Here is a 144,179-nt window from a genome sequence, read left to right as displayed (position 1 = left end):
ACCCCATACTGTCTCCAACCTCTCCACCCTCCAAATACCACCATGTAGATGCCCAACAACAAGAGGAACCTTGCAAATAAGCTACCGCAGAGAGAAAGGAGCTCGACTCAATGTTATGGCTCACCCTAACCCCCCTTGAAACACATCCCACAAGAGATTACCTGGTGAACCGCAACTATCATGAAGATCTTTCCAATGGCCGAGCTCGTAACCCTTGAGGTCTCCAAGCTCTACAACTCCTTAAGAAGCAATTCCACCACGGCTCCCGCAAAAAGCGTAGTCACACTGCCGCGTTGCACTACCAGTACTCGTCCCTCCTCTTACCTCACTTCACTCACACACACTCACTAGCATGCATTAGGAAGAGAGATTAGCATGAGGATTAGCAAGAGCAAGACTCAATTACACAATGGGAGAGTATATTGTATTATGAGAGAAATTCACTTATATACATGGCCATAAGTGTTCACACTCACTTAAACTATGGCCGGCCATGCACTTTAGGCTCATAAGAGGCCTAATGCTATTACAATGACTACTCTCATAATATATCCACCATGAAGTACGTCACTTGGGACTTCATCCTACATGCTATCACACATTCTTGAAGCGGGAATCCATAAGTATTCCGTCACACCATTATGAGCGCCATTCCAAATTGTAGATTTGGACACCATTACTTCATATCTTGAATGTATGACCCTTTGGTATATCTACCTTGACTCCTTGATGTAAGATAATGGTGGTAGTTCTTGTTAACCCTATGAATGGGTTAACATTTCCCCCTTCCTGATGCCGATCACATCCTCGTGTGATCACGTTAAAGACCTTTGTGTAGGGAGAATGGACAAGCTTTGTCATGGCTTTGATGTTAAGTGACATTCAATGGTCTTTGTTCCTCCACAAGGAATAAGAAAATCTAGTTAGTGAATTAAAAGGTTAGTGGTTTATTGGGAATTCCTAACGGGGTGAGGGGTGGGGTTTTTTGCAATGATTATAGTTTTATATTTGTGTGAGTATGTTTTTTTTTGGTGTTTTTTTCTCACTTTGTTTTTGGTAATCATAAGCAAGGTTACATGTGATTTGTGTTAATGGGGATGCTAAGAGATATTAATAATGGGAGAGAAGAGAGGGAGGGATACGAAGGAACGTAGACATAATCATCAAAACGAGATGGTGATTCTCAGTTCCTCATTTGATTCATTGAAGTGACATTGATCATTTGAAGAAATGAAGTCCCTTTGTGTGACAGGACTCTTGTCAAATATTGTTGAGTAGGACATGTTTTTGCATGCTTCTTCCCATGTGCTTTTTATGCTTTTATGTATATTTAAGTGCTTTTATGAAGCAGATATACATGAAGTACAAGAAGTGAGTCATATAGACTCTTATTGAACTGCTCTTTGTTGAAGTAGCCATTGGTTGGCGAGGATTGAAAGAATTACGTGGACCTGCGAGACTAATATAGATATCTTCACTAAGGATTGGAGATCATTGATTTGTGAAGATGGTAGCGTCATTTGGAGAGGTTTATAATTTGAAGGAAAATTCCAGGCGATGGGTTATACCATTGACCAGGCTTTTTCCCACCATGGTCCCCCCATCGAGAGATGTACATAGAAGTTGTCGATTGGTGAGGCTTTGGTGCAAATATCCTCTAGTGCATGAGTATGGATATGTACTCATGGAGTAGCTACTACATTAACATAGCCAAAAGAATAGTAAGCGATAAGCTTAAGAAGATATAATGGCTATTGAAGATCCTTGGGAGTTGCTTGTGATATTCTACCGCTTCTAGGTAGGCCATATGTGTGACTCCCTTGTGTTTGTGTTGTTTTTTTTTTTACTACTACCTTGTGAGCAACAAGTTCTTGTGGCTACTCTTCTTTTTTAGAGAATAGGTTTTTATGTTTGTCGCATAGCTTTTGCACTTACACTTAGCCAGAGGGGTGAAAAGAGAATTATGAGTTTGTCTTTGATGTGCTCATAAGTCTCCATTGCAAATGTAGGAATTGATTCTTAAATTTTTGGCTCAAATGTTTTCGAGGAGGTAGGTAAGACTGCTAGTTGGTTACCATTGGGGTTGCTTGAACACACAAGCTCTTGTGTAGGTGCTAAATGCGCGAGAGTGATTGAGTGACTTGCTTGGTGTTACTTGGGCCTCCATTCTTGTGTCAAACTTTAGGTGAAGCTGTTGGGGTTGAAGTTGGTGGTGAGGCTTTCTTCATGTTGTTCAATTTTGGTAACGATGTGATGGTATTACCTTCATAATATCCTTGTTGAAGCACGTGCACATGCACCCATCTTTGATGAACATTATAAATTGGTGGATTTGATGCTTTTGGTACTGAGGTTTCCTTCTTTGTGCAAGCTTAGGGGACTTTTTGATGCACTTGGGAATCCAAGCTTTAGTATTATCTTGGTAGTACCCTTGTGCTTGCAATAATCTTTTTGGTACCCACACTTGTTGACTTGGTGGAGTTCTTTGAGGAACTCGCATAGGCTTTTGTGTACGATATTGTAGTGTACTTCTACCTTTCCTTGGCCTCTGAGTGCTATGTTGAGAAAGAGGCTTTTACTGTCAAGGCACCCAAATTTTATTGGCACCTTTATAGTAGCCTTGAGCTATAAGTAGCTTCTTCTCCACCCACTTTTTGATACCATTAAGATATCTTGATCTTGGCTGTCTTGGTGGAGTTTTCTTTTTGGTGGAAGTAGAAGGTTTTGGGTCCTCCTTCACATTGGTTGGTGCTTAGGTTGTAGGTTTGAGACTCATGGGTATTTTTTATGATGAGGTTCGAGTCTCTTACAAAGTAGTATTCGATGATGAGGCTTTTGAGCATGTGGTTGTCTCCTTTGGTGAGGTTTGTCGATGGAGGCATAGGCTCCGGGGCTTTTCCTTTGAGTTCCTTGCTAGAGATAGCTGCTTACGCGGGGGAAACTTCTTCAGGAGTAGTTGTTTGCGAAGTTTTGGCATCGAACTTTGTTGATGAGGATGGGGTTGAAGGAGTAGATGCTTTATCAAACTCGGTCGTTGATGCAGATGATAGGTTATTGTGTAGAGGAGTTTTTGTGGAAGAGGCTTGTAACTTTTTGCATTCAGCATCATAGAAATCCATTAGGGTTGGATCCTCTTCCTTGTAGTGTGGTATTGTCAACTTTGTTTCGTTGACCATCATGATGACCCTATCGATGGCAAAGCACAGTGGTGCTTGGGTAGTAATAGTCCATTTACGTCCCAAGATCAAATCTTCTTCCAACACATACTCAACCACAAAAAACTTGCAAGTAAGGGGGTTAATTTCAATATACATTTTATGTTCAAAGTACTCCTCCAAACATGGTATGTTCAAGTCTTGTGTAAAGGGAATTCTTTCAGGATGAGCCATGAGTGTTGGTTGACCTAACAAATCCCATAACTTGAAGGTCATGAGATTATGTTCTCGTGTTGGATAAAGCTGTGCTTGAGCTGTAGTGATTTTATTGGAAAGTTCCAATCCAACTAGAATCCTAGGAATCTTTTCAGTAAGATATGTTGGAAGTTCCAGCTCCTCCAAGGTCTCTTCCTCCCGTAATGCCTAATAGCACTTGTATGATGCCTACAAGAGTGTTCAAGGTGACGGTTTGCATGGATTCATCAATTGAATATAACAAGTCATGTATCCAAGTTCCACCAAGGACAACATCATACTCAAGGGAATCTAGGGTAACATGGAATGTAAATTCCACATCTCCACCTATTGTTTGAGTAGCATAGCTAAAGTAACCAGGAACTTCAATGTTTTATCCATTGGCTCCTCTTGCAAGACCATTATCTGTAGGGATGAGTTTAGGTTTTCCCAATGACACCCAAGTGTCTACTGTCATGATGTTATGACTAGATCAAGCTAATCAATGCGCGTTTGTGCTTAACATCATTGCCTGTAGGGAAATCTAACCATACCATGATAGAATCTTTAAGAGGAACCATGGATGTTTCTGTTTGTGTTTTAGCTTCAAATCTCATTTCTGTTTCATATTCCCATTCACTTTCTTCCTCTTTTTGACTCTTCATTTTTTCAAGAGTACCCAATATGTACAATGACACACTTGGTCCTCTAACAATTCTAACTGAGTTCTATTTGGAAACTTGTGAATCCTCACAGTCACGTTCTATGGAGCTCTTTATGTCTCGGTATAACTCATGTTGAGCCCTTAAAGGTGCAAGTGCTAATGCTATACTGGCTTCACCATGAGAGAAGAACATTGCTCCAAATGAGGTTTTTAGAGACTGCTTTAATTTCGTAAGGGATTCATCAAATTCCTCACATGCTTCCTCAACCGCATAATTCATGCAATCTGTCTCTAACGACTCTTCTGTGGAGAGTATGTCTTCCTCTTGAAAGGGGAAGTGGTACTCCTCCATGGAGGTTTTATATTTTGGTTTCTTTTTTAGTATTGGCATTATGAGGCTCAATCACAACCGGTGATTTTGTAAGACACTCAACCATGCTAAGCATGCTCTCCTAAGCTTGATTTTTGTATTTTGCATCATGTCGTGTGATCCATGATTTTCGATTTGGGGTGATTGGGCGGGTTCTAGTTTCTTGATTAGTCTATTAAGTACACTAAGTGACGAATCAGAACTTGTTTCATCCTCACTAAGTGACGTACTAGAACTTGTTTCATCTTCTGACTTTCTTTGGATCGTCAGGTTTTCTTTATGTTTGCCCATGTGACGAGATCAAATTCTCTTTAGGGCTTTTGTATCCTATGTCACACATACGGGTTTTGTGGTTTGTGTAGTGACCTTTGAGGTGGATGCTTCTACATCATGTGTAGCTTTTAGCTCTTTTGGGTTTATGTCCCCTTTTGGGTTTATGTCCTCCACCCACAGGCTCCTTTTTCTTGTCCTTTAATTCAGCTTTGGTTTTAGAGAGTTTAATGCCCCTTGTTTTTCTTGGGTTTAGAAGGTTTTGTTTTCTCTTATGGTTTTTGCTTTAAGGCATGTTCTTCTATCCATTTTATTTCGAAGTGTTATCTTTTTCAGTCTTTTTTACTATCTCTCCTACCTTAGTTTGTAAGCGTGTAAGCACATTTAAGGGTACCACGGACAATTGCTCGTTTTGTGCACTTAAGATGTTAAGAGTTTTATTTTGTGAGACAAGTTGCATTGAAGCAACCCATCTTGGGAAATCTTGGAACATGTGATCAATGCCACATCGCTTACACATGGGTTGCAAAGTTTCAATGACTATATGAGCATGGCAGTATTCCAAACTATACAGTCAGCCACCTTGTGAGGTCCACGACAATAGAAACACTAAAGTATTCAATTAATTGCTTCTTGAGCAGTTTTTGTCTTTCAACTATTTCTTCTTGGTGCACGGTTGATGGAGGTTTTGAGTCAATTTTGTTAATGAATTGGGACACTTTGTAGTATCATGACCAAAGGATTTACAATATATGTAGTATAGAAAAATAGGTGCCTTGTATGCACAATGGGGATTGGGATGGTCGTAGTGATTGCACTGAACACACAAGGCATTTTGCTCCTCACTTGTAGAGGCATTAAGGATGTTTGGCTTTCAAGGATCTCATCCTCTCTTAGATATGTTGATTGAAAGCTTTTAAGCAAGGCTGCACATAGAATTCAGGGAATGACAATTCCAAGATCAATCGTTCTTTTGCCATTACTTCACTTGGTTTAGATGAGGAAAATCTTGTAGCATGATCATCTTCCAGCATGTCATCTAAACGTAATGCTTCTTTACAACATTGATCGAATGTTTTTGGGTTGGATACAATGATCAAGTTATGTAAGTTGTTATTCTTTAAGCCCATCATGAAATATCTCTTCAATTGAGAATCGTTTAATTTTTCCCATGACTCACATCATGAGTCCAAGAGTTTAATCCGAATGATAAAGTCTCTAATGATTTCGTTTGGTTTACGCTCAATTGAATAGAGTTCTTTCATTGTACTCCACCGATCACCTTGTGTTGAAAAGCTGTGAATAAAGGCTAACTTTAAGGTTTTGAAGTTTGTCTTGATCGTCGGCATCAATGTGAGTGATGAACCATCGCGACTAGCTTTTTTCTCTAAGCATAGATTCAACACATGTACCTTGGTGGGACAGTTTGGATTTACAAAGGCTTCATATCTCTTGTCAAACATTTAAATGAATTGAACAGTATCAGTTGTTTCATCATATTTGCCCATAATTTTAGAAATTTGTACGATCGTACTTTTGTATTAGTCATTGAGGCCGTATGTGACTTCTCTTGATGGTAGGAACTCACTGAGTCCTTGGGCTACCTCCCTTCCTAGACTAGTCAATATGTCCAAGGTGGTGTAGGCATCCAAGGGTTGGAAAGGGTTGATACCTATAGGAATTGTGGAAATGCTAGGTAAAGGACCAAAGCCCGGTGGGATTGAAGTGGCATGGGGTGCAAATCCCAATGACACTCTTGTTGGTGGTGTAGGCATCCAAGGGTTGGAAAGGGTTGATACCTATAGGAATTGTGGAAATGCTAGGTAAAGGACCAAAGCCGGTGGGATTGAAGTGGCATGGGGTGCAAATCCCAATGACACTCTTGTTGTTGGCATGGCAAATGGTATTCGGAGGTGAATTTGAGGCATAGATCTCAATGGCTCGAAGATGTCAGCCACCATTGGGTTCAGTGAGGTTGTCGACCCATGTAGTCCCTCTATCGTTGCCATGTCTGATGCTCCTTAATGAGCAAGCACACATGTTTTTTTTTGTTTTTTATATTTTCTGATAGCCCGTTTTACAGCCTTGAGAGGCCTAGCATACTCTTCGTTGGGTCAATCGTTTGCCCTAATTAGCTTAGACGCTACACGATGTGAACCTCTTAGGGATATTTTTCTGAAAAAAGTGCATGCTAGTAACTTCCCAGATGGAAGAGGAGGTCCTAAAGCCTATTTTCCATCACTATCTCAAGATGAAATTTTTTTCAAGAATTTTTTTCCTATTTCACATCACATTTCTGAGTGTTTCACGTCGTGAAATGCTTATGGTTTCACGCCATGAACTCTGCTTCACAAAAAAATTAAATTTGATTTTTTTATACTATTTCATGCCGTGAGATACTTAGTTGTCACGTAGGCTGTAACGCCTGTGATCGACGGCGGTAGACCAGATGGCCAAGGACGTGGCCATCCGGGGTTCAGTGGGAGAGGACGCCCATGCGGAGTCATGGGCGGCCAGGCTGGTGTGGACGGCAGGCCAAGCTGGTGTGGACGGCAGGCCACACACTATATAGCCTGGGGGATGAGGGGCAATCCTCATTCTTCCTCTATGGTTGGGTGGTGAGCCAGAGGCCGTCCCCTCCTGTGGTAGCGCCCGTAGCCTGGGGGATGAGGGGCAATCCTCATTCTTCCTCTATGGCTGGGTGGTGAGCCAGAGGCCGTCCCCTCCTGTGGTAGCGCCTGTAGCGGTGTTACAGCGATCTAACATTCGTGTTTCACGTCGTGAAATGCTTAGGGTTTCACGCCATGAAAAGGACTTCATAAAGAAATTAATTTTTATTTTTATTTTTATTTTTATTTTTGGCCACGGATCCCTCGGCCGTGAGACCTTAAGGCGAGAGTGCAAAAAATGGCACGCATGAACCATTTTTTGACTCTTTTTTTAGTCTAGTAGGAAATTCAAATTTCCTTGTTGGGGGGGGGTATTTTTTAAATTTTAAATTAAGGAGATATGGGCATTTTCCCAAAAAGATAAGTGGGAATCAAAAAAGTCAACCTTTTTATGACACCCCCTTACACCCTTTATAAATGACCCCCAAAATGGACAATTTGACAACTCATGGGCATCTACTCATTGAATACTCCTTAGCCTTAATGAGTTATGTAAAAAAAGTAATTAAGAATCAATCAAAGATTAATCTTTTCACTAATCTTTCCCTCTTTTACACTAATCAAAGACTTCTAATTAACTACTAATCCCTAATTAATTCACACAATTGAGCACATCATTGAATAGAGCAAGGGAATGCTAAGCTATGTGCATCAACAAATGTGTAAATTAATCTAAAATAGGAGATTAATTAGACTCTTAATTTTAGTCTCTTCTTTTATGGCAAAATTATATAAAAGAGAGTCGAATTTCTCTAATTGACAAAGAAATTGATGTAATTAGGTGTTTTGAAGCATGTAGATGCTCTCAAAACACTCAAAAACATTAATTTCAACTACTTACATGATCAATTTGGACCCAATTAACATATTTTCTAAATTTTTTATCTCTTGAACAAGATTTTAATTACCCTTAATAACAAAAACCAGTCCACTAAGAGAAATAAGTCGAATTCAAGGGGTTTTTTTATGGTTTTGAGAAATAACACTAAAGAGAGCTAACATTCACTAAAAATTACATTCTATTGCATTGTTTGATGCAATGGATGCAAACTAAGCCTAATACAAACTATGTGTAAGCCCTAAGAACCATAAAAACCACATTAACAACAACAAAAACAATAAATTAAGCAAAAAACATTCTTTACAAAAATAAAAAAAGAGAGCTATTCTATACCAAATCACCATCAAATCCACATCTTTTTCATGGTAAACCATTGATCAAGACAATGGGCAATGGGTAATGCATAGATTAGAGAAAAAACGATGAAAAAAGCCAAGGGATGGCTCCCCAACAACAGCGGTGCCAAAAATGTTATGACTCACCCTAACTCCCCTTGAAACACATCCAATAAGAGATTACCTAGTGAACCGCAAATGTTGTGAGGATCTTTCCAATGGCCAAGCTTGTAACCCTTGAGGTCTCCAAGCTTTATAACTCCTTGAGAAGCAATTCCACCACACCTCCTGAGCGTTGTCACACCGTTGCGTTGTACTACCGGTACTCGTCCCTCCTCTCACCTCACTTCACTCACACACACTCACTAGCATGCATTAGGGAGAGATATTAGTAAGAGGATTAGCAAGAGCAAGACTCAATTGCACAATGGGAGAGTATGTTGTATTATGAGAGAAACTCACTTATATGCATGGCCATAAGTGTTTACACTCAAACTATGGCCGGCCGGGCACTTTAGGCTTATAAGAGGCCTAATGCTATTACAATGACTACTATTTTGTCACACCATTACGGGTGCCCATCCAAATTGTAGATTTGGACACCATTGCTTCATATCTTGAATGTATGACCCTTTGGTGTATCTACCTTGACTCCTTGATGTAAGATAATGGTGGTAGTTCTTGTTAACCCTAGGAATGGGTTAACACTCAAATCTATAGAGGAGGAAGAAGCCCAATGCAAAGCGCAAGAAGAAGAAGACATATGCCGTACAACCCAATTCTTTGATGAAACCCTCATCAAAACCCCTAGCCCCAGAGGCCACCACTTTCCCTCTCCACCCCCAATTTTTCCAAAGGAAGGACCCTCATCACTCTCCTCCTCTCAATAGCACACCATGGATACCTTGTGTTGGGTCCACGATGCTGGTAGTTTCCACTCCCAATTCGCATACTCTGAGGGAATTAGATCAACCCATGGCACCATTCCAAATTTTGCACAAGGCTTTTCCAACCTCGCCCACACGAGCTAGTCACCTCAATGATAGGTTATATGCAATGCCAGCAAGAACAGGTGATAGCTGCCCACCAGTAGTGCCCTTGGCCAAAGCGGACCAGCAACAAACCCAAGAAAACCTCCAGGAAGACACCCTCGCCAACAAACAACTACATGCAGCCCTAGAAAATAGAGAAGAAACCCTCGCCACCGTCACACAAAGCTTCAACTTCAACTCCTTCAACTCTAGGCAGCTCAAGAGGCTACCCGCAACAATGCCACACAAGCCCTTTCCCTTGAGGGCCCACAACAAAACCCACGAGCTCCTGCATAGAGCCAAAAATGCAGAAGATGACTGCAACTACCTTCAACTTTCCTTCGACCAATATCGATAGGTGGCAAAGTCCACATTACTCTAGAAAGATGCCCAGCTTTACAGGCTGCAACAAAAGCCCAATCTCTCCAACCTCCATCCCCACCCTCCGGGCTGGTGACCAGCACAGTTGAGCATAAGGTTAATGCAGTCATGGACTCGGCCATTGAGTTGCCAACCCTTGCCACCACCCCCCCCGCACCTCAACATGCTCCAACACAAAATATTTCTCGATGACCCCACCTCCTCCACCACCCTCTCCTATCTCCTCAGCAAACTCCCCTCCCACTATAACTATTCTAGTCACTCTTTTCTTCCAGAATCAAATCTCCTTCTCTGACACCACTTACCTCTTCACACTCCCCCTCACACTCCCCATCCACCCCCTTGCCACAAACCTCATTAATTGGGCAAACCTTCTACGGTATGGGCATGCCACCAATAATGATGACACCACAATTGACATTTGCATTCCCCATGGCCTCTGCCCATACCCTTATGTAGCCTCCAAATCCACAACAACCCTCTACTTCCTGGAGCACCATGGTTGGGAAACCATCTACTGGGCTTACAAATCTCTTTGCTACTAGGAGCTCCCACCTTATTCTCCCTATGGGCTTTTAGTCCTTTACCAAAGGTGTTACCTTAGTTGCAAGTCATTGTCGCCTCTGGGATTATGAAATTCAATGATCCTCATGTGGCATATCCTTTTGACATATTCCCAATGAGACAAAAGAAGCTCGGGCCTTCTTCTACTCCATCCTTGTGACTCCGAAGACAACAACAACAACGATGATGGCAAGGATGGTACCAACTTGCCCCCCCCAAATGATCCCCCCACCTCTAAGTCTCCCCCACATCACCCTCCACCCCCGCCTTATCACCAATCCCAACCAAGTCATAGCTCTCAACCCCCACCCTGCCCACCTCACACAAGTGAGTGCCCACCACGACCGCTCCTCAACACCCCCCACCTCTTCAACCATCACCCTACCACTTTTCCCCTCACCATCCATCACACCACCTCCAGGTTTCTCTCCATCTCTATCACCCACACCTTCTTCACCCCCTCCAACCCCCTCCATCTCAACCCCGGCCACCCCAAACCCATCAACGATATACCCTCAACATCGGCAAGGTCACCCCCTTTCCTCGACGCCACCCCCACCTCACTTCAACTACTCCTCCACCTCCGTCTCACAATTCCCTAATAACCTCCCTTCCCCCACAGCCTTGGAGGAATGCGAGATTCCCCCGCCACCCCCGCAAGAACATGAAGAGGTGGATCTACCACTCAACCCACTTAATTTGCGTGACCCCTTGGATTGCATGGAGTTCAAGCAGGCCTTCGATATCCTACTCGTTAAACAACTCCAAAGAGTACCCATCACCAAGTTTAGAGATCATTTGGACATAAATGTCCTCCAGCCTTACCTCGACGCCAAACACAATGTATGGAAGCACCAACATTTGCACACCAACAACATGGAGGTTACAAGAGACCCCCTCGGACACCCGGCCCATCACATTCAACCTTATGGAAGAGCAACTCGTCTGGTGTCGACCATTCCTGCTAAAACCCTATGTCTAGGTGAAATACAAGAAGGCACCCCACCACTTGCAGATCAATCCCACATACCTACCCATCGCAGACGCTGGGCTCAAGACCTATTCTGATGATAAGAGCAATCGGCGAACCCCAAATTGCGATTCAACTTCCCCTAGTTTTCCCTACCTACGTCCCAGAGCCCATACACAAAGGCCAACATGCTAGCAAAGATGCATGCTTTTAGTGGCCAATATGATCAAGTTCCCAATCCCATTGTAGTGGCCAATATGATCAAGTTCCCAATCCCATTGTAGTGGCCACAATTAAATTGTTCAACCTCATCATCACACTCCTAGAAGCATTTATAGAGTGGAACCACTACCAAGAGGGCGGTCAGGGCCTCGTCTTCAACCTCAACAAAGGCCCTACTTTAAAGCAATTGCTCGGCTACTATGAACGCATGCAATGGATGCCCACCTGATGACTCCAAACCTTCAAGAATATGCCTTCTTAACCAGCTACAAGGCCTTTCACCAATCCTCCCATATCCCAAATTGTGGTACAACTTCATCATAACATATTCCATCTACTACTATTCATTTTACTTGCCAGCTCTAAGGATGGATCTGAAATGGGGAGAGGGGTATGTTAACCACAACTGGGTAACATTTATTCTCAAGCGTGGTCACACTTCATGTACCTTATTTTTATGTAAACCGTAAGCGCTTCAAGTAAAAGATATATGGGATGACCGAGCATACTACTTGTGTAATGCCGGCCACAAGAATGAGCCTAGGTGCCTAGGTGTATATAAGTGACTTATGAAATATGAAAAGGGACAATCCCATTATCATATTGGAGTTTTCCTTCTCTCTCTCTCTCTCTCTCTCTCTCTCTCTCTCTCTCTCTCTCTCTCTCTCTCTATCTATCTATCTATCTATCTATCTTGTGGCTATGGTGGCAAGCTTATGTATGTTTATGCTTGCTTGCTTGATTGTTGGTGTGTGCATGTAGGTGATGGTTTCTTGGCTTGCTTCTCCTTCTCCCTCATCTTGTCCCCTCCCTCCTCATCCCACTCTTGCACACATAAAGGCATAGAGTAGGAGTTCAGATCTGCATAGCTCCCTCTCTCCTTTCTCATTACCTCACTTGTGGAAGCTCCACTTGAGTGACACAAACAGCGGTAGAGTGAGCCCCTAGCGGCCTCATATAGGGGAGTTAGCCCTAATTAGGGTTAGCTAATTGCTAGTTTTCAAACAGACCCTTGCATAAATAGCATTCTTTCTCTTCTCATCACCCTCTCTTTTGTGCAAGGAAGCATGTTCGAATCCGTGAACAATACTATTGACACGGACCCAGCCAACGCATAATAGATTGCTTTATGGCAATGCATGATAGATTGCTTTATGTATCTCATGATAAAGGTAGAAGACTGGTGCTTTTGTGTTCACTAACTATAGTGGGAATTTAATAGCTCTAACTAGATGATTGAAGTGTATAGCAATATGCTTATTCTCTAGTAGTTCCTATACCAATGCATTGATTTCATTTCATTTTACTCTTTAAACGTGTAGTTCTTAGCAAAATCAAAAATCAAAAACACATTTTCTAAATTACTTTTCTTGCCATTTATACCTAAAAATGTGTAAAATAACCTTTTGAGTATGTTGCTGCAGTAAGTTCATGATTCTGCAAATAAGAAGCTCCTTGTGAGATAATACCTTTCAAGTTTTCTTTTCTCCTTGTTTATTTAGACTAGCATTAACATCTTCAAACAACTTAATAACACTATTTATGTCTTTATTCTTCCCTTGGGCATAATTTCATTGCCTTAACACCACAATTTTTACATTTTTTCCATGATGCAATCTGGCTTATAACGCATGCTATTCAATGGCCTTGGACATGGACAAGATTCCCATAGTTGTGTGACCCCATTGAATGCATGTTGAGATGCTACATAGCTATCCATACTATACAATAGCAAATCTGACAAACACATTTGTAGGTTGGGCCATGTAATCTAAATACCTCCATACGAAGCCGGTTCATGGTTTCCTTTAAGTATAGTATTTGAACATGGGAAATGTGATATCATGTATTCCTATCCTTCAACTTACACACAAAGAATGGTTTCAACTTCTCAAAACAACGCTGCCCAATTTTTGCCTCTGGTAACATTGACTTGAATCTCATGTAAAGGTCAATCTACATGGAGAGAATGCAAAGTAATTAATTCTATATTGCATATTACAGCACCACGTAGAATGCAATTCTATTATATAGTGCTAGTATATATGATACCCTACTGCTATATTGAAGCAGTATAATGATAGCCTATTGTAATATATAGTGTTATATAACAATATAAATATATTCTATTATATGGCATAAAGTTCTCTATAGTATATATAGCACTATATATATAGTGCTCTGTAGTATATATAGCACTATATAGTACATTATACATATTATGTTAATATGTGCTATATAGTAGTATTATATAACTATATAGTGCTATAATATTATATATATTATGTTATATATGTGCTATATAGCAACAGTGATGTACTATTACATTATATATAGCAATAGTAAATATTGTATGTATACATACTATAAAGTGCTATATAGAAATAGTGATATAACTATAACATTATATATAGTGCTATATAGCAATAGTATATATATATATATATATTGCTATATAGCAATAGTAAATATTGTATGTATAGTGTTGTGTACTACTATATAGTACTACATAGCGATGTCAGTGCTATATAGTGGTATAAAGTACTAGAGAGTGGTATAGTGTTGCTATACATTGCTATATAGAAAAAGTATTATCTAACTATATAATGTGCTATATATATGTGTTTTGTAGTATCACATTTAATATATAGCACTATAGTGCTATATATATTATGGTATATGTTATAGTGATGTATAGCAATACTACTATATAACTATATATGTGTTGTATGGCAATAGTGTTATATAACTATAACACTATATAGTGCTACAGAGTAATAGTATATATTCTATGTATAGTGCTATATAATACTACATAGTGCTATTAGGGCTAATAATTAATAGTTTTATATAGTGGTATAGTGTCGCTATGCATTACTATATAAATAGCAATAGTGTTATATAACTATATAATGTGCTATATATATTATGTTATATATATGTTCTATATATATTATGTTATATATATGTGCTATATAGTATTACATATATATAGTACTATACAGTGCTATATAGCAATAGTATATATTGTATGTATAGTGCTATATAGTGTTATCACAATGCTAATAAATAGTGGTATAAAGTACTATATAATAGTGTTATAGTGCCACTATATATTGCTATATGTAGTGTTATATAGTATTATGAAGTATTATATAGTGGTATAGTGCCATTATACATTGCAATATACAACAGTATATAGTGGTATAGTGCTAATGTATAGTGTTGTATAGTGATAACGTCTACTTAGTGCTATAGTGGTATGGTGTTGTTATATAGTGCTGTCAAAGTCAATGCTAGTTACTTATTAAGCATTTCTATAGTACTAAATATTTTAGTAATTACAAGTAATTACTCAATCACTAATATGTGGCAACAGTTGCTACTTAGTGCTATATTGGTATGGTGTTGTTATATGCTAGTTACTTCTAAAGCATTCCTATAGTTCTAAATATAGCAATAAATGGCTATCCATTACAAGGAATAACTCAGTCTCACTAATATGTGGCAGCCACCAATGGCTTGAGGTTGACATATAGCATCAATAGACTATAGAAGCTAAGACCTACATAGCATCCAATGGTATATGTACTGAGTATGTAAAAGGGTACAATGGGTTACCTGTAAAATTCATTAAGATAATGCATAGGGTGTATTATGTATTTCTTTACTCTAATTCATTGATGATAAACATCCTTCTTGTTGGGTGACACATGTGTCTCTGTTCAAAATCGACTAGCCAAATCCCTTATATAAGTGCTCAAAATGTCATTATGTTGTTGACATTTACACATCCAAAGCTAGATCGCTAGACCATGCTACATCCTACTCTTAGCTACATATAGATTTCTCTGTGTATCTTTAAAATTTTGGAAACTTTATCCATGTTGATGCCTTCCATTTTCTCCATTGTATTTATCACCATGTTTAAACTACTTCATTTGACAAAGAGTTTATTGTTTGATCTTGGATTCTTCACTATTTATAAGGAGTCTCGTGAGTTTATCATTTGATCTTAGATCCTTCACTATTTATAAGGAGTTTCAAGGGCTGAAACTATAGAGGATTGTGAATCATGATCCCAAATATATGGTTAAATATGAGGATTATTAAAAACATGGGACAATATTCCATTCATACTCACTCTATCAAAACTTCTTGTCTTCAAAATTGTATTTACAATGCTACTTGTAGTCTTCTTCATCTTTGCATCATCAACATAGGAATCCTCTGTTCTCTTCCAGATTTCCTCCTCTCTTCTTCTCTTCCCATGTTTATGCTTTTGTCTTTTCTCATAGTCCCTTATGATCTCTAACTCAGGGGATGTGGAGGCATCTTGTCTAGTGGAGGTAACCCAAGGTTATACATCACTCTCCAAACACTGATGAACTATTTGTCACCACCACCAGCAAACAAAGAAGCCTTCCATTATAACTAAGAAGAGGGAAAGTCTAGGCACAAAAACAACAAGGCACCAAACAAACAAAAAAAAGAGAGGAAGATGTCGAGTAAACCGTTTAGAGTGCTTATGCTATGTGCACACGTTTTGTAGAAGTAACTGAATTGAATTCTTTAATAATAAAGAATTTTAAATTTTTTGACATTCCTACAAATTGGTAAATAGCATTGGAGTTGCCATATATCACGATACTATCCAAGACACTACTTTTTGATTCACCTTACCATGCTTTCACCCATACATTTGGTCCCTCGTTATTTTTTATAGTAGCAAGATTGAGTAGATCTCCCATTGGTATTATATATAGTGGGGCGAGTAGATCCTCCACAGTGGGGTGAGTAGATCCTTTGTAGTGGCAATGATGGGATTAAGTAGATCTCCCATGTGTGTCATTGGTTTTTGGTCCAACCTAAGGGCTCATACACTCTTTTATGCCATGAAGATCGAGACGACCTATGAGTACTAAGTGGACAATGACTGTATCTTTTTGTAAAGGACTGCCTTTTTACAGTAGCAAGATTGAGTATATAGTGGGGTGAGTAGATCATCCATAGTGGCAATGATGGGATTGAGTAAATCTCCCAGGTGTCATTGGTTTTTGGTCTAATCTAAGGGCTCATACACTTTTTTATGTCATGAGACCAAGACCTATGAGTACCTTTTTTTGGTCTAATCTGAGGGCTTATACACTCTTTTATGTCATGAGACCTATAAGTGGACAACAACAATATCTTTTTGTAAAGGACTATCATTTTTTGAAAGATTATGATTTTTCAAATGTAAAATTGAATTGTGCAAAGCATGTATGTATGAGTGAAAGCTAAATAGCAAATTCAATTATGGGTGTGTAATCACCAAATCAGGGGACTAAATGGTTGGGTGGAGGCTATCCCATTGGGTCGGGCAGTGTTAGGCTTGGCCAATGGATTTGGTGAGAGTTGAACGAATTAAATACTAGAAAGTGGGTAGTAGGGTGGACCCAAAAATACAAGTACTTTCCAAATGATGAGACCAAAAGTGAATTTTAAACAAGAAAATGGATTGTAGAATCTTCAGATGAACTAAGGTAAAATTCTTCCCTTCATAATCAAGGAATAAGATGTTGTGTTGAGCCCAGGAGGGCCGTCAATGCCTCTTAATTGTGAGAATTATGAAGAGGATGTTTTTACTTGGAGGAAACTAACAATTCCTATAGTAAGGTCTATTCCAGTCCATCTATGTTGAGAAAAGCTATTTGTGAGAATTATGAAGAGCACCTTTTTACTTTTGGAGGAAATCGACTCAACTCCTACCATAAGGTCTATTCCAACCCAGCTAAGTCAAGAAAAGTTGTTGGATTGTAAGCTATAGGATACTGATGCATAGAGGCCTAGAGTGAGTTTTCTCTACCCCATGTTTAGTCTTCCATTGAGATTTCTCTTTAGGGAAGGGGTAGGGGTCTCACACTTTGCAATTATATGGCAGGATAGTCCATAAGCATATCCCAATAGCTTCTAACTGAAAATCCCAACCAACCCAATTATTCTCAAGCATTCTTAGTGCATAAAGCCCATTCTAAACTCAAATACGACTGGCACATGCCTTGCACCCACTACTTGTATTGTGATCTTTCTTCCTGATGTAACCCTCGCCGATTCATTGAGTTATATTTTTTGCTACATCCATCACTCTTCCCTACATTACAATTCACATAATATGATTATGCACATACTACAACTAAGAACTTAATCCTTGCTCTTCACACAATACGACTCTGCACATACTATAACTAAGGACTTAATCCTTGCAAAAGAGACACCCAAGCAGAAACCATGGTTGATGTGGAGCCACTTTCACCTCATCCCCACTACATATAAGGATCCTAGAAAGTAGCCTCTCGATCTTCTTGGCCCATTCATCAATATAACAATCAACATTAGTAATGATTCATTCTCCCTAAACACTAACATGCTCCATAATGTCTGATGAACTCTCATTTATACCCAAGTTTTTAAAAAAACTACCTTCAAAAATCACTTTAGGGTCACCTATCTCTTGATAAAATGGCATGCTACCTTCCAACTACTTGAAGTAGACCCCTAACTTGATGAGGTTGGCCTCATGACCTTTTAAAACCAACCAATATGGGGCGTTAATCTTCCTCTCACCCCCCCCCCCCACTTCATTGAGTCCTACCACAACACGGATAATTGAGGGGAGGTCAAGAGTTTGGATGGTCACTTTGCTCAATCCCTCTCATTGAGGATCTCATTAGAAGAGCTATTAGTAGCTTAGGTGAATAGCACCACAGTTCATCGCTAATAATGGATATATAATAGCCTCACCTATCAATACACATCATGAGTCAATGGTCTTTCATTATAACAACCTTCTCTGATGTGCGAGTAGTACTTGGATGAGCAAAGAGAGATAAAAATCTGGTTTATAGGATATGAGTTCAAGAGATAGAAGAGAGAAAGACTTACTCCTATTAAGTTCAAGGGATGAAGAGAGAAGGAATTACTCCTATTTGAGAGGAATTAGAGAGAGAGTATTACACTGAGCAGTGGGGGCATGTTACCATTTGCTAATGAGATGAGTATCATATGCATATTGCGGACTATCTGTGTGATACTATCTGTGTGATGTGTCCGGATCAAAACTCTATATATCATGTGTGATGCTTTATAATATTGTGAGCTTTCATTTATTCACAATCGTGGGCATGCAAATGAGTATTGTAGTTCATGTAGCCAAGCTTTTCTTGCACTATGAATAGTAGTCGATACTCATCATGACTCCTATTGGACTCACTCGACACAGTCCTCTAACATCTAGGCTAACCTCCAGAATGTCCCTAGTTCATGATGCAAATCGATGTTGGGAATGTTATGCCCACTTATGGCATTGGGCACATACATATGACTTTGGCTAGATGATGTAGGTGTCTAGAACCACTAAAGTGTTGGGCCTTGACCAGACATCGACACTTTTGTGATAATGGCACCTAGGGAAAGGTAGCATGTAAAGTTGTTAGGAAGTGATATTTGAGCTATGAAAGGAACAGAATTTTTGTGTGTTGAGATTTATTTTTCATCTTAGAGACTTTTATTTCTAATGATAAGCATGTTTGGACTCTTTTATTTCCAGCGATAAGCATGTTTGGACTACAATGCTATGCATACCTAGAGCTATAATAATGTTGCTAACATCTAAAAGAGTAGTGCATGGAGAGAAGATGGACCTTCAGCCACCAAGGACACTATGTTGTTAATGTCAACAAGATTAATGTTGAGATGCGCCATCCTAACCCAAATCATGTGTTAAGAAAAAACCTACTTCTACATAAAATACCAAAAGGAGAAGTTAAACAAGAAGATCAGGACTCAGAAGTAGAGGAACAAAAGTATCAAGAAGAGCAAGATCCTAGTGAAGGGAAGCTAGAACAGAGAGAAAGAGACTTGGTTAGTGGAAATTATTTATTTTTATTGGGTCAGTTAGAGGGGGGACCTTTGTCACCAGCAAACTTGAAAAGGAAGAGGGGTTCTTTTTCTTGGCACCCATAAAAAAACAAAGGGGTGGTCTATTTCTTGGCACCAAAAAAAAATGAAGGGAGGAAGGGTTTCTTTGGTAAAAGATGTGGGGGAGGGGGAAGTGGGAGGTTTTATGTCAATGAGTAGAGGGTACCAAGGGGGTTGGTGGGTTGGGGTTATGGTGGGTTAGACGAGTAAGGGATTGGCTAGGGGAACGTTTGGTGGTATGGATAGGTAGAGAGGGCTAGGAAGGGGGGTATGGTATGAATAGGTAGAGAGGGCTAGGAAGGGGGGTATGGTATGAATAGGTAGGGGAACGTCTGGTGGTATGGATATGTAGAGGGATAAGAAGGGGGGTGTGGTATGGGCGCTCTTGAGATATCAATCTCAACTAGTGCTATGGACATTGATGACCCGCTTCTTATAGCCTCTACACTTATGCCACTAGCATGGTTGGTGAGATTATGGTTGATATGCTACCATGAATGATAGGTTATGTGACAGCCACTTTGGAGTATTAGAGCTATGGCATAGTTATAGCACTAACTCTCAAGCTCACACTATGGACCAACATTTATAAGTTATAAGGAGAGTACTTTCCCTTATATTATGTACTCTTATCTCTTTATGTTAATAGTTGTAGAGAAGAGAAGAAGATAGAAGAAAATTTGGCAATCCATCTCTCTCTTGTGTCTTGCTCTCTCTTATGTACATGTGTTTGCTTTCAAGGAACTCAAGCTTTCCCTCTCCCCCCACATTCTCTTTATGGTATTAGAGCTCCAGCTTGTGTGAGATCTAAGGAGGCAAGAAAGAGGTAAGAACAAGGCAAGCAAGGAAGCATTATATACGTAGGGGTATTTCCATCTCTTTCTCCCTCTTTGATTTTGAAGTAAGTTAGCCTTCAGCAGCTACTATGAGAGCTACACGTAGATAGGGAAGTAATTGTCTAAGGCATTGAAGCACCCTCTTAGATGAAGGAAGAAGACCATATTGTGTGTAGTTAACTTTGTTAATTGTCAACTTTGTTAATTGTCAACTTTGTTAGATGAAGGAAGAAGACCATATTGTGTGTAGCCAACTTTGTTAACTAATATTTTGCACATTTTGGTGCATTTCAGGCTCCATTTTGGCTCTACAAGTTTTCTGCATATACTCTTTGAAGTGTCGGTTTTCAGTGTATATGCCTAATTTCTGGTTCAATGTAAAGTTGTAGTAGAAATTTGGTTATAGGATAGTCTGTGCAGAGAATCTAAGTGTTGCAGGTGTTGGTGGATGTATTTTTATGTGAGTGGTTCACATACAGTGGCATTATAACATGTTTACAATACCAATGTTGAAGATTACATGTTTATTTGCAAGTTTAAAAGTTTTTTGCAAACACTATTTAGTTATTGCAAGTAATTATGTCTGACAATCTATGTCAGATTGTGAGCGAGAAGCTAGATACGAATAACTTTCAAGCATGGAATTTCAAGGGATGACTAATTTCCTTATAGGAAAAGGATATTGGGAGTTGATTATAGATGATAAAAAGAAGCTGGAGATTGAGGGAGATCCATCATCTAGAGGTCGAGATGGAGGCCATTTTGAAAACATAAATCATGTGCAGTAACAACAAAAATCAAATGTACAAAAAGGTGGAAGAGGCCACTCTAGGGGCAAGGAGAGCCAGGGGGCCAAGATTGTTGGGAAAGAAATCCAAAGTGCAAATAACATAAAGTGCTATTATTATGGGGAGATGGCAAAGGACTGCTATAAAAAGCAAAATAATGCAAAAGTGGAAAGTTCTATCAAGGCAACTATGCATCATCAAGTAAATAGGGTGGTGATGACAAAAGTGAGCAATTGTTTGTGATGCAACATATGCTCAGTTTCACAACAGGAGATGTGTTAGGATCTGGTTGGTATGTGGATTCTAGTGCCTCTAACCACATGACCAGTCATTAAGTGGTTTAGACATGTGCCAAAAATGAAAAAACCTATTATGTAGAAACAAGTGATGATAATGCGCATCCCATTGCACATGTTGGTAAAGTGCCATTGTCTATGCAGGATGGCAAAATGAAGTACTTCATAGATGCACTTCATGTTCCAAATATTATGAAGAACTTAGTTTCTATTGGACAAATGCTGACAAAGGTTTGTAAGTGAGGTTTAATCCTCAAGGATGTTTTAGCAAGATTTCAAAAATCAATGCTTGGTTATAAATGGTAACAGAAATGCTAGGATGTTTACTTTAGATGTGAACATGTCTGAGATAAAAGCAATCATTTTTGTACATGGGACAGGTGTCAATTGTGCGGATAGTAACATATGGCATAAGCACATTGGTCATGTGAATATACATTGGTTAAAGTATATGCAAGCCTTAAATATTGTTTTACAAGTTTTTTGAAGTTTAAAGTTGAGGATATGCATAAAGTATATAAAGCATGCCAGCCTAGTAAGCAGGCCAAACATGCTTTCCCGCACAAAAAGCACATCAATGCTACAAGTTCATCGGATGTTATACATTTAGATATATGGGGATTGACAATAAGACTACAATAATTGTAGGTTACAGGTTTAATGTTACATTTATTGATCACACTAGGAAAGTATGGGTTTATTTCATGAAAGAGAAAAGTGAGATGTTCGCTCATTTTCAAAGATTTAAAGCCTTAGTTAAGAAGGAAAAAGGCAAATAAATAAAATGCTGACACGGACGGTGGGGGAGAATATTTCTCCAACAAGTTTAGTGATTTCTTGAGAAAGCAGGCAATCACAAGATAGTTCACATGCAGGTATACTCCACAACAGAATGATATTACAGAAAGGGAAAAAAGGCACATTGTAGAAGTGGCATATGTGCCTTGATGTCTGAAAAGAATATACCAAATTACTTTTTAGGTAGAAGCAGCCAGCAACTACTATTTACATTATGAACAAGACCCCCACTATAGCAGCTCATGGTATGATGCCACTTGAACTGTAAGATCCCCGTCCCCACCGCGCAACGGATTCTGGGTGCTAGTAGCGGAAGTAGTACTTCTTGCATAGGGTAGGGTCCCACACTCAGGGCCTCACCCACGGATATCTGGACAAGAGACTAATCCATCGGTTTTTCCAAAACCGAACCCGAAAAAACTTCCTTTGCCCGGAAAGCACGAGCGATTCCTCCAGGATAACTTTTCCCTAACGTAGTCAAAAGCCTTAACTAACTGAGCTCATCTGACTGAACCCCTAAGTCCCATAGTCAGATCAGGGAAAAAGACTGTACTTGGATCATAGAGACCAACGCTTTTTTCCTCATTGAGAGGCACAGCCGTTGATTCTTGTCCATAGAACAATTTTTGTCCGGGATTTACTTCATCTATCGAACTAAACAGAAATTGAGTCTCGATTTACGGATCCATCAGACCAGCCTAACCCCATCATCCAGTCCCATGGGTTAGCCAACCGCCCAACCAACCACTGTAGTGATGGGATCCAATTAGGAATTTGGTTAGGTTTTGTCCCGGGTACCAGGGAAAAAAGTTCCCAGGCTCCCTAGCCGGATGTTCATGCAAACATAAAACTAGTCACACCACTTACACACCCAATATAAAATTGCCTTTTTCTCAGCATCAGCTATCTTTAAAACAATCCTTTAATGAAACCATTGTGTTACTGTTCACAATTCTCAAAATCTCTGGTTGAATCCTTATTTCCATTTCTTCATCGAAGTATCTATGGCATCATTGGTGAACAGAACGCTCACCACCTGTCCACTCAGGGGCCTTTTCAATAGTTCCTAGCTCATAGTACCCGGTAACATAATCACTTATAAAAATCAAAATGGAATCTCCATTGAAGATCAGCAAGATCAACCAACAGATCCATATAAAAGAGCCATGGACTCATCTGTTGAGGACCAGCAAGGTCAATCAACCAGATCCATGCTCAGTTTCAGAAAACAACTCTTACTCCTTGTTTCAATATCTTCCACGACGCACGTGTGGGTATCTTCGGCGACCCAGAGCCCGAGCACCGTATGGTCAGCACCCTCTAGGATCCTTCGTAGGTCACCTAGCGCTTCACTCATAGGCCGCTTCCTTGGTCCCTCATCCACTGTACCGGAAGCTCACCATTTAAATCAAACCGAGGCTGGTCAAGACCTCGATCGACCATGCTACGTGAGACGTCCTCCGTTGACTCTCCGTCAGCTATTGTAACTTTATCAGTTGGGTCTCCATGACCTTAATCACAAGACGGTCAAAATGCTTCCCCAGCATTCTTGACATAAAACAGTCATTCATGTGTGTCTCTAGTCTAGATAGATCTGTACGGATGAGGTGGTTAATGTCCTGGTGGGTGAGTTGTAAGAGAGGAGCATCAAGGCTGTAGTGGAAAGGAGGTAACCGGTCTATATGGAACCCATGTGCTTGAAACCATTTTGTGACCCTGGCATACCAAGTCTGCATGTGTCTGCCTCTGCTGGGTGGCGGGATGGGGAGCCGATCTCTGCTCAAACTGTAGACCCTCCATATATATATGTGACTGTCATGAACAAGGCATCCACAACTAGCAAGGAGGCTGCAAATTTATCTAGAACAATGGCATGAGGCACTGATGGTTTGCTCCTAATCATACATGAATGCATTATAACCTATAGCCTCTCCACCCTCCTGTATAATCACAAGACAGTCAAAATGCTTCCCCAGCATTCTTGACATAAAACAGTCATTCACAAACAGGTCATAAATACAATTTCTATAATGAACTCTCATCTTTCCACATTATCCCTAATCAATCCACATTACTTATTCCACATTCCATTCATATGTGTACTCATTCTCATCCAATCACATCATTTTCCATCTCATCACACATCAGATTCATTCATATCACATATCATTTATTCACATCCCAATACACATGTCATCTCATCTCATCTATTCACTCATCTCGACATCACATCATTTCACATACACATTCGCATTCATTATTCCACATACACATCCACATCCACATTCGTACATCCACATTCATTATTCCACATACACATCCACATTCGTATATCCACATCCATACATCCACTTCCACATCCGCATTTATACATACACATCCATATCCACATCCATACATCCATATCCACATTCATACATCCACATCCACATCCATACATCCACATCCACATCCATACATCCATATCTACATCCACATTCATGCATCCACATCCACATTCACATTCATACATCCACATCCACATCTACATTCATACATCCACACATCCATTTTCACATCCACATTCATACATCCATACATCCATTTCCACATCTACATCCATATCCATACATCCACATCCACATCCACATCCATACATCCATTTCCACATCCACATCCACATCCATACATCCATTTTCACATCCACATTCATACATCCACATCCCCATTCACATTCATACATTCACATCTACATTCATACATCCACACATCTGTTTCCGCCTCCACATTCATACATTCACATCCATACATCCACATCTATATTCATACATCCACACATTCATTTCCACATCCACATTCATACATCCATACATTCATTTCCACATCTACATCCATATCCACATCCACATCCACATCCACATCCATACATCCACATTCCATATCCATATATCCACATCCACATCCACATCCATACATCCATTTTTATTTATCTAATTCATATCACTTCCATCCATTTACATCTATCTGATTCCTATCACATCTCATCACATCTATTTATAGAATGTAAGAGAATTCTAATTTTTTGATATAAAGATTCTTTACGCATCTAATTAGGCATAAAGACAACTTTAGTAGGAATAACACTTTTATAAAAATCCTTTCATGCATCTATTTAGGCATAAATTCAATTTTAAGGAAAATAACACTTTCGAATTAAAAATAAACCTTTTATGCATTTTACTATGCATAAATTCCATTTTAATGAGAATAACACTTTCAAAATAAAAATAAATCTTTCATGCATCTTCCTATGCATAAATTCAATTTAAATGAGAATGACACTTTTGAATTAAAATCAATCTTTTAAGCAACTTCCTATGCATAAAATCAAAATTGATGAAAATAACTCTTTTGAACTAAAAATAGATTTCTTTATGCATCATTCTATGCATAAAATCAAAATTGATGAAAATAACTCTTTTTGAAATAAAAATAGATTTCTTTATGCATCATTCTATGCATAAAATCAAAATTGATGAAAATAACTCTTTTGAAATAAAAATAGGTTTCTTTATGCATCTTTCTATGCATAAAATCAAAATTGATGAAAATAACTCTTTTGAAATAAAAATAGGTTTCTTTATGCATCTTTCTATGCATAAAATCAAAATTGATGAAAATAACTCTTTTGAAATAAAAATAGGTTTCTTTATGTATCTTTCTATGCATAAAATCAAAATTGATGAGAATAACACTTTTGGATTAAAATAAATTCTTTATGCATCTTTCCATGCATAATCCAATTGAGTAGGAATTACACTTTTAGAATAAAAGAATTTCTCTTATGCATCTAATTTATGCATAAAATCCATTTATGATGAAAATCACACTTTTAATATATATAAAAAATCTTTTATGCATACAAATCATTTATGATGAAAATCACTCTTTTAATATAAAAGAATTTCTTTTATGCATCTAATTTATAAATAAAATCATTTATGATGAAAATCACACTTTTAATATAAAAAAATATATCTTTTATGCATATGTTTATGCATACAAATCATTTATGATGAAAATCACTCTTTTAATATAAAAGAATTTCTTTTATGCATCTAATTTATTCATAAAATCATTTATGATAAAAATCACACTTTTAATATAAAAAAATATATCTTTTATGCATATGTTTATGCATACAAATCATTTATGATGAAAATCACTCTTTTAATATAAAAGAATTTCTTTTATGCATCTAATTTATGCATAAAATTATTTATGATGAAAATCACACTTTTATAATCAGAATAACAATTTCAATATACTTCCTTCTATGCATAGAACTTAATTCTAAAGAAAGTAACGCTTTTTTAATAAAATATTTTTAGTATGTATTTTCTTATACCTAGGATGAAAATTAACACTTTAAGAATACATATACGATGGGAATTACTCTTTTTAAATAAAAAATAAAACTTATTTTACACAATTTTAGAAAATTTTACCATAACCTCCTTTGTATGGCTGACCATTTTTCAACTTTTAACTCTCTAAAATCAACTAGAATTTCACCAAGAGGATTTAAATCATTCTAATGTAAACAATTTCTACTTATTTAAGAAAAACATTATGAAAAACTTGATTCTATCCATTAATCATTCATCTAGGATAAAGAATGGTTGGATTTACTAAAGAAGAGAGGGGAATGCCTTTTTTCAATGAGGCATAACATCATAATCATTTTAGAGAAGACAAAAATCATAAAAACCATTAAAATTAAGCATAAATGGAAATTTATGTATTTCCTTACTACCATTCATGAATTAACTTCAATAGTATTAAAAAGCTATTCCAATTAAGCTTCTCAAGCTTGAGAGGGGTTGAGAAGAGAGAAACATTGAGAAATTATAGAAAAGGATCAAAATTCACCCTTTACCTTACAAATTGCTTGATTCTTTGATCACAGTAGAGGCCCCCAAATAATCAACTGGTTTGGTATGCTGATGAAGCCACCAATGGAGATTGAAGAAGGAGGGAAGCTCCAATTTCTTCAATTTGGAGCGAATTTTAGAGAATAGTAAAAATTATCATTATTTCAGCATAATTCTGACATAGCATAATTCTCCTATTTTTTTACAAAGGACTCAGGTTCTATTTATAGGAGAGGGAGGCTCTAACCAAGACCAACGGATTTCTAGAATTTTCCAGATTCAGTTTGGTTGAATTTGGACTAGATTTGGACCTAGTTTGGTTCCTTTTTTATTCGGTTTTGATTCGGTTTGATCCACGAGAGAGGAGAGATAAAAATATCACATTATTTTTAAGTTTAAAACTCATTCAAGCATGTGAAGTAGGCGCCTCCTTGAAGGGACTCCCCTTCCTTACACATGTGTCAAAATGGAATCATTATACCCAAAATATCTCATTTTTTAGTAATTAATACTCATAGTTTTTTACTAATAACCCTTGTACAAAGTCAACTCTTCATCTTATGTGAGCATTTACTCATTTTTGGGTATTTTTCTTTTACAAATTGGATTTATCTCCTCCCCACACATGGATTGATCTTATTGGCCCATAGGAATCTTAATTTAAAATTTTGAAAAAAATCTTGAACCTCAAGAACAGATTATACTTGATTTCTTATGTACCTTCTGAAAATCTTTTTGAACTTCTGTTTTAGGGGAACTTATTTTAATAAGAAGAGGTATTTTTCCATCGAAAAATATTTAAAAACTGAATTACCACTCTCTAGAAGATTTTCTCTCTCTAGGCCAAAACTGGTAGAAACAAGATCTTTTATATTTCTAAAGAGGGATTTGACTACAGGGGAAGATACTGGACATCCTGAGAGACTAGGGAGGAATCTTACATTCTACCCCACTTAAAAAATGCAAGATGTCCTCATCTCGCAGGTGGAGTATGATCTCTTTCATCTTCTTCTTCTTCTTCAATCACTTCCAGTGTTACTGCCTTGGAAGTGTACGGCTGATTTGGGAACAACTCTCTTTGACTTCCCCTATTCTGAGGTGGAGGTCTTGCATCACTTTGGATTGAAACTGCAGGTTGGATAGAGGGTCTACTTCTGGGATTTCCCTGATTTTGGCGGATAGAACCCTGATTACTGTGGAAGGAAGGGGCTGGAGTCTGGAATCTTGATCCCTGATTTCCCTGCCCTGAAAACCTCGATCCAAAAGGAGTTGGGCAATCCATACTGCGATATCCAAATCCTTGACAGTTATGGCATTTCACTCTCTTGTTCAAGGATGGAACTTTTGAAGTTGAATTCCAAGGGATTGGGTTTCGGGAAAAGGATATTTCTTCCATTCTAGAACTTCCCATATCCTGGGTTTGACCCTAATATCTCTTAGGCAGAGGAAGGTTGGAATCACCTTTTGGGAATAAAAACCTTTTGAAAGGTGATGGTGCTGGCTTTGGCAAAACTTTGACATCAAAGGCTTTGGCGAAATCCTTCGCCATTCTTACTACTTCGGCCATTGAGATAGGTTTGGCATTCTTGACTAAAGTATCCAATGGCTCGTTCATTCCCCGAATGAACTTGGCCATCAGCTGCTCTTCATCCAATTGAGGGAAATATTTAAGGAGAAGGGAAAAAGCCTGATGGTAGTCTTCAATTGTCCGGTTTTCCTGCTTTAGTTCCAAGAACTCATTCATCTTAGTTTCACGAAAGCCTGGGGGACAAAACCTCTTTTTGAGGTAAGCCTTGAGATCGGTCCAAGTTTGGGTATTTCAGTCGAGACGGTTTGTCTCGCAGTGATTCCTCCACGCAACCCTGGCCGTTTCCACAATCTTTAACCTGGCGAGAGCCATCTTGCTTCTCTCATTGTAGCCAGTTACATCAAAATATTCCTCCATGGCCTCAATCCACTTTTCTACAACCTCGCCTAACTGTTCCCCTTCACCCTTGAAGGGACCAGGCTGCGAACTATGAAGAGTTTTACGAACATCCAGGTCGAGCTCTTCTTCATCGAGTTGGGCGTTAACATTTCTACCACGACGACCTCGATCCATGTTCCTATCAATACGAAAATTCTTGTTAAGTTTCTTTATTCATGATTCAATCCAATTTTTGATTCAATTGATTTCGGGGTTCTTTAAATAGATCGACTCCCCACATAATCATGGGTAAAGATACTCATATAGAACGCATTATCAATTAACAATTTAGAATATCTCATTCATATCTTTAACACAATAACGGTTCATCAGACTAAATTTTTCCATCTGAACAGTCCTCCATGGGGATTTTAATTTTTTCATATTTTTAATTTATCAACCCTTAACTTGATCCACTGATCAGTAGTAATCTGCCAGCACAATCCACTAATCTCATAGTGATTTGCTGAAGTTAATGACGTCATTCCAGTTATGAACATCATCACAGGGACTCGTCCCATTCATCTTCATTGTGGTTTTACTTGGCTTATTACATTTCAACCAAATTTTAAGAATCATCATTTTTCAATCAGAATCCAAATCAACTCATCAGGTCTCAACCAGAATTTAAAAATCATATCAACCACATTCGAATTCATCATCTTGATAGCATTAATGCTTATAATTTCAAGTCTTAGATTTACTCGTATATACTGCCAGTAAAGAGCTACAGTTATACCCTCGGTATATATGGATAGTCATGGCTCATGGAACTATAAGGTAAATACCATCATGTCTAGGCCTCAAGCAAGTCAGGGGTTCCATGCAATTGTGGTACTTCCATCTAAAGACCCAATTACTAATTTATGAATTTCAGTTCAAATAATAATTTGTATGAATTTCATCACACAATTCTGATCTTATACTGCTACTTCATAAATTTTTGACATTTTTGGCTTTTTGGTTGATCCTCATTAGCCAATTTGCTCTGATACCAACTGTAAGATCCCCGTCCCCACCGTGCAACGGATTCTGGGTGCTACTAGCAGCGGAAGTAGCACTTCTTGCACGGGGCAAGGTCCCACACTCGGGGCCTCGCCCACGGATATCCGGACAAGAGACTAGTCCATCGGTTTTTCCAAAATCGAACCCGAAAAAACTTCCTTTGCCCGGAAAGCACGGGTGATTCCTTCAGGATAACTTTTCCCTAACGTAGTCAAAAGCCTTAACTAACTGAGCTCATCTGACTGAACCCGTAAATCCCTAGTCAGATCAGGGAAAAAGACTGTACTTGGATCATAGAGACCAACGCTTTTTTCCTCATTGAGAGGCACAGCCGTTGATTCTTTTCCATAGAACAATTTTTGTCCGGGATTTACTTCATCTATCGAACTAAACAAAAATTGAGTCTCAATTTACAGATCCATCAGACCAGCCTAACCCCATCATCTAGTCCCATGGGTTAGCTAACCATCCAACCACTGTAGTGATGGGATCCAATTAGGAATTTGGTTAGGTTTTGTCCCGGGTACCAGGGAAAAAATTTCCCAAGCCCCCTAGCCGGATGTTCATGCAAACATAAAACTAGTCACACCACTTACACACCCCCAATATAAAATTGCCTTTTTCTCAGCATCAGCTATCTTTAAAACAATCCTTTAATGAAACCATTGTGTTACTGTTCACAATCCTCAAAATCTCTGGTTGAATCCTTATTTCCAATCATTTCTTCATCGGAGTATCTATGGCATCATTGGTAACCAGAACGCTCACCACCTGTCTTTTCAATAGTTCCTAGCTCATAGTACCCGGCAATATAATCACTTATAAAAATCAAAATGGAATCTCGATTGAAGATCAGCAAGATCAACCAATAGATCCATATAAAAGAGCCATGGACTCATCCGTTTAGGACCAGCAAGGTCAATCAACGAGATCCATGCCCAGTTTCAGAAAACAACTCTTACTCCTTGTTCCAATATCTTCCATGACGCACATGTGGGTATCTTCGGTGACCCAGAGCCCGAGCACCGTATGGTCAGCACCCTCTAGGATCCTTCGCAGGTCACCTAGCGCTTCACTCATAGGCCGCTTCCTTGGTCCCTCATCCACCGTACCGGAAGCTCACCATTTAAATCGAACCGAGACTGGTCAAGACCTCGGTCGACCATGCTACGCGAGACGTCCTCCGTTGACTCTCCGTCAGCTGTTGTAACTTTATCAGTTAGGTCTCCACGACCTTAATCACAAGACGGTCAAAATGCTTCCCCAGTATTCTTGACATGAGACAGTCATTCACAAACAGGTCATAAATACAGTTTCTATAATGAACTCTCGTCTTTCCACATTATCCCTAATCAGTCCACATTACTTATTCCACATTCCATTCATATGTGTGCTCATTCTCATCCAATCACATCATTTTCCATCTCATTACATCATATTCATTCACATCACATATCATTTATTCACATCCCAATTCACATGTCATCACATCTCATCTATTCACTTATCTTCTCGACGTCACATCATTTCACATACACATTCGCATTCATTATTCCACATACACATCCACATTCGTACATCCACATCCATACATCCACTTTCACATCCGCATTTATACATACACATCCATATCCACATCCATACATCCACATCCACATCCACATCCACATCCATATATCCATTTCCACATCCATACATCCATTTTTATATCCACATTCATACATCCATATCCACATCCACATTCATACATCCACATCTCCATTCACATTCATACATCCTCATCCACATTCACATTCATACATCCACATCCATAAACATCCACACATCCATTTTCACATCCACATTCATACATCCATACATCCATTTCCACATCTACATCCATATCCATACATCCACTTCCACATCCATACATCCATTTTCACATCCACATCCACATCCATACATCCATTTTCACATCCACATTCATACATCCACATCCCCATTCACATTCATACATCCACATCCACATTCATATTCATACATCCACATCCACATCATACATCCACACCTCCATTTCCACCTCCACATTCATGCATCCACATCCACATCCACATCCATATCCATACATCCACATCTACATTCATACATCCACACATCCATTTCCACATCCACATTCATACATCCATACATCCATTTCCACATCTACATCCATATCCATATATCCACATCCACATCCACATCCATACATCCATTTTCACATCCACATCCACATCCATACATCCATTTTTATTTATCTGATTCATATCACTTCCATCCATTTACATCTATCTGATTCCTATCACATCTCATCAGATCTATTTATAGAATGTAAGAGAATTCTAATTTTTTGATATAAAGATTCTTTACGCATCTAATTAGGCATAAAGATAACTTTAGTAGGAATAACACTTTTATAAAAATCCTTTTATGCTGCATCGATTTAGGCATAAACTCAATTTTAAGGAAAATAACACTTTCGAATTAAAAATAAACCTTTTATGCATTTTACTATGCATAAATTCCATTTTAATGAGAATAACACTTTCAAAATAAAAATAAATCTTTCATGCGCCTTCCGATGCATAAATTCAATTTAAATGAGCATGACACTTTTGAATTAAAATCAATCTTTTATGCAACTTCCTATGCTTAAAATCAAAATTGATGAAAATAACTCTTTTGAACTAAAAATAGATTTCTTTATGCATCATTCTATGCATAAAATCAAAATCGATGAAAATAACTCTTTTTGAAATAAAAATAGATTTCTTTATGCATCATTCTATGCATAAAATCAAAATTGATGAAAATAACTCTTTTGAGATAAAAATAGATTTCTTTATGCATCTTTCTATGCATAAAATCAAAATTGATGAAAATAACTCTTTTTGAAATAAAAATAGATTTCTTTATGCATCATTCTATGCATAAAATCAAAATTGATGAAAATAACTCTTTTTGAAATAAAAATAGATTTCTTTATGCATCATTCTATGCATAAAATCAAAATTGATGAAAATAACTCTTTTGAAATAAAAATAGATTTCTTTATTTATCTTTCTATGCATAAAATCAAAAATGATAAAAATAACTCTTTTTGAAATAAAAATAGATTTCTTTATGCATCATTCTATGCATAAAATCAAAATTGATGAAAATAACTCTTTTGAAATAAAAATAGATTTCTTTATGCATCATTCTATTAATAAAATCAAAATTGATGAAAATAACTCTTTTGAAATAAAAATAGATTTCTTTATGCATCTTTCTATGCATAAAATCAAAATTGATAAAAATAACTCTTTTGAAATAAAAATAGATTTCTTTATGCATCTTTCTATGCATAAAATCAAAATTGATGAGAATAACACTTTTGGATTAAAATAAATTCTTTATGCATCTTTCAATTACACTTTTAGAATAAAAGAATTTCTCTTATGCATCTAATTTATGCATAAAATCCATTTATGATGAAAATCACACTTTTAATATATATATATAATCTTTTATGCATATGTTTATGCATACAAATCATTTATGATGAAAATCACTCTTTTAATATAAAAGAATTTCTTTTATGCATCTAATTTATGCATAAAATCATTTATGATAAAAATCACACTTTTAATATATATAAAAATATATCTTTTATGCATATGTTTATGCATACAAATCATTTATGATGAAAATCACTCTTTTAATATAAAAGAATTTCTTTTATGCATCTAATTTATGCATAAAATCATTTATGATGAAAATCACACTTTTATAATCAAAATAACAATTTCAATATACTTCCTTCTATACTTCCTTCTATGCATAGAACTTAATTCTAAAGAAAGTAACACTTTTTTAATAAAATATTTTTAGTATGTATTTTCTTATTCCTAGGATGAAAATTAACACTTTAAGAATACATATATGATGGGAATTACTCTTTTTGAATAATAAAATAAAACTTATTTTACATAATTTTAGAAAATTTTGCCATAATCTCCTTTGTATGGCTGACCATTTTTCAACTTTTAACTCTCTAAAATCAACTAGAATTCCACCAAGAGTATTTAAATCATTCTAATGTAAACAATTTCTACTTATTTAAGAAAAACATTATGAAAAAATGAGGCATAACATCATAATCATTTTAGAGAAGACAAAAATCATAAAAACCATTAAAATTAAGCATAAATGAGAATTTATGTATTTCCTTACTACCATTCGTGAATTAACTTCAATAGCATTAAAAATCCATTCCAATTAAGCGTCTTAAGCTTGAGAGGGGTTGAAAAGAGAGAAAGATTGAGAAATTCTAGAAAAGGATCAAAATTCACCCTTTACCTTACAAATTGCTTGATTCTTTGATCACGGTAGAGGCCCCCAACCAATCAATTGGTTTGGTATGCTGATGGAGCCACCAATGGAGATTGAAGAAGGAGGGAAGCTCCAATTTCTTCAATTTGGAGAGAATTTTAGAGAATAGTAAAAATTATCATTATTTTAGCATAATTCTGACATAATATAATTCTCCTATTTTTTTACAAAAGACTCAGGTTCTATTTATAAGAGAGGGAGGCTCTAACCAAGACCAACGGATTTCTAGAATTTTCTAGATTCAATTTGGTTGAATTTGGACTAGATTTGAACCTAGTTTGGTTCCTTTTTTATTCCATTTTGATTCGATTTGATCCAAGAGAGAGGAGAGATAAAAATATCATATTATTTTTTAGTTTAAAATTGATTCAAGCATGTGAAGTAGGCGCCTCCTTGAAGGGACTCCCCTTCCTTACACATGTGTCAAAATGCAATCATTATACCCAAAATATCTCATTTTTTTTAGTAATACTCATAGTTTTTTACTAATAACCCTTGTACATAGTCAACTCTTCATCTTATGTGAGCATTTACTCATTTTTGGGTATTTTTCTTTTACAAATTGGATTTATGTCCTCCCCACACATGGATTGATCTTATTGGCCCATAGGAACCTTAATTTAAAATTTCAAAAAAAATCTTGACCCTCAGGATAAGGCCTCTTAAACAGATTATACTTGATTTCTAATGCACCTTCTGAAAATCTTTCTGAACTTCTGTTTCGAGGGAACTTATTTTAATAAGAGATATTTTTCCATCCAAAAATATTTAAAAACTGAATTATCACTCTCTAGAAGATTTTCTCTCTCTAGGCCAAAACTGGTAGAAACAAGATCTTTTATATTTCTGAAGAGGGATTTGACTACAGGGGAAGATACTGGACATCTTGAGAGGCTGGGGAGGAATCTTACATGAACAAAAGTTTATACACATAAAACTAGATGTATCTCACTTGAAAGTGTTGGGTGTATTGCATATATGTATGCCTTCCACAACTTTCTTAGCCATTTCAAGAAGCTTGTCTTTATAGTCCATTATGATTGATCCGTCTTCACTTTTCTCACCCCGTTCTCCATCAAGAGTGATTTGAACTAGTGGTTAAGGGATGATTTCTATTTTTACATAGCTCGAATCAATTGGTTTCAACCCTACGGTTTTTTGTGCCTCTCTATGTTCTTGTGAAGCTCTTTCAACTTTCTTCCACTAGAGTTTTGGGGTTCTCTCCATCAGCACATGTTTATATGGACCATTTAACGCCTTCTCTTCATCCAAGGTTATTTAGCTTACTGAATTCATAACATCTTCAATCTCAACATAATGTGGATGTTCTTTTGGGTTCTTCTTTCTTGCCTCATTAGCACTAGGACTTTTTGAGGTCCCTGGTTGATTGGGTACTTTTGTTGGGCTCTGATTGAGGGCAATGTAACTTTTCCTTTGCTATGGTCCTTGCCTTGTTTCTTGTTTTTTATGTTCTTGGAAGTTTTCCATGCTTGGGTTATAGATTGAGGACTAGCCTGATCTTGCTTTTATTGGGCTTGCGTCCTAGTCACATCCTTGCTGGTACTTCATATTCTTCTTCAAAAGAGGTATGGCTTATGACACTAACTATGCCAAAGCTTGCTAGTGGTGGCTACAATGCAATGGGGTAGATGGATTTGAAGTTGTAGGATTATGCGAGTAGTCACTAATCAAGTGATCTGTGCTACACTTGATGCACCATCTATCCAAATGTGGTAGATTTGTTATATCACTTCTAGATTTGCCTTCACGCCGAGGCCTTAATATCTAGCAAGAGGGACTCTTCTCAAGCCATTAATGTCTCATGGTCTATAGGCTCCAGATAATATTTAAATTAAGATAGTCAATTATTATGTATCCCCCTACATCATTGATCCTAGTTGTCTCGCATGGTGTGTGCTCCCTGGAATTGAATTCGGATAGTCAACATAAATTTTTGACGTGCTAGGGGGTTCATCTAAAATATGTTTAGTATCAACTAGCCTTGTCAGTCATGGCATTAAGCTGTGATGGTAACACTGGAGGTGGAACATCTGATGTTCTATGTGGGTTTTTTGCCAATGTAGTATTCATTACTGCACGAGTAGCATCAAGTCCAACTGTTATAGGTGGGGCTAATAAAGCTAATGGCTAAGGAGTTACTGATAAAGCAAGCACTTCTGTCATTCTTACCATTCACTATGTATATCAGTTAGATGATTCACGATTTCCATATCTTCTACAATACCCACACCACTGGTCTCACTCTTACTCTCAAGACTAGGCACTCATGCACCATGTGGCTACTTTTGTAAACATCACATCAAGTCATTTCCCATCTTGGAGCTAAATATAGATGGCCCGTCTCCCTAGGAGAAGCTTTCCACACTTCTTCTAGCTTGTTTATCACTACCTTGGCAATGTCTTCTGTGCTCTTGGGCTCTTGCATTTTTGTAGTGTCTTGGCATTTGGCATTGGGTTCTATTTTAACCAAGGAATATGGTCTTGTACTTTCAATGGAAGGGATTCCTGTAAAGTTATCATCAAAATCTATTATGTCTAAGCAACACTCCACTAGCATTATGTGCCTTCTAGCATACAATACATCATATAATTGTTCGGTTCTCAATCCCTCTAAGAACAATGAGATCAGACTGGTTTGTCTTTATGTTTCCTCAACAAGGCATTTGTTATTCAAGTTCTTAAGGCGATTGATACAATCTCTCATAGACTCATGCTCAAGATGCTTAAATTGATACAATTGTGTAACCAAGTTGTGACACCAATATTTGAGAAGCCCATGGTAAATACTAGGTCGAGATCCCCCGTAGTCCCTTTTTATGAATCTTCTAGCATTTAAAACCGCAATTGTGTAACTAAGTTGTGCTTAACACCAGCCTTTGAGAAGCCCATATAAATGCTAGGTCGAGATCCTCCATAGTCCCTTTTGTGAATCTTCTATCATTTGAAACCACAACAACAATAATGTATTACCTTATAAGGTCAATCCGAAGGCATCGATCTTAGTAACAAGATTGGTTACCCTCATAGCTATGTAGATTTGTCTAAATGTAGTTAGGTGGTTTTAGGGATCCCCTTATCCTTCAAACTTGGACACTAGCTTGGATATTTGTGAGGCTCTAATCCTCAGGTGGCCACCATGATCATATTCGTCTTTCATTCCTCTAAGTGATATGCCAACTTTGAGAATGGCATCTAACACTCTTTCTCATTTCTTTAGGAATACGAGGTCATGCTCTTTGTTCTACATGCTTAATTATTGATTTTGGAGCCATCTAGGCTACCTACCTACCTAACTTTAGATCTGAGAGGTACTAGTGCATAGGATGGTCCCACATAGCCATACGTTGTTACTCTAATTGATGATTCTGATAAGGGTTCTAGGAGCACATTGGCCATATGTGTCGTAGTAGGGTATCCCACTACTAGTATCCCATTAACTACTAGTAGGCTCGTAGCTTATGACTTTGTACTCTCTCGGTTTCCCATGCACCTTGAGCTGATCCTCTAGTCTCTAAGGGAGTGGCTATCCTTGTTTGAGACCTCTCTTCGGACGTTACAGTTTTCCCTCGTCCTTTCTTACTTGACTGGGTCCAATGAGGAAGGAGGAATCCAAAAGTTTGCATCTTATCTGCGTCTATAGAATGAGAATTCTAGCTCCTCCCCTAGATTGCCTCTTCTTGAAGAAATTTCCTCTTGGGAGGTCCTTACTCCCGTTATCTACATCTATAGAATGAGAATTCTAGCTTCTCTGTCGGACTACCTCTTCTTGAAGTAATTTCCTCTTGAGAGGTTGTTCCTACACTTCCTCTCATTATCCTTTCACTTTGGTAGGCTAAGAGTGGTGTGACCCCCCTACATGGGACTTTTAAGTTTTCCTCCTCAATAAGTCTTGGGGTATAGGTGTTACCTTCCTCATCAGCATATATCATTTGATAAATGGCTTTCATTGGCTTGCTAGTAACACTTGCTCACTAGGGTTGCATCTGGGAATCAAAATGACCCCTACAAGTCCCTACTAGGAATATCAATAATTGTGTAAAGGTTGTGTGAGGCATCATCCATCATACATTATCATTCTTTCATCGTTGACTAAGTCTCCTTAAGAAGAATTTATCAATGATATTAGGGAGCTAAGTCCTTATCGGCTCTATTTGAGCTATGGTAGCATCTATCTCATCAGCTATGTTAAAAGATCTAACCTTTTTGATGTCCCCTTGTTGGGATACACATCATCCCGTGAAGTCTAGATGGAACTCGTGGTGGTTCCCACTAGCCAACACTACCATTTGTTTGTGGGTTTTCTAAGAGGTCTGGCTAAATTCAACGCACTAACGACATTGGCCATCTCTCCAAGAATATCCCATTCATGTCAATGAAGACTGGGACTTGGTTAGTTATGTGGAAGCCATAACATTGTAAGATATATTCTTCATTGGTTCCAATGTTGCTAGCCTAGCCCTAACTTGGTTAGTTAGGTGGAAGCCGTAACGTTGTAAAACATATGCTTCAGTGGTTCCAATGTTGCTAGCCTGGCTCCTAACCCCAAGGGATTCACAAGCCATGTATTATGGTATCACATGAGTGTAAGGGAGGGGATTTTCGGAATGGGGGGCTTAAGCTTATAAGTTAGTAGGGGGTGAGGAGGATTTATGGTGGCCACGGAGGGGGGGCGGACAAGGGAGTAGGGGAGAATGAAAGTAGGGGTTTCGTTTCTTCTTGTAGTTTACAATATGTGATCTAGTGGTGTAGTTTGAAAACTTGATTAGTTTCCTACTCTTTTAAGCTAACCACACATGGAACAATTTTTGGAGAGCACATGTAGGTCTTTGTGTTTCTAGCACTTACATCCATGCTACTTACATGGGTGCAACTTTTCACATGTATAACATTAATATCTGCTATTTGTTTTTTAAACCTTAAATAGGGGGCACTTGAATTTCATAATTAGGACTCATATGTTTAGAAAGGGGTATAGTTTATTTTTTAGAGAAACTTGAATAGGGGGTTTTTATGCACGCATGTGATGTCCCCTTTCTCTATGGTAAGTGAATTTCTTGGGCTCCTAACTTGTTTGTTTGTGGCTCTTCTCTCACCCCCATTGGTCTGCTGACTTAGGGCCTTTCGACTCCTTTGGCCCTTGATAACACCCCTTTAAATATTCCACCGTCTCATTTGGCCATATTCGAGTTAGGACACTGAGTTGAGCTAATGCTCCCAATCCTGATTTGGTATCCTATGTTGTGATGAATTCCTGGTCTACTTTCAAACTGGAATCTGGAGTTACTAGGGTGGTTAGATCTACCTTGGTCCTATCCCACTCCTTAACATTGGCACATATGATAATGTTTCATGCTCAAATGCTACGTTTGAGTACGAAGTCATAATGATTCGGCTTGAACATAAATGTATAAGTACTTAGTCCTATCCCACTCCTTAGCATTACATTCAGAGCGATCTAGTGCCATTGCATGGTCGGTTAACTCGGATCAATGCGCAATATCAATCCATGGTAAGCAGGTTCTATACTGGACACGGATTGGGTCGTATTCCATCTGACCCGTGATGGGATGCCCATATTCTTCAAGAAATACATGAGATCCCTTGACAGTGGTATCAGAGGTATGGGTAGTTGCACTTGAAGAATAGGGAGAAGCTCACAAAAAATCCAGAGGATAAAGAAGACAAAAGCTCAAGAACTCTTGGTGACAAAGGTTGAATGGTTCATGGGAATTTTGTGGAACCTTGGATGGAGATCATAATCAAGGGCATAGAGAGATTGTTACCCTTTCTTCCAATACCACTTTTGAGAACCCAAAAAACCACCCTCTTCTTGGAAAAGCTATTTTCTTCAATCCTTCATCAATTGGCAATCCAACCGTATGGATTGATTCAGTAAGGAATGGAGATAATTACTCTAATTTCAGTTTTGTAGAAAAGATTCATCATCCAATTTCTCTTTAATTGATGGATGTGGATTCCCCACTCTTCTTCCAAAATCTGTGCAGTGCGAAAGTAAGGCTAGTGGTTTTTTTTCCAAGAAAAAAATGAAGATATCGTTTATTTTTTTATTTTTACTTTCCCTCGCTTCGTTCTATTGCACCTAGTGCTTTCACCCATTTTTTCTCTATGTTGCACTAATGGCTTCCCCTGACCGATTTCTTTTCTCTCCCTTTAGCTCCAATTGGCCATCACTCGTCTCTTTACTGTTGTGCGCTGGCCTTGTTACAAATAAAGGTAATTGAGGAAGTTTACACCAAGGATCAAAGAAGGAAGTTCATACAGGTAATTGAGGAAGTTTACACCAAACCTTGTTACAGGTAATTGAGGAAGTTTACACCAAGGATCAAAGAAGGAAGTTCATAACAGGTTTGAAACCCACAATTTAATCAAAAGTGAACATGTTTTAGTTGCATTCTCTTAGCTCGACTATTTTCTTAGCCTTAAATTGTGAAAAGAAAAATCCTTTGGGCATCAAGGAGTTCTTATGCTAGTTATCTTTTGCATCGGATGCATTTGTTGGAAAATATTGTCAAGTTTTTGAAGACTTCTAGAATCATGGCTTATTGCTGACTATCCACCAACATCCACAAAATTGTTTCTGCCATTTATCTTTCGACATACAAGCTCTACTTCGAATATTTTACCAGCTTCTGAAATTCAAGCACATCGGCAATATTTCATTACTCAACCAGGCATCAAATGAGCTAAGTATTATCAATATCTCAATAATTTTTATTTCGACATTTATATCTGCACCTTTTATTTTTCCACATCTCTCTTCCATCATGAATCCTCTACCCCCCAAGCGTTCAAGAGCAAATTCAATTACTCCAAAATCAGATTCTAATTGAGAAGGAGTTGAGAATGGATCCAGGAATATCTTATCCTTGAATCCTCATTTGATAATACCCAGATTTCAAGTCTACTTTAGTGTACTTAGCACCATGAAACCTATCAAAAAGAGCTCGTCTCGATGTAAGGAATATGATATTTATTCTTGATGGTGTGTATTGGTGGTTAAGACCTCTATAATACATGCAAAGTCTTATGGTGCCATCTCTTTTCTCTTGAAAGAGAAAAGTGCTCCCCCCAGATGATACATCGAGCTAAATAAACCCTTGAATAATTAACTGAGAGAGTTGCTTCTTTAGCTCAATTGCCTATGGGATTGACATCTTATAAGCTCTTCCAACCCTATAAGGTGATTGAGAGCCACGCTCTTACTCTATCTCATGATCCACTTCTCTACAAGGTAGCAATTTTGCAAGCTCCTTTTGCGAATAGGTCTACATCATACTCACTAATTTTGGAGAGTTGTCATCAGCTTTATTTAGTTTCACAACATACAAGGCTAACCATTTTCAAAGACCTTTAACTAAACGGGAAGCTTTAACTACATGCAACATGGCCTTACCATGAAACCCATTACCTTGCACTATACTGCGGGATGCATCCAGGAAAAACATATGTCCTATCTTACAATGAATGTAGCATCATTCCTACTAAGCCAATCTTCCTAGATGTAGCTTAGTAGGATTCCCAAGATGCTATGAAAGATTATGTTAGTCATAACTTCTATGGGGACACCCATTATTTTATTTTTGGATACGCCTTTTCATATCATCTACCAGGATTAATGTGTTTAATCAAGCTTTGTGCACTAGCATGATGTCTACCAGGATTCATGTGTTTAATTAACTGTGTGCACTGACTACTATTATTTTGGATGTAGGTGAAGAATGAGAGGTGGATTATACATTAATAATGTGTGGAACATGTGTTGAACCACAATGAGGTATTTTGGAAGACATGTGATTACCCTTTATGGTTTCATATTTAAGCATCTATATTTTTGTAAGGCTAAGGCCTCATACCTTTTGTATATACCAAATAGTATTTTATACTTTGGTAGGCCCAAGACTTTATATTAATGCTTGCTATATTTTTATAGAGCTTGCATGCTCATAAACTCAAAAGCACTTACTTGTACTTTGTTTTTGCAATTATCTTTTTGAAAAGTAATACATATAAATATGGGAGAGTAGTACAAGAGGGCCACACTCTACCCAGAGGGGAGATTCAACCCAATCTTGTGTCAATGGTGACTTCTACTCTTATCCCATCTCTTTTTTGTTTATTTTATTTAGTTAAATAAGATTATGCTTTTAATTTTTACAAGTATATGTTATGCTCTAATTTTTATGTTGAGAAATTAGAGTTTCCTTCTCTCCAAGTGTCTTAAAGGTCCGGACAGTGGTATTAGAGCTTTGGGGACCACTCAAGGAGAAGGATTTTTGAAGAAAAATTCAAAAATCAAGGTTTATACAATTTTTTTGGTGCAAAGAAGGCCAAAGGTTTAATTTTTAAAATTTTTAAAGCTTCAAACAAATCAAGGAGAGTAATATCAAGGGAATAGGAAAAGCCTCTAAAAAGTTGCAACAAGGATACAATTTCTTGGACAAAAGAGGAGATCATCAAAAGATCCAAATGACAAAGTGAAGAAAGCTATTAAAACCTTTGGGTAAAGCTTGTGTGGTTATGGGAACTTTTTGAGTCGTTGGATCAAAATCAAGATCAAGGGCTAGGCTAGGATTCAATGCCAACTTCTTCAAAAACCACTTCTGCAAAACCCAAAAACCACCTTTCTTTTGCAAAACCAAAAGAGGAGATCATCAAAAGTTCCAAAGGATAAAGTGAAGAAAGCTATTAAAACCTTTGGGCAAAGCTTGTGTGGTTATGGGAACTTTTGAGCCATTGGATCAAGATCAAGATTAAGGGTTAGGCTTTCATACCAGTGTGGTTTTTGAGGGAGCTTTTCCTGGCTGCCCTCTCTCTCTCTACTTGAATAATCTCTCTCTAACTATTGCCACCACCACTATTGCCCACCACCGCCCAACCTAGCCCACACCACCCTCTCTCTCCTTCTCCCACCCTCTCTCTCCTTCTCCCAACCTCTTCCCTTCTCCTCTCTCTCTTCCCTCCCTTTCACTCTCCCACCCTCCCTCTCTCCCTCTCTCACTCTCTCTATCCTTGTCTCTCTTTGCTAACTCTCTCTATCCTCCCCTATCACTCTCTCTGTCCTTCTCTTTTCTCACTCTTTGTATCCTCCCTATCTCACTCTCTCTGTCCTTCTCTTTCTTAACTCTATCTATCGATCCTTAACTCGCTTTGGTAGCTCTCTCTATCCTCCCTCTAAAAACATGGACAGTTTTGTATCACCCCGGTAAGATAGCTATGTTTATGTTTTCTTTCTGTTTTATTTTCCATTCCATGATGAGATATGCCATGGACATCATTGTATCACTTTGGTTAGGCCTATTGGGTCTTTAGTAGATGCTTAATCTCTCTCTCTCTCTCTCTCTCTCTCTCTCTCTCTCTCTCTCATTTCGCTCTCCCTCCCTCCCTTTCACTCTCCCACCCGCCCTCTCTCTCCTCTCCCTCCCTCCCTTTCACTCTCCCACCCTCACTCCCTCTCCTCTCCCACCCTCTTCCCTCTCTCTCTCTCATTGTCCCAACCCAGCCCACATCACCCTTTCTCTCCTTCTCCCACCCTCTTCCCTCCCCCTCTCACATCCCTCCAAGTGCGTAAAGGGAAGGAGAGAGAGAGAGAGAGAGAGAGAGAGAGAGAGAGAGAGAGAGAGAGTAAAGAGAAGGATAGAGAGACAGAGGGAGGATAGAGAGAGAGTAACATAGAGAGAGATAGCTATACAGAGTGAGAAACGAGATAGAGAGAGGGAGAGAGAGAGAGAGAGAGAGAGAGAGAGAGAGAGAGAGAGAGAGAGAGGATGGAGAGAGGAAGATAGGGAGGACAAGAGAATGATAGAGAGAGAGAGAGAGAGAGAGAGAGAGAGAGAGAGAGAGAGAGAGAGGGAGAGGGAGAGAGGGAGGATAGAGAGTGTGTGTAAAGGGAAGGATAGAGAGTGTGTGTAAAGGGAAGGATAGAGAGAGAGAGAGAGGGAGGGAGGGAGGGAGGGAGGGAGGATAGAGAGTGTGTGTAAAGGGAAGGATAGAGAGAGAGAGAGAGAGAGAGAGAGAGAGAGAGAGAGAGAGAGAGAGTGAGTGAGAAAAGAAATAGAGTAGAGAGAGTGAGAAAAGAAATAGAATAGAGAGAGAGAGAGAGAAAGAGAAAGAGGGGTGAGAGAGACAAGGGAGAGAGGAGAGCAAGGTTGGCGGTGGAGGGGGCTATCTGGGGCTCGGAGGTGGTGGGCGGAGATGGTGGCGGTAATAGTTAGAGAAAGACTGTTCAAGTAGAGAGAGAGGTTAGCCAAGAAAGGCTCCCTCCACCAACCTCCCTCGATAACCATCCCCCTTCAATACCAACTAGCTGTTTAATCTTTTTTTTTAAGGGCTATTTTGAATCGCACAAGCTGCTTATTATATCTCCTCTTCTCTTAATTCAAGCAACGTGGCTTGCTAATTTCTTTAGGTGCTAAATTATCACATCCGACTACTATTTTGTGCAAATTGCCATTTTCTTTATTTTTTTTAAGTGTTGTACGTTTTGCTTATTAAAGATTTTTGGTGAAAATCTTAAGCTTTAAGTAATAAAGCTTTTATATAAAAAGCTTTAAACCCTAAAAACCTTCTAACAAAAGCTTAAAAGCCCTTTAAAGCTTTAAATCTTAAAAAGCTTCTAACAAAAGCTTAAAAGTCCTTTAAAGACTTATATTAAAAGCTTATTAAAAGCTTGAAAACCTTCACCAAAAGCTTACAAATCATCTCAAATTCCAAGCTTCTACCTTCCCTTCAAATGCAAAGGTTTCCAACAAAAATAGAAAGATTTAAAATCAAACTTGTGCATGACTATAAAAGTGGGCTTCTCCGAGATTGATTTTGGGGACAAAGGCAACCATCTCAAAGCAACAATTGGGCTTCTTCATCAACTCAATCTCAAAAGCTTCAAATACCACTTATGGACTTTGTGACACTTGAAGTTGGGAATTCTCACTCCACAAAACTGGGACAACATATGTCTTCAACAAATTCAAAGCAAGGACCGTAAGTATTACTCTTCATATATCGTTTATTTGCTTATCTTAATTACTACAAGTTTTTACACTCTATCCCTCGTCTCGTGTCGAACCCATAACCTCCTTCTATTTCCAAAGAAACTTCTATCTCTTCAAGCTCAATTAAATGAAGAACAAGCGAAGAGGATAGAATTGGAAGAATTATTTTCTAAGAGGAAAAGATCAAGAAGTATTGAATCTAGTTTTCACATTAGACGCACCATCAAAGAAACTCTTTGTGAACAATAAAAATAAAAAGGAACAAAAAATTAGTCGTAAAGCTTTCACTTTTCAAAATTTTGATGGTAAGAAGGGTGCAAAAACGATGTTATCATGGATTAGTCAACTTGATGATTGTTTTTATGGAGAATAAATTTTCGAGAAAGATAAAGTCAAGTGTGCTGCAAATCATTTAGTTGAAACATATCTTTATGGTGGAATGCATTCAAGCAAGGACGTGAAAGACCTAGGACTTGGAAATAATTTTAAAAGCTCATCAAAAAGAATTTCTTGCCACCTCAATATAAAGCAAGAGCACATTAACAATGGGATGGGCTTCGTCAACTTGACAAAGAGACTATACAACTTTATGTGGATAAATTTTGGCAAGTTCTCATTCAACTCCAAGCCATTGAACAAGTGAGAAAAAAGGAGCAAAGACACAAATTCATTGTTGCTGGACTAAAGCCTACTTTTCAAGTGGAGATCAACATGTTTCTAACTCATTCTCTCTACGGCAATCTATTTGGCTTATAATTGTGAGCGAAATAATGGAGCACCAAAGGACAACAAACCACCAAAGGATTCTCATGCTAGCAAATTTCGAAAGATTGTTCCTTTTCGCAAGTTTGACAGGTACAATGATAATACCAAGGGTGTTGCTTTAAACAACAATAATAATCATGGTGCACTAACAACAACAAGAAGAAGAACGATAATGCAAAGAAGAAACGAGACTTTGTACCTCAAGTCATGACATGTTACAATTGTCAACAAAAAGTACACATTACACCCAATTGTCCACACATAAGAAGACGAAGAAGAACTCAACAACTGCACATGTCAACATGATTGATGGGGTGAAGAACATGCAGAGGACGACAACTTCAAGAGGGTAATTTTAATTAATTATGATGCTCCAGGTATGCTTAAACCTCTTGAAAATAAAGTTTCACCTCATATCCTTCTAATAATAACAATAATAATAACAATAATAATTATTATTATTATTATTAGATAATAATAAAAACAAAAGCACAAATTAAGCACAAGAAAATAACATTTACTAAAATTACAAGAATATATTATACCTAACTTTATTATTGACCATGAGACTTTCACTACACGCAAGCCTCGGGGGGTTCACCTAAAAATATGTAAGTATACCACATGAATTCAAATGAAGGGGTTTTTCAATTCATGTTTTTAAGGTAAATTTACAAAAATACATTTACAGAAGGGGTTTTTTAAATTGATTTTGAAAAAAACCCGTAAGTCCATAAAGAAAAAGGGGTCATTTTATTTATGAAAAATTTATAGGTAAGGGGTTTTTAAAATACTCCAGCACGCACGTGTTACATAGGGTTTCTTAGTAGTGCACCCCCCAAGACACAAGCGCACCACAACACTTATGTCAAATACTTTGAACCATCCTATTGAAGATGCTAAATAGATGCTAGAAAAGTTTTTCCATTCTTACCAAAATCTCATCCATGCAATTGAGGTCAATTGCAACAACCCAAGCAAGAGGGAATGTTAGTCATAACCTTTATGGCGATGCCCATTATTCTATTTTTGGATATTTTATTTTTGGATGCACCTTTTTATATCATCTACCAAGATTAATGTGTTTAATCAAGTTATGTACGTTGGTATGATGTCTACCAAGATTAATGTGTTTAATCAACTGTGTGCACTGGTATATGACATGGTCAAGATTAATGTGTTTAATTAGCTATGTGCACTGACTACTATTATTTTGGATGTAGGTGAAGAATGAGTGGCAGATTATATGTTAGTCGCGCGAGTGGAACATATGCTGGAGCACTATAAAATTAACTGGAAGACATGTGAACACCTTTTATGGTTTCATATTTAAGCATATATATATTTTTGTAAGGCTAAGGCCTCATACCTTTTGTACATACCAAATAGTATTTTATACTTTTGGTAGACCCAAGATTTATATTAATGCTTGCTATATTTGTATAGAGCTTGCACGCTCATAAACTCAAAAACACTTACTTGTGCCTTGTTTTTAGAATTATCTTTTTGAAAAGCAAGCACTTTTTCTAATACATATAATTATGGGAGAGTGGTATAAGGGCCACACTCTACCTAGGGGAGATTCAACCCAATCTTGTGTCGATGGTGACTTCTAATCTATTCTCCACCTCTTTTTTGTTTATTTTATTTGGTTAAATAAGGTTATGCTTTTGATCTGTGCAAGCATATGTTATGCTATAATTTTTGTGTTGAGAAATCAGAGTTTCCTTCTCCATGGATTTAGGCTACCCTATGGAGGATCAAAACTAATTAACAACATAGTCAAGTGATTAAGAGAACTAGAAGGCTTTATAAAGGATGAGATTAATAATGGATTAACTCAAGGAAATAGACACAATAATCATCTTATATTAGAATCAATCTAAGTACATGCTTATATAGCTCTCATCCACATGCTCCATGTACCCTTGTGCTATACCTTTTACATTCATCCATTCATAACCTCTAATAACCTTAGCCTCATCCATTCTAATTTCATGACAACCTAAGCTCCATCTACCTTGCTTCCATATACATGTGCCCTGTACATGACATGACGGGCACCATATTTCAACACCCCCCCTTGGTGCCCAAATGGGTCTCATCCCAAGAAGATAATGTGACATGCATAGACATGACATCCCCCCCCCCTTAAAGGAGACACAAACATACATCACTTAGCCTACATCATCGGTAGGCTAGAGGTCATTACATCATCATGAACATACATCCGCATAACTGCCCATTTCCAACTTGTCTCACTCACACTAAGCTCAAAGGTTGGCTTACATCAACCATACATTGTGATACCACCATACCATGGCACCACCATCATAACCATCATGGACATGAACATAGATAGTATCACATCCATTTTCATATGGGCACATCTTGACCAAGGGTTTCCCAATCCCAAGGTTGACATAGACATCGTACATGGGGACATTAGCCACTATGCCTCATAACGGGGTGGCCATACACATATGGGAACATAACATGGCTGAACATAGCCGTTCATTGGCTTCATGGTCTTCATCTTCACGTTGAGTTCCATCTTTATCTTCATCTTGAGCTCCATTTCCATGGTCTTCATACATGTTGCTTTATCATCATAATCTTCATTGTGGTCTTCATGCAGCTCCATCATCATAATGTCATTCCTCATCTTGACCAATGAGCTTTCATGAATGTCATACATGGGATAATGCATAGCATTGTAACATACATAGTGTAGCATAATGGAAACATCTTGACATGACATCTCACAACATGACGACATACTGAAAATAGCATAAGGTCATAAAAAACTTGCATAGCTTCATTTTACATCAATACAAATAGCCCAATGACAACGACATGTACAAGGCCCATAAACACACAACTTCTAACTCCCATGTGAACACCCCTTATGAAGGTTCATTTATACTGAATTTCAAATCCTTAGGGTTCAAAAAAACCTTATCTTCTCTTTCACAAATGCACAAAGCTACCGTTGACCTGGAGTGTTAGTTTCTACGAAGGAGGACGCATGAACTTCTCTCTGTCTAAGAGATGCGTCAACCATTGATAAGTTTCTCCAAGCTATTGCGATGGTCACCCATAGAATATTATTATCAACCGTGATAAGCTGCTCCAAGCTTGCGATGGTCACCCATAGAATATGTTGCATTAAAGGATGTTATCATTGCTTACTCTACCTTCTCCTTTGGCTGCTTGTTCAATGTTATGCTAATTTAGCTGGTTGTCGCTCGTGAGATGTTCCTTACTTGGTTGATGTGAGCTACTACACGCTTGCACAATGAATGTCTTAATCTATATCTCTTCTAACGATTGCTAGTACTTTATGTGCCTGCTAAGACTACCAGCTATGTATAGCTTTCTGATTTTGCTATTGGGATGTTGTTCTCTGCAATAAGCGCTCTTCTGTAGGCATTAAAAAACTAGCTTTAAATTCTTTTGGCAATCTAATGAAGAGGCCTTATTGGTTGTTAATGAAGAAGCACTACCTAAACTATCCTAGAGTAAAGTAGATCCACCACATCCTAGCCACCATGGCTATGATACCATGTTGAAAAGCATGGATCTAGGCTAGTCTATGGAGGATCAAAACTCATTAACAACATAGTCAAGTGATTAAGAGAACTAGAAGGCTTTATATAAGGGATGAGATTAACAATGGATTAACTCAAGGAAATAGACACAATAATCATCTTGTATTAGAATCAATCCAATTACATGCTTATATAGCTCTCATCCACATGCTTCATGCACCCTTGTGCCATCCATGTGTCCATAAATGCTCTTATGCCTTGTGCACCCTTGCACTTTCCATGTGCCTAATTTTTGACCATTGACCACCTCACATGCTTCATGCACCCTTGTGACATCCATGTGTCCATAAATGCTCACATACCTTGTGCACCCTTGCACTTTCCATGTGCCTACTTTTTGACCATTGACCACCTTTTACATTCATCATTCACATCCTCTAATAACCTTAGCTTTCATCCATTCTAATTTTGTAAGCTCCATCTACCTTGCTTCCACATACATGTGCCCCATACATGATATGACGGGCACCATATTTCGTTACCAATATCTCTGTTTCATGCTCTAAGATTTGTTAAATAGTACGGATATGATCCCTTGTTTACAAGTAATTAACCCATTGTAAAGGCCTTAGCCATGGTTCTTGAAAGATAGCAATCAATATTCTTAGCTGTACCAATTTTTTTTCTAAGAAACATCATTATAGCCATGGGTTTACTTTGACAACACAAGCAAGACCCCAGCCCCACCTACCCTTGGGTCCACAACAACTTGGCATCATGTGTGCGAGTTGCCTCCACTTGTCTCAAAATTTCATTATCGAGCCCAAGGGGTTTATCACATAGCATAAGAACCCACATGGACACAAAATTTAAAACTTTAAATAGCATTGATTCTATTTATTCTCATCATACAAGAGAATATAGGAGAAATCAAACAATAATGCAAGTATGCTATATTTTGTACAGTATCCTCATGCAAGATTCTTACAAGAACTTTCACCATCATATAACATGCAAAAGGAAAACATCAGACTCATCCGGCCCATTTGTGGGCCAGCACATCAGCCCCACCATGCTCCTCTGTTCTCTTGTTTTAGGTTGGTGTGCAGGAGTAAAAAGGATTGTCTTCTCTTAATCTCGATTTTATTGTTCCTACTTAAAGTTAATTTTTAAGTGAAGGTATCAAGAATATTGTTTAACTACCATAATTACTCTTTTGAAAGAATTATTTTGTTAAAGGGAAATTAAAAAGAGCATGCAAATTAGTATGAGAATTTACCTTATCATGGAGAGAATGCAAAAAGAGTTAAGTTGGCTTCCAAAATGTTGCAAGGATGTCTTTATGTAATGGTCATGTTAAAGTGGCCCCTTGGTGATAATGCCTCGTGTGGTTGGGTCAACCCCATGTGTGAAGAGATAAAAACTCTCTTTAATCTCCTACACTCTTAAAAAACCCAAGCTTCTCACATGGTACAAGATAGGGAAACCATAGCTTGTGCTATGCCCAATATACACAAACAATTCATTCTTCCTCAATCCTAATTTACAAATATAAAATAATCTTTCTCTACTTAAAGAGACACAAAATTCTAACCCTAATTAACCATACGAATCCACAAATTCAACAGTACAAAATAATAACTACAATACAGATTACTTTAATCTTTTTGAGGGATTAGAAGATGATGATCGTCTTCTTGTAAAGCATAAAAGAGATTCTTATGCTTATTAAAAATTTAGAAAACATAAAGAAAGGGGAGAATCTCTACGAGATAAATTCTCACAAGCCTAACTTTACCACGGAATTGATTAGAGTATAGCTTATCACACAATTTCACTTCTTTACTTACTCTAATCATTAAGCATAATTGTTAATCTTAATTAATAATTATGCTTAGTTATTAATTAAGATTACACAATTTCACTTCTCTACTTACTCTAATCATTAAGCATAATTGTTAATCTTAATTAATTGAATGTTCTTAACTTAACTTGAGAGAAAAAGCTCTCTTATATTAGAATTAAGAGAAAAAGAGAGAGAGAAGAGTAAGAAGCTCCAAGAAATGACCTCCTAAGGCACTATATATCACTCCATAGCACATTAATAGCATAACTAAAGCCTAGAGAAAACTTAATCGTGATTACTTACTAAAAATTTAGAGAAAAACCCAAATTTTGCTTACTATACACACATCTTGACTTAAGATTAATTACTAAAAATTTAGAGAAAAACCAAAATTTTGTTTGCAATACACACAACTTGACTTTGGGAGAGCGAGAAGTGGTCTTCTAGCTCTAAAAATTGCTCCAAAAGCACCTGAGAGTGGAGGGGGTATTAGTAGGAGGAAGGGGAAGTCTCCAGACAATCCAAATAAAGCAGTAATAGGGTGGGTGGGAGGTGAGGTGAGAAGCGTTTTGCCCTTTCCAAAAGGAGGCATGGTGGACACATGCAAGCAACATAAGAAGGTTCTCCCAGTAGACCCCTTATTAATAAAGTTTAATTAACTAAGGTTACAATCCGCACATGCTAAATGGTCACTTACATTGGACCAAAATTTCACCTTTCAAAAAAATCACAAAAAATAATTTTTCTAATTTTTTAAAATAGTTTGTTGTTTTTTAATTTCTTGTTAATGTACCATGCCTAGCTTGAAATCAAGATTTATTACCATTACTCCCGATAATGGCCAACTTAAGAATTTTTCTAGCTCTTTACTTAGTAAAACTTCTTATGTCTAATATTTACTACATCATTGTCCCTATAAAATTGATAGAAAATCTAATATTATTTATCTATGAGTCTTGTAATCAAAAAGTTATTTTATATCTCATTATATAATGTTAGCTTAAGAAATATTTATAGTCAACGCGACGAAGGTAAAATTCACAAGTTTAATTTTTATAACATAGGAACATAGTAAAGGAAAATGACTGAGGCCATTAGTTACAAAGAGGGAGGGACCTTACAAAGACACTTCTTTTTTATGATAACGTGTTAATTACGAAAGCATTATTTTTGGCTAGTAACAATCTTCCATGGAGTATATATATATTTTTAAGGGTAAGAAGAAGAAGAAGAAAGGAAGCTTGGATGGGTAACTATCGTATTATGTAATTAGTTAGAATTTTTTATATTTGGGGTTAGGATCTAGGTTGGCATCATGTGTAACTTTTATCCAAATGTAATTATCTATATATTATTTATTACATGTTATGTGACATATGCCATGTGCTCTCTGCGTGTCAAGGTTTACATGTTAAGGTTATATTTTTATGTATTACATGTTATGTGACATATGCCATGTGCTCTCTGCGTGTCAAGGTTTACATGTTATATTTTATGTATTACATGTTATGTGACATATGCTATGTGCACTACATCATATACACCCTTCGTGTTCAAGGTTTGCATATCAAGGTTATACATTATGTATTATGTCACACTTTTACACATGAACACAAAAAAAGGCACACAAGCATGAATTGGGAGCCTTCCTTGTCCCGCAAATAACTATGAAATTCGGGAATGGACCCTTTTATTCTATGTGTCAAGAGTAATTTGTTGTGTTGTGTATCTTGTAAGATTCCTCCCCCAACCCCTCAAGATGTCCAGTTTCTCCCCCTGTAATCAATCTCCTTTTCATAATAATAACAGATCTTATTTCTATCTGCTGTTTTGACCTAGAGAGAGAAAATATTCTAGAGAGAGATAATTCAGTTTCTAGATATCTTTGGATGGAAAAATATCCCTTCTTATTAAAATGATTTTCCCTGAAACAGAAATTCAAAAAGAACTTTCCAGTGTGCAATTGGAATAAATTAAAAATAGGTAAAAAGGACCTTAGCCTGAGGGTCCAGATTTTTTAAAAATTTTGGATTAAGATTCCTATGGACCAATAAGATTAATCCAAATGTAGGGAGGATATAAATTGAAGAATAAAAGAAAATCCCCCAAAAATGAGTAAATACTCACATAAGATGAAGAGTTGACTAAGGACAAGGTTTATTAGTTAAAAAAGAAGAGATATTTAGAGGAAATGATGCATTTTTGACACCTCAGTGTGGGGAATTCCCCTCATGAAGGAGGCACCAATTTTCCATGTGTGGATGAGTTTCAAACTCACAAATAATGAGATATTTTCATCTCTCCTCTCTCTTGTTTTAACTAGATCCAAAAAGTAAGCTAAACTGATCTAAAAATGGTCAAAAAGTGACCAAACTGATCTGGAAAATTCTAGTATCAGTTTCCTTGGTTAGAGGCTGGAAGCCTCCCCCCTTGTAAAAGGTTAATAGTGTTTATGCACTATTACTCTACTCCTCCCCAGAGTCAAATACATTGAATTCACTTGATAATTCAATTGTTTTTTACTAAATCCTCTCCAAAAGAATTGGTGGCCACTCTTGCTACAAACAAGAGTAGAACCCTCAATCCCTCAAGCCAAAGGAAAGCTTACAAACTCCATGTAAGCTTAATTCTTACTTATTGTGAATTTTAAATCTATGGTTTTCTTAAAATTTATGCTTTGTAAATGTTTGAATTAAAATTTGATGCTGCTATGCCTTGATGGAAAGGCCCACCCCCTTCTCTTCTTTACAATTCAGCCCTTCTTAATCCTAAAAAGTTTAATTAAAAGATTGATTAAACTCTTTTCATTGTTTACTCTCTTGATTTTTGAAAAATGGAGTAGATTAGAGATATTAGAATTCAAATTGGATTAATTCAAGTCATAAATTGAATGTTAAAATTGAGAAATGGTCAGCCATACAAAGGAGGTTATGGTAAAATTTTCCAGAGTTTTATAGAAAATAAAGTTTTTTTTTTAATGTTAATTCAAAAGAGTTATTCTCATTAATTTTGATTTTATGCATAGAAAGATGCATAAAGGAATTTATTTTTATTTCAAAAGAGTTATTCTCATTAATTTTGATTTTATGCATAGAAAGATGCGTAAAGGAATTTATTTTTATTTCAAAAGAGTTAATCTCATTAATTTTGATTTTATGCATAGAAAGATGCATAAAGGAATTTATTTTTATTTAAAAAGAGTTATTCTCATTAATTTTGATTTTATGCATCAAAAGATGCATAAAGGATTTAATTTTATTTCAAAAGTATTATTTTCCTTAAATTTGAATTATGCATAAATAGATGTGTAAAGAATCTTTATATCAAAAATTAGGATCCTCTTAAATTCTATGTTTAAATTATGTGAATAGAGGTGATGAGATGTGAGGTGAATAGATGTGATGAAATAAGATGTGAATCAGATAGATGATTGGATATATGTGATGTGAATAGAAGTGATGACAATATGAGATGAATGGATGTGATGAGATGTGATGCGAATCAGATAGATAATTGGATAGATGTGATGTGAATAGAAGTGATAAGAATATGAGATGAATAGATGTGATGAGATAAGATGTGAATCAGATAGATGATTGGATAGATGTGATGTGAATAGATAGATAATTAGATAGATGTGATGTGAATAGAAGTGATGAGAATATGAGATGAATAGATGTGATGAGATAAGATGTAAATCAGATAGATGATTGGATAGATGTGATGTGAATAGAAGTGATGAGAATATGAGATGAATAGATGTGATGAGATAAGATGTGAATCAGATAGATGATTGGATAGATGTGATGTGAATAGAAGTGATGAGAATATGAGATGAATAGATGTGATGAGATGTGATGCGAATCAGATAGGTGATTGAATAGATGTGATGTGAATAGAAGTAATGAGAATATGAGATGAATAGATGTGATGAGATGTGATACGATGAATAGATGTGATGAGATGAATAGATGTGATGAGATGTGATGCGAATCAGATAAATGTGAATGAATGGATGAGATGTGATGTCATGTGAATCAGAATGTAAATGAATGATATGAGATGTGAGTGAATGTATGTGATGATAACGGATGTAAATGTGTATGCGAAGAATGGATGTGAATGTGTATGTGAAGAATGGATGTGAATGAGTATGTGAAAGAATGGATTAGGATGTGTGTGAAGAATGGATGTGAATGTGTATGCGAAGAATGGATGTGAATGAGTATGTGAAAGAATGGATGTGGATGTATGTGAAAGAATGTGATGTGATGTAAAGAGATGAGACGTGACAAGAATATATGTGGATGTGAAGTGATAGCTATGAATGTATGGATAGATGCAAGTAGTCATACATGTGAACGATTGGATGGATATGGATGAATGAGATGAGATGTGTATGAATGAGATATGATGTGTATGAATGAGATATGATGTGGATAGATAATGGTGAGATGAGAATGAATGTGATGGATATGAATGAATGTGATGTGAATCGGGATAGATGTGAATGAATGAGATGTGAGGCAAAATGAATGAGATGTGATGTGAGTGAATGTGATGTGGTCTGAATGGATGAGATGTGAGTGAATGTGATGTGGTCTGAATGGATTAGATGTGAATGAATGTGATGTGATGAGATGTGGATATGGGTAGATGCGAGTGGATGAGATCTGATGAGGATAAATTGAGGAAAGATGTGAAGAGATGAAAAATAATGAGATGTGGATATGTGTAGATGCGAGTGGATGAGATGTGGATATGGGTAGATGCGAGTGCATGAGATCTGATGAGGATAAATTGAGGAAAGATGTGATGAGATGAAAAATGATGTGATTGAATGAGAATAGAAATACTTATGAACTGGTTGTGGAATTAAATAATTTGGGTTGATGTGGAGCAATGTGGAAAGATGAGAGTTCATTAGAGAAACTGTATTTTTGAACTGTTTTTAAATGATTGTTTTATGTCAAGGATGCTGGAGAAGAATTTTGACCGTCTTGAGGATGAGGTCGTGGAGACCTAATCTAATAAAGTTGCAACAGATCATGGAGAGTCAATGGAGGACGTCTCTCGTAGCAAGGTCGGCCGAAGTCTTGACCAGCCTCGGTTTGATTAAAATGGTGACCTTCCGGTACAGTGGATGAGGGACCAAGGAAGCGGCCTATGAGTGAAGCGCTAGGTCACATGCGAAGGATCCTAGAGGGTGGCTGACCATATGGTGCTCGAGCTTTGGGTCGCGGACGATAACCACTTGTGCGTCGTGGAAGATATTGGAACAAGGAGTAAGAGTTGTTTTCTGAATTCGGGCATGGATCTGGTTGATTGACCTTGCTGGTCCTCAGCGGATGAGTCCATGGCTCTTTTATATGGATCCGTTGGTTGATCTTGCTGATCTTCAACGGAGATTCCATTTTGATATGTGAATATATTGCCGGTTACTATGAGCTAGGAACCATCGGAAAAGGCCCCTGAGTGGACAGGTGGTGAGCGTTCTGGTTGCCAATGATGCCATAAGTACACCAATGAAGGAATGATTGGAAATAAGGATTTAACCAGAGATTTTGAGGATTATGATCAGTGACACAATGGTTTCATTAAATGATTGTTTTTAAAGATAGCTGATTATGTGAAAAAGGCAATTTCATATTGGGTGTGTAAGTGGTGTGACTAGTTTTAAGTTTGCATGAATATCCGGCTAGGGGGCCTGGGAACTCTTTTCCCTGGTACCCGAGATAAAACCTAACCAAATTCCTAATTGGATCCCATCACTATAGTGGTTGGGCGGTTGGCTAACCGATGGGACTGGATGGGGTTAGGCTGGACTGATGGATCCCTAAAATGAGACTCAATTCTATTATGGTACGATAGATGAAGTAAATCCCAGATAAAAATTGTTCTACGGAAAAGAATCAACGGCTGTGCCTCTCAATGAGGAAAAAAGCATTGGTCTCTATGATCCAAGTGCAATCTTTTCCTTGATCTGACTTTGATACTACGGGTTCGGTCAGATCAGTTCAGTTAGTTAAGGCTTTTGACTACGTTAGAGAAAAGTTATCCTGGAGGAATCGCCCGTGCTTTCCGGGCAAGGGAAGTTTTTCCGGGATCGATTTTGGAAGAACCGATGGATTAGTCTCTTGTCCGGATATCTGTGGGTGAGGCCCCGAGTGTGGGACCCTGGCTTTGTCAAGAAGTACTACTCCCGCTGCCAGCACCCCTGAATTCATTGCGCGGTGGGGACAGGGATCTCACATATCTTATGTTGTAGATTATATGTAATGGGATATGTTGTAAAGAGATATGCTATATAACATATATACTATCTATTGTATATTGTGTAAGTCATATGCTGTCATGAGTTATCTCACATGTTATGAGTGTTTGTGTAATGATGTGCATCATTGTGATACTTGTAAAAAAACAAATACAAAATGAAATAAATAAGATAAATAGTACAACCATATCCTTTCATCGCCTACTTGCTCCTTACTATTAGACATTAATAATCATGACAAAAATCACTGAGTTTAAAACAAATAAAGCAATTAACACTAGAGGCCTAGAAGACACGATTTAAAAAAAACGTGCCTAGGATACCTTGTAAAGACTGCTCATTCTTTGTTTGAATTATATGGAAAAGAGCATTATGAAGAATTGAAGAACACATAAGCGTGGGCAACATACACTAGACATTCTAGCACCCCCTAGTTGAGGTTAAACATAGATTTCAAGATTACAAAGAGCATGGTTTGAGTGATTTACACATGTTGGAAAATCAACATGGAGCAAGATTTCTCATCCATATAAAAGCTTTGACTTACACCATGCATATGTACCTTGGACACCCATAATGCTAAAGCACTCAATATTCGGGGTGCTGTAACCAACTTGTCCCACACAAGGGTTAGTGGGGGGCAATATTTGTAGAGGGGTGCAGCCTTATAACCAACCCTTCCCACACAAGGGAAAGATTTGCATGGGAGTAGTAAGGTTTACTACACACCCATGAAAAACATGGGTGCTACCTTATTTTTGCACAAGCACTAAACAATTGATTTTTGTTTAAATTATGTTTCCTTTTTTATGAATGCCGTGCTTGTGGGGAAACTTTACAACCCACCCCTTGTTCATATACTAGTGGCTTGACCCGTCCCTGACGTGCAAGAGTATTCTTGCATGTATAAAAACAAAAGGCTCGTCCTTGTCGACCATGAATTAGTGCAGTAGAGAGAGGTGTTTCTTGAGAGTCCCAAGGTCACGGATTCAAGCCCTCATTGCGCAAGTGGTGGCATGCATGGGTGTGTGTGTTGTGTTGCAGTTTCTAATTCCAACCAATTCTATAAAAAAAACAAACAAAACGCTTGTCCTCGGAGGGTGAGTAGAGATAAGCCTTAGATTTGAAGCCCATGATGGGCCTCATGGTCCTCAACTTAACAACCTATATATAAACAGACCATGCTTGCCATATATATCCATGTAGAAGCTCCTAAAGCACTTACAATATAAAGTACCAAACTTGGCATATAAATATACATTTAGCATTCAAACGGAATATAATGTTAACAATCTTAACACATCTGAACACAGCTTTAAAAAAATCTTTAGGGAAAATTGGATTATCTCTCCTTGGAAGCCTATACTCCTTGCCTCCATTTGGCAAAATATATTTAAGATAAAAACATTAGCTATTTGCAAGATATAATTTTCAAAGAAAAAAAGAAGGTGAAGGATAAAACCTTACAAAACTCATTTGGTGGATCAATATTTGAGGCAACTAGCATTTGAGCAGGCTTGTAGACAGCAAATCAAAAAATTCTTTATTGTCCAGTGTCTATGCACCGAAAATCTAACTTATCAGGCTTTTCATAGTCCACAAACATTATATCTACATGAAGTTGATACGCGATCTTTCACAATCTTAGATTGTAAATTCCAAGGAGCCCAAGGCTCTCATTGTAAGTGTCTCGACCATACAAACCTAGCAATAATCTGGGTCATAAAATATAAATATATTCCTTGTTGCAAAAAGAATGTATCAATAATAATATAAATTTATCAAATAAAATACAAAAGCTACATAAAAAGCAAGTTTTTATATATACCATAAAACACAGGTGCTCTCTAATAGTTCGATAATTAGAGATGCTGTTGCTTGTCCTTCCCAACATGAAGGGTTTGCAATTGAGCCATGAATATTAAATAGATTATGGAAAACAATAATACTTATATTATAGCAGCCGTAAAGAAAATTACCTTCAATATCTTGTCTATCACCATAAACAAATGAAAATGATCTCCTTGCCACATCCATCCTAAGCAATATACCCTTGATATCAAATATAACACTCACTACACTAATCATTTACATAAGACTTGAAGGTTTCTCTCTCTCTCTCTCTCTCTCTCTCTCTCTATCTATCTATCTATCTATCTATCTATCTCTATATATATATACATATATACATACACACACACACACACACACACACACACACACACACACACACACACACACTATATATATATATATATATATGTATGTATGTATGTATGTATGTATGTACACACACACACACACACACATATATATACATATATATATATTGTATATATACATATATGTACATACATACATACATACATACATACATACATACATATATATATATATATATATAGTGTGTGTGTGTGTGTGTGTGTGTGTGTTCAATATTTTGTGCCAAGCAGGATACTATCCTTGAAGCTGTTTCTTTGAACCAGGGTGGTGTATTTTTCCTTGATGGAGAAGGTGGATTAGGCAAAACATATCTTTATAATGCCTTGCTATCTCGATTACGTGGAGAGAATCAAGTTGCATTAGCATGTGCATCATCTGGAATCGTTGCATTGTTACTTTCAAATGGTTGTACACCTCACTCATGTTTCAAAATCCCAGCGCTCAATGCTTCTAGCATATGTGGTATCAAAGCTAATAGCCCATTGGTGGCTGAGGTGTTGAAGCTTACAAGATTACCATGGGAACTCCGTTTTGAGTTTGGTAGAATGGGTATACAAAGATCTTCAAAAAGTGGAGGATTACGCATGCTTCTTCAAAGACCGTGCTGTTGTTGCACCACAAAGTCTAGAGGTTGATGAGATCAATGAACTAGCCTTGAGTGCATTGCCGGGTTGTTTCTTCCAAGCATGACATAATATTGTATCCAATTGAGTACTTGAATAGTTTGAACTTAGGTGCTGGTTACCCTTCTCATCACTTGCTTCTAAAGATTAATGCTCCTAGTATGATGCTCCATGATTTGGACCCTCTGCGCGAGGACTTTGTAATGGTACCTGTTTGTTTTTTTTTACATTTGGATAAGCAAATGTTTGCTTTTGACTTGCTTTTATATACAATGGCATTTCTATCCTGAATTGTACATCTGTCATCCACAAATTTCACCATCAAGCCTGACAAGGCTAAGGCTAAAACTGACAACAAGTTCTTCTTAAAGAGTAAATGCGCCCCCATTTGTAGCAGCAGTGAGCACAACTATACTAATTCCTTTGATAGGATATGAGGAACCATTTGCACATGTGATGGTTCTTGTACTCGGGGCAGATTCCAGAGATGAGAACAAATTTTTTTGTGAAGTAATGTGCTTACTAGCACCACTGTCAAAGTACCAAGCATCCGATTCTACCAATGACATGCATACATCATGAACAGAAGAGTGATAACTATAATGTACAGTCCATGCCCATTCATCTTGAGCAAAACTTGAGCATATCTATGACATGCAAGAACTTGGCATGTGGTACCATAACTTGGCCTATTTACAGACATGCAAGAACTTGGCATGTGGTACCATAACTTGGCATGTTTACAGACATGCAATAATTTTACATGTCCATAAATATAATAATAAAGAGCAAGCTTGTGACAACTATTTAGACTCCGCTCCATGGAAACAAACAAGTTAACCTATTGAACAGAATTAACCTATTAAACATCATCTCTTCCATCAACAAACCATTGTTAACAGCAGTGGCAACACTTAATCTATCAAGAATAGGCAATCCTTTAAAATCAAGAATAGGCAATCCTTTAAAATCAAGAATAGGCAACCCTTTAAAATCATGTAGCCGCTTTCCATACTGTTGTAAGAGATCTTGCATGTACATTAGAGCTTGATTCTTTGCTATAGAATGACAAACACCAACATCGATGCACCCTCTATGCTGCAAAAGGAATGGAAAAAAGCATCTAAAATTTTGGTGGAGAATTTGTTCCAAAGTTGTCTAGGGTATATAGACTCACAAAAAAACTATTAAAATGACAAACAATTGATGTAGTTGGAATCCTGTTTTCTAAAATGCAGCTTCTTTGAGACACATATATCACTCCTCATCACTCTCTAATATTCCTCTGGCTTCACATGCAGCCTTAAAACATAGATACAAATGTCCATTCACTGCTCATAAATCCTCAAAAGATTTATAGCCTTTTCACACTGCGAGTAACATGCGTAAGTAATATGGCTCACCTGCACTCGGACTAACATTATACATACGTCCGATCATATTTCCCCTTTTCCTTTTAGTCCATGAGTGAAGAGCCGAATTTCACACCCACTTGCAAGGGAAATGAACATTTAGCAAAGCTATTTGCATCTGCATACAACTGATTAGCTCTGAACCATTGAATAACTGATTAGCTCTGAACCATTCGGTGAGAGATGTTCTTTGGTTTCTGTCATAACTAATCACATTACGCAAATCATCCTCGTCATTGAATATTACATTATTGTGCATCGAGAGATGAACATGCAACCTTTGTATATCACAATTTTCATCATGCAAATCATATTGGTATATGCGCCATCATGCCTTTGACGTAGACATGTACCGTGCATCCAGATATTGACTAACCTCATCAATAACCCCATGTGTGTCTTGCAACTCTATAGTAGCTCTATCCATGTCCTTTGTATACATACTTGTATAAATACTTTACAGCTGTATGGTAGAGCATACTTCTATGTTAATATGGGCTTTGTACCTCATATACCAATATGATTTTTATCATGCAAATCACATTGGTATATGCGCCATCATGCCTTTGACGCACACATGTACTGTGCATCCAGATATTGACTAACCTCATCGATAACCCCATGTGTGTCTTGCAACTCTATAGTAGCTTGCAACTCTATAGTAGCTCTATCATGTCCTTTGTATACATACTTGTATAAATACTTTACAGCTGTATGGTAGAGCATACTTCTATGTTAATATGGGCTTTGTGTCTCATAGAGAGAAAAGGGTTATATGGAACAACCCATCGACTATCGACCCTATGATTCTTTACCTAGATGAAACTACTATTGTCTCGCCGCATGTAAGTTGGATACCCGTTGTCATCAACACTAGTAGTGCCAAAAAACTTATGAGAGTACCGATGTTTACAGCTCCCGTTAACCATGCAAAGAGAGTGCATATTTAGCTCCCCACAGGGTCCATGGACATTATAATGACTAATTATGTGCAAGATTGAAGAACACATAAGCGTGGGCAACATACACTAGACATTCTAGCACTCCCTAGTTGAGGTTAAACATAGATTTCAAGATTAGAAAGAGCACGGTTTGAGTGATTTACACATGTTGGAAAATCTACATCAAGCAAGATTGCTCATCCATACAAAAGCTTTGACTTACACGATCTTCGTGTGGGCATACATAGCTTGGACACCCATAATGCTAAAGCACTCAATATTCCTTCTTAGAGTAGAGTTCCACCGAGTAAAGCGGGGTGCTATAACCAACTTGTCCCACACAAGGGCAAGATTTGCATAGGGGTGCGGCCTTATAACCAATCTTTCCCACACAAGGGCAAGATTTGCATAGAGGTAGTAAGGTTTACTTTTTCATGTGTGCTACCTTATTTTTGCACAAGCATGGCCATAAACAATCTTAAAAATATGTTGCCTTTTCGATGAACGCCGTGCTTGTGGGAAACTTTGCAACCCACCCCTTGTTCCTATAAGTGTTGTTTTTATTTTATTTAGCATTTACTGCTGTAAGAGGATTTCGACACGAAGCACAACAGCAGCAACGAATAGCCTCGCCATAGACGAGGTTCTCTGCAGCTTTGCCCCGTTTTCCAAATCCTTTTTTCTCTGCGGCGGCTGTATAGGTGCTATTTTTTTCGGCTTCCTTAGCTAGACAGAAGATATACATTCACACAGAGGGGGAGAGAGAGAGAGAGAGAGAGGCGACAGGGATGCGAGGGCGAGCAAGGGAGGTTTTGCAGAGCAGGGGCGGGCGGAGCTGCAATGCATGACTGGCTTATGTCTCACTCAAAGCGGCCGGGAAGCCAGATTAGCACCAGCAGCAGTATCAACGGCAGCAGTGAGGGCAGCGGCGCCATGATCACCAGCAGCAAGAAACCCAAACAGCAGGCCCTCGCCGACGCCCTGGACTCTAGATCCAACGGCTCGCAGCTCTTCAATCCCTCGGGAGACATCGGCCCCGATGACATCCTCATGGACATGAAGGGCGAGGGCCTCCCCGGATCTGGTGCCGGGACAGCAGCAAACTTGTCCCGAAGGCGATTAGTCATCAAGCCCTTCAAAGGTCAGGTTTTTCCCCCCTTCTTCTCCACTGCTGCTATCTTAGTAGTTGCATCAAGGTCTAGCTTGCTAGGGTTTCTAGTGGAAAGTTCATTGTACGAAGTGGTGGTGTATATTCCGTTACATCAACGGACTAGCTTGTCAGGGTTTTGAACGGAAAGTTCCTTGTACAGAGTGACACTATGAAACAGACTTAGACCTGAAAGCAGAGTCTTAACACCTTTGCTTCAGGCTGGAAGTGCTGTTTTGTCAATAGAGAGAGTTACAAATGCATTATTCTGTGTGTGCGCGCGCGTGTGTGTGTGTGTGAGAGAGAGAGAGAGAGAGAGAGAGAGAGAGTATTATTAATGTCCCAGTGGGTCAGAGAGAGAGAGAGAGAGAGAGAGAGAGAGAGTATTATTAATGTCCCAGTGGGTCTATGAGACCAAAAAGTAGTTCAATGAATCTGTGAGAGTACCGAGTCGAGAGAGGTCGAGAGAGAGTTACATCTCAAGCCTGAGGCAGGTTAACAAGGGTTAGGCTAATCTCGGCATTGGAATAAGGTATGGTCTAGTGGTCTAAAAGGCATCAGGCTAATTATAACTCATGGTTTATAGGATCACTATATAAGTCAATTATTAGAGTTGCTAGTTTTGCAACTAGAGAAAGTTTTGGGCAAATTACCTTTATGGGTTGAGTGCACGACTTTTTTGGCTCGAAATTTGGAAGGCCAGGGTCGATCAAGTCTGAGCACACAATCGGCTGGCCAAAAGGCAAGTGGGCATCCTAAGTAGCTTACAAATTCTAGGACATGCTAGTGCTTTTATTGTCATTGCTTGAGTTTCCATCCATCATTTACCTTGGCTTCAATCTGTGAAGCTGAATTTGGCTTGAAAAAGCAAGACCAATTTACTGATAGGCTTCTTGTCTTGGAATTGGAAGAGCTTGCTTTTCATTGGTGGTTTTGTTTGTATACGGGCCTTGTAGAGTTCCCATTTCCATCAGGTTTACCATCTACACAGCCTTTTCTTTTTGATACACCATTTTTTGCATTTTTATGTAGTAGATGCAGGCAATGGCGCCTCCTCCAGAGGCAACTAGGGGCAAATTCTTATGGTTCTCTAGTAGCAGCCAGTCGACTTCTCGTGTAGGTGTCTGCATCGGATTTGCACAAGGAGAAATATATTTTAAGTACAAGCTTGAGAGGGCCTTCTTTTCTCCCAATTGGAGATGGCCAGATTGCAGAGACAATCTTATATTTTAAGTTTCAACGATCATCTGTTGTAACATGGAGCCGAATTATGCGTAATGAAGGATCCTGTCACACAAGTCTCACCCCGCCTTCTTTATCCTTAGTTTTGCGAGTGTTTAGCAATCCACTTTTAGCACTTCAAACTTTAAGAGAGAGAGAGAGAGAGAGAGAGAGAGAGAGAGAGAGAGAGAGAGAGAGAGAGAGAGAGAGAGAGAGAGAGAGACCTTATTGGGTCCCAAATTACCCACTAAAGTGTTAAAATATTGCATCTTATTATGCTGTTGTGGAGGTCCTGTCGGCCTGTTTCTACAGTCGACCTGGTTCATGCACAAGTATATAAGAGTTGCTCTCTTTTATTCATTTAATCATCTTACAGTGCCCTATTTGCTGGCTCTTGTACTCTGTAACCTCAAGCTAATAAAGCTCTTGTTCTTGCTTGCAATCTTTCTCTCTCATGTTTATTTGCTTCCGCTTGTGCACATTCTTTCATGGTATCATACGCTTAGGCATTGGCTGTTGCACAATTTGTTTCTCTCCTTCTTCAACTATGCCTTGCATTTTCTGCTTCCCTAGATTCTCCAGGCTGTAGATCCTTCAAACAGTGGCTGTGTTTTCTTCCTTAGCTGCGTTTTTTGATCTACAAGCCCTCCTACTACTGTCGGCAAGCCTCCAGGTTGCATTTTCTTCTACAGAGACAAGTGGAGGAGTTCTAGCTGCAAATTCAGTAAGGGCATCAGACAAGTGGCACATCAGCTCTTTTCCCTCCAAGATCCCCTCCCCGTTTCGGTAGGAGGTTCTCGGTGGTGTGTTTTGGGTTTCTTTTGCTGCTATCTAGCTTGCATCTTCAGAGGGGGCTACTAATCCCTAATTGGATCCTGTGGAAAGGTGCTTGAGAGAGCACGTGGATTGCTTAGCTACAGAGGTTGTTTGAGACATAGCTTCTTTGAGACAGATATGGGTCCCCCTTGCACGAACAAGGAGGACAAGCTCAGTGGTTCAAACTATGATCACTTGAAGCTACAGATGAAGGTCTGGTACATACACAAGGGACTCTGGGAGACTGTTCAGGGCCACGAATGAAAGCCCGAACGTCCTACCAGCTCTAGGAAGTGGACTCGGGACCAGGAGGATGCTTTTCTTGCAGAACTTTCAGCTTGGGAGAAGCAAGACTCAAAAGCTCACTCTGCACTTGTACGAGCCATCTCACCCGAGGTCTCCCCTGTCGTGCAAACATTGGATTGTGCTGCTTCTGTTCGGAGAAAGCTGACAGATCTATATGCACGGGACTCTACAATGCGGTTTGTCAACCTATTGGGTCAGCTCTTTTCTCTGGAGTTTAAAGCAGGGACTTCCATGCCTTCGCTTGTGATGAAGGTTAAGGTAATCCATGACTAATTATTGGCAATGGGTATTGCCCTGACCTCTTCTTAGTTAGCTGCTCTCCTCCTCATCAGGCTTCCTGCAAATTATGACATGGTTTCCCGAGCTTTGCGGGTTCAGATCACAACACGTTCCCTCGAGTTTGAAGATATGTGTACTCTCCTCTTGGAAGAGGAATCCATCCTAGTTTCACAGGGGAAGTTGAATGTTTCATCGTCTATTGGACCTCATCAGGCACTCGTGAAGGTGCAGAAGAAAGTTCGGAGTCGGTGTTACAAGTGTCAAAATACGCAGCGGAAATGATAACCAAACTTGGGTCCACAAGAGCAAGTAGAGTGCAGAAAATAGACAGCACAAGAGACGTTGAGAGATAGGCGTGTAAACTCTTCTCTATACACAAGATCCCGTACAAGACTAAATGAATAAATGGTGAGGAGCATGGGGCCTATTTATATGCCCCATGGATGCAGTCGGCCAGCGCATGAGGGCTCTCCACGACTGCATAAAGTAGTCGGCCAGCAGAGAATATCTCCACGACTGTGTAAAACAGGTCGGCCAGCATCAGCATCTCCACGACTGCAGCATAGGCAGTCGGCCAGCCACCAAGGAGCACATGAGGTGCAGTCGGCCAGCACCATGGGCTAACATGTGGCATCCATCCACACCATGGAAAAATGGGGAAAAAATGCGGGGAGTGAGGAAAAATGATAAAACACCTATACAGGGCGGGCACACCCACAACAGAGGCCGTGGTGTTTGATTAAGACAGGAGATGACTTCTAACAACAAGTGTGGTAAGAAAGGCCACCTGTCAAAGGATTGTTAGTCAAAGGACAAAGGCAAAGCCAAGGACAAGGGCAAGTCTTCAAAGAAGGGCAAAGACACTGACACAGACTCGTCTAGTGATAACCCTAGCTCTCCCAAGGCCTTACAGACTGGAGAGAACATGACTGGTGTCCTGCTTTGATCCTAAGGGCACCCCTCCGCATGCTGTCTTCTAGAAACGGCTTGTGGGCGGGAGAGGGGGCTTTCAAAAGCTCTCTTATATTAAATGTGGAGCATGAGACCCGTGTGTCGGAGTTCCAAGTATAAAGATAGGCAAGTTCACTTGATGGTCTGGATGAGTTCCAGGATCAACCAAGTTTCCTTCATGGTTCAGATGAGTTCCAGAACTATTGGTCAGCAGAGAACTATGGACAGGATGTGTTCCATGTTCATTTGCTCGAGGTTATTAGATATGATGTGTTTACAGTTCTACTTTGAGTTTGGAGCCAAGCAGATTTTCTTTTGCTCTTTACAGTGGCATTATGTTTTTTGAAGACAAAAAGCTGACATGTGCATTTTCCGAGGTGTACTTAGTATTGGCCATGTTGAGGTGTCCATGGTCGCACCTTCGTCATCAGTTTTCTTCTGACTTTTTTGCGCACTTCAAGATGCAGAGGGGGTGTTAAAATATTGCATCTTATTATGCTGTCGTGGAGGTCCTCTCGGCCTGTTTCTACAGTCGACCTGGTTCATGCACAATATATAAGAGTTGCTCTCTTTTATTCATTTAATCATCTTACAGCGCCCTATTTGCTAGCTCTTGTACTCTGTAACCTCAAGCTAATAAAGCTCTTGTTCTCTCATGTTTATTTGCTTCCGCTTGTGCACATTCTTTCATGAAGGGGCCCCTCCTATTGCTAGGAGTATTTGCTTTATTATCTTTGAAGAGACTGATTGAGGGACTGACTTTGGATTGTAGATAAGCCAAACGCAAGACCTTTGAAAGACCAAGAGGCGAGCTGAATTGTACACAGCTGTAGAAGCACCAATGATGACCGATCTCAAGCCTATGCACTCTTCCAATGGAATGTAGGAAGGTTGCAAATTTGAGGCTGAGAGAAGGGGCTGATTGGGACTGTTCTAGGCTGTGAATGTATGCTGAAAATGAATGTATGAATGTGCTTTACCTTCATCGGAAGGTTTGTAGCAAAACGATGATATGAGTGAATGCTGAAAACGCAAGGTACTGGAGTGGCTGAATGCTTCGGTGCTGCGTTTTGATGAAGATATGCTGAATGTTCAATTGTGGATGCTCCTTGTGCTGGAGGATGAAAAGCTTAAGTGATTTGATGATGAATGATTATGGAATGTAAGAAGCGATGCTATTTATATGCATATGTTGCTAGTTGGTTGGTTGGCAAACTGGCCAACTGGTTTAATGAAGCTACACGACTGGATAATAGGTGAAATAATGGTAATAAATGCTGGAATAATATGTAAATAGGATAAAATACTGAATGCTAAGAATATCATCATGTAACGAGTGGTAGCGCGCGATTGCTGTACGACTTCGCCTGCGAGCTCCGCCTCTCCCCCCCCGCTGCTTCTCGCCGTCGCGCCCCCCTCTCCCCCCCCCCGCCAGTCCCCCGCATTCTCCTCCGTCCTCTCCCCCGCCTCCTTCATTGCGCCCTTCCTCGCCTTTTCTCCCCCGCCTTCTGCCTCGCATCCTCCCCCGCCATCGCTCCCCCGCCTCCTTCCTCGTTACCTCCCCCGCCTTCTTCCCCCCTGCCTTATCCTCCTCCGCCTCCTTCCTCGCTGCCTCTCCCGCCATCCCCCCCCCCCCCCCCCCGCTTGCTTCCTTCCCCCGACTTCTCTTCCCCCGCCTCTCTACCCCCCTCGCCTTCGTCTCCTCCGCCTCTCTTCTCTCCCCCGCCACCTCTCCCCCTCCGCCTTCTCCTCCGCTGCGCGTTTTTTGTTTTTTGTTGTTTTTTTTTCTTTTTTTTTCTCTCCTCCGCCTTCTCCCTCTCCTCCCCTTCCGTCTCGCCCCTCCCCCCACCGCTAGCTCCCCCCGCCTCAGCTCCCCCCTCCCCCCCCCCGCCCCGCCCCCGCTATCCTATAGCCCTCCGCCTCTCCTTTTCCTCGCAGGGCTGTGTCCCTCCCGTTGGTGACCCCGGTTTCTGGCCTTTTCCCTCTGGAGGACTCCATGGAAGCCGCTCCGACTGCCCCTGCCGGTTCCGGTCTCCGTCTGGAGTTCACAGCTGAAGATCTTCAGTTGTTTGTTTCCACAGTATCCGCTCTTGAGGCCTCCTCCTTGGTCTGCAAGATAGTGGGTAGCCGTCCGATGCGGAGAGAGCTTCGCGACCTTCTACAAGGCAGCCTTGTTGGCGTGCCCGCCAAGATCGTCAGCGTAGATTTTTTGGGACGTGGCTACTACCAGGTGGATTTCGAGCCCCCCCAGGCAGTTCAGATGGTGCTGGCTCGGAGCCCCATTGCCCTCCGCTCATCCCGGGCGTTCCTGGCGCGATGGACTCATGGTTTCGACCCCGCTTCTGACCCGCTAGCAGGCGCGACAGGTTTCCCCGTCACTATCTGCTTTCCTGGACTCCGTAGGGAGTACTTGCCCCTCTTGTCATCCATTGGCAAGGCGTTCGGGCAGGTGGTGGAGACGCCTTAGACAGCGGCTTCAGTGATTGCTCGGGCAGCAGGACTCCCGGCCATTCGTGTTGTGGTTCCGTCACCGGAGTCCCTCCCGAAGACGATCCTCCTCCCTTGTCTTTCTGGAGGACATCTGATACAACGCGTGGAGTATTCGGGCCTCCCCGGCCAGTGTTACACATGTCAGGAGATGGGCCATCTCGCACGCGCCTGTCCCCGCAAGGGGGTTCATCCTTCACGCTATGCCGCCTCTGGACCCCCTGCAGGAGACCCGAGTGGTGGCCATCCACCTCAGAGACCGGACATCCCTGGCTCGCCACAGCAGGCGCCATCGTCTGACGAGCAGGCCCCGGCGGAGGATGCCGCGCAGACCCAGGAGGCTGGCGGATGGCAGGAGGTTCGCCGTCGGAAACGCCCGACCTGCAGGGACCGTCGCAGACGCTAGCAGGTAGCACAGGCTGGCGGACAGGCGACTCCGGCTGGCGTACAGGCACCTACCCGCACTTATGCTCCAGTCAGGGATAGGCGGCCAGCAGGTCCCACCCCGATGGACGAGGATTCAGACTCATTGCTCGTTGAGGCCGCTGGTGGAGCCTCCCACGTGGAGACCCCGCTCCCGCCTCCCCCCGCGGGGGGCCCCGCCTCCTCCTTGGAGCAGATTCCTGAGGATCCCGGGCCGCACTCTGCGACCCCCGGCTCCCCTTCCCCTCACCCGGAGAGCACTCCTTCCACCCCCCCCTCTCCCCCCCTAGCCCCCCCCCCTCCCGCCTCCCCCGGCGGCCCCCCCTGACACCTATCCTCTGGCAAATGCCTCTCCATCCTCTCCTCGCCGCGAGCCCCCATCCCTCCCTTGGCCTCTCCAGGATACTTCGCCAGACCACCCACTGCCCCGGGGCAACGCAGCTGGGTAGGCCAGAGTTCAGTCCAGCGGCTGTTCCACCGCTACTCCGGGCCGGTGGAGATGGCGATCCTAGCTTCGCCCGCCACAGAGTTCTCTCCAGCCTCCCCTGGGGGGCCCCCGCGAGTGATGGGGCTACCAGTGGATTACGGTTTTTTCAGGTGCCTCCAGCTGGATGCTGGCCCGTTCGAGACACTGGTCGCGCCCTTGCGAGTTTGCGTGGTGTGCCATCCCTCTCGTTCTCCTTCAGTGGTGAGCAGCATGGTGGCCTTCTCCTTTCCTCTCAGTGTTGCCCCAGACACAGCATGGGATTGCAACTCTGTAGAGGAAGTTTTGCGTGATCAACGGACCTATTGCAGACCCGATTACACTCAGCCCGCATGAGCTTGTTTGGTATAGGAGATTGGCGGGCGGATCCGGTCCACACCTCAGTTGAGGCGGTGCTACTGATTCTCCTCCATGCCGCCCCGAGGGTGCAGCCGACCTTTAGATACATATATGCAGAGGATTGGTCTCACGCCTATGCCCTGGACAGGGCGAAGGCGGAGTGGGGCTGGACACAGAGACAGGTCACCCTCTTTTTGGAGAGACTCCGCACCCGGACAGACAGTGACTATTCTCCCTCCAAGCCGGCGCCGAAGACTCACAGAGTGGAGGGCAGATCATCCGGGCCGGCTGAGAGGGGTGAGCCAGTGGCAGCTGCTTCACTTGCCATAGCTCATCCATGAGGATCCTCTCATGGAACATCCAGGGTCTCGGTGGACATCGCTGCTACATTGGTTGGGGCAGACTTCGCCAAGAGATCCAGAGGGCTCTCGTTGGAGGACCCATAGATATCCTTTTCATCCAGGAGCACCACCTTTCTGCCGGGCGTACCCGCACCTGCGGTAAGATCTGCCAGGCAGGAGTCACACTTTTTGGTCACCGGCATATGGCTCCCAGGGGAACCAGGGTGGAGTATGCATCTCAGTCAGCGAGCAGCTTCTATCCGAGGTTGTGGACTCTGGCACTCTGGTCCAGGGTCGAGCGCAGTGGATCATCCTTCGGGTTGGGGAAGACCGCATTGGCTTCCTCAACTTCTATGCCCCTAATGGGGCGACCGGGAGAGCCGAGTTCTGGAGCACCATTAGGCAGTCCCTCCCCTTGGCAGACCACTGGTGCCTAGGAGGGGATTGCAACATGCTGGAGGATGCAGAGGACAGGATGGGGGGCAGCCCGGAGACCATTCATGGGTCGGAGCTCGCTGCCTGGGAGGAACTAGTGCTGCAGGTGAGAGGCCAGGATCTGTGGACTCTCCCGGAGTTTGGCAGGTTGCAGGGGAGTCTATCTTTTTCGCGCTCGGATAGACGGGCCACAGGAGTTAACCTTTCCCGCATTGACAGGTTTTACATTGATGAGTGGGCTTGTGATAGAGGTGGCACTGTGGGCATACTTGCAGGCTCCTCGTTTTCAGACCACTTTCCAGTGCTTCTCTAGATCGAGGACCCTACGAGAGGAGAGCGGGGCCAGAGCGTCCGGATCCCAGATTGTCTCATAGAGGAGCCTGAGATTGCGATCAGAGTTGAGCAGGTCTGGCAGGAGCTGCAGTTCAGGAGAGGAACGGCAGCCAGCGATCTTGCCAGTGGCTTGGAGGAGATCAGTCGGATGCTCCGATAGGCTGCCTTGGACCGTCTGGAGGCCTTCGGAGAGCAGGAGAGGAGCCTACGGAGGAGTCTAGCGTCCCTCCAGAGACTCCAGGAGAGGGATCCTACGAGCCCTTGGATCTCAGAGCAGATGGAGTCAGCTCGCACTGAGATCAGATCCATCGAGGAGAGGAGGGTGGAGTTCCGATTCCATGCTCGGGCTTCTTTTTGGACACAGGCTGGAGATAGAGTGACTCGAGATTTCTTTGAGGCGACAGGGCCTCGCTTCAGACGAGAGGGTCTCAGGCGTCTTCGGTAGGCTGATGGCCAGGTTGTGGTGGATCCCCCCAGGGTTCGGGCGATAGCCACAGATTTTTACAGGGATCTTCTCTCCGTTGAGCCAGCAGATGACAGGGTGAGAGAGGCTCGGGAGGCAGTCTGGAGCTTCACGAGACCGGTTGTGCCGGCCCATTTGCAGCACTCCCTTCTCTCCCCCTTCTCGGATACGGAACTGGAGGAGGCTCTTCAGGCATTACCTCGGGGCAAATGCCCAGGAGAGGACGGTCTTTGAGTGGCTTTCTTCCAGAGGTATTGGGGCCTATTACATAGGGGCTTCAGATTGGCATTCCAGGAGATTATGGAGTCGGGAGTCATGCCGGACAGCATGGCAGAGGGGTTGATTCACTTGATCCCCAAAGAGGGAGGAGACAGACTAGAGATTAGACAGTGGAGACCGATCACCTTGCTAGGCACGGCCTACAAGGTCCTAGCTAAGGCGATCAGCAGGCGGCTTCAGCCTCACCTTCCGGACATCATCCACTCCACGCAGACAGGCTTCATCCAGGAAAGGAGCATTCTGGATAACATTTTCTCTTTCTGGGAGGCCACGGCTTTGGCTAGATTTCGGCAGGAGGATCTGGCAGTGCTCCTTCTCGACTTCGAGAAGGCATATGATCGGGTGGACTGGGCCTTCTTGGAAGGCACTATGGAGAGGATGGGCTTCCCCCCTCAGTGGATCCGTGGGGTCTCTGCACTCTACACGTCGGCTCATAGCCAGGTGCTGATACAGGGCGTGCGCGGAGAGAGGTTCCAGCTCTCGCGCTCGGTGCGGCAGGGGTGCCCCTTGGCGCCCTTTCTTTTTCTTTTTGTGGCGGAGGCCATGAGCACTTTTTTGACGGCACAGGATACAGGTTTGCGGGGCCTCCAGCTTCCCATCCGCACCTCGGAGGAGCTCCTAGACTCGGAGTTTGCGGATGACACTGCTGTCTATCTTCAGGGAGGTGAGGAGAACCTCCGCCGCTTCGCCTCAGCCATGGACAGGTTTTGCAGAGCTTCGGGTGCTTTGATCAACTGGCACAAGTCGTGTGGGTTGTGGGTCAGTTCTATGCCCCCCCCCGACTTGGAGGCCAGTTGATGGGTTTCAGTGGCTGCCCCCCGGCACTACAGTGCGTTATTTGGGATGCTACGTGGGCATTGACATATCTCCGGAGCAGCAGATAGCCCCCCTTCTTCTGAGCATTCGGAAGAAGCTTCTGTATTGGAGTACCGCTCGTTTATCTCTGGCTGGCCGAGTAGTTGTGGCCAACCAAGTTCTGCTTGCTACCATGTGGTACATCACTTCTTGCTGGGCCTTCTCGCGGGCGTGCATTAGCCAGGTGCAGAGGCTCATCAGGAACTTTCTTTGGTCCGGTGGCGACGGGCGGCCCGCCAGGGCCAAGGTGGCATGGGCTGTGATCACTCAGCCGAGGGAGAGAGGCGGCCTGGGCATTGTTGATCCTATTTGCCAAAGCCGAGCTTTGCTTGGCAAGTTGGTAGTTCGTGGCCTCCTGCCAGGCGCTGAGCCGTGAAAGGAGTTTCTTGTTTCCAGGATGCTCAGCCGCACTCCTTCTCTTAGCGGCCCCTGGACCCCCAACATCACGTGGATCTTTACAGAGCAGCGATCCAGAGGAGTAGGCCTTGGCTTTGAGGAGCGTTTTGCAGCTAGCCTTCTGAGGGCCTGGGCGCATCTGAGGCCGTCACTCTTCCAGACTCCCCCGGGCACCGATGAGGAGTGCCTGAGGCAGCCATTGATCTGGAACCCCTTGATTCGACTTCCCAGCGGCCATATGGTTGGATCGCGGCCTCACGTGTTGTGGGGCCCGTTGAGCTCCGGCCCAGCCCAGTCCCTAGACGACTGGATATGTTTTCAGCAGCTGCCTCTAGAGGCTTAGGAGAGGAGACTCAGTGGGATGAGGGGCAGAGAGTCCATGAGACAGGACATTGAGGCGGCCATCCCCCGGGAGTGGCGGACCCCAGTACAGGACCCTCCACCTCCACAGTGGATGGGTGTCTTTACTCGGCATGAGATCCTTCTAGCGGTCTGCGGCACAGCGGAGAGAGTCGCCCCACTCACTTTCGAGGTGGGAGAGGGTGGCCAGCTTCAGAGGACACGACTGGATTTGGATGGGCTCCAGGGTTGTATTCTTCAGAGGGTGCGGGTGGTCGGTTTTCATCAGAGACAGTGGCATGTAGACCCCTCACCGGCCTCGATAGGGGAGGACTGTTCTTGGAGATTATGGGCTTGGGACAGCAGGCCTCTTATTCGCCTTCAGTGGGATCCAGGTGAGTGGTTTTGGTGAGATCCCTACTCGGCCCCCACCAGCCCAGGCATCCCCTTTTTTCAGTACACAGCGAGGCTGGGGCGGCGGATTCAGAGGCACAGGATAGCGAGCACCCCGGCGGCGGCCAAGCATTGGCGGCGAGGGGCTCTCCCCTGCCTTTCTTAGGGACTTCTGGCAGCGCCTTTGGGCCAGCTTCCGGCCCCGGAAGGTGACGCTTTTTCTCTGGCTCACAGCGCATAGAGGACTGGCTGTGGGGGCTTGGCTAGCTTTTGGCAGACACCCAGCGTCCTGCCCTCGGTGCGGCCATGCACAGGAGTCGCAGCGGCACTGCTTATGGGATTGCCCACAGGCACAACAGGTATGGCAGCGCGCTTTCAGGATGGTTTTTGCAGGCTCACCAAGTGAGATGCTGGTGACGTGGGGTGCGGTGGCTTGGGCCACGGACAGCGGCCCGGCCCTTGGATATGAGGACGTCCCTGGCAGTGCGACCATCCAGGTCTCTGACAGGGCGATGGCGGTGGTTCCGACGCCAGACTTCTCTTCGGCAGCCCCTTAGGAGGGGGTCGGGCACAGATGGGAGATGATCAGCAGCATGACGGCTTGGCACATATGGAGAGCCCGATGCAGGGAGGCCATTGACCGCCAGGCGACTCCACCGGCGGAGGTCATACAGGCCCTCTGGGTGGACATCATTCACACCTTGAGAGGACACTGGGGGAAACTCCAGGGCGACTCGGACCGCATGAGAGGGCGCCGCAAGGCTTTCCTCCGCACGTGGCAGCCTGGCCCTTTCCTCACCGCGAGGGGCGAGGATGTCACTTGGCACTATAGGCCTCCAGTTTGGCTTTTCTCACCTCCCACATGTACTACTAGGTAGCCCCCCCCCAGAGAGCGGCCAGCCACGGGGGTGGAGCTCAGGTGTTCACTGTGTTTTTATCCCTCCTTGCGAGGTGAGCTTTGTAGCCTTATGGCGTTTTCTCATTAACTAATAGAAGGATCGTTTTTCCGGGAAAAAAAAAAAATACTGAATGCTATTTTGAGTCTTTTGCAATGGTCTATATGCATATGGGATGAATGTTATGCAAAATGCAAACATGATTTGATGCAAACCCTAAGGCTTCTACCTGACTTCTATATGCATGAATGATTCTCTCCAAGTGGGTTAAGAGACGTGATTGACTGACTGACTCTCTAAGACTGAGGAATGACCTACCTAGCTCGTGCCTGACATAGGATTGAGGATTACAATGGAGTCACGACGTATGACAAATATCAAATCCTAAAGGATTCTACTGCTCTACAGCGTTGCACTGATGATGAGCCATCTTGTCACCATGCACTATAGCGTTGCATTGATGATGAGCCATCTTGTCACCATGCACTACAATGCAGAGTGTATGTGAAATTCCCTCCTGCTTAGCTTGGCGGCAGGTTTATGGCTTCCAAGTAGTCCGCCAACAACTCAGGGTACTGTTGAAAGAACTGTTTGTCTAGTCAAACTGCTTCGTGGGTACCTCGATCTCCGAATTTCGTATAGAACTGACGGAGCCTTCCATTGGAACCATGCTTTCAATGATGAAGAAGGATCTGCACAGGCTCGATGACTTTTGATTCGTCTACCACGTCTGGTTGTTCATCTGAAACATCAAACACTCTTGGTGGTCTGTTTTGACTGTGAAAACCTGTCCATAAAGAAAAGGCTTCCAATGTTTGAGCACTGTGATCACACCCAAAAGCTCTTTGTTATAAACCGAATAATTCTTTTCGGTGACATCCAACTTTCTATTGGAGTGGGCCTCGAGTCTATTGTCTTGCTAAAGAACTGCACCTATGGCTACATTGCTGGCATCGGTAATGACCTTGAAAGGTTCGTTCCAAGATGCTAACTTTAGAATAGGCGCTTCTAAGGCTGCTTTCTGGAGTGCACGGAATACATCAAGCGCCTTGCTTGTAACTGTGACTTTTTGTCTATGAGTCTTCACTCCCTTGAGCAAGTCGGTGAGAGGTGTTGCAAGGTTGGAAAACTGGTGAACATGAGTGCTGTAGGCTTGGCAAAGACATACGAAAGAACGGATATCTTGGGCGGTCTGAGGGATGTCCCAATCCAAGATTTCTTGAACCTTTGAGGGGTCCAATTGAATCCCAGTGGAACCGATGATATAGTCCAAGTATTGAACCTTTGTAACACCGAGGGTAGACTTTTTGGCGTTTTTGTAGAGCCCTTTATCTTGCAAAAGTTGCAAGACTTTCTGCACATCTTTCTCGTGCTGCTCCGCAGTGGTTGAGAATATAAGTATGTCATCAAGAAATATGAAAATACACTTACCAATGAGGACTGTGAAAATCCTGGACATCATTTTATTGAAGGTTGCGGGTGCATTGGTAAGCCCAAAGGGCATGACTACGAACTTGTAGTGACCACTCTCTGTCCGGAAAGCTATTTTTGGAATGTCAGCTTAAAAAATGCGGACCTGATGGTAACCACTCTTGAGGTTGATCTTAGTGAAAAATTTTGCACTGTCTAAACGCTCCAAAATGTACTCAATCCTTGGCATAGGAAACCTATTTCTTAATGGTGAGTTTGTTTAATGCCCTATAGTCTACACAAAGGCGTGCAGACTTGTCCTTTTGGACAAATAGGATGGGTGCAGCAAATGGTGAGGAAGATGGTTGAACGAATCCGGCTTGGAGGAGCTCAGATAACTGCTTTTCTAGCTCGCCCTCTAAAGTCTTAATAGGGGAACCTGCTAGGAGGTTCTGATCCAGGGACCAAATCGATATGATGGTTCTCAAGACGGGATGGGGGGAGGCTGGGCGGGTGATCTTCTCTAAGCATAATGTCATGATGTCTAGACAGGAGATCTGCTAACTGTGGGACTGGAGATGAAGATGAGATAGCAGCTACCGATGAGGGAGAGGCTGTGTGAGCACGAACATAAAGCAATGCTCCTTCCACTCCCTTGCGAATAGGTCGTCGGACCTGGAGATGAGAAATCAATGGGATGCCAAGAATGCTTCTATCCCCACAAATCATGACAAGCTCAGGAAAACCTTTAAAGATAGTAAAAGTGTCCTGTCCCCAATCGGCAATAGGCTTATACCGATGAAACCACTGGATGTCTAAGATCATGTCACATCCTAGAAGAGGCGAGACGATGAAATCTCGTTGGAATGAGGCCTTTTGAACTACAAAGGCAACTGCTGTGCCTTTTGAGATATGTGGGTGCGGAGATGAGGTGTGAACCCGTCCGCATCCAAATGATATGGCACTAATGTACAGCTCGTTTTGTTAGCCAACTGGGGAGAGATGGCGTCCTCAGAATTGCCCATGTTAAATAGGACTACAAACTGGCGGCCTTGGGCAAAGCCATAAGCTCGGATGAGGCTTTTTTGTGCAACATCTCTCTCACCCTCCTGCTTAGCATCAAATACCACGGATGGCATAGGATGCATAGAAGGTAAAAGCCGAATCTTAGGCTTGGATTCCTTATCCTTCTTACCCCCTGGACTAGAGCTAGAACTGTTGTCCTTCTTAGCAAATTTAGAAGATGCATTATCTTTCCTTGGCTGCGCAACAGATTGCTGCTGCTGGGATTTGGTACTAGATTGTGATTGCTTAGGCTTGCCTCCGTTCATCTTCATTTCTTAATTTTGAGCCAGAGTCAAAGCCTGGTCATATGTGGTGGGCTCGAAGTTACGAACTGTAAACCGGATGTTAGGATCTAATCCACGAATGAATCGATCCATCTTGGCTTGCTCAGATAACCCTAATTGTTGTGCTAAAGTTATAACCTTATTGGAAAATTGAAGCATGGGTGACTCGTTCTGTCTGAGTCCATAGAACTCATCTGCCAGGTTGGTCAAATATTGGGGAGGGAGAAATCTAGTCTTAAGGTCATGCACAAAGGTATCCCAACGAAAAGCTGACACCTGTGGTGGTCGGGTCTGTATGAAGACTAGACCAATGCTTCCACCAAGTGACTGCCTCATCCGTAAGGTGGGGAGCCGCTACGTGGACTCTTATCTTGAGAATCTGTGATCCTAGCTAAAGGAAAATGAGCATTTAATTGATGAATAAACTAATTAACAGCTAAATGATCACACTTACTAAAGTTCGGTTGATTTCGGATGACGGTAGTTGATGTCGCGGGATTCTGGCTGGTGGCACCTATGGGTGGGGAAACTGAAGAGAGGTGCTGATACCTTAGATGTATGGCCTCCTTTTCCGTTTGGTGTTCGAGTAATATGCGCTCTCGATCGCGCTCTTGTTGGTGCTCCCGAGCGGTGAGTTCAGCCTGACGTAGGTCTTCGTCGATCCTGCATTGGGCTTCCTCATAGTCTCATCTGTCTGCTTTTTCTTCGTGCTGTCTGGCATCATCCTCTCATCTTTGTTGTTCCATCTGAAAGAAAAGGATGACGAAGTCGGGGGTAACTGGAGCAGTGGGTTTTGCTGTTTTTGCCTCCAAAAGTTGGAGATGCTCCATAAGAAGCTGGTTCTGTGCTCGAAGTAGAGCTATGGTATCTGTAGTAGGCGGAAGAGCAAGGTCTCCTTCGGGGGAGATGTCTTCTTGCTGATGTGTACTTCTCCTCTGTAGACATGTTATTGAAGTCAGTTGTGTCGGAGCGAAGTTTGACCATCCAAGGATTCTCTCATCCTAGGATGCGGTGTTTGTGGATGAGCTCAATTTGATACCAATGTAACATGCAATAGAGTTATGCGTAATGAAGGATCCTGTTACACAATTCTCACACCGCCTTCTTTATCCTGAGTTTCGCGAGTCTTTAGCAATCCACTTTTAGCACTTCAAACTTTGAGAGAGAGAGAGAGAGAGAGAGAGAGAGAGAGAGAGAGAGAGAGAGAGAGAGAGAGAGAGAGAGAGAGAGAGAGAGAGATTTTATTAACGTCTTCCAAAAGACGAAACTCGGCCTATGAGACAAATCAGTGTACCTGTGTGGGGTATCCTCTGTCATCCCAACAAAATGAAAAAGTACTGAACTAAAAAGCTGAATCTGGGTGTGCAATAAGTACAATGAGTGGGGGAGGAGAATGCAAAGCTATATGCATGGAGTATACAATCATGATATGCAACCTAGCTAGCTCCATCCTGTACCATACTGGGGGTATAAAATGGTATACATCAATGAAGGAGGTGTCCACAGCTCCCTGAAGAACATGCCTGGGTCTGCTCTGAAGCGAGCTAGTTGCTCCGCACCCTCTCTGTGAAACTGAGCTCTGATCTCTGTCATCTCTCTCTGGTATAGGCGTGGTGTCCGAAAGTAAGGTGTCCTCTGTCTCCTGCGGGCTCCGAGTGTCTCTGCTCTCTGGAGAGTAATTCCTTGTTGCGTCGGGGCTGGGAGTGGGATGGATCTTTGAAAAAATGTAGTAATCTGTGTATGTCGTCCCCCCTCTGGAGCTGTCTGAGCCTGTAATGATGTCTCTTTGTGACGCTGTATGTCTAGAATGAATCTCCCCAGTATGCGCTGGTCTACTGCCTCAAAGATCTGGCATAGGGAATGTGGCTCTCTGAATAAAATGGGGTATCTCTCTTTGATGGCTGTATATGCTCTGCATCTGCATATGTAATGCTCCTCACTCTCCACCTCCTCTCTGCACAATCTGCATACCCTCTCCTCTCGGGGGATCCGTGTTGCTCTGCCAGTCTCGATCTCCAATTGATGTGATGAAACTCTAAGCTGACCAATAGCCACTCGGGAGCCGTGTGGTAAAAAGCTCTCCATGTATCTAGGCCTCTCTATAAATCCATCATCAGTGATGCTCATGAAGTGATCTCTGTAGTATAGCATCTTTGGTGGAAGAGACTGTGTAGGCGATATCCATGTCTCTCGTGTATAGAGCTGCCATAAGTCCTGTCTCAATACTCTGTTCCTCTCACTATGAGAGAGACGGATATGTGGTGCATCCCTGTCATACTGGAATGGTGGTAGATGATCCTTGTCTAGGCCATGCTGTGAGAACCAATGTGTGACCTGTGCATACCATGATCCTCTGTCTCCTGCCTCAGCCAGTTGTCTAGATGCCTCAAAAGCTTTGTATGATAATCTGTCTTGTGGCATCTCTCTGAATCTGTCTAGCAGGCATATAGTCTGGAATATGGCCTCTACCATCATAGGAGGCGCAGCAAACTCTGCTCGGATAATGTCATGAGGTACCGACGGTTTGGTGTGTATCATGCATGCCATCATGAGGGCATGTGGTCTCTCTATCTGTGTCCACCAATGGGTAGCAAGGCCTGGCGCCCATACCGCTGCTCCATACATCAATGCCGGTGTGACTAATGTGTCAAATAGCCACCCCTTCGTCCGGGGCTCTTGAAAATGCGCCTGGTGGCACTGTCTCTCTAGCATACCCAATGCTGCATATCCCCGTGTCAATCTTGCTCTGGCTGTTGAACCCATGGTGAAGGGCGTGGCTGCTGCAGAGAAGGTAACCCCTAGGTACACGTATGATGTCACCACCTCCACCTGGCGTCCTGCGAGAGTGAATGTCAGCTGACTCCTGCACTGTCTTGATGTATGAAAGATCATAACCTTGGTTTTCCCGAGGTTCACAGTAAGACCCCTCTGTGTGCAGAAATCATTGAGTGCATGTAGATGCTGCTGTAGACCTCTTGGAGACTCAGACACTAATACAATATCATCAGCATAAAGCATAATATGTACTGAGGTACCTGCTAGATCAACTCCATCTCCGCCTCCCCCTGTAATGAAGTCAGCCACCTCATCAATGTATAACCCAAATAGCGTGGGGGAAAGTAGGCATCCTTGCTTCACACCAATGGTGCTAGCAATGGGCATTTGACTCACCCAAAAACCTGCTCATATAATGCATAGATGCCCCATGTCATATCTGCTGGTATGCCAAGAGAGTGCAGGCGCTGAAAGAGCCTCTCTCGTGGTACTGTGTCAAATGCCTTGCGGAAATCCACAAAGCAGCAACAATAGAGCTTTCTCTTCCTCACTCTAGCCTGATCAATCATACATCTCAAAGTGAATACACGGTTAGTGGTAGAGAAAGCTCTTTCGAAGCCTGCCTGCCCTGATGAGCGTAAACCTGCTCGCTCAGCATATAAGCTAAGCTCTTGCTCCAACACTGCACCATAGAGTTTGGCCAACACGTGGCCAACCATAACCGCCCTGTAGTTGCTCGGATCGAGCATATCTCCTGTTTTGTGGATCGGCACAATGGTGTGCATCGTCCACTCCGCAGGCAAACCCTCTGCTAGTGCCTTGTTAAACAGGTGTGCAAGAAAAGGAGCCAAAGAATCTACTGCATATATGAGATGCTCACCTTGGAGGCCCATATGGTCGGCGGCCCGTCCATGCTGTAGGTGGCGGATAGCTTCCTTTACCATCGAGTGGGTAAAGAAGCTAGCTCTGGTAGGTCGAGGCTCCTGTGGCTGAGGTATAGGTGGCTGCTGTGGGGCGTGGTATAGGCCCTCTGCATATGTGTGCCATGTCTGTGGGTCTGCAATGGGTGTCGGTGTCCGGGGCTCTATGAAGTGCCGCCATGAGATAGGGCTATCTCTACTCATGAAGAAATGGAAGATCTCTAGCTCCTGTATCTTTGCGACGAAGGCCCGCCTTTTGCGGCGAGTAAGTCTCCTCATCTCTCTCCTTGACTCCTGCTCTGTGATGGCTCCCAAGGCTCTCTGTATGCGGAGCCGCGAGTATAGGGCTCTGCACTCGTCATCATACCATTTGTTCTGGGGCATAGTCCCAGATCTCGCAGGCTCTCGTGAGTGGACACGATGTGGGAAGCTCTGTAATGCAGCCGTGTGTAGGAGTGATGCCAGCTGGGCTGTAATGGTATCCATAGGTGCCAGGGGATCCATGAGTAGGAGCCCATCCTCTACTCTGCCAGTGTATATGTCTGCCATGTCATGTGTGAAGTAGATGGTAGCGTGTGGCGTCGGTATGTGGGGGGCTGGTGATACTGGTGATCCGGCTAGTGAAAATGCCAAGTATGTATGATCTGCCCCAATAGGATGAGGTGGGATGGAGAATGAGGTGACAAGCTGTGATGCCTCCAAAGACCCCATAATGTAGTCTACCACCGTGTGTCCTGTCCGTGTATGAACCCCATGTGGGAAGCATGTCAGCCCTCCTGATCCCGGTCACTGTAGCATCCCGTTATAAATAACGAGAGGATGCCTGGCTCCCAACTCTAGTAAGTGGTCCCCATAATGTCCTCTGTCTGGTCCAGTGTCCTCTGATGCCCGACTAGCCCCTATCTCCTCTGGATCCACAGGGTGGAGGATCTCCGTGTCATCATAGTCATACACCTCACACTGTCTGCTCTGTGTGTGGGCATTGAAGTCACCCGTAAGAAATACTTCCCCTAGTGTAGAATAATGCATAATCTCCTCTGACAGACAAGTGTACGGCGAGGCTCCTGTCTCCTCCTCCTCTGTAGTGACATAGGAGGATCCTGATGGAGGAAAGTAACATAGGGCTATGTATATAACCCTGTCCTGTGAGAGCTATAAGCTGATCCACATGTATCTGGCCTCTGGATCCTGTGCTACCACTCTCAATCTCCGCTGTAGCTCCCGTCTGAATAGAACTGCTACTCTCCCCGACCCTCTCGAGGTACCTTGGTGTGTGGTCCTCCTGTATGTTGACTCCCACTGGAATCCCTCTACTCGAGGTAGCCCTCTCTCTGGGCTCTGATGTGTCTGTCAGAAGTATGATGTCTTTCCTCCCCATAACATGCTCCAGTTGTCTAGGCTGCACCCATAGTGAACCATTACAGTTCCATACTGCCATGTGTATCTCTGTCAGTGGTGTGGTCTGTGTCCCATAGGCCCCAAACCGCTAATCCATGGGCCGGCCATCAATGATGACCCGACCATCTCGAAAGAAGGCCTTCTTACCTTCTCTCCTCGCGTGTAAGACTCGTGGCATGCAAGCTCTCCTATGCTCTAGCTGCATCCTCGTGAGATCATCATCCAAGAAAATAGGAGCTCCCTCTAAGCCTCGTAGTATGACCCTCTTCCTCATGAAGGTGACCCTCTCTGTCTCTCCTGCAAATTGTAGGATGAGGGCTCGCTTGCGTGTTGAGTCTTTCCCGGCTCTCCATGCTTTGGTGAAGGGGAGAGGGTCCTCTTCCCTGTAGCCTAGCTTCATGCATAGAAGCTGTCCATCTTTCTCGGGAGTGGAGTTGGGTGTCTGGGCTATATCTGTGACGCGAATGTTGAGGCGGCGGGCATGCCTCATCTTCTTCTCCTCAATGGTGGTGTGAATGATTTGATGTTCTTCCCTTTGAGTCTCTTCCTTCACTTCTTTACGGATGTTCTTCTTCACCACCTCAACCCATCCTGACTGCTTGGCTTCAAGTTTTCCCTCCATGTCCTTTGTGATCTCCTTGGAGATCTCTTCTTTGATGGCCGTGAGAGTGTTGTCATTGATCTCCCCTTCTTCCTTCTTGGTGTTCTTGACGGCTACCAGTTCCACTTTCAATGCACTCACCTCCTCCTTGAGTGCTGTGTGCTCTTGTTCAAGGTCCGTGACCCGTGCTTCGAGGGCCATGATGTGCCGGTGTAGTTTGTTCTCCACCTCATTGAGGTTGGAATCGGATGTCTTCTTGTTCTCCTTGATTAGTGCCTTCATTGCCATCTCGAGGGCCTCGAGTTTCTCTTGGAGACTCAGGGTCATTCCTCGAAATTACTCTGCAGCCTTCCCACAGTCAGGGAGGAGAGAGAGAGAGAGAGTTATGTTGCTGCCTTGGGGGCCTGAGCAAGGGTGGGCAGGAGAAGGTGGGTCAGGTTGGCGGGCCAGCATAGCGCCAGCCTGGCAGGGACGCGGAAGCTAAGTGGGCGGCAGTAGCGAACAGAGAGGGCGGCTACGCACAGAGGCGCGAAGCGAACAAGGGACAACGAAGCGAAACAGCGAAGAGAGAGAGAGAGAGAGAGAGAGAGAGAGAGAGAGAGAGAGAGAGAGAGAGAGATTTGTACACCTTATTGGGTCCGAAATTACCCACTAAAGGGCCCCCTCCTATTGCTAGGAGTATTTGCTTTATTATCTTTGAAGAGAATGACTCAAGGATTGACTGTAGATAAGCCAAATGCACGACCTTTGAAAGACCAAGAGTTGGGCTGAACTCTACATGGCTGTAGACAGAGAGAGAGAGAGAGAAAGAAAGAAAGCTGTATTAACGTCTACTAGAGGCCGAACTCGACCTATGAGACAAATCAATGTACAACTGTCAATGTCTTCTGGATGTCCAAAAAAAAAGGACAAAATGAACATGAAATAAAGTATGAAAGTACTGAGCTAGTGGGGGGGTGTGATGGATGGAGTACTACTGCTAGAGGCTCAGTATGCAACCTATATGCGTAGGGTATACAAGAATGCAATGCAGATCTGTCTAGCTCCAAACAATACCATAATGGGGATGTAATATGTGATACATAGGCGATGGTGAGGCAAAAATACCTCGGAGCATGATCTTCGGGTGTGAGTGTAAGTGAGCTAGCCGCTCCTGGATATGGTGCTGATGTCGAGCCCGTATCTCTGTGATCTCCCTCTGATGTAGTCTAGGAGTCTGGTAGCCTGGTGCTCTCGGTCTCCATCTGGCTTAGAGGTCCGCACCGCGCTGTGGAATGCAAGAAGCGATGCTATTTATATGCATATGTTGCTGGTTGGTTGGGTGGCAATCTTGCTGACTGGTTTAACGAAGCTACACGACTGGATAATAGGTGAAATAATGGTAATAAATGTTGGAATAATATGAAAAAATACCAAATAAATAGGATAAAATACTGAATGCTATTTTGAGGCTTCTGCAATGGTCTAGATGGTCTATATGCATATGGGATGAATGTTATGCAAAATGCAAACATGATCTGATGCAAACCCTAAGGCTTCTATTGACTTCTACATGCATGAATGATTCTCTCCAAGTGGGTTAAGAGACTTGACTGACTGACTGACTCTCTAAGGCTGAGGAATGACCTACGTAGCTCGTGCATGACATATCTTGGACTGAGGATTACAATGGGGTCACAACATACGACAAATATCAAATCCTGGGCTCTACAGTGTTGCATTGATGATAAGCCATCATGTCACCATGCACTACAGTGCAGAGTGCATGTGACATTTGTAAATGTCCAAAATACCACTTATCTCGATACTCCAACTTGTTGTTGGTACTGATCTTCTCCATATAACGAGGCCTTCAAGGAACACTTGTAGGTACAGCATGTACCTCAAGTTCTTTTGCATACCAACAGCATTTTATATGGTTTTATATGGTTTATAAGGTTTATAAGTGAATGTATACACACTTACTGAAGTTGGGCGGCCAAAAATAAATAATTTATAAGTGAATACACACCAGGTTGGACTCATTTTAGGGACCAAAACTCAATTATGGGCACCTAGACAGGCCCTTATAGAAAAACGTGTTGCTATTTTGGGTCTGGAGGCCTCGTGGAGGGCGCCTAGCTAAAAGAAGCAAACCTTGGCATTCAATGTGTGCTTTTAATGGCTCTTTTGCTTAGAATTGAGAGTTAATGGCTGATTTTGAAGCTACAGAGTTGGGCAACTTCTCTCTACTCTTTCCAAAGCTTGGTTCTTGATGCCAGCTGTATTTCCAAAGCTGGTTGACTACTCTGTGGTGTATTCAGAGCACTTCTGTCTCGTGAGAAGTGTGAGTTTTGGGGCTGATTTCTGATTTTGGAGCAATTTTGTTGCGAGAACTGTTGATTTCGTGGCTGATTTTCTGCATATACGCACACTCAAGGCTGGTCGACTTGTTCTTCTCTCTCTCTCTGGAGTTGGTCAACTGCTGTTTTAAGCTCTCCAAGGCTGGTCGACTTGCTTTTACAGCATCTTGAGGCTGGTAGGGTTGCTAGAGAGATGCCCATACACATGTATGGAAAGACGACAGGCCTTGGAAGCTTGTTAAGGGCTATATTTTATGTTTTGGGACTGATTTTCAGCGCTTGGGCTGTGTGGACAGCAAACCCTAATTGCATACAGTGCATGTACACAAATGAAAAGATTCTACAAACACCTGGAAGACAATTAAAGGCTGTTTTTGCTGTTTTTAGCATTGTTTTCAGCATGTAAAAAGTCTGGGCAGCTAGTAGGGTTCATGAGAAGACCAAGGGTGTTGGAGTGAGCCTACAGTGTTGGCAGAGCTTGGATATGAAGCTGAAAGTTTCTTTTTGTGGAAAGTAATGTGCGTGGACACAATTATTTATCTTTTGTACTTGGAAAATTCCAGTGCTGGAGCACCCGCATCCTTTGTTATACATCTTCTCCTGAGGAATAGAGAATTCCATCGAAGGGGGGTCGTCCCTGTGTGGTATCCTATGCACATGTTTTACTGTAAATATTTTGTGGTTTATGTTTAAGTGTTTAAGTTGATTGATGATCATGCAAAAGTGTGTTGAAGACCTTAGTTCCCTGGGCCGGATTTCGGTTACATGATTCATATGCAACTTGAAATTTTGTAACTCACCTCCATAATTGCTTGCTTGATATGGCAATATATGAACTCGCTCGACGTCTTCCTCCCTGCCTTTTTGGAATCGACAGCCCACACAAAGTAAGTGCCAAGAGGGCAAAAGACATGTATGTTGATGATACCTCTCTTCTTCCGGTCGCTTCATCCATCGGAGAGGATGCTACACCCGGACTTGGCCCATCTCGCTTGCATGGAATTGAGAGACCTATCGATTCTCCCCTTCTCTTCATCGAGCCTCTTAGTGTGCATCTCGGAGTAGCCTACACCGGTCCATTCTTCACATGGGCCCACATTTGCAATGGCTTTGATCATTGTCTTCCATTGCTCTACGTTAAGCACATGCAATGAAAGGTTGCACTCAATAATGGTGCATGCAATCTCCACCTCCGCTAGGCGTTGGCATTCTTGGAGATGCGAAGACAAAGTAGAGAACCATCCCCCCCCCCCCCCCCCCCTCTCTCCCGGGGCTTCGGCAACAGTGGCTTGCCTCTTTGGTTGCAAGAATCTTTGCCTCTTCGTGGAGGCGGAGGCGGAGGCGGAGGCGGAGGGGGAGGCGGCTGGGGAGGATGTATTCACATCGGGCTTCGGAGAGATGACCTCATCATATGCCGATGAGTTCCTACCACTATCCCGGTCACTCGCTCCACCCCTTATCTTCTTGAACATGTTGTTGGACACACTTTGGGGGACTTGCTAGCATGGCACAATATCCCCCCCCCCCCTCCCCCCCCACACACACACCCCACCTCCCCCACCTTTGCGAGATGTTGGAGAAGCCTTGTGATGCCGCTTGAATAGTTTTTGCCACAATACCTACAAGTCCACTTACACAACTTGGACTTGTTGGTGGCTTTCTCGAAATGGATATCGCGCAACTTGAAGGCTTCATTCACCTCCTTCACCATTGTGATGGGCTTGCCGCTAGAGAGAGAGAGAGAGAGAGAGAGAGAGAGAGAGAGAGAGGGAGGCCGAGAGAGAGGCTAAGGCCCAAGGGAGAGGGAGGGAGAGAGGGGGACGAGAGAGTTTGAGAGAGAGAGAATGGCTATAGCATATGTGGCTTGAGCCTTGAGCCTGTCTATGGCTATAAGCTATAGCTTGAGGGTTGAGAACTTGAGGCTTGAGCCCGTGATGGAGTGGAGGTGGAGGGCAGCTTTATAAAGGGAGGCAAAAGATTCACCCAAGGCCAAGCAAGCCTAAAACGGGCAGAAAAAACAGTGAGAAACGATCAAATCCAACAATGGGTGAAAACTGGGTTTTTTGGACCGTACAGAACCGTATGACAGAGTTGTATGTTGTACAAGAGCAACTATGGCATGGACCATGTCCCAAGCCTTGGCATAGGCCTTCTGTCATCCGATAGTACTCTCCAAGAGAGTATAATCGAATATCCCCACTCAATAGGCTCACCCCGCCTATATAACTTCAGTCTCAACCTACAAATAGTTGTTGACTCATAAATAGCTATAACTTTTGAGATAACACTTCTAAACACCTTAGCCCAAATAATGAGAACTTGATGCACTAATCCTCACGGTCTCCTAACCTCAAGTTAGGCCAACTAACCTTGTGGTTTCCCTTCCTCAGACATTTCCACTCTCCAAAATGAATATGGGAAAGTCTAGCCCATCAGACAATGGACTCCAAAATGAGGTTCACAGATGTTTAATCTTTCCACATAATTACTTATATATCAACCAGCTTAATCACAAGCCACTTTTCCTAGAGGACTATCTCTGTGGAACAAAAAACAAAATCAAAACCAAATCAAGGTGACGAGGAACCCAAACAACTCCTCAATCTTCAACTCCCACAGAATCAGATAACCTGAAGTAGCAAACAATTGTTGCAGCTAATCATATTCATCAAGACTGAGCAATTCATCGTACTGAGGGGATAATTTCGCAACCTTCCTCGTTTGCAACGTCTCAAATACGCAAGCATTCCCTTAGAAAATTCGCTTGCTATCAGCATTAAACACATTGTAACCAGTAGTCGATTGCTCAACACTAGTATAAGCAAACTCGAACACTCGACAATGTTAATGCGTCGTTCCCAATCGGATGGTCACTTGAAGACATGCACGATGCGTATCCTCCAAAATCTGGTTCACCTCTTTGTTTGCCCATGAGATTAAGGGTGATATAGAAAATACTTCCCTATCTGAGAATCGTGTCACTTTCAGGTATTTCGACACTCCCATCATGTGTGACATCAGAATGCACACATCAAGACCATGTTCAAAATAGAACACCACTAATAAAACATATCAAGCCTATGTTCAAACCAGAGCACCAGTGATAACATGTTAGGAATGCGTTCAAACTAGAACACCACTAATAAAACATATCAGGACGGTGTTTAAACAAGACCACCATTGATAAAACCTTCTAGTGCGAGCTAATATTGTAACATGCAGAAGCTCGGTGGAAGAATCAGTAACTTCAATGCTCAAAATTTAGCAATCATTCGTGACAAAGATAACACACAACATAGAAGAAGATGTGCAAAAAATAGAGAGAGAGAGAGAGAGAGAGAGAGAGAGAGAGAGAGAGAGAGAGAGAGTATTGGGTCCTGAATACCCTCTGTAGGGCCCCCACCACGAATGGTGTATTTGCATTATTAGAATGATGTAAATCTGTAAAATAAAGACTGGTTCTTGACCTGCACTTCTTCACCTTGCCTGAGCACTTCCCAGTCCTTGGAACGCAGCAACCCTTTGTGAATAATGAGATGCTTGGGCTGAATTATTCCTTGGGTATTTATATCCCTAAACATTGCGAGTCGGCTGGTTCTAATCTTCTCCACGACTTGATCAAAAGGCAATAAAGTGCCTTATATTCATTCGTTTCACACCATGCTGCCCTGGCCACCCTGCGCATGTTGCTGGGCGTCCTTTTGGCTTGGCTGCCTGGCCGGGCTGGCTCATAGGCCAGTTGGCTGCCTGGCCAGGTCCCTTGGGCTGGCAGACAGCCTGCCCAGCCCTTTTATGGGTTGGTGGGCAAGGCCTGGGGCCTTCCTGGCCCCTTGGGGTGGCATAGAGCTTGCCCCATGCCCAATGCAAGAGCATAATGCTCTCTTCTAGTGTAGCCCTATGGGATGGCATAGGACTGGATCCCATATTCCTACATGCTTCTACAAACGCCTGGTGTCCGGTCGCAAACCCAACACGCAAATCATTTGACATCAGTCCAGAGGGAGACTCATAGTATGGACTGGCACTGCTTCATGTGCAGGACAATGCACACCTGACCTTGGACCCAAAGAGTCAAACCCTAGCTGACTCGTCTCGGACTGGACTCACATGGGACTAGTTTCCACTCCAGGTCTTGCACCCTCTTGTTCAGATATGTCCACGTTGCATCCAAGTGTGGACAGTGGGGTGCACGTGACATCCCCTTCTGCTTACTTTGACGGAAGCTGCATAGCCTCCAAATAGTCCGTCAAAAAAGTTGGATAGTCGTCGAAGAATTCTTTGTCAAGCCATACCGCTTCGTGAGTCCCTTGGTCATGAAACTTTGTGAGGAACTGTCTTTGTCTTCGCCTTGAGCCATGCTTGAAGCGGTGCAAAAGGATCTGTTCTGGAACCATCACTTCAGCTTCATCCACTAAATCTGGTTCCGCTTCGTCTTTCACTTATGAAGGGATTGGACTTGCGTATGGTTTTAGCCAATTGACATGGAACATATCGTGCAGAGTCCATCTCGGAGGTAGCTGCAACTTCATTGAAACCTCGTTGATCCTTCCCTCAATAGGAAAAGGTCCGAAGCTCTTGAACGATAACTTTGGGCATCACTTGCCCACCTGTTTGAGTCTTTGCTTCATAATCCAAAGATAAATCCAATCCCCTTTGAAGAACTTCACATCCCTTGGGTCTTTGTTGGCATGTCGAGTATAGGTCTCCTACGCTTTAGCCAACCTGTCTTTAACTGATTCCAAAATCTCCTGGTAAGACTCCGTCATTCTGTTCGCTTCACGTACTGAAGTCGAGGTTTTGGTCAATAGCGATTGGAATGGTCTTCCAAACGTTGCTTCATATGGAGTCCTGCCAATAGCTGAAGAAACTCAATCATTCAAATCTACTTGATCTAAAGGCAAATACGATTCCCACTTACGTTGCTGATCGTGGACATAACACTTCAGCACATCAAAGGCCAATTGGTTGTAGATTTCTGTTTGGCCATTAGTTTGTGGGTGAAAAGCACTAGAAAAATTCAGTTTAGTATCAAAATTATCAAACAATGTCCTCTAGAAATGACCGATAAACTTGGCATCTCGGTCTGTTGACACTATGGTCCTAGGGATCCCGCCAATCTGTTAGAATGCGTAGCGGAAGACTAACGCACGTAGGAGACGCATCACCATCGAGCTCCACAAACACCCCCAACAGGCACTGTAGCATCCCTCCACCGGGCTCCCATCTCCCGGTGAGCTACCTCCCAAAACACTGGCCGGAGGAGATGACTATGACAAGGTGCCACTCTAGCCTATATATGGCTCTTCAACTTCCCATGCTTCCACTTATGGGATAATCCAAGGCACCTTCTAGCCATAGATCACAAGCTCGAAATTGCCAACCTTCCAACACCCTCCCTTCATTCGAGCTCCGCAAGCCACCGAGGTGTGAGGGGGTCGCCCCCAGGACCACACACGCCTGAGCCCCCCAAGACCACACACGCCTGAGCCCCCTAGGACCACATGCCCGGGCTCTGATACCATGTCAGAATACGCAGTGGGGATGATAACAAAATCTGAGATCACAAGAGCAAGTAGAGTGCAGAAAATAGACAGCACAAGAGAAGGAGAGAGATAGGTGTGTAACTCTTCTCTATACACAAGATCCCGCAATGAAAACAAGATACAATAGGTGGGGGGCCATGGGGCCATTTTATATGGCTCCATGAGTTTAGTCGGCCAGTAGAAGGACAGCCACGACCAGTGAAAACCATCAGTCGGCCAACATCTCAGGGTCGACAAGGGATGACCAAGACTCAATGTGTGCTTAGACTAGCCTAGACAAGGTTAGACAATAAGTGGGTGCCCAATGAGTTATTGGGTATGGTCGCCCAAACTTATAACTCCCTTGTATATATGAGTGAATTTATCTAATGAGAGAAAGGGACATTCCCTTGAGTGTTGATTAAGAGTGTGCTCTTGCTCCTTGTGCTCTAGCTCTCTACCCTATCCTCGTATTCTTTTCATAGTGTTTATGTGAGAGTGAGTGTGTGTGAGAGTTCTACCCTCTTGCCCTCTTGGAGCTTCTTATAATGTAGAAGACAATGCCATACAAAAACATTGGCTATATAAAATTGATAGCATGCTTCAAGATAAACAATCTAGGCATTGTACAACATATGTACAATGCCTAGATTGATAATTAAGTTCTGACACTATTGATAGTGTTAGAACATTCAATTGGACCCATAGAATGATTCTTTTTTTTCTATTCTAGATAACCTTTGATAAATGTTCATCATCATCACACGTGTGGAGTTGGCCAGCACAGCAGAGAGCAACTAGGACTGCCTGTGACCAGTCGGCCAGCATGTGGTACAACCGACAGGTCCTACACTGCCTCCCACACCCTGGAAAAATAGTGAAAAATGGGAAAAAAATACGGGGAGTGAGGAAAAATGATAAAACACCTACAAAGGGCGGCACACCCACAACAGAGGCCCTGGTGTCTGATAAAGACAGGAGATGACTTCTAACACCCCCTCTCAGCTCCTGGCTGTGAAATCAACCCTAGGGAGCTGGAGTGCCGCCTGAGCGTAGACTGAGGTAGAGACTTCGTGAAGAGGTCCACTGCATTGTCCTCCGTCAAACAATAAAGTAGCAAGATGTCACTAGCCAAGATCTTCTCACGTACAAAGTGATATTGTATCTCTATGTGCTTGGTCCGGGCATGGAAGACCGGGTTCCGAGCAATAGCTATACAACTCTGGTTATCACACTGGATGACTGTGGGCTCCTTCCGTGGAAACCCAATCTCGCCTAGCAGCCTCCGCAGCCACACAACCTCGCAAGCAGCACCACAAGCAGCCCGGTACTCTGCCTCTATCGAAGATAGGGCAATAGTTGGCTGCCTCTTACTGCTCCAAGAAACTGCTCCTGAGCCGAGGGTAAAACTGTAACCTGAAGTGGATCTACGTGTGTCTTGATCTCCTCCCCAATCTGAGGCACTCCAACCTTGGAGTCTGACTCCATCCCCTCCTGTGTAAAAGAGTCCTAGATCCTTCGTACTCTGCAAATACCGCAAGATCTGCAATCCTGCGTCCCAATGAGACTTCAATGGCGTCTGCATAAAAGAGCTCAACAGCCCCACGGAGAAGCTCAAGTCCAATTTGGTGTTCAGCAACCAGATCAATGAACCAACCAACTTCCGATACTGCGAGGCATCAACTGGCTCACAAGGATCATTAATAGTTAACTTTTTTCGGGTCCATCGGCGAAGTAATAGGCTTGCAGTTCTCCATCCCAAAGGCCTCAAGCAACTCATGAACATACTGCTGCTGAGAGACAAAAAACCCCCTCTGGGTCTGCCAGATCTCCAATCCCAAAAAGAAGTGGATTAAGCCTAGGTTGGTCATCTCAAACTCTTTTGACAAGGCAGCCTTCGTCACGCCAATGTGCTCCACATGACCGCCGGTGAGAATGAGATCATCCACATAAAGGATGATAATCGTAACCATGCCGTGTTCTCGAAAGAGATACAGGTTGGGATCTACAACCAATCTCTGAAAACCAGTCCTAACAAAGAAGGAATCAATCTTCTGATTCCAAGCCCTGGGAGCCTGCTTAAGACCATACAAGGCCTTACGTAACATGTAAACCATCCCTTCTTATCCTGGAACAACAAAGCCTGGAGGCTGCTCAACATACACCTCCTCCTGCAGGTCACCATTAAGGAACGCAGATTTTACATCCATTTGATACACTGGCCACCTCTGAGAAGAAGCAAGGGCAAGAACGGTCCAAATCGTGGTCATCCGTGCTGTCGGTGCAAAGGTATCCTCATAGTCGATGCCTGGCCGCTGAGCATAACCTTTAGCCACAAGTTTGGCTTTGTGTTTGTCCATTGTCCCATTTCACGCATATTTGGTCTTAAAGACCCATTTGACACCAATGATTGACCGTTTCGACGGCCTCATTACCAACTCCCATGTTTTGTTCTTCTCGATGGCATCAAGTTCCACCTGCATGGCTTTCCTCCAAGTATCCTGTGAAAGGGCTTCCTTAACAGAAGTGGGCTCCTTGTCCCGCATAATACGAGACATCATAGTTTACCTGAAGAAGCTCCGCTGTATTGCTTTTGTCGCGGACTCTGTGCGATCTTCGAGGGCCGTCCTCTGTGGTCCACTCGGAGGGTAACTCCATGACACTTGACTCCCAAAGGGTGTCCAACAACCACCTGGGTACTCGAACATATCGTGGAGTCTCCCGCCATTGCGGGGGCTCTACACCAGCTGCGGGCTCAACCTCCTGTACTGACTGAGGTGGATCAACTAGAACAATGGTCGGGGAATCATCATCAGACTCTTCTGGATCTCCAAGAAGTGGCGGCTCCTCGACAGTGGATACTGGCATCAAAGACTACATCCCGGCTGACAACAGTCTCATTCTTATCTAGATCATACAATCTGTATCCCTTGGAAAGAGAATTATACCCCACAAATATAAGCTTGCGGGATTTGGAGTCAAGCTTCCCCCTCTGCTTCTTCGGAATATGTACATACGCATCACTTTCAAAAACACGGAAGTGCGAGACATCAGGTTTCCTGCCAAAGTATGCCTCAAACGGAGTCATATTAGGTACTGAAGTCGTTGGAGACCAGTTGAGGGTATGGACAGCCGTTGCCACAGCCTCTCCCCAAAGTGGACGAGGAAGATCATGATGCTCCAGCATGGTCCTCGCCATCTCCACCACAGTCCTGTTCTTGCGTTCTACAACTCCATTCTCGAAAGGCGATCTTGTATTGGCCAGTTCCCTCTTGATGCCATGATCTGCACAAAATCGGAGAAATACATTCGAGGAGAATTCACCCCCTTTGCCAGCCCTAAGAGTCTTTACTTGCAATCCAGACTCTTTTTCCACCATCACGTGCCAATCCTTGAACCATGCAAAAGCTTGGTCCTTCTGTGAAAGAAAGTAGACCCACGTGAATCTGGTACAGTCATCAACAAGCAACATAAAATAGAGAGATCCTCCCACTGATGGTGTCTGCTGAGGTCCACACTAGTCAGTGTGAATCAACTCCAATGGTTTTGAAGCCCACCTGGAAGCCTGCTTCGGAAAGGATTTCTGAAGCCCACCTGGAAGCCTGCTTCGGAAAGGATTTCCTGTGCTGCTTACCACGTATGCAAGAACTGCAACGTCCTGGCTTGCTGCCAACATCTGGCAAGCCAACCACCATCTGGTCCTGGAAAGCTCGCCGCAGTGCATCCACATTTAAGTGGCCAAAACGAAAGTGCCACAAATCTCCGACCTGAGAACCTGTCAATGAGGAGAGTGCAGAGAGCTTGTAGATACCATTCTCCACACCGCCTTCCCAAACAACCTGGCCAGTCTCACGGTCCCGTAGAGCAACTGAATGCTCCTCAAATTCCACCCGAAAGCCAGTCTTGCATACTTCATGCACTGACAGAAGATGAAAACCAAGAGCAGGGACATAAAGAACACGGGAGGCATGCTTGCCCCCCTTGCCGTTGGGAATAATCTCCATCCGGCCCTCACTGTGAATCGGAATGGTGGAGTTGTCGTCAATGAAAATGCGACCTGACTGCCGTTTCAGATCCAGAAAGAAGTAACGGGACGGAGTCATGTGCCTGGAAGCACCACTGTCAAGAATCCATTCCCGGGTATCCTTTGCGGTGAAGCCAACTGCCTCCTCGCTCGAAGACGATGAAGCATCGGAGTCCATCATCTCTAAGTGTACAAATGCAGGAGTCTTTGCAGTTGAGGCTGAAGAATCATCACTCTTCCCAGTCCGCTTAGGACTCTTCCTCTAGTAGTGGCCTTTCTCGCCACAATCATTGCAGGACCGCTCGGCCTTCAGTTTCTCTCGTTCTGTTTCAGGCTTCTTCTCAGAAGACTTCTCCGGTGAAGCCTTCCCTTTGCCCTTATTGTTATTTCGGCCTTTCGGCCGTTGGCCAATTAAGGCCTCCGAACCTCCGCTGTGAGGAGGGTTCGTGAAACGTTCCTCCTGGTCCAAGACCAGGGACAGAAGCTCCTCCCAGGTAATGGTGCTGAGCCTGCCACTAGTAATCAAAGAGGAGTAGAAAGCGGAATACTGAGCAGGCAAGTGGGACAGCAAAGTAATGGCCATATCTTTTGATGATATCTCCTTCCCAGCTTGGATGACTTCCTGTTGAAGGGCTAAGGGCTTGCACAGCTTATTGTTAATGTGCTCCCACATCGTCGACGACTCTACAGGGTTCATAACCCGCATCTGCACTTCCAAGGAAATCCTCTTCATGGGCGATACCCTGTTATAAAGAGAAGCAAGGTCAAATGACTCTAGCATAGACTCCATCATCACCTTCCAGATGCCGTAATTGGACCAACTGACGGTCCACTGGGAATGTGGGGAGAGTTGGGATCTTCACATGCTTCTCAGCCATCTCTAACAAATCTGCCATTGTGGGGATGTAACTTAAAAGAGTGGGGGGGGGGGGGGGGAAAAAAAACTTTAAACCTACAAGTGGCTGTCCAGCAACTTAGCCCGCCTTCCTCTTGCTACTTCTCTTCACGAACAGTCCCTAACAGTCCACCAATTAGCAACGTAACAATCCCCCTCTCGCTCAGAAAACTCCCAAGATCTTTCAAGAGCCTAGGGCTCTGATACCATGTCAGAATGCGCAGCGGAAGACTAACGCACGTAGGAGACGCATCACAATCGAGCTCCACAAACACCCCCAACGGGCACTGTAGCATCCCTCCACCGGGCTCCCATCTCCCAGTGAGCTACCACCCAAAACACCGGCTGGAGGAGATGACTATGACAAGGTGCCACTCTAGCCTATATATGGCTCTTCAACTTCCCATGCTTCCACTTATGGGATAATCTAAGGCACCTTCTAGCCATAGATCACAAGCTCGAAATCGCCAACCTTCCAACACAATCGGGTACCAATGCCGAATGAATAAATGGGCAACATCTTCGGCGGTCATATTGGCCCTGCATGGAATAAGCATAACAGATTTGCTAAATCTATCAACAATAGTTAAGCATTGAGTATTACACTTACCCAGATTGGGAGGCAGATTTGTGACAAAGTCCATTGATATATCCTGGAAAGGTCCTTCGAGAATGGGTAAAGGCTGTAGCCACCCTAGCTTCTTCCCACAAGGAGCTTTCACTTTCTGACAAACATCACAGTGTTGCATATGAGCGAACACATTGTGCCTCATTCTTGGTCAATAATATCGCCTTTCTAGCTTCTCCAGAGTCGAATTCATGTCGCGGTGGGGTGACCTCCTGGTGTCATGGGTGTCATGGAGAAGAGTTGCCTTGAACGACTTCATGACACAAAGCCGGCCTTTGTAGAAAAGCCAACCATCTCAGTGAGAAGAAGCCTGAGTGCCCTTAGAACTCGAGGCGTTGGACCCAGGTTCAAGAGGATGAATTTCTTGCGGAATTACATGTCACGTGCATGCCCGTCTCATGGCTAATCTTCAGCATGAACTGCATTAATTCTTGATTAGTGTAGGAGTTAGTAGTAGCATTAGAGTCCTCCTCAGCATCTTCATCAGCATCATCATCAACATCTTTAGCATCAGTAGAAGCATGAACATTAGCATCATCATCTTCATCATCATCGTAATCATCAGTAGAACCATCATCATCAGCACCAACATTGTTCTCATTATCATGAGGAGTACAGAACGGCTGTCGGCTGGCAGCTAGCACTTTGTCGACTGGCGGCAGTCCCCTGTACAGTAGTCGACCAAGGTCCAAATGAAGGGCAGCAGGTGTAGCAGGGGCAACAGACAAAAGCACGATTTTATCAATATTCTATTCAAGACCTTGTCCATAGCAGGCCGACAAAAGGGACAGCTGGTCGACTGCATCCCCAAACATATATATAGGTATGAAATTCATCATTCATTCAACCATCAAGTTCATTCAGTATTTTAAGTAATTCATTCATGAGTAGAGCATATGTAGGGCCAGAGGTCAACCTCGTTGGGGCTGACCAAGGGCCCAAACCATGTACAAGCATTTATCAAGCTTTTTGTACCAGATACAAATACAGAAAACCCTGGCACCAAATACACTCTCTTCTTCTCTCCTTTGTCTTAATTATGCTTTATTCAGCATCAACGTTCTTAAGCAGGCTTAGGGCCGTGGATAAGTACAGCAAGGCTTTCGCGCATGCGACGTTGGTATCAGAGCATTCGGGCTCAGCCCACTAAGCTATGTCCCAAGGAAGGTGCACAGTTCCAGCAGAAAGGATGCAGCACGATAGTAGATGGAGTGGTCTGCATAACAGGTGAAGCTAGAGGAAGCATTCCCTGAGGGTAGGTACGCATACCCAGTACCTCATTAAGCTCTGAGATCATTTCCAAAGGCCTAGCAACATGCACGATCAGTTCCGGTAGGTGACTCGACGTTGTGTTAAGGGTAAGGGAAAAGCAGGCCTGCAGATAACAGTGAACAGATATTCAATTCTTCATCAAGACTTGGAAAGTGGAGATTAGAAGTGAAGGTGTTCAGACAAAAATATCAATCAATAAAGTCAAAGTCAATAGAAAGTCAGTAGCGGTTCAAGGTTAGTAGAAGTCCAGGGAGGAAGGATGACAGAGTATCGACCCTGTCATCAAGTTTAGCAGAAGGAAATGTCACGTGCACACCTGTGCCATGGCTAATCTTTGGCATGAATTGTCTTAATCCTTAATTAGTGCAGTAGTTAGCAGTAGCATCATCATCATCATCAACATCTTTAGCATCAGCAGAAGCGTCAACATTAGTATCATCATCTTCATCATCATTGTAATCATCAAGAAGACCATCATCATCAGCACCAACATTGTTAGCATCATCATGAGGATTAAAGAAGGGCTGTCGGCTGGCAACCAACACTTTGTCGATTGGCAGCAAGCCCCTGTACAGCAGGCTGGCTAAGGGCTAGATGAAGGGCAACAGGTGTGGCAGGGGCAATAGACAAAAGCACGATTTTATCAGTATTTTATTCAGGACCTTGTCAAGTTCATTCAATAGTTAAGTCATTCATTCATGAGTAGAGCATATGTAGGGCCAGAGGTCAACCCCGTTGGGGTTGACCAAGGGTCCAAACCATGTACAAGCAAGCATTTATTAACCTTTTTGTGCAATATATAAATATAGAAAACCCTGACACCAAATACTCTCTCTTCTTCTCTCTCCTCTGTCTTAATTATGCTTTATTGAGCATCAATGTTCTTAAGCAGGCTTAGGGCTTCCACACATGCAACATTACAAGACTGGGAGGATCGTGCTTCGAAGGCGCACTCCGTGCTTGTGCGGACCATTACGAAGGAGGTCTCACCGGCTGTGCAAACTCTTACATGTGCACATCAAGTATGGTCCAAATTGGAGGATCTCCATGCTTGAGATTCATCGATGTGGGCAGTTACTTTGGCAACTCTACGGTCTGTTATTTCCTATTGGCAGTTCTATGGAGTCGTTCCTTATGATGGCCAAGGTTATCCATGACCAGTTTACTGGCAATGGGTGTTGCCTTTGATAGAATGCACAACGGAAGACGGGAAAGTGGGAACATAGGAGAGAGAGAGAGAGAGAGAGAGAGAGAGAGAGAGAGAGAGGGAAACACAAGTATAGACCTGCTCTCAATATCATCAACCAAGAATACATGTCCCGAGCAAGAGGGGAGAAGACCTCGTATGTGAGAGACTGCAACAAAGAATGCTAAGCAATGAAAAAGGAGTGAGGGTATGCCGGCTATATATATGTCCAAAAGTAGGCAGTCGACCAGCTCACGACTAGGGAAAAAACCTCCACGACTAGGATAAAAGGTGTCCAAGGCTCCATAAAATGGGGATAAAATATGGGTAAAATAAGTGAGGGGTGACCAGCCCCTCTAGCTAACATGGTCAGCCCTAGAAGCTAAAGTAGGATACCAAACAGGAAGCTAGCAACAAAGAGATGATGTATAACACCCCCTCTCAGCAGCGCATGCTGAGTGAACTCCAAGAAGCCAGAGACGCCGTCCTCGATCATAGATGAAAGACTGCAGAAACAGGTACCAGGAAAGCTCCACAAGCAATCTCCTCAGCAACTCAGCTACAAAAGCAACAAGGCAAGCTACCAGGTACACCGCTGCTTTGGAAGAAAACAACCATGTAGGTTGCGACGTGTTGCTCCAAATAATGGTGCCAAACCCAAGTGTAAGAACACTCCCCGAAGTCGTATGTCGTGTATCTAGCATGAAGAAGGTATGAAAAACCTCAAAACAAACCAAGATCAGATCGTGTAGATAATCAATCTTGGGAGAAGCAAGCTGCTTTTCATTGGAACCCTCGTAAGAAATAGAGTCAATCTGCTCCAACTTTGTATCAAGAGTAGCCAAATGCTGTACAAAAGCATCCTCTGAAAAGGTCGGCATCGCAAGATGTAAAGACTCTGTAGAAAAGATGGGGTCCATCTGCTCAAACTCCGTACAGTGAGTTGCCCAATGCTGTACATAAGCACACTCCATTGAGGTGGGCATCGCTAGATGAAAGGACTCCACATCCCCCTCTGAAGAAGAATGTCGTTGGATTGGTACAAGCCTAACCTGATTCTAATCCAAATCCAAAAAACTCTGGAAGTACCACCGTGCCATAGGCACGGTTAGCAACCACAGATCCAAAGCATCCCACTGGGTCCAAAAGTCCATCCTCCAAAACAACAAACCTGCACACCGCAGCAAACCAAATGCAGAACGGGCAGGGGGAGGGACGTCCTCAGAAGCATCACAAAGAGAGGCAGAGGTAGACTCCTCACAATGAGGAAGGGAAGCAGGAATATAAACTGCAGTGGTAACAAAGTCCTCAAGAGCATCACTGATAGTAGAAGACTGTTCCATAAGTAGAATCAGATCCCAAGAATCACCAACCAACAAATGATCCATGCGAAAGGATCACTCCTCAAAGGCAAAACACCCTCCTTTCTCTGCAAACACTGCAAAGAACACAGGCTCGGACAAATAAACTCTGCACAAGATCTTTGAAAAGATCACTACTCTCCTCCAAAATCTGTAAACTCCTGTCACAGAAGCAAGTCTCCACAGATACAAAAACAGCTCTCGAAAAACTGACCCTCAAGTGAAGTAGTTGGAGATGGGCCCCCTCTGAGTGTAGAAAACACCAGTGGGAAGCAAAATGCGGCCAAAACTCCACCACCAACAGAAGGCAAGGAACATTAAGAAACCGGGTAAATGTAACAAAACACACATATAGATGCTCCAAAATTAGCAAAACGTTGACTGAAATAAGAAATTCAGTGTCCTCCTCAGGTACCAAACTGCCACCAAAGCCACAATCCAAACAACACCCTCTCTGTAAGTGATTTGTGTCCACTGGAGAAGAAAACACAGCCAAACAAGGGCTACAAACCTGAAAATTCAGGCCAACCAGTGTCCACACCTCTTACGAGGAAAAACGCTGAAGAGAAGGTACCTTCGGGTCCAACGGAAGGAGCCTAGCTGAAGGTAGAGCTACCAGCAAGATCTGTTCAGAAAAACGCAGCAACTATGGCTGCAAATCTGAAACTGCAGAAGTATTTGGGACAGGAGACACGGCTAAATCTGGAAAAACAGAAGATATATGGTACCATCAAGTCTCAGAGCATCAAACAGCATCGGAAAACCTTCTGTAGGTGAAAAAACGCAGCAAATATTGCTGCTGTCTTGCACATTAAATACCTTCACAAGCTGGGGAAGTGATGGTGGGTTGTAGGCAGTCAAGTGTAAATGGGCAAGTCTAATTAGAGGACCAAAAAACGTTGTCAGCTTTGATTCTATCATCATTTTAAGTGAATGTATACATTGTGTACATGTTAATCCATTTTTCATGGGATTCTTGGCATGTGTAAAAATTATTTGATTGGGTTTTAATAAGATATACAAACATTTAGTGCTACTTGGCAGGTTCCACCTAGTTTATGACTACTGAAAAATAGTATTTTTGATTCATTCTTTGCGGCTCTATTGTTTTTTCAACTCCGTATATGTGTTAAGAAGAGTTTCTTGAGAGGATTTGTTTGAAACTCAATAACTTAAGATATTAAAAAAAAAAACTTTAAAAAAGTCACAAAATGGTCTTTTTTTTAAACAAGTCTAGTGTTAATCATGTGTTAATCAGCATCTAGTTCTTAATCAAGCTTAGGACTATCGATCAATACAACCTTACTCATATATTGCGCTTTTTGCTCCGTAGTGAGACCATAGTCTTTCACTTTGAAGGGACGGTTCTTGGTAGACTTATTTTCAGCCTTTGGACCATTTTTATCTTGGTTTTGGTCCTTTTTAGGTGGTTGTCCACTATTTTGCAGGTTTTGGACTGCCCCCTCTTTGCCTATGAATGAGATTTTCCACGGATGAGGGTGACTATGGGAGATCACCTCACTAAAATGAAAGACTTGCAGGACAATTGCTTAACATGGATGAGGTTATCCTTGACAAGCAGCTAGTCACCGATTCTTTGCTCCCTTCTTAGTTGGGATTTGACACCTCTCTCAATCTTTTTGAGAGGAGGTGCTGATCTAGTCAGCTTTGAAGAGTTGGTGGGTTTACTCTTGCATAAAGAACAAACAAGAGCAAATCTATCAAGCAATCGTGTTGGTGACAAGGCATTTTCAACCAAGGCCAAAGGGAAAGCAAAGAGCTTTAAGCACGGAGGACACCTGTCCAATAAGGCTTGTCATGGACAACCCTCTTCTGGGGATGATTCGTTTGAAAAAGAAGATGCCAGCAAGCCCAAAAAGAAGGGCAAATGTCACTACTGTCATAAGCTTGCCTACTACATAAATGAATGTAGAAAGCGGATGTCAAAATAGAAGAAGAAAGATGCAGGTAATGTAGTAGCTGACACTTCTAATGACAAGGCAGAGCAGTCTGCTAATGTAGTTCATGAGGAGTGGACATTTTTGGTCACATGCACTAGTGACACACCCAAGTGCTACAGAATAGGAGATGTCTTTGATTGCATCCCATAGTAAGGATGTAATTTGGTATTTTGATAGTGGTGCTTCGAGCCATATGACTTCTTGCAAAGATGAATTTTAGCACTTGGTTTATGCTTCTGATGGCCGCACTTTATCATGTGCAGATCATTCTACTTTTCCAATGAAGAGGATAGGCAAGGTCATGCTTTTGGCAACCAATGGTGCAAATGTATGCATGCCAAATGTATTGTATGTCCGAGGGATAAAGAAAAATCTGCTCTCTATCTTAGCCATAACTGATAAAGTTTTGGTGGTTGAATTTGCGATAAGAAGTGTTTAGTTGAGAACCCTTCAAGGGGTTATACTATAGTCACTTTTGGAACACGATTCAATGGTTTGCATAAGCTGGATAGCCATAACAAGTGTCCATATGATGCACATACAGTGGTTGCCCACACTCCTGCTATGCATGATGCAGAGCTATGGCATGCCCGTTTTAGGCATGTAAACTAAGGGAGTTTGATGCTTTTGAAGAAGCACCATATGGTTGACAATATGTTGCCTCTTGAGTCTCCAACAAGACATGTATGTGAGAGGTGTTTTTGGGAAAGATGTACCGCTCCAAGGATGGAGGTGTTACAGCTGAAAATAAATTACCGCTCATACATAGTGATGTATGTGTTCTGATTGTTGAATGTCCTAAGCTATGGAGGTTGAAAGATCTTCATGACATAGGAGTGTGTGTTGACCTCTTAGAGGGTTTCAAAGAATTTGTGTGTGCCTAACATAAGCAGTGATATTTGTAACCTATAAAAGTGCATGTACTTCATTGAAGAAATCAAGCAAATGGTCACATCATTGAGTTGTGTACTCCATTCTCTCTCTAAGAGCTTTGTTCTCTTTATTCTCTCTATCTTTTTGACACATAGACAAGACACATTTTCACTCTCTAGGAGGTGGTTCACACACACACACACACACACACAAGTAATACCTTAATCCCAACAATCCCTCCCTCAAGGAATTGCCTCATATTGTGTCAAGGATAAATCTAGGCTCATGGTTTCTTATGCCAGTTTTCCTGGTCAAGGATAAATCACATGGCTCTAGTTTCACATGCTAGTTATGGGGTCCCAAGGTTAAAGACATACAAGAGATCGGGTCACACAAAAGAAGACAGCACATGCACTGGACTTAAAAAGTCCAATCATCAATCCAATAGTTGGCCTCTTGAATGGAAGGCTCTTCAATACTATTTACAGTGTTTTTCTTTGAATAGCAATCTTTTTCAAGATGATTGCTTTTCCCACATATACCAAAAGGATTTAGGCTAAAACAATCCTTTTCCAAGTGATTGCTTTTCCCACATAATCTACAAACTTTACCTTTGGCTTGTTTTTTGTATAAACCCTTGGACTTTACAGCAAAACCTCTTTCTGTGATAGCTTGTGTTGACCTTTGTTTCTTCTTTCTTTCTTCTTCCTGTAAAGAACTAATGATTCCATCCAAGGTAGGATTAGGAATGTTCTTCAAGGTGATCACTAGGTTGTCATACTCCTCAAGCATGCTTTTGAGAAGCATTGCCATGGCATCATCTTCAGTTACTGGAGATCGAACAGTAGCTAGCTGAGTCATGAGACTCCTCATTTTGTTGACAAGTGGAGCAAGAGATTCTCCTGTCTTCAGTTTCCAACTCAAAGAAAGGGATTTTTAAAGGTAGCTTTGGCATGGAGAACTTATTCTTGATTGTGAGCTTATTGAGTGCCCTATAATCCACACATAAACATGTAGGCTTATCTTTCTTTTACACGAATAAGATGGGTGCATCGAACGGGAAGGATGATGGGTTGATAAATCCCATCCACAGTAATTGAGATAATTGTTGTTTCAGTTCGCTCTCCAATGTTAACATGGTATCGTTCTTATTACCTTTAGACTTATATTTTGGAGCTTCTAGCTTGGAGTTTTCTCAGCCATTTCCAGTTTTGGAGTTTTCTATTTATTTTGCTTTTGGACCTTTCTATTTCCTTTAAAAAAAAATAATGCATGCGTCAGTCAACCCGCAATACTTTTTTTTTTCTATTTCCTTTTTTGGAGCATGCGCCAGCCCGAAGCCCATTGTCATATCCTTCTTGCAACAAGGCGACCATTTCCACCGTTGTTGCTAACAACAAAGGCCTTCCTCTGTAGCTTCTACGATCAGGGCTCTCCAGCTAGCTATCCTATCTCGGGCGTCCACACTTGGACGCCCGCCCGTTAGTTTATCCCTAACTCAGCTCGTCAATCAACCTGCCTAGCTCCAAGCTTCCCCAAACCTCGAAGCTAGTCTTGCGTGCGTGTAGCACACGGTAGATACACACTGTGCACATGACAGTGTCTCTTGTCAATTTAGCAATTTACTTCTTGTATTTGAGCAAGTGTTCATCAAATCTTAGTGTATTTAAGTGTATCGATTAGCATTGTGTTCAACCAAGTTACACATGCCCCAACTGAGGCCAACACAGAAGAGTGGCAAACTGGTTGCCTGAGGTGGGACCACTGGCTGCATCGAGAGCCAAGCGCATCAGCAGACACAACAGGCTGGCAAGATCCAGGAGAATACGGTTTTGTTTGAGAACCGTTTTGAGCAATTATTTCAGCACCCCCTGGAGGTGATGGCCCCCCCACAAGTCCCTCGAGGAACCCGCCCCCCCTTTTGGAGATCGTTACCTCGTCGGGACCCCCATCCATGTTTTCAGCTTGGAGATCGCTGACCATTTAGTGCTTGCAGTGGGCCCGGCCTCGCAGCCATCACCCCCCCCAAGAGAACCCATCCCTCCCCATCCCTCCCCCTCCCCCGCCGTCCCCTTCGACTCTCCTCCCTCTAGCTCCCTCTACTCCAGCTGTCCTATTAGAACTGCGTCTATGTATAATGTTTGCCTGAGCTCTCGCCCAAGTTGCCTACTCCAATTCTGCGTGCTCAAGAGTTGTATGTGCCATGCTACGGGCTGCACGCTCCACCTTAACAATGGAGGCGCTCTTGACTGTGGCTTCTACCATTGCAATTGCCTGCACATATTATTGTTATATATAATAATGCTGTAACTAGCTCACCCTCTCTCGCCTTGACACATATCTCTTTGGTAAACTCGCTATATCCGCGCTTGTGGATCAGTCCACAATCAGCGACTCAAACCGTGATTTCCAGAGCACGTAGGCGCACTCTAATAGCCGCGTGGCTTTCTAAGCCTTAATGCAACCTTGGATGTTAGGGCGCGTAGATTAGGTAAGGCCTATTAAGGCTTAAAGCCTTCTAAGCCTTGTCTAAGGCTTAATAAGCCTTATATTATTAATATAAGGCTCATTTAAAAAGGCATCGACAGCAACTGTTCTCACCAAAGACGACCAGGATATCTGCACTGACTGTCTACGTCCGCTCGAATTGTTGCATCGGAATCCATCGCTCCACTTGGTGATAGATGCAAGATTGGAGATTGTGCAGAATCAAAACCAATCAAAAATTTCCTTTATTTGGTAAGAGTTAAAGCCAATCAATCACTACACAAATTTGGGGCTTTTCTTATTTTAGGGAATTTTTTGGGAGCAAAATTTTAAAGATTTTCGTTATATTTGGGCCTTTTTCAAATTAGGCATCTTGTGTGACATTTTATGTCAATTGGGATTTAAGTTCTGGGATAAGTTTAATGGTCAAGGATTTCATACTTGGCAAATTAAAGTAAAAGGACACTTAATGAGAAAAAACCTATAGGGTCTTGTGAAACCATTGAGTGAGGAAGAGGGGGTTGCTACTAGAGCTACCACAGCTCCATTACAAGCCAAAAATGAACAAGCCTTGGGGAGTCATCATCACATCACTTGAAGATAACTTCATACACTACATAGATGAAGCCGATACGATTGCCAAAGCTTGGGAAACCCTAGAGAGGATATTGGGAGCTAAGGTAAAATTAGCCTTAAAATGCAACTTTATGGGTTAAGTATGGAAGTGAATGAAGACATATCTAGTGTTGTAAATGGACTCAAGAGCCTTATGACACAATTAGTGTATGTTAAATCACCTATTCCAGAGGAAGATGCCATATCAATTTTACTTAAAAGCATGCCTCCCACTTTTGCTCAAATTGTGACCGTTCTAAAGGAGGAGTCCATCCTTTCTTTAGAAAGTATTATTAACTCTTTGTAGGAAGAAGAGAAGAAGGCTTCACCAATGCTAGAAGGCGTATATGCTATCCTACCCCAACAAGAAGAAATGTGCTCATTGCGGAAAAACTAACCACTCATCTAACAGGTGTTACCTCAAGGAAAAGCAAGAGAAGAAAAAGGAGAAGGCTTACATTGTCGAGGCAGAGGAAAGCCACTTTGTGGCATTGAAGACGTGGATGATTCTTATGCATTTTAATTCTTTTGTACACTACCTTTTTGGATTATAACCCTTTGTTTTTATCCATTCCATTGATTATTGTAAGAGAAGAGTACATACATCCTATTGTTATAAAAAGGGGGAGGGGTCTCTATCTCATTATTTCAAGGAGAATAGTTGTAGGCTAAATTCATGTATTGAGTGTCTTTTACAACTTTGGATTAAGGGGGGGCTTGTTGGCAAAGGGGGGGTTTGTTGGCAATAAGCCCAACTTGTAGTCCCTAGCCTTTTTAATTATTTTGCATATGATATCTTTTAGTCTAAGATCAAAGATGTAATCCACCACCAAATGCCATAAGTAGTGATGTCATCCTAGAAATGTATCCATTCACATTGAGTGTACCTCTCATGGCTATATAAGCACTATTGTCTATTTTCATTATGAATGGCTCAATTTTCTTTCCCCCCTTAAATTTTAACACTTTTTTGAGAGCTATTTCAGCCTTGATATGTGAAATTAGAGGAATTTCTTGGATGCTCCTATCCCCACGAATTATGATGAGCTCAGGTAAACTGTCAATAAGTGTGAAGGTATCCTGTCGCTAATCAATGGGTGCATGCTCTCGGAACTGCTTGATGCCGAGAACTTTGTTATACCCTAGAAGTGGTGAAATAATGAAATCTCGCATGAATGTGGCCTTTTGACTAAACTCTAAATTGTTGAGTGTTATGAGTGATGTGTGTGTGGAGACTAGGTTTGAGTCCATCCACGACTAAATTATGTGACACTAATGTATAGCTCATCTTCGTAGCTAATTGCGGAGAGATGGCATTCTCAGAGCTACCCATGTCAAATAGGACAATGGCCTTCTTGCCATGAGATAGATCTGTCAAATACTAGGTGTCATTCTTGAGTATAGAGTTATACCTCATCCTGCATAGCATGCATAGGGTGATCATCATCTTGTGCTTCTGCAAAGGAAACAGGTTCCTCCTCATTACATAAAGTAGAAATGAGAACATGATCCACATGAGAATAATCTGCATGATGGGAACCTGCACGAGTTCTGCTAGGTAAAGGAGCTGCCAACTTGCTATTCCTCAATGTTTGCACAAGCCATTTTGGCATATGCCTAGATTCTTCTATGGCTGCTCTCTCCTCATCCACTAAATCCTCAATAATTGCCTCATTAAAAGGCTGATGTGCAGGCTGATTTTGCACTTGCAAAGGCTGAATTTCAGCACTTGGTTCAGCATTCAATTGCTCTACATATGGCTGCCCTTCATTAAACAAGAGTAGGAGAGAATCAAACATGTTATGTGAGCATACATTCTGCTGTTTTTTGCATGAAAGCATGGGTTGAACTGGGTTTTTGACAAAAACATCATCTCTAATCACCAAAATTTGCTTTGAGGTTGGATGGTAGAGTCTATATCCCTTGCTTTCTGAACTATATCCTACAAATATGCATTTAACTGCCTTATCATCAAGCTTACCTCGTTGTTACTCAGGCACAAGAGCATAAGCAAGACAACCAAAAACACGCAAATGAGCCACAGAAGGCTTCCTGCCATGTCAAGCTTCATAAGTAGTTTTAGAGATTGCAATGCCTTGGTAGGGCATTGGTTCAACTCATAGTTTGCGCACATGGTTGCCTCTAACCAAAAACCATGAGGTAAATCTTGGGCTTTCACCATACATTGTGCCATCTCCATGTTTGTTGTGCCATAAGCACGGATGAGAGCTTTCGTCTGTCCTTCAGCATCGCCCTTCTGCTTATTATCAAATATGTTGGGTTTTATGCTGTGTATGCACCCAGAGGAGTGCTAGTGATCATCAGTAGGTTACTGGGGCACTTTTTACTTCAGTTAGTGGAGGTTTTTTTTCCCAGTTTAGTTCAGTTTCACTTATATGCAGTTTATAAGTGTTTTGGTCCACCCGGCACATTTATGGCCGGACATGTGAACACTTATCCTTAAGGGTCACTATCATGTGGCTATTGTACTTGATTTTTCTATTCATTGAAGCATATTGGAAGTCGTGTACTCCTCTCTCTGGTTTTCCACCCTTGCTTGAACCTGTGTAAACCCTAACCCTAACCCTCATTGTCTTCAATTGGTATCAGAGCATTGAAGCTCTACACAGCCCTGCCCGTACACTGCCAAGCCTTTGCTGCATCTGCCCGTACAGCATACGTACATTCAGTCTGCGCTGCCTGCATCGCCTTCAGTAGCTGTACCAGCCCGTACAGTCAAGCGCAGCCACCTACATCACCTGTGCGCCGTCAGGTAACCTCTGCGCCTGCTGCCCGTAACTGGTCGCCTTCAGTCGGGTACTGCAAGTCGTCGCCTACAACTACTGTAGAGCGCCGCCTTCAGCCCGTGTACCTGTGCGCCACCTGCAAGACGCCGCCTGCAGCCCCAGTCAGCGCTATTCAGCCCGTGTACCTGTGCGCCACCTGCAAGACGCCGCCTGCAGCCCCAGTCAGTGCTAATCGTCACCTGCACAGAGAAACGTGCAGCTTTAAGTGCTGTGTACCTGGCGACTGCACTTGGCGACTGTACAAACACTTACCTGACGTGTACCTGCTCGCCCAACACAGAACTGTACCTGCCCGTACAGTAAACGCTACCTGCACAGTACTTCCACCTACATCAGCCTGTGAAGTACAGTCATTTGTACTTGCACTCTGGTGATCAGTACCTGCAGAAATACCACAACCTACACAGTCATTCAGTGGTAAGCATTAAAATTCAGTTTTTGGGCATTTTTATTTTCTCTGTGAAAAATATACAGGCACAACAGGCAGATTTTCTAGCAAGAAAATATACAGGTTTTTTTTTTTGCACAGTTTGGGTGCAGCAAATTTGGGCATTTTTGGGGCATTTTGGCATTGTGTACGCCATTTGCTGCTCTATTCAGTCATTGGTGCATTGAGATGCACATTCAGAGGATTGAGAGTGCAGGCAGATTTGGGTGAACTGTATTCAGTGGAGTACAGTTGTTATCAGGGTTTCTGCTATTGGGTTTTTTTGGTAAACAGGTACAACATTGTGCGTAAAGCATAATGGCAAATCAACAGCAAAGTGATGTATTCACATATTTGTCTAAGGAAGACAAATTGGATGGCACGAACTACTCCTTGTGGAGTTTTATGCTGAAAAATGTGCTTGTGGCAAAAGGTCTTTGGGATTTTGTTAGTGGTGATGAACCACGTCCAGGTCCATTGGCTCCAGAGACTCCTCCCCAAGGGGGTGCTCGTGGACGAGGACAACAGGTACAGGCTCCAGGACAGCCATTGCCTGTTCAGAGAACAAATGCTCAAAAGACATGGGATGCCAGGGATGCACAAGCTTTGTCACTCATTGCATTGTTAGTTCAGAGGTCCATTATACCTCATATTCGTTCAGCTGGCTCTTCACAGAATGCATGGGTGACTTTGGAGCAGATGTATGCTGCTCGTAATGAAGCTAGGATCTCATTTTTGAAAAGAGAGCTGGAAAATCAGAAAATGAATGAAGGAGATGATATGTCTAGCCACTTAAACAAGCTGCAGGATTTGAGAGAGCAACTCATCAATGTGGATGAGATTATTCCTGAGACACAGCTTGTGTCCACCATCTTGCACTCTTTGCCAAGATCTTACTTGGCTTTCCATACCTCTTTAAACCTCAGCATGAGGAATGCTGTTGAACCCCTCAAGTATCAGGAACTTGTTGCTCTCTTACTACAAGAGGAGCAAATGAGGAAGAAAATGAATATGAACACAAATGCTGAACAAGCATTTACTACAGGTCAAAAGGGGAAAGGGAAATCTCAGCCAAAGAGTGCAAATCAAAATTCAGGTGATGGTGGTTCTTCACAGGATACCAAGAAAGGTGATGGACAGCCCAAGAAAAAGGGCAAATGTCATTACTGTAAGAAGCCAGGTCACTACATCACGGAATGTAGGAAGAGGATTGCCAAAGAGAAGGCAAAGGAAGCTGGGATGTCAGTTAATGATACTTCTAAAGCTCCTCCAGAGACTGCTTCTTTTGTTGAGGACAGGGATTACTGTTTTTATACATGCAGCTATGATGCCTCTTGGTCTTCACAGGCACTCAGTTTGACAGAGCATGCATGTACTTGGTATTTTGATAGTGGTGCCTCAAAGTATATCACATCTCGCAGGGATTTGTTTAGTCATGTTGGCCCTGCCCCTATTGGCAAAACTGTTCAGTGTGCCAACAATGCTTCATATCCAGTGTGTGGCATTGGGGAGATTCAGCTTACAGCCATTGATGGCTCCATTCTCCGCCTTACAGATGCCTTATATGTACGAGGGATAAAGAAGAATTTGTTGTCCATTTCTTCTTTAGCACATTGTGGAATGCAGGTCTACTTTGATGATGATAAATGCATGGTCAGAGACAAAGCAAATGCCTTGACCTTGATGCTTACTGGTACATTATGTCATGGACTTTATGAGTTGGATGCATTTCAGCCAGTGGATCAGTCTGCTTATCATGCATTCACTCTTACTCCAGCTATGGTTGATGCGGAGTTATGGCATGCTCGCATGGGGCATGTAAATTTTGGTAGTCTTATGCTTATGCAGCGACATAATATGTTTATAGATCTACCTCTCATGGAGAAGCCTCCAGATCACATTTGTGAAGGATGTATTTTGGGAAAAATGCACAGGTTTTCCTTCCCACGTGATCAGGCTCTAAGAGCAACTGCAAAGTTGCAACTTATACACAGTGATCTTTGTGGTCCCATGCAGACGAAGTCATTAGGTGGTTGCTTTTATTTTGCAACATTTATTGATGACTTCTCTCGTATATGCTGGGTGTATCCTTTGACACAGAAATCACAGGTATATGATGCATTTTTGGCCTTTGAAGCACTTGCTGAGACAGAGTCAGGATGCAAGGTGAAGACTCTCCGTTCTGACCGAGGGGGGGAATATATGTCACATGTGCTGAATTCCTTTCTTGGGAGTAGAGGTATAAAACATCAGTATACTACTCCTTACACTCCACAGCAAAATGGGGTTGCAGAAAGGAAAAATCGGTCACTCATGGAGATGGCCAGATGTATGCTAAAGGCAAAAAGACTACCACATATCTTTTGGGTGGAAGCAGTAATGTGTGCTTGTCATATTTTGAATCGATGTCCCACAAAGGCATTGGTTTCTATTACTCCTTTTGAGGCTTGGCATGGCCGCAAGCCTTCTGTATCGCATTTTCGAATCTTTGGGTGTCTTGCATATGCACACATACCCAAAGAGTTGAGGAGGAAGCTTGATGATAAAGCCACAAAATGCATTTTTGTTGGGTATAGCCGTGAGAGCAAGGGCTACAGGTTATATGACCCACTATCCAAGAAGATATTCATCAGTCGGGATGTGATTTTTGATGAAAAATCAGAAATATCCATGGCTGGTTATGAGGCAAATCAGGCTGAAAATGATGTGTTTGAAGGTCTACTACCCATGGAGTTTCATTCCACAGTTGGTGATCCAACTCATGAGGGTACTGGACAGCCAGCAAATGATGTAGGTGGTGCAGAAATTCAGCAGCCAAATGAGCCAGAAGCTGAACCAAATATGGGACAGCAGGCACCACAGGTCAGACATATACCTAGATGGTATTTGAGGACATTACAGGACAGCCATTTAGAGGGTCCTCTTGCTGGTCGTACTCGTAGGGAGACAAGGACCAATGAGCATGCACACATCATGGATTTGAATCTGGTTATGGCAGCCAGTTTACAGGACGATGATGAGCCTGATTCATTTGTGGATGCACGAGATAATGTGCATTGGAACAAAGCCATGCAGGATGAGATTGATTCTATTAAAAAGAATCAAACATGGGATTTGGTTGATCTGCCCAAAGGCAAGAAAGCCATTGGTACTAAATGGGTCTATAAGTTGAAAAGACATGCAGATGGATCCATTGACAGGTACAAAGCCCGTCTAGTTGCAAAGGGCTATGCACAGAAGAAGGGCATTGATTATGAGGAGACATTTGCTCCTACATCCCGTATGTCGACACTTAGGTGTGTCATTGCATTGGCTGCACATCGTGGTTGGGTTGTTCACCAGTTGGACATAAAGACTGCATTCCTACATGGGGACCTCGAGGAGGAAGTTTATGTATTTCAGCCCATGGGATTTGCAGAACATGGTCATGAGGGGAAAGTTTGCAGGCTGAAAAAGGCCTTGTATGGTTTGAAACAAGCTCCACGAGCTTGGTACGCAAAAATAGATGCTTTTCTACTCACTCAGGGATTTGTGAACAGTCCATCAGAGGCCACTCTGTATGTAAAGAAAGAAGACACAGATCTGCTGGTCATCAGTCTTTATGTGGATGATCTCTTGCTCATGGGATCAAATGATGACAAAATTGCAGCTTTTAAGGAGATACTACAACAGACATTTGACATGTCTGACTTGGGCCTTGTACATTACTATTTGGGCATACAGTTTGTGCAGGATAACAGAGGCATTGGGTTGTTGCAATCACGTTATGTTGCTAAACTTCTGGAGAAGTTTAAATTTCAGGATTGCAAGCCTATTAGTACTCCTATGGAGCCTGGGATGAAACTGTCACTACAAGATGACAGTGTTTCCTTTGATGCCACTACATATGCTCAGGCTGTTGGGTGCCTCATTTACTTGTGTAATACAAGGCCAGATATTCAGTATGCAGTCTCTCAGTTGAGCAGATTCATGCACAGCCCACGGTTGTCACATTGGCAAGCTGTGAAGCGTGTATTCCGTTATTTGCAGGGTACCTCGTCTCTTGGTTTGCTTTATCCTGAGGGGAGGGACATGCAGTTACATGCTTACAGTGATTCAGATTGGGCTGGTGACTTTGATACCAGACATTCCACTAGTGGAAATTGTTTCTTCCTTGGCGCTTCATGCATTTCTTGGCTAAGCAAGAAACAGACCACAGTGGCCACTTCGTCTTGTGAGGCAGAGTACAGAGCAGCCTACACTACTACTGTTGAGTGTGTTTGGCTGCGTCGTCTTATGACTGATATGGATATTTCAGTGGAGGAGCCTACACCTATCTATACTGATAGTCAGAGTGCCATTGCTGTGGCCAGGAATCCTGTGTTTCATGCTCGCACGAAACACATTGAGATTCACTATCATTTTGTTCGGGAGAGACTCCAGGCAGGAGATATCAGTCTGATCTACTGTCCTACAGATCAGAATGTGGCAGACATCTTCACCAAGGCATTACCACGTCCGAAATTTGAAGCATTCCGCAATGCTTTGAATTTGTTTCCTTTTGGTGGATGATGTACAGTGATCACATATCACTCCAGGGGGGGTTTGTTGGGTTTTATGCTGTGTATGCACCCAGAGGAGTGCTAGTGATCATCAGTAGGTTACTGGGGCACTTTTTACTTCAGTTAGTGGTGGTTTTTTCCCCCAGTTTAGTTCAGTTTCACTTATATGCAGTTTATAAGTGTTTTGGTCCACCCGGCACATTTATGGCCGGACATGTGAACACTTATCCTTAAGGGTCACTATCATGTGGCTATTGTACTTGATTTTTCTATTCATTGAAGCATATTGGAAGTCGTGTACTCCTCTCTCTGGTTTTCCACGCTTGCTTGAACCTGTGTAAACCCTAACCCTAACCCTCATTGTCTTCAAAATATCACTGGGGGTACTAGATTCAAAGAGGGTAATGGTTGTACGACATTTGTGTTTGAAAGTGGAGGAGTGGATGTAGCTTCAACGACAGCCACTGTAGACAATGATGCTTTGGTAGCTTTCTTAGTCTACGACTTATTGCTTTTGCTCATTTGACTGGAGATAACCTCAAGTAATTCCCTCCTTGGCCTTCTCCTCAGACATCTTTTTAGGCTTTGCCTCTGTGGTTTTCTTGTCCCTTGAGTTGCTGTGAGGCTCATTGTCCTTACTGTCTTTATTGTTCTGAGTATCCTTACTAGGCTTGGATGAAGATGCTATTGTTGTTGGGGTTTGGGACTTGACTGAACATGCTTGGGCTTACCTCCATTCAGCATCATTTCTTGATTCTGCGGCAGAGTCAATGCGCGGTCATAACACTGAGGCTCGAAGTTCCCGATAGGAAACGTGATGTTCATATCTAACTCCTTGAGGAGTTGTTTCAACTTCTTGTCTTCGAACTTCCCCAATTGTTGTGCCATGGTTATGACCTTGGTGGAATAAGATAGCATGGGCGACCCATTTTGGGAGAGTTTTTAAAACTCATCCTCCAAGTTGTTCATGTCGTGGGGTGGAAGGAGGTTAGACACAAAAGTCTTCCATATGTAATGAGTTGTGCTTGTGGTTAGATCTGTATGGACATTGGAGACCTAACCAATGGTGCCATCAAGTAATGGCTGCTCCCGTGAGGTGTGGAGCCATGAGATGGATTTTGTCTTGAGGATCTGAAACTTTAGCTAAAGGAAAATATGCAACGAATTGATGAATAAACTATGTGACTGGAGAATGATCACACTTACCATCACACTTATTGAAGTTTGGTTGAGCTTGTATGACTGTGGCTGATGGAGCGGATGAGGAACTAGGACTAGGTGCCAATTTGGGAGGGTTGCCATAAGGTTGGTTTGATTGTGTAACACACAACAAGACCTTCTGTATAGCTTTATGTTAGTGAGCATGAAGCAATCCACTTTTATCTCTATATGGTGGAGGTAGAGCGGAAGAGAGAGACAGAGCAGAGGTGACACCAGATTGGGTCCGAATATACCCAATGAAGGCCCCCCTCCCGCAAGCAAGTGTATTTACTTTATTACTTAATAATAGTAATAATTACTTTGCAAGTTATTATTACTATTATTATTATTTTTTCTCGGGTGTCTCTATTAAGCTTTTTAATATTTTTTTAAAAAAATTTGTTTGTTTTTGGTGTTTTTCTTCTTTCTTTTAAAATTATTCGTAAGTTAAGATTCATCTGGCCTTATGACGGTATATATATATATAACTTTTGTTACAATGGAGAGAACTTACTGAATATGAATGATGGAGACCGCCAAACACAAGGATGATGTAGACCTTCTGTCTGCTGAACCATCAAGCGGGTTGAAGACAACTTTGAAGCCACTTTTGATAGCCTTATGCACACCCAGATCTGCTGAGGAGATGCACTGCTGAAGGCTGGATACTGAAGCAAAGCTTTGGGCTGCCTTGGGACTGAAGCACTAGGTGCTTGGCTAAGAATGATCCATGCCAAAATGGGGAGTCCTAAGCACACATATTCAGAACTTCTTATGACTGGAATGAATGAGATGATTTATGCAAGAGAATGTTGGTTAGCTTATACTGGTCGGCTGTTTTAGGTTGCTGTCGGCGAGGTGAAAAGTCCACGACTGCTGTAAGATAGCATTAAATGTTTCTGCATTTCATAGGTGTGATGATTTGCTGATGTGGCATGCTGGCCGATTGGTATATACTGCTGAAAGTGACTGTTTTGTTGCGTGCGCAAACCACCCCCCCCTCCCCGGTTGTGGGCGGGGTGCAGTGCCCTCACCCCCTGCAGCCACAAGAGGTGGTTCACATGTACATACACACAAGGTTGACATGCACACAGGAGATGGACACGCACACATACAATTCCGAATCCCAACATGTTTACAGCCCCTAAGGCTGGCCAACAAGAGGTATGGGTTGCCTATTTTGCATAGCATCATATGCAAGGCATATAGCATGTCTTATGGCTGTGTCACGATTGTGACGTATTTATGTATCAGATTCTCTCTTCATTGCTGATTCCTGTTGCAGATGCAAAGAGTAACCTGCCAAAGGGAACCCCTACCCTCGACTGGTTGCGACTCTTCGCCAAAGGATGTACCTCTTCATCAAATAGCCACATCCCTTCGACGAATGGTTGTATCCCTTGATGAATGGTTGTGCCTCTATATCGAATAGACACATCCCTTAGCCTAAAGTTGTACCCTTTCGTCTAAGGTCATGTCCTTTCGTCAAAGGACATGCCTCTTCAAATGTGTCTCTTCATCTCCTATATAAGAGACCTATTGTACTGAATTTAATACACAACAAGTCAATTCAATCTTGTCTCAAGTGTTCTCTTGAAGGTTCTTGTTCTAAGTTAATTACTTAAGTAGTAATTAGTACACAATATGCAGGATTAACAACATAATCCTCAGTGGTATCAGAGCAAAATTTTTCCTACCCGTGGGTTGTGAAGCCCTCACCCTCTCCGCGGCACTCCCTCATCCACCTCTCCTCTCGGTGTTGTATGGAAGAAGCAGAGCGACGGTGGACTTGGCGTGAATCCTTGCTCAAAGTAATGTAAACAAGAACACAAGGTCTCACATCCATACACACTCATTGTGTGTATAGCAGAGAGGGACCCCTGCTGTATTTCCGGACTACTCTCCCTCCTTGCTAACTGGTGGTGATAAGCGTTCACAAATGGCGCCCTTCGCTGCTGAATATGGAGCCCCCCCCTCTTCGCCTCGTTCGCTGCCAGTTGTCGGCCCGGAGCCCTCACCGCCGATGAGCACCTTCTCTTCGCTTAGTCGCTGCCGGTGCCCTTCAACGCGGCGCAATCCAGTCGGCGGGGCTCTTCGAAGCGGCGCATCGATTCACTCGGCGACGTGCCCGTCACCTTTACACCACCAAGAAAACAAAAAAAAAAAAATCATACGCACTTGCTACGTGGATCTTTAACAAAAAAAAAAACCAAACAAACCCAACAGGCGTGCGTAGGGCTTGCGCTGGGCGTGCGCTGGGCGTCCGTTTGGGATTTGCTAGTGTGAACTGCCACCTTGGGCGACTCGGAAATCACCACCCGCTGTCAGGATGCCGCCTTGTTCTTGCTCGCCTCCTCCCCAGCGATTAGGCGCCCTTCCTCCTGGCTGTTCGTGGGTTTTCCTGGCTTTCTTGGCATGCATGTTGACTACCTTTCACACTTCTCCGGCTACCTTGTCTATTTTCAAGGTTTCTTTGGCGCATATGCTCGTGGTAGCACATGTTCCATTGAATGGTTCTTACTAGCGCAATCAAAATGAAGGCATTTCAACTACTCTTGAAGCCTTCTCTAGCTACCTTTTCGTCACACTTGATCCACAAAGCCTCCTCAAGCTCCCGGCAAGCAACTTCTCGGCGTACAACACCCACAACAGGTTTCTTGTCCTCAGCACAGTTCTGTAGAGACCACCAGACATGAAATACCTTCGTTCGAGCATCTGCATGCTCGTCGCAAACATTCTCAGCATTACAACAGTTATGAGAAAGATCCATCTTTGAATCACTATCAGCAGAAGCCAAAGCAGCAATATGAAGCTTTCAGAAGATCTCCCCTTGAAGAGTCATCAATCTCTTCGAAGTGGGCTCACATAGTGGCACATATTTCCGACCCTAGTCGAGTACTCGGTCGTGAATGCCGCAACGCTGGACAAGTTCCCCCTTGCGAGCCATACCATGCTCCTCCTACTCTGGAAGCCTTAATACCCGCTGATAAAGCTGAAGATTCAAGAGGTTCTGGTTCATGTGTGGCATCCCAAATGCACACAGCTTCTTTGGCTGTGGTCCAGGCAAAAACAAAAGCCTTGTCACCGCCCTTGCAGAATGAAGTCTTTGTCTTTTACACAATAACCGACGCAGTTGCAATGGTGAATGAAGATTCTTTAAGTCTGAAGACTCCAGTTCTTACCTTGAATGGTACAAAGAATAATTCTCATACAGACTCTTGCAGTATGACTTCAGTCACTGCACATGACTCTTTGGACAATACTTGTCCTAGTCTCGATGCACTATCTTTGCAGATGAAAGAGCCTTTAAACAATACCTCTTCTTCATCTACGACAACCCTTGAAGACATCCGTGTTCCAGACAAGCCAATGGACTCCCTTTCAGATTTTCAAATGATGGTCACTAATCAAATGCAAAGTTTGGTGACACAATCCTTGATATTGGAGATTCAAGACAGTTTGCTCATGGTTTCTCTAAAGGCAGATAAAGATTCAGTCTTTTCTTGGACAAAGCTCGAAGTTACCAATGATGTTAACAAAAGAGTTCCAGATATGATTCTCATACTTTTGGTAAAGATGAGACAAGTTGCAGATGCAGTTAATATTCAGTTTGGTATACGCAAGATTGTTATGGTCAACAATAATGCCATGACATGGGATCTAGCAGCTAGAGCTTTGGATGTAGAAGCAATACAATCATTTTCCTTCTTCCAGAGTCTCAACAACTACCCTTGGATTTTATTTTAAATGGGAGGGAATGTCACGATTGTGACGTATTTATGTATCAGATTCTCTCTTCATTGCTGATTCCTGTTGCAGATGCAAAGAGTAACCAGCCAAAGGGAACCCCTACCCTCGACTGGTTGCGACTCTTCGCCAAAGGATGTACCTCTTCATCAAATAGCCACATCCCTTCGACGAATGGTTGTATCCCTTGATGAATGGTTGTGCCTCTACATGCCTCTACATCGAATAGACACATCCCTTAGCCTAAAGTTGTACCCTTTCGTCTAAGGTCATGTCCTTTCGTCAAAGGACATGCCTCTTCAAATGTGTCTCTTCATCTCCTATATAAGAGACCTATTGTACTCAGTTTAATACACAACAAGTCAATTCAATCTTGTCTCAAGTGTTCTCCTGAAGGTTCTTGTTCTAAGTTAATTGCTTAAGTAGTAATTAGTACACAATATGCAGGATTAACAACATAATCCTCACAGGCTGCCCCGCCAAGGGGCTGGCCCATGTACCCATGCTTTTACATACTTCAATATGCTTTGTGTATGCACCTAAAGGACTGACTTCTCATGCCCTAACCTCAGATGACCTAAATGCTTGTTCTCCAAGTGGTTTAAGGGACTTACCCTGACACCTAAGGCTGGAAGACTAACGTACGTAGCTGGTGCTTGACATGTCTTGGACTGGGGCTCACAATGGGGTCACTCCGCACAATGGCAATGCTGTAACATCAAGATTGGGTGCATGAGTTCCTTGATTTGTAGGATCCTATTTTCACAATGCATGTTGATTTTCAGATGAGAAATGGGCCCTTGTAATTTCAGGGCGAGGTAAATTTGGTCCCTAAGAGTTTTGGTTGATGAGATATTGAGAGCTAGGCTATGGCATATTCACTTTCTAGCATCTTTAGGTAGTCTAGCCTGCATAACAGGAAATGGCCATTTCCTAGCCAAAAATGTGGAAACACCTTTTCTCTCAAGTTTCTGTTTCCGTTTGTTTCTGTTCCATTTCTTGTTTCCCGGCAATTTTCTGCTTTCAAGTAACTTTCCCAAGTTTCCTCACCATCTCCTCCAAATTATTATCCACCCCACAGTTCTTCTGTATTTCTCTCAACTTTTCGCCTCATTTCAGTTTAATTTTATAATGTTACCTCTTATGTTTTCTATATGATATTAAAGACTATCGGTTCTAGCTGTTTCTCTTTATTGCAGTTTTGGTGGGACCATGGGTTCAGTATTTCTAATACATCAACATATTTACGTCTTTCGCTTGTGTAGACAAGCCAAAGCTGCCCACAAATTTTGAAGAGCTAACTTGGGCTAAAATAAGAGAAGCTGTGACTGCCATCCATTTAAAGCAACCTGTATCATGCAGTCTAGAGGAACTGTATCGGGTAAGACACTCTGAAACCAAAGCATCAGTGAGTCTATGTTTTTGATGGTTGGAGGTATGTATGGCTTTCTACATCAGCTTTGGGGATTCATGAATTTTTATTCATGCAGGCTGTCCAGGATTTATGCCTGCACAAAATGGCAGGCAATCTTTACAACCGTCTACAACAAGAATGTGAGATGCATATTGCAGCCAAACTGCAGTCCCTGGTCGGTCAGAGCCCAGATGCAGTAGTATTCCTATCACTTGTGGAGAAGTGCTGGCGTGATCATTGTAACCAGATGCTGATGATCCGCAGCATAGCACTGTATTTGGATCGAACATACGTCATACCGACCTCCAATGCAAGGTCTCTCTGGGACATGGGGTTGCAACTGTTCCGCAAGCACTTGGCATCATGTCCAGAAGTGGAGCACAAAACTGTCACTGGTTTACTGAGGTTGATCGAGAAAGAGAGGTACTGAATCACCTATGCACGAGTCTGTTCTTGAGTGATTTCGTGGACATGCCATTAGTATACTGCCCATAGTATATGGTGGCTTCGTTTTTATGCGAATGGACTGTTTGTATCAGGCTGGGTGAGACGGTTGATCGAACTCTCCTAAAACATCTCCTTCGAATGTTTAGTGCATTGGGTATATATGTGGAAAGTTTTGAGAAACCCTTTCTCGCTTGCACAGCAGACTTTTATGCTGCAGAAGGCACTAGATTCATGCAACAGACTGATGTGCCTGATTATCTCAAGCATGTTGAGGTGGGAATTTTTGAATGGTGGTTTCCTTTTGCCTTTCAATAATGGATTGGGGTTTGGAGAGGAAAGATTTTTAATCCCTTCGTAAGGTCTACATTTGCAGGTTAGATTACATGAAGAGCATGATCGCTGCCTACTCTATTTGGATGCAAGCACTCGCAAACCTTTGGTTGCTACGGCTGAGAAGCAACTGCTGGACCGACACACTGCGGCCATTTTAGATAAGGTCAGTTGGTAATGTTGTTTTGCATCAGTGTAGGTTTTGTGGGTTGTCTTGAAATAACAATCAAAATGGTCTTCTGAACAGGGTTTCAGCATGCTGATGGATGCAAATCGTGTTTCAGACCTTCAACGGATGCACAGTTTGTTTTCGAGGGTGGGTGCATTGGAGCTGCTTAAGCAGTCACTAAGTGCCTATATCAAGGCCTCTGGCCATGATGTAGTCATGGATGATGAAAAAGACAAAGACATGGTGTCATGGCTTCTGGATTTTAAGGCCCGGCTTGATATGGTGTGGGAGGAAAGCTTTTTCAAGAATGAGGCTTTTGCAAATGCTATCAAGGATGCATTTGAGCACCTCATCAATTTACGGCAGGTATTTCAGAAATCACCAATGCTGAATTCTGCAAGGCATAAGTTGTGATTTTGATATGTAATTTCTTGGGTGCTCATGCTGTGAAACTATAAACAACCAATGCAGAACCGCCCAGCAGAATTGATTGCAAAGTTCATAGATGGCAAGCTGAGGGCTGGCAACAAAGGCACATCTGAAGAAGAGCTGGAAAACACCTTGGACAGGGTGCTGATTTTATTTCGGTTTATACAGGTCAATTTCTTGGCAAACATTATGATATGTGGCGATGCAGGCTCGTGCATGAGCTCATGTGTGCACACGTGCTAATGTGTCTGTATCTGCACGGGTGCCCTTGCCTGTGTGTGCCGGCGTACTGTTGCAGGTGCATGCATGTACTTGTGCGTGTGTGGGTGTGCGCCATGTGTACATGTGCTGGTAGTTATTATGAAATGTAGCGGTGCAGACTCTTGCATGAGCTCATGTGTGCACATGTGTTCCTGTGTCTGTATCTGCATGGGTGACTGTGTACTTGTGCTCAGGCTTCTGTGTGCACGTGTGTGTGCCTGCATACTGTTGCAGGTGCGCACGTGTGTGTGTGGGTGTGCGCTGTATGAATGTGTTCCTGTTGTCTGTGTGCATGTGCAATTCAGATTTAGCTAAATGTTGATAATTAGTAAGATATGCATTGACAATATTTATCTTGATGATTTGTCGTATGAGGTCAAGGCTCAATTACCTCAGGGATGATGAACATCTTACTGACAAGCTGGCATTTTGGTCTGGTGTGCATCAGGGAAAGGATGTTTTTGAAGCATTCTACAAGAAGGACCTTGCGAAAAGGCTTCTTTTAGGGAAAAGTGCATCAATTGATGCTGAGAAGTCAATGATCTCCAAGGTGACCTTGAGTCCTAATACTAAAGTGAATATGATGTGCTTATGATTCTCTTACTGTTTTGATGTTTGTGTCTAACTGTGAGAGTGTTTGGTATGTCGTAGTGGCTTGACATCTCTTTTTGCGAGATCTATCAAGAGTTTCTGGTGTAATCTGTATGCTACCTGTAGATCAGGTGTTCAAATCTTTTTATTTCTTGGATGGACATCTGAACGGCCTTTTGTCTCACACAGCTCAAAACAGAATGTGGTAGCCAATTCACAAATAAACTGGAAGGCATGTTCAAGGTGAGCTTAAAGTCTACCACAAGAGCCTTAGTTGTCTGAAGCTCAGTGCTGCAGTGGCTCCTTGCATACAGTCTCTTCTGCTGCTAGATTAGTGTCTGATGTCCTTTGGACTGCTCTCTCTCAGGACATTGAGCTGTCTAAGGAGATAAATGAGTCTTTTAAGCAGTCTTCACAAGCCAGAACCAAGCTACCTTCAGGCATCGAAATGAGTGTACATGTATTGACAACAGGGTAATGCACAGTTTTGCGTTTTTTTTTTTTGGGCTGTATTTTTTTAAAATCCCACAGCTACTCTATATCAGCCAGGCTATGACACCTCTCTTTAGGGTCTTTAAAAGTAGATCCCCAGATGGCCCACCGGACAACCCACCAGTCCCCTGGACAGCCTATGGTAGGATGGGAGAGATCCTCCACTCAGGAGGACGGGTGGGTGGGATCTCTCCTTTTATGTGTGTAAAGACCCTTAGATATGCAATTTGTGATCCACTGCTTTGAAATCTAAGGAAGGTATTTTTTTGAAGGTACTGGCCTACTTACCCACCTATGGAAGTCAGGCTACCTCATGAGTTGAACGTTTACCAGGTGAGCATTTGATCTCTTGCTAAAACCAAAAAACAGAAGCATTCGGTGCGGCAAACACACATACATACTCATATATCGTGGGTAACAGGACATTTTCAAAGAAATCTACCTCAGCAAGCATAGTGGGCGGAGGCTGATGTGGCAAAACTCTCTGGGGCATTGTGTCTTGAAAGCTGACTATCCCAAAGGCAAGAAAGAGCTCTCTGTTTCGCTATTTCAGGTGTGTGTCTATGCCTTGTGACTTCTGAATTTCTAGCTTTCTGCTTGCTATCATCACAATGGTTTCTGAGGGCAAGTTCGTTCGGTTTTTGACTGTGTTTGCAGACAGTCGTGCTGATGCTCTTCAACACTGTGGAGAGGCTCAGTTTTCAAGAAATCAAAGATACCACGGCCATTGAAGACAAAGAGCTTCGCAGAACTCTTCAATCCTTAGCTTGTGGAAAAGTTAGAGTTCTGTCAAAGGTACAGGCTCTGGTCATTGAAGTCCTGTTCTGCCAACTCTCTTAGCCCCTCACAACCCCTGTGTGCTCCATCTCCTTATGTCTTGACTCTTAGCCCCCCCTCACACCTTAACCCGCCTCTTTCCTCTTCACCTAGTCCTCTTCTTCTTCATGTCTCATCTTCCTTCTCCCGCTCACCCTGTCCTCGTCATGTCTTATGCCTCGAGGCTCTCTTCAGAACCTGGTGCTGCAAGTCCTGTAGTACCTGGATCCCCACAAGGGGATACTTGGTCACTATCCTTTTCCTCGTCTTTTACTGGAATATGAGAGAAATCATTAGAGACTGGCAGAAAAGAAGCCTGTTCATTTTAAACCTTACGAGAATGCTGCTTTGTATGTCCAGGAACCCAAAGGGAGAGATGTTGAAGATGATGACTCCTTTTCGTTCAATGCAGACTTTGCTGCCCCCCTCTTCCGAATAAAAGTACACTTTTCGGTTGATTTCATGTATTGTTGTTAGGGCAAGGCATCTTGATTTTTGTTTTGGGAGGTGTTTGGTTCCCAAGTCTATGCTGTTAAAGCAAGCGAATGTGAGATGCATGTAGGTCAATGCCATTCAGCTGAAGGAGACTATTGAGGAAAACACCAGCACAACCGAAAGGGTCTTTCAAGATAGGCAATATCAGGTGCCCATCTCCCACAATCATACAAACATTAAGTATTAGTAGGGACTAGTTATGAATATTTAAGGTTAATTTAGGCAAAATTGCCTACTTTTGTGTCAAATCCGCCTTCAATGGGGAGAAATTCCATGAATTGGTGGTCAATTAATGGCTTTGGGACTAATCTTTGAAGGGCACTAGGTCATAATTATGTCCTAAACACCAAGTAGGGTTTGTTTTGCTAAAAGGCCACGTTATTTCGTTGTGCAGATAGATGCTGCTATAGTACGTATTATGAAGACCAGGAAGGTTCTCAGCCATACATTGTTGATAACCGAGCTTTTCCAACAGGTAAAGCTCTTATTCCTTGAACTCCTGCTACTCTCTGACATCATTGTATTGGGATTGTGGTGATAGTTTGGGGCTTTGCAGCTCAAATTTCCCATAAAGCCAGCTGATTTGAAGAAAAGGATAGAGAGCCTGATTGACAGAGAGTATCTGGAGAGGGACAAAAGCAACCCACAAATCTACAACTACCTTGCTTGATTCACACGTGGCAAAAAATTGTCCCATTTTTCAAGGTGAAACTGACTCTGTATTTTAAAAGATATGTTACTCTTCTTCATATGGGGTGATGCCTGCACGTGGTTGGACCTGTATGTGGAAGTATATGATGTATTCGTGGGCTTCAGGCTGGTGAAAGCAAGCTTCTACATTTAGTTTCCCAAAGTCGCATTGCTATCATGATGAGAGCATTATGAGTCATTACAGCATGAGATGCCGTGTATGTGTCTAACAACCATGGTTATAAGTAGCATGAGATGTCTTAAAGCATGTGCCAAATAACCATGGTTAGAAGTAGAAAGCTCCTCAGGGTGTGTTATATTCACAGGTGGAGTCAAGGTGATTTGCCAGGTTCTTCTAATGGTCAAAGAAGCAGCTTTATTGTGAAGGATGTACTTTTTCTTGGGGCCTTGTACAATATGGCAGATGACTTAAGTTTCTTACTTAGCGAAATGTCCTGCAATGGAATCCCCTTAATCTGTGCGAGTCTCCTCATCTTTCATTTTTGGAGGCCGTCTCCCATTGGCAGCCTGAAGGAAGTAAGTGAAGTAGTGAGCAGCAGCTTCGTAGCTTTATGTATGGCCGTGTTTTCTTTCAGGCTTTACTGGTTAAGAGAACTGTCTTGACTACATTGAGGTTAGTCCCAAGTGTGCAAGGTAGTACTTCGTGTTTTCATGGCACACTACATGTTTCCTATATCAAAGCTGCTATGCACACTACTACATGATTCCTATATCAAAGCTGCTATTCATTATGATTAGTGTCGTAAATCTCTTATGTATCAAAGCTGCTATTTATTATTAGTGTCGTAAATCTTTGATGTATCTTATCTCTTTTAGTTGTGACTTCTTGTCAAATTGTTGAATCTTTGATACATGTTGGTATTATCTGTTGTGGCTTAATGTCTAAAATTTCTTTTGCTGTGTTATTGCCCAATGTTTAAAATATCTTCTTTTGCTGTTTATGCGATGTGGATTCACTGCATGTTTAGCAAGGCCATGTATTTGAAAGATACATGCACAGAAACTGTGACGATATGCACTGAAATCGAGATATAATGGATTAATACTAGTAAACTATTATGTAAACAAGTTTGCCAACTAGCAATATTAGGCTAGGAAGAGAATGTAATGCATTATATGGCACAAGTAGTTCGGAGCTCTGAGATTGCAAGGTATACTTCAGGTGGATTTGTTTACGACAGATGATCGCTGGAGGTCAAGGGCAGATTTTTTTGATGGTTCCAAGAGGGCATATATTAAGTGAGCACCTTTCTGATGTTTTTTCGCTGCATGCGTGTATGAGAAATCAGTATGTGCTCAGTTACTGCTGCCATGTGCATAGCATACAGCATTGCCAAGTCTTCTCTTTCTGGTGGTATAGTTTCTCTTTCAGCATCATTAAGTTGTCTGTTGACAAAATAAAGAGGGTAGTCCAAATTACATTTCTGATTCTAGAAATTAAAACATCAATGTGTACATGGAAGATTAAGTCCCCCTTAGCTGTGGTTTCAAGATTGGTACAATTTCTAAAGTTCATCATATGCTTGTTGACATTCTTCAATCCATTTGAAGACTATTAGTATTAGTCTATACAATGGTCTTGTGATTTTCACACAGAATTCGAAAGTTGATTGGTGACTCACCAGATCCCACTCGCACATCGTGCCACCACGACCTTCTACAGTGCCTATCTTTCCATTCCAACCGTTCTCTCTAAGAAAACCCCAATAGTGATCATGGAAAGATCGAAACTTGGTCCATTGGTAAGCCCATGGAGTCCATGCGCTCCGGCATCCCTGAGACATCCATAACACATCATATTCTTTTGCCTGTGCCTCACATGGATCCTAAACCAATTGTCCCATTAAATGTAGCCACACGGTTTGCTAGTCAAACTCAAAAAGGCCAATAAACCAAAGCAGTCCAACACCTTAGCTTCCGAATGTCTCCTATCCAAAAAGAAACAATGCTCTAACGGTGAAGGTGAAGATTGGGTTACCATCAAAAGTGGCTTGACAAGGATTACCTCCTCCTTCGGGAGTGATGATCGTGTTGAAATGTCACTCCCCAAAGCAATCCCACAGAATCTAACCAAACGACAAAAGCGGTTGGTTGCATATCCTAATCCCATCATCGAGAAGCAACGTCTTCGATTAGCCCAAACATTGATACAGGACTACAAGGCTCAATTGGAAGAACCGCCCTTACACAAGACCTATGCACTAACACTCGAGAAAAGGTAATTCATTGTAGAACCATACTCGATGTCTAGGAGAAGAACTTGCACGTTCGTGCTGGTATGGCTAGAGCTTGAGCTTTTGCTCGAGGTTGAGGACGATGTGTTCGCCAACTTGACATTGACAAATGAAGATCTTGGCCCACCTATGCCTCCTAACCCTCCATTGCCTATTCCACGAGGCCAAGACCAAATCCGACGTTCACATTGAGGAACTCCATGAGGACAGTGACACAGAGTTCGACAACGATTCACAAGGTGCCTATACAACATTGTTGAGGTATTTTATCTTCCTACCGCACGGAAGTCTCAACCTCAACTCTTGCCAAATAAGGACCAAATTGATCTTCCATATACCATTGCGGGTTCACCCTATGAACCAGGCCCTGAACACGAGGAAGCTCCTCATCAACGCGACCTTGTTGGTCTACCAGCTTTTCTTTCTTCCCAAATCCGAATATCCATTGGAACCTTGTTAAAAGGAAATTTGAATTTATGGAATGACCTTAGGGATTGGATGGAACAAAAACTATAGGCTTCCGTAGAGGAGAGAGAACCTAGATTCTTCGAACGAATTTTAGTCCCATCATCTTGAAATACTCCATAAGAAAAACCCACAACCTTAAGGCGCACCAACAATTCGAGCAAATGCGCTAGGTCAATACTTTGAAGGTGAAGACACGAAGGCAATCATGTCCATTCTCTACGAATGGACATGTGGTCAGATGGAGATGTTGGCGTAAGCATCATCACAATAACGTGCCGGAAAACTGGGAACAACCACCTTGTGAACCCACCGAATTGGTGACAAGGCTTGTGGACGGGACATCTGCACAATCCCTTGGTCTAGTGACGGACCTCAAGATTAAAGTCATTGACATGATTGCCCGACACATTTGTAGTCATGGACTGTCGTCATGGCGGCTATGACATCTCGAGAAGACCCTTTGCGAGATTGACATGATTGGTCCATGAGTGGGACACAAATTATGTCTACCTCCACAAAGAGGATTGAAATGTTCGAAGTGAATTTACATGCATGAAGACGCATCCCATGATGAGAGGTCCCTTTGTCGAAGATTCTGTGACTCCTTGTTTGGGAAGCTTGTCATCAAATCCTTGATGACACGCGGGAGCCATCCACAGTCGCTTCTGTTAAAACGACGACGAAGCCGACCAACGACGTTTGAATGAAAATCCTAGCTACAATTGATGCATTCCCATATTGCAAACTTGATACGAAATTTGTGGTCCAAACCGGCCAATATCTTCATGACTCCTACCACATCTTTGTCTCGATACCCTGAGTGTCAATGTAGCTCCTTAATACGAAACAACCACCCTTTGGGTATAGTTAGATTTTCCCTTTGGGTATAGTTAGAAATATGCAAAGAAAGCGTGCCTTGCTGTCTCCCATAGCCAGGCACAATCTTTTGCCATGGGAAACAAGGGTGTTCCTAGGCAAACCGTCTCTTCACAATGCCAAAATTCAACTGCTTAGTGGACAATGTATACAAAGCCTTGGGTCTTTTACACAAATGGTATATATTGTCTTTAACCAATTGGCTTGTAAGTTTTATGTGGTTCCATAGGTGAGACCAAAGAAGTAATCATCCTTGGAGAGAGCTGGGTCAAGAATGCTACATGTACAATCAACTTAGTTGACAGCACAGCTACCCTCACACTTTCCAAGGGCAAGGTTGTGATGATCCTCTGGGACTGGGAGTGCATCGTATCTGATCCTCTGCCAGCACCAAATGCTTCCACAAAGGGTACTCTCTCATCTCCAAAAACTGGTATGTTTTGCATCACCCCCGAACTACCACCAAAACTAAACCCACCAAGAATATGGTTTAGTCTCCCGACTGAGAATGGTGGCAAGCCCACATATATCCTATGGTTCACACCAATCTCATAATGATGGGAGGCGTGGAAAACTCTTGGAAAACCCACACTTACACAAGAACACTTACATTTAAATTTCAGATGAAATGCGTCTAATGAGTGTTGGGTATTTCATTCCTAAAATATCTATCGTCGAAAATAACTAGTTGGAGTGTAGATTTCATGTCATAGATGCAGGAGCACTCAAAGGCCGGATTATAATTGGAAAAGAGTGGATTGATGCCACTTACTTGTTGACAAATCAATTGGCGTGAAGAAATAAACACCATGATAGTCAATGGCAAAAAAGCTACATTCCTCTTGTGTCCCCAAGAGGAAATCATCCACACAGCCTCACCCTCGACTACCCTCCACATTCAAGTTCCATCATCATCGGCAGTCTCACTTGTACCACACCTTGTGCCTCACCAAAGTCGGTCGAAAGGGCAGTGTTGGTACCATCCACAATTGAGAATCAGGCCTCGTAGTCCCTCAATTCTACATCCTCGACCACCCGCACCACAAGCACCCCGATCTCTTACCATTATCATGACAATCAATGGTAGGTGCCCAAGAAACTTCTTGCAGCTTAAGGATCCTACGATGGCTACATAGAACTATGGATCCCAAAAAGGCCATCTCGGAAACACAAGAGTCAAAAACCGACCAAGCCAACAAAGCTTCAATGTTGGCTAGTCCCTGACCATTTGCTAAGAGCACAAGGCTATTATGCAAGTGTAACACTTGCCTCTGGCTACCCCCAAGAAGGCCGCTTGTGTGCTCATCCACCACAATAACTCCCCAAAGAGTTGTCACAAAAGGCCCAACGCCCGAAGGTAAGGCAATCCCAAGCATAGCGAAGCCAACAACGATGGGTGCCTACCAACATGCTCAAAGCTCAAGGCTTCCATGAAGGCAACACACACCTGTAGCTCCCAAAGCAACAATTAAAAGCTTGTCCTCAACGTCAACAATCTACATGTAGCTCAAAACCTCGTTGACACAAAATCAAGAAGCCTCGTTAACCACGGGCTCTCATCACTAGGCAATGATGGGTGCCCAAACATCTCTTAGAAGCCCAAGCTTCAATGATGGCAACTCCATCATTTAGATCTTACGGCATAATTCTCAACAGTTGGCCTAAACCACACAAACCAATCTAGTACTTGTCCAATCAATGTAGATGGTTTGGCGACCAACGAGCAAGTACGTCTGCTCTTCATCAACTAAATCCTACGAACTTTTCCACACACTAAACCCGGGCACTCAAAAGCTTAATTTGCCCAGTCCTTTTTCAACTAAAAGAGCCTCATCCACGAAGCTCCCCCCAACCCCTCGACTTTGCTACCAAACTAAGGAGTGGTACCACAAATGTCAGAGCTTATCCAACCCCTCAAAGACAACCCCAAAGGTAAGCTTGCAAATATTGCCAAATAGACTAATCAGTATAAAACCCTCTTTTGGGGGGGCTGACCAATAAGCACATGCAAGTTCTCGCCCACAAGGAAGACCTAAAAAAACAAAGGAGAAAAAAGAAAAAAGAAAAGAAGAAGTCTCTAGGTAATAAAGAATGTCTACGTGATTAGGACCACAGGCACACCTTTTGACCTCGCCTATGCACAACACTTGCAATTCTCATTGGGCTCTGTCATATGCGCATAGACCGCACAAAGCTTCATCATCAACAGCCATCCAGGTACATCTCTGGATGGGGGGGACCATGGAGGGCACAAGCCTGGTCAATGGTACGATCCATCGCCTGGGACTTCTTAACCACCCCCGCTTTACTCACATAACTATGCTTCATGTCTCATTAATCCTACCCACAACTTTTTCTAACACCTATGGATCCTCGACCACCTCAACCACCACTCTCAACACAGGATCCCATCCCAAGTGCTACAACGACTAAGAAGCGAAACCACTAAAAAAGAAAGAGACAACCCACTCCCAATAAATCAACAACTCCTCACGGGAGCCAAGATACCCATTACGATGTCTTGATGAAGATGCTACAACTATATGTACATGCCATCAAGTACATCTCAGAGCACCAACAGTTTCCATGCGAGTTACCTTCTTGTCCCTTCGGAATTGCCCCCTCACCACTTGCTTACTAACATCGTTATTTTACAACCCCTCATCAACACCACCACCTTCCATTTGGACATTGGTCATGTGCTACTCTACTCATTTAAGAACTCTGACTCCTCTTAAGAGGATGTCCAGTTGCAAAGGTGACAAACAAGAAAAAACAACAAAAACAAAATAAAGAGTACTTCAGATTATATACAAGAAAGCAATATTCATAAGAGTCTATACGACTGGATGGATACTTAATTGCCGGTACTCCACTAACTTCTTTCCGTCTTACCAACCCCCCCACCCCCTCTTATTTTCGAAAAGCCAAGAGAAGGAAGAGAATCAAAAAATTGTGACACTTCCCAACGTGCCTTGACAACCTCTTACCGATCATGAGGACATGATCGAGTATGTTAGCCACATATGGTTAACACATTCTTATGACAATTATATCCCCGCACATATGTAATGGGCACCCGCACTATATTGTAAATCCTGTCATTCGATGAGGGAAATGTCCTAAAGAGGCTCCCAAGTGTTCAACTTTGAAGGACAAATAAGAGGATCTCGATCAGTTGGCCAAACCATAGAGGAAAGCCTTGTAACTATGTTTTGGGTGCTTTAGGCCACTTACTCCTGGGCGGCCTAGTGGGAAAAGGCTTGGAACTATAAAAGCCAATTTCTTTTGTTTGTAACTCATTCACCCATTTATGCAATACTCTCTCTCTCTCTCTCTCTCTCTCTCTCTCTCTCTCTATCTCTCTGTCTTTTACAAATCTAATGTAGCATGTGTTGTATGCTTAGGGTTAGAGTTTGGGAGTGATTAATGTTAATCACTTGTTCTCTCTTGCTTCCCTCTTGCTTCTTCTCTCCCTCTTGCTTGAGTGATTAGGTTATCACCAGGATCATCTTTTATGGAGATGCCATACGATCTTCGCAAAAGAGGTTGCACCACCTGTTGGATTAGCAACCGCCTTGGTGTGACAAGTGCAGGAGGATAGGGTGATGTCGCTACGATGGAGCTCTTGGTCATAGCTCGATCTCGGCGGATCAGTAACTTTCCACAACAACAGGTTAGGGTGATCTTAAGAGGTGAAATTGGATGCACTAATCTAAGTCCTTCCTAGCAACATATGTTCTTCCATTGTTCTTACAGATATTACATAAACCTTTTCGAACAAAGGGATTATTTCTTATGAAAATAGTAACATTTAAAAATCCTTCAACATTAACCAAAGATCTAGGAACACTTGTACTTCCTGCCATGAAAAATCCAACTATGTAGAAATCAAAATATTGACAAAGCATTGATATAGGTGTGGTGAGTGAGATTTAGTCTATTTAGGCTCATTCTTATGTGTTTAAAATTTGGTAGAACGATTGGTGACAATCTCACTCTAGAAAATAGTGTATATAATCATCCGATACTCTCCTATTAGTTGAGTGTAGTTAGTTGGGGGGACGGTGCTACCATTAATGCATGGTGCCCAGGAGGAGATAAGGGTAATGTTATAAATGAGCTTTGGATTGTCATTGGCTTGGTGGTGGCCAATTACGTGGAATGAATTTCTCCCCTGTTGTCATCAAGAAAGATTGCCCATTTACAGGCTTGATCAAAGGTTGAGGGGTCCTTCACTAATATATGGTTGTGAAGCTTTGGATTGTGCAAACGCAAGAGGAAATGGTCCATTAATTTCTTGTCACTCAATTTTTTCCTTTCTTCCTAATGTGAATCGAGGTACCTAATATGTGCTATGTAGTTGCGTAAGGTTTCCTTTGGTTTTTGTTCCAATTGGAACAATTGGATTACGGGGCTCTATTTGGGCCCGTATGGTGCAAATCCAAGAGTGAAGGTCTCTCGCACTGCTTTGAAACTGCCTTTGTGCGCCAAGGGTCCAAGGATTGGAACCATTATACAACCTTGCCTTTCAAGGCTGTGTTCAAAGAGATGGACCTTTGTTGTATCATTAAAAATTTCAAATGCTTGATAAATTTGGTTAAAGGTCTCTAGGTGGGATAGGGGGTCTCCAACTCTGTGGAATTTTGGCATAATTTCAAAAAAATTTACCCACATTGGTTGTGTATGTGATGTCTATGGGTGCAATTGTTGTGCCACTCCCCTTCCTATAGCTTGTGCGAAGCTCGCAATGTCAATTTGGGGATCAAGGGAAGGTGGTACATGGGTGGGGTGTGGGAATAGGCTCATGTTTATTGAAGGAGTTACGTGTATGTGTTCGGGGCATCTATTCATGTCAGGGTGCATGTACGGAGGTGCACCGCTAGATGAGGGCTCTTCATAAATCGTTTCGCCCTCATGACCAAACGTGTTTGGTATGGCGGCCACATGTGAATGTACAATGACTGGGGTGCGGCCCAACGGAATGAAGGCACTTGGTGCATGCAACCATGACCAAAAAGTGTCCATGGTGTGCGTTGAGGCTTAAAAAAGATTCAACAGTGCATGCGTGGATCTGAAATAGAGATTTTAGCTCTCTTTTTCCTTGCGCGTTAAGGGAAACAAGGTCTTTTTAGGTGTTTCATGTGTGTAAAAACCACCCTAATCAGTCGAGGAGGTATACCTCTAAGGATTTGAAAATTTTAAAAAGTTTATTTTTTTTTGGTGAGCGTACGTATACCTTAAGCACCTCTAAGGATTTGAAAATTTTAAAAAGTTTATTTTCTTTTTTGTGAGCGTACGTATGTCCATACGCTTAGGAGTAAGCGACTGTGGACTTAGGAGTGACTGGTCATGGCTTAGGTGTGAACGGTCGTGGCTAAGTTTTTTTTTTGGAAGCGTACGTCCTTATGCTTATGAGCAAACAACCGCGGACTTAGGAGTGAACGGCCGTGGCTTTGGTGTGAACGGTCATCAGCTAAGTTTTGTTTTTTAAGATTTTTTTTTTGGAGCATATGCCTGTACGCTTAGGAGTGAACGGCCGTGTGAACAGCTATGGCTTAGGTGTGAACGGCCCTAGCTAAGTTTTTTTTTGGAGATTTTTTTTTTCGAGAGCGTACGTCCGTACGCTTAGGAGTGAATGGTCGTGGGCTTAGGAGTGAATGGCTGTGGATTACGTGTGAATGGCCGTGGCTAAGTTTTTTTTTTGATTTTTTTTCGAGAGCGTATGTTCGTATCCTTCAGATTGAACGGCTATGGGTTTAAGAGTGAACGACTGTGGCTTAGTGTGAATGGCCGATTTGGGAAATTTTTTTGGGTGTCAGTTATGTCGTACGTCCGTATGCCGCACAATTTTGAATTTGAGTTGGGTGATGATTTGAATTTTTTAGTGAGGGACAACTAAGATTCCCTCATTAATTTCAAGAAGGTGGAAAGAGGATAAAGTTAGAGATTAACTCTAGATTAGTGGGCTTTCAACTAATCTAGAGGCACTTTAACTTAACTAAAAATTAATCTTTCTTGTTTTCATTATTAATCACTTTTTAATCCTCTTCTTTTCTCCCTAATTACTCCCTAATGGTGATAAGTTTTGAGATGGAGATTTGATAGGTGGATTAGTAATGTTTAAGCTAATCCAATGATGTAATCATCACCTATTAATCTTTTTAATTAAGTCTCTAATTAACCCACTCAAAAGAGGAAAAATTAGACAAATGAGACCTAATTAATGCTGATTCTTGCTAGTTGTGACCTAATGGGAGTGGTTTAGGCATGGAATTAGGTCAAGGCAAGTGTTTAAAACAATAATGACACTCTAATTAGTCTAATTATAAGTAATTAGACTCTTTTTTTTAAAATTTTTAGCTCTCTTTAAGCTCACTTATCACACTAACCAGTAGACTAGTGATACTTATTCAAAATTAAGAGATTATTTATGATTTTTTTGGGTGTTTTTTGGTTGATTAGGATTCTATCTTACATTACTAAGCTACCTATGTACACTAATGTAACAAAAAACATGATTGAAAGCTAAAAATTATTAAAAAATACTCTAGGTTTAAGCAAAATCCCTCTTCTTTGAGCTCTCTAATCACTCAAATCTCTAGTTTTTTAAAAAAACTTAAACTCTTAGTAATCCTACTCCCAACCACAATCTATGCATAAAATCAAAACAAAAATAACAAGAAAAATAAATAAATTAAACAAACAAAAATCGAATGCCATAGTTACTTACTTAGCACCAGGTAATGGAGACTCCGTCGGATTCGGATCAAGGAAAGCTTCGACAGGTAGCGGATTAGCGCTTCCCAGCAGTGGTGCCAAAGATGTAAAGTTCACTCTAATGTGTCATGGGAAGTTACTAATTTGTCGTCGAGCTCGAGCTATGCTCAAGAGCTCCACCGTAGCCGCTCATCTCACCGCTATTCTCCTGCACTTGTTACACCAAGGCAGTTGTTAATCTAACGGGTGGGGCAACCTCTCTTGGAAGATCGTGTGAGATCTCCGCAGAAGATGATTGTGTTGATAGCCTAATCACTCAAGCAAGAAGAAGAGAAGAAGCAAGAAGGAGAGAAGAAGCAAGAAAGAACAAGTTATTAGCCCTAATCACTTTCAAACCCTAACCCGAATCACATCACACATGCTAGATTAGAGTTGTGAGAGAGAGAGAGAGAGAGAGAGAGAGAGAGAGAGAACTCTACTTCTATTACTACATAAATGGGAGAATGAGTTACAAACAAGAGAAATTGACATTTATAGTTCCAAGCCTTTTCCCATTAGGCCATCTGAGCGTAGGTGACCTAAGTCGCCCAAAACATAGTTACAAGGATTTTTTCTATGGTTTGGCCAACTGACCAAGATTCTCTTGTTTGTCCTTTAAAGCTCAATACTTGGGAACATCTTTAGGGCGTTTCCCTCACATCAAATGACGAGATTTACAATATAGTGTGGGCATCCATTACATAAGTATGCGAACATAGTTGTCACATAGGAATGTGTTAACCATATGTGGTTAACATCACTATTCACCAATGGTTGGAAGACATAACTGCTCAATTCACAAGAAATGGTGACACATTCATAGTGCCAATATGTGTTGGAAATACAAGTGATAAAGGGTGAAATAATTTGGCACCCAGGGGGAGCATGCAACGTTAGGATATAATGGAGGTGGATTTGATGTAGCTTCTTTTATGCATAAAGAGGAGTGCATTGTGAACAAGAATCACGCCCAAAATAGCACAAAAGTTGGTGTCTTCTTTAAGTGGGCTAGGGGATGTGTTGTAAACATGATGCAACTAAAAGTGGGAGGTGTTGGAAATGCAAGTGATGAAGGGTGTAATAATTTGGCACTAAGGGGAGGCATGCAACCTTATGATATAATGGAGGTTGATTTGATATAGCTTGTATGCATAAAAAGGAGTGCAATGTGAAGAAGAATTAGCCTCAAACTAGCTCAAAAGTAGGAACCTCCTTCAAGTGGGCTAGTGGGACGATGAGATGAGTTGTAGTTAAACAATCAAAATTCAATGCACCTAAAAGTGGGGGAAGATAGCCCTTGATAAGTGGGATCCTGATTATGCATGATTATGGAGCCAAATTAATGGCTAATAATGATGATGTGTTCTTAGCTTATTTACGAGATACCCATCTATATTGTGTGTGTGTGTGTGTGTGTGTGTGCAGATCATTAATGGCCTTGTTATTTTTTTCTAATTTAATTATTAATTACCATTAGTACTCCATTATACTAAAACCATGAGTTTAATCCATTCTACACTTCATTGCTTGCTCCCATGTTGGATTTCCACACTATGGAGCCCCCTCAAAGCAACAAATAATGTCATCACATACTGTGCAAGATGATTAAAGTGAATAGGAGAAAGCAAGGTGCTTCTCCTCAGCCCACAAAGTAATGCCATCATAGTTTCTTCTCCCCAGCCCCACCGATGGTTAAAGTGAATAGGAGGAAACTATTGAAATATATGATGTACAAGGTTAAGGACGAGAGGAATGGAAGTGTGAACACACTCAAATAAAGTGGGCATGAGGGTGAAAAAAGGATCTAGGGTTAGCCCTTGGTAGACCCTATATAAAGGGCATGAGACCCTACTTTTTGTAACAAGAACAGTAACAGATGATGTAACGTACCCATCTTCACTAATAAAGAAATGTCCATGTAATTATGAGTTTTTATAGTATAAATATCAATAATTTTATTATTTGAGTCATTTCCACTTAGAATCTTCAAATTCTGAGCCCAAATTTGGAATCTGCGCGCGATTTTACCCTAATATAGGATTTTACAGCATCCAAAACGGACACCGGATCAAGCCTATACGCTAATTTCAATCATTTTAGTTATAAAACGGCGACCTTTAAACCTTAATAAATGCACGACCGCACGTCCGTTTGACGAACGGTCTGAACCCCTGCGACCAGGAGAACCTCCCGGACAAAAAAATTTTTCGCCCCCCGGGGCGGTCCGGCACGCAAATCGAGGCGGGCGCCCCAAATTTGGGTACCCCGCCCCAAAATTTGGTCCGTACACACTTACTAGGGCGCCCGTACAATGGCCGCCCAAGAACCAAAGGACGGTCGCCCACTGTTTGGTCCACGCGTACCCTTGGGCGGACACCCAGACCGGATAAGGTACATGCGTACCACTCCTTTCCCAGACAGCCAGCACCGTACCTTTCCCGTAGACCCATGCAGACTACTGGTCCAGAGCCTTTGAAGGTACACCGTCCTTTCGTCCCTGCTTTGCGCAGCGCCCGCACCCTCACCCCTCAGCTATATAAACCCCGGGGTGCTCCTCAGTCGGCACGCACTTCTGTGTAGCGTATGCCCTGTTGTGCTGCTGTCCGTACCGCCGTAGCGTACTTGCTGCAAGTACAGCCGCCCTTGCAGCCACCCCTCTCACAGCCCCTCATGTGGCTCTTTTCAGATAAGCCAATTTTTCCTCCATCCTCCTCTTGCCATGGACCAGTGTCCTTAACTCTTCTCCCCCCCCCCCCCCCCCCCCGTGTGAATAGACTTACAGAGAGGCTTGCAGCCACCCCTCCCAGCCCTCTCCACGTTTTTGCCTTTGGCCTTAAGGACACCCTCACAATCCCCCCCCCCCATTTGCGTAGACTTTAGTAAGGGATTTTTGACTCAAGCGAGGGTTCGTGCGCCATTTTCTTTTGCTCATACGGTGAGCAAACGAGCTCGGAATTCAGATCCGACTGAAGCGTTTCGATCGCAGCAGCGAGCTCTACAAGGCGACACCTACGATGGCCTCATCTCGAAGACGGCAAAATATTACCTCAAGAGGCGCACGTAACAACGAGATAGAGGGAGATGCGCCCAACGCGGCTCCAGTCCCTTTTCAAGCCGCTCAAGGAAACGGTGGCCAGGTTAGATTGGTTAATTTTCAAAAGAAGAGATTTTTTTTTCTTAAAATTAGTATTAATGAATGGTGTCTTTTCCTCTTAAAATGACGACATAAAAATTATATGAAATTATGAATTATGTGATGTTGTTTTCGATAAATTACGTTGAAATTGCTATCTTCATGAATTGTGAATGCTATACTTAGAAAATTGCATTGAAGTTGTTATCTTTGGAATTCAAGATTTTTTTTTTGGCTTCAACGCTAACTCCGTTCCGTGCTTGTGTAGCCGGGCGGCGTCGTTAGCAAAGCCCGGTAATGGTCCAAGGTATCCCTCATACCTTTGGAGGAATAAGGATCGCCGATTGAGGCGAGAGATTATGAGGCTGCCTAGTTCTGAGGGCCCAGGCTAGTGCGGTAAATAAGCCCACCCTAGTGCGCAGACATCCCTCTGAGGGGCGGGAGGATCGAGCGATGGAGCCTGAGAGGGCGACAGGCCGGCTTGAGTCCTCGCCAGCGGCCGACGATGAGGTGTATGGTCCCGTAGGGTTTTGCCCAGCATGTAGAGGCTGGAAGGCCGAATTCTAGATCATCGGCAGAATAAGAATAAGAGAGCCGGATTGGCTTGTATGGAAATGGATTCATGTATAAACTTTTTATATAATTGCATCTTGTCTTTGGTATAATTGTATTGTGTAAGAAGGCTGTTATAACGAACCTTGTGAAGAAGGGCCCTAATTAAGGAATATGCTTATTTATGTCAAACAGTGTGGTAGTATTAATTAGAAAACAAATTGATGCGTGAGTAGGATGGAAAGTGGGAGGATGGAATGCCCTGACGGCACCATCCTACGGATGGGTGGACCCGATTAGTCGGGTAGCTTTCCAACAAATTAAGTGAAAGCCCTACGTTAGATAGTTAGATTCTTGGGCAACTCTATTCAAGAAGACTAGGCCAGCGGCTGTGCCTTGCATAAGATGAGGAAAAAAGCGTTGTCCCTAGAAATCAAGTCTAGTAGTTGCCCAATTTTTGATCAATTGCCCTATGGGTGATTTGACGTTTAGGAAATCACGCTCCCCCTGCGGGATAGAGCTAGGCCATACCTATAAATCGTATCCTTGAATCTCTACAGGGTCAAGGTGTCGATGAATAGGAAATTTTTCCCAAGATAAGACTTAGCGGACTATCTTAAGTGTTTCTCCCATTTTTAAAGGGAGGAACCTTACAATTGGTATCAGAGCAAGTTTGGCTCCTAGGAATTGCTGTTTAAGGACTGTTTTGTAATAAATGTTTTACCTAACATAATTAGTAAAGACATCCTACTAAAACAAATAAATTAAATTGATGTTTGAATGATTGTAGGAAGAGGAAGATGCCTACTCCAAATTTCTAGTTTTCCAATGCATCTTCGAGACTGCTAGTCACTCCTCGAATTTCGAGTTCCGCGACACCATGGTGCAGATATTAGAGAAGATATCCCTCCCTCATTTCTCTCGTATTCAGAGAGGATGGGGTAGAGATTTCTGGAGTCGTGGGCCGAGATACTTCATCATCCGAGCAGATCAGATTGGGAACCTCACCACCGACCTTAAGCGGATTCGTTGGATTGAGAAGCTGAAGATGGTCCGCTTATTCTGGTTCGTCGGTACCCCTAGGGATGACACCTCGGTGACTATAGATGGGGTTCGCATACCTCAGGATCGTTGGGTATATGACAAAGTGATGCAGGTCTTACCTGCTGATAGAGTAGCAGTGTTGGGACCCACCCCAATCCAGAGTTTACCACCCTTACCATCAGTTTTTAGAGTCTTAGAAACTACAGCGGAACCCCCATATTTCACATATGTGGACCGCTCTACCCTTATGTCACAGTGAAGCCTAGGAATTTCCCTTGATGTCAAATAAGACTAATTATATTAGTCTCAGATCTTTGTAATAAAACTTGTCCTTGTAAATATTTGGAAATAAAATAATTTCAATGGTTTTGCTCTCCAAAAATTAAGCGTTGTGCAAATATGAATCTTGTAATCTTAAAAATTGTTTTTACGATGGTGGCCAGGATGACCACCCTCCACTTCCCAATGCGCTTTATACCGATACCCAGGAGAAGAAGCTCCTGCTCAAGCAAATGCAACCTCCCTCCTTTAAAGGAGAAGGTTCAAAGGTTGAGAAGGATGCTGAAGTCTGGATTGAGGCGATGGACGATTATTTCTCTGCTGCCGGTACTGGAGTAGCAAATCAGTCTATGCTCGCACGGTTTCGCCTCACTGGAGATGCTAAACTCTGGTGGAAACAGTGGTGCCGTGACAAGGAGGTCACCGAGCATTCTCAAACGTGGGAAGACATCAAGCAGGCAGTGAAGGAAAGATATCTTCCTCCATCCCATGAATCCATAAAGATGAATGAGTTTTTTAGTCTTAGACAGTGCACCTTAACTCTTGAGGATTATTATTCCAAATTTATTACCCTTCGGAAGTATGCCCCAGCTATGACTACTTCCCAGCAAGTGGCTCGTTTCTGCCAAGGGCTAAATGAACCCCTAGATTCCCGCCTTGAAGCAATGAGGCCAACCACTTTACAGGATGCTCTAATACGGGCAAAGCCCCTTGTGAAAGAAATGAAGGCTAACAAACCGAAGAATCAAAAGAGATCTTACCCTGAGGCAAACCTTAGAGATCAACCCTACAAGAAACCTCAACAGAATTTCCCCTACTACAACAGAGGGCGACAAGGCAACTCTTTTGCCCCCCGCTCGTATGCTGCTTCTTCCAGAGAAGGCCCTCTGTGTTTTGAGTGCAATGAGCCGGGACACTTTAGAGCCAACCGTCCCAAGATGGCAACATCATTCCCCCAAGGTAACAGAGGAAATCAAGGCCGTGGAACCCCTACCCACCAAGGGGCAAGAGGTAGTGGCCGTGGCAGAGGCCGCGGAGGAACAGTTGCTAGAACTGCCTGTGTTATAAGTGAAGAACCAACCTTGGAAGAGGCTGAAGAAGAGCGCGCCACCGTCCATGCGGCAGTAGAACACCAAGGTTCGAATAAACAATTTGGTGTAATCCAAACCCCCGCCACTCATCACGGTAAGCCATTTCAGCTTTTGATTGATTGTGGCAGTACCCATTCATTCCTTTCCCCTAGGTGCTTACAAAAATTAAACTTGAGTCAAAAGCAGCTAGAAAAATGATTGAAGAGTTAGCCAGTGGGAAAGAAGTAGTATCTCGCCACTCTATAGGAAACCTTGATTTTGAGCTGGGTAATGAGCAAACTCATGGTCACTTTAGAGTCTTGCCATTAGGAATTTATGATGGAATCCTTGGGATGGATTGGTTAATTGCAAACAAAGCTAGCATTCATTGTAACCAGGGGAGTATCACTTTTGAAAATGAGCATGGCCAAGTAATATCTGTTCAGGGGATCACAGGAAAACCTAAGTCTAGAGTAGTCAAGGCAAAACATCTTCTCAAGGGAACACGTAAGGGTCAGCAAGTTTTCTTAGTCAAACTCAACAAAGTCATTGAACCTAGTATGGAGACAGAACCCTCTTGGCTCCAAGAATTCTCTGACATCTTCCCTGACGAGCTTACAGGGTTACCGCCTCCTCGAGAAGTCGACCATGAAATCGAGGTGATCCCTGGAGCTCAACCCGTCTCAAAAACTCCCTATAAAATGTCCCTTCCTGAAGCCATTGAACTTAAGGAGCAACTTTCCCAACTCATTGAACAAGGATTT

At 42.3% G+C, this 144,179-nt stretch overlaps 1 protein-coding gene across 2 annotated transcripts; it reads left to right on the top strand.

Annotated features, from left to right (window-relative positions):
- Nucleotides 1–63,807: 63,807 nt before the first annotated feature.
- On the top strand, nt 63,808–127,731 carry LOC147628134 (cullin-4-like). 2 transcript variants are annotated; one of them, XM_086813168.1, is made up of 18 exons: nt 63,810–64,462; nt 122,111–122,226; nt 122,336–122,682; nt 122,799–122,979; nt 123,080–123,202; nt 123,284–123,571; nt 123,677–123,802; nt 124,344–124,445; nt 124,676–124,729; nt 124,854–124,960; nt 125,251–125,311; nt 125,400–125,531; nt 125,636–125,773; nt 126,155–126,235; nt 126,357–126,437; nt 126,684–126,764; nt 126,846–126,994; nt 127,306–127,731. In XM_086813168.1, the coding sequence occupies exons 1-17, from the start codon at nt 64,162–64,164 to the stop codon at nt 126,957–126,959; spliced, it is 2,433 nt and encodes an 810-aa protein (XP_086669294.1). In that variant the 5' UTR covers nt 63,810–64,161; the 3' UTR covers nt 126,960–126,994; nt 127,306–127,731. The 2 variants fall into 2 exon arrangements, with proteins under 2 accessions (XP_086669293.1, XP_086669294.1); XM_086813167.1 differs by having other exon boundaries at nt 63,808–64,462; nt 126,846–127,731.
- Nucleotides 127,732–144,179: the final 16,448 nt, after the last annotated feature.

Source organism: Cibotium barometz, chromosome 19 (assembly GCF_041138505.1).
Source record: "Cibotium barometz isolate CiBa-2024 chromosome 19, ASM4113850v1, whole genome shotgun sequence".
In the NCBI taxonomy this organism is placed as follows: domain Eukaryota; kingdom Viridiplantae; phylum Streptophyta; class Polypodiopsida; order Cyatheales; family Cibotiaceae; genus Cibotium; species Cibotium barometz.
This window is presented reverse-complemented; position numbering and strand designations above follow the sequence as displayed.

Bases quoted from the DNA above. Each gene is read 5' to 3' on its own strand.
- LOC147628134 (XM_086813167.1), top strand. From the start codon at position 64,162: ATGCATGACTGGCTTATGTCTCACTCAAAGCGGCCGGGAAGCCAGATT. The intron at 123,572-123,676 runs GTATTTCAGAAA...CAACCAATGCAG, and splicing joins ACCTCATCAATTTACGGCAG to AACCGCCCAGCAGAATTGAT. The intron at 125,774-126,154 runs GTACAGGCTCTG...TTGTATGTCCAG, and splicing joins AAGTTAGAGTTCTGTCAAAG to GAACCCAAAGGGAGAGATGT.